At 41.2% G+C, this 144,179-nt stretch overlaps 2 protein-coding genes, 1 long non-coding RNA gene and 1 pseudogene across 13 annotated transcripts; 2 read left to right on the forward strand and 2 right to left on the reverse strand.

Moving 5' to 3' along the window:
* The first annotated feature begins 4,449 nt into the window (after positions 1-4,449).
* Positions 4,450-63,604, forward strand: Il13ra1 (interleukin 13 receptor, alpha 1). The gene is made up of 11 exons (NM_133990.5): positions 4,450-4,617; positions 18,987-19,126; positions 22,946-23,084; positions 25,306-25,426; positions 33,555-33,739; positions 36,353-36,504; positions 40,992-41,039; positions 41,321-41,453; positions 44,360-44,456; positions 47,885-47,969; positions 61,156-63,604. Exons 1-11 carry the CDS (start codon positions 4,536-4,538, stop codon positions 61,246-61,248), a joined length of 1,275 nt encoding a protein of 424 aa, NP_598751.3. The 5' UTR covers positions 4,450-4,535; the 3' UTR covers positions 61,249-63,604.
* Gm42406 lies at positions 30,373-88,630 on the reverse strand. Of its 2 annotated transcripts, none has more exons than XR_882283.2 (4): positions 88,349-88,630; positions 87,009-87,150; positions 42,849-42,933; positions 30,373-30,976 (listed from the first exon to the last, which is right to left on the reverse strand). It is a non-coding gene; the product is annotated as a predicted gene, 42406 (long non-coding RNA). The 2 variants fall into 2 exon arrangements; XR_882284.2 differs by lacking the exon at positions 88,349-88,630 and adding an exon at positions 87,971-88,169.
* Zcchc12 (zinc finger, CCHC domain containing 12) lies at positions 88,246-91,506 on the forward strand. Of its 10 annotated transcripts, none has more exons than NM_028325.4 (5): positions 88,246-88,354; positions 88,446-88,500; positions 88,851-88,909; positions 89,121-89,248; positions 89,663-91,506. In NM_028325.4, exon 5 carries the CDS (start codon positions 89,774-89,776, stop codon positions 90,980-90,982), a length of 1,209 nt encoding a protein of 402 aa, NP_082601.1. In that variant the 5' UTR covers positions 88,246-88,354; positions 88,446-88,500; positions 88,851-88,909; positions 89,121-89,248; positions 89,663-89,773; the 3' UTR covers positions 90,983-91,506. The 10 variants fall into 10 exon arrangements, with proteins under 10 accessions (NP_082601.1, NP_001345406.1, NP_001345408.1 ...); NM_001358477.1 differs by having other exon boundaries at positions 88,854-88,909; XM_006541399.2 differs by having other exon boundaries at positions 88,264-88,354; positions 88,851-88,920; positions 89,663-91,500.
* Positions 91,507-105,865: 14,359 nt separating this feature from the next.
* Positions 105,866-106,477, reverse strand: Gm6023 (annotated as a pseudogene).
* Between the last annotated feature and the right edge of the window lie 37,702 nt (positions 106,478-144,179).

Genomic DNA, 144,179 nt, shown 5'->3' on the forward strand with positions numbered 1-144,179 from the left:
GAGTCATCAGAGGGAAATTCCCTGTGACTTCCCCTCTTTTCTTGCACTCCATGGTGTCAGAGTATCTGTTTGGTTCTTCCTTAATAGAAGGCAGAGGACACACTGTGGAATAGTTTTCTAAGACACAAGCATATTTAGTTAAGCCCATGATGCACCCTGTTGTATGGGTCCTTTTTGAATTTATGATGCTCTTTCTCACTAGCTAGAGGGGGACTCAATGAGCAGAAGGGGGGCATCATTCTTTCCTCTCTCAGCTATCTTGTCTCTGCTGCTTTCCAGCTCCTGACAGGAAGGAAACCTTGGTGAGAAAGTAAAATGAAGACCTTCAGCTGAAACTAGGCATGGAGGCTCATGCTTGTCATCCCAGAACTCTGTAAGGTACAAGGACTGCTGATGGCTTGAGGCCAGCCCACAGAGTAGCTAGTGACTTCCAGGTCAGTCTGGGCTCCAGTGCAAGATTCAGTCTAGAAACTGCATCCTCTCCTTTACAGTAAAACAAGACGAAATAAGCGAACTGAACTGGAGGTGGGGCACACTTGTGTGCCTGATATTAGGAAACTGAAATGGGAGAATCAGATCTTAGAGGCTAGTTTGGGCGCTATAGTAAGACAATGTCTAAAAGGAGGAGGTGGGGTAGGAAGAAGAATTAAAAAGAAACAAATAGATCTCACTATCCCCCTATAAACACACACACACACACACACACACACACACACACACACACCAGAGTAGATAAGGTTCATAGGTCAGCTCCAGCTACCTCTGGGGTCAAAGTGCAAAAGAGGGAGATGGTAGTCTCAGCCCCAAGTGATATGGGCTAGACTGGTCAAAAGGAAACTTGGTGTTGCCTCATCATGAGTTTGATTATCCAAGGCCAAACTGAGAGTTTCTTGTTCATTGCAGTTCCTGGAAAGCTTGCCATTTGTTTTTATTCTTCTTGCACACCAGGGGGTGGCCTAATTCAATCTAACATGCCCTTAGAATAAAAGCACACAGGCACACAGAATCTATAAAGAAGAGTTCGATTTTGAAGAAATAGCATCCCTAACCCTCTCTGGCTTTATGACTCTGATTGGGGGAGGGGGGAAAGGTTGTTGGATGTTTAGAGTCAGAAAGAAAGGGAAGTGGCTTTATAGAGTCACTCTCAGACAGTAAACCAGGATCAGCTGGGTAAGAGGAAACCCATTCCCTCCCCTCCCCTCCCCTGTGACACCCTTTGTCTTTTTTCTCACAACGTTCAAATTATCAAAGCATTTCTGGAAGTTAATGATAAGTCTTCAATGTAACCTCTTGTAATCATTTCTGTGAAAGTTTTCAGGCACTCGCTCAATCAAGGCCAGTTGGTGCCCATGAAGGCACTCAGCCAGTTCCCCGGGGCTCTTTTTTCCAACTGGAGACTCCTTAAAAGGCAGATGGCACAATCATTTTGGAAATGTTATCATAAATTTATTGTATAATGTTTATAGCACATGTCAACAAGTGTGTATGTTTGAGGTGGTGAGGAAAAGGGAGCCTTGAGCCAAACAGTGAGTGCCAAGCTACTTACAGAGGGATTTGAAAAGGGCAATACTAGCTACCAGTTCCATTGGCTTTGACTGCGCTGTCTTCATAACCATTATTCCCTTTGCTAACACACATATAGATATGGCTTCATACTGAACCTTGAGCAGCAAGAACCAGTGTCTCAAGACTCCACAAACAAACCCTCCTCCTAGAAATCTTTTTTGCCCCTTCCCACTCATAAGGTACACTTCTTTTCACCCCACAGTTCTATGTACATGTTCTGGTGATAACCCTGGAAACTGTTTTCAGCTCTTTGTAGTCAAGTTCTACTTAAAAAAAAAAATCTTTTGTTTGGTGCTGAGGACAGAACTCGGAGTGCCTGCGTGCTAAGCACACATTTAACCACAGAACTAGACACCTCCAGCCAAAGTTTGCCTTTAATGATTGTCTTCTATAGCTCGTGGACTTCACAAATATTTACTGAACTCAAGAGCCTTCATTCCAGAGTGGAGTCTTTGTTTAGGTAGACCAAACATTCTGATGGCCTCTGGGTGAGGTTGAGACTAGATATATAATCAAATATATAATGAGCCATTTTATGGATAACGTTTTTATAGCTACTTTCAGGTATCTCTATTGACTTAATGTGACCAAAATGCATTTCAGTGGGTGTCACCATCCACCCAGACATGGCTCTTTATCAGGAAAAGAGTGACAAAAATAGTGGTGTTTTTAACCCCATCCATGTTCTAATGCCTAACACTTGAGAGTATATTGCCTTACATAGTAAAAAAAAATGACTTTGAAGATATGAATAAATAAGGCTTAAACAATAGATTTGTGTGTGCTTGCCTGTGTGCATGTGGAGGTCAGAGTTCAATTATCAGGTGTCTTTCCCAATCTCTCTCTCTCTCTCTCTCTCTCTCTCTCTCTCTCTCTCTCTCTCTCTGAGAGAGAATGTCTCCCTGAACCTGAAGCTACAAGGGCTATTCCTGTCTCTACTTCCCCAGGTTCACTCTTCTGTGCCTGGCTTTTTATGTTGCTGCTGGGGATCTAAATTCAGGTCCTTGTGTTTGTGTGGCAAGCATTTTATCAATGGAACCATCTCCTTGGTCCCCAAATCAAGCCTTTTAAAATGTGTGGATTATTTTTAAATATTTTTATTAGGTATTTTCCTCAATTACATTTTCAATGCTATCCCAAAAGTCCCCCATACCCCCCCCCCACTCCCCTACCCACCCACTCCCACTTTTTGGCCCTGGTGTTCCCCTGTACTGGGGCATATAAAGTTTGCACGACCAATGGGCCTCTCTTTCCACTGATGGCCCACTAGGCCATCTTTTGATACATATGCAGCTAGAGACAAGAGCTCCGGGGTACTGGTTAGTTCATAATGTTGTTCCACCTATGGGGTTGCAGATCCCTTTAGCTCCTTGGGTATTTTCTCTAGCTCCTTCATTGGGAGCCGTGTGACCCATCCAATAGCTGACTGTGAGCATCCACTTCTGTGTTTGCTAGGCCCTGGCATAGTCTCACAAGAGACAGCTATATCAGGGTCCTTTCAGCAAAATCTTGCTAGTGTATTATTATTGTGATTTTTATAAAAAGAAAATGGAGATAGGTTAGCCAGAGTCAGAGAAAGAGATGTATTTTGACCATGGAAACAGAGGATTTAGTGGTACAGCAACAAACCAAGGAATGTGGGCAGTGTCTCACAGCTGGAAAAGTTCAAGCAAGGGCTTATGTTCTAGAATCTCCATGACAAAAAGTAGCTCTCCCTACACTTGGGTTTCGCCTAATGAGACTTCTGATATCCAGAAATGTATTAGAATGGAGCTTTTTAAGTCACCCAGATTGGGGCGATTTCCACAGCAGCAGTACAAAACCCCCAAAGCTGCTCAGTTCCTCTCCTTTCCTAATCTCAGAAATGCTCATCAGCACCCAGCTTCATGGCTCCAAGGTGCAGCCTTTCAACATCTTCGATACCTTCTCCTTACATAGTCTTCACAGTTTTTCATTATGCTTATGTAGGTGTGCATGCATGTGCACACACATGCCATGGTGCCCACGTGGAGGTCAGAGGGCAACTTGCAGGGCTCAGTTTTCTTCTTCCTCCATCTTTACTCACTAAGCTTTACAACCTCTCAATCTCTGCCCTCTCCCCCCTCCCGCCCTCCCCCCCCCACCTCTCCTGTAATTGGTGACAATCCTACTTCAGTCCCAGAATTGTTAAGCACTTGTTTAATCTAGGCCACAGTGCTCAGGCATGAAACACCATACCTGTCCATAGTATGTACCTCGAAACCTAAAACTATATTAAGCTGAGTGTGTGTTTTAACAACACAGGTACACAGGATAGTGACACTATCCCTTGTTTCGGGAATGTCACTTTAAAAACCCAATTCAATTATTACCAGCTTTCAAATATACCGTTGTCCCTTCCACAAAGCAGGGTGCCACTAAAGTCCCCAATCTACACTTCCAAGTCCATCCAGAGAAATAAAGAAGGTTGGTATTACTATTCTAGGAGTCAGAACTTCGGAAACAAAGGGCTCAGAGACCTAAGGCTAGATGCCAGGTTTCCAGATTCCCAGGCCAAGGTTCTTTTCCTACATGACCCTGCCCTAGTGTGTAGCAGGGTGCAGCCTTTGGCACTCGGGACAACCACACATCCTGATCAAAGTGGGAGTGAGAAGAGGCCAGTCTTTGGAGCCCTGCCACAAAGCTCCAGGGGAAGTCGCCTTGGGTCTTCCAAAGGACTCCCAGGTAGCTGTGACAGGTGGTGGCGCGGAGGGAGGCCAGGTGTCACTCGGTGGGAGTCTCAGAGCCGCCGGCCCCGCCCAATCCCTTCCACTGCCTGCGCCCAGACGCCCCCGCGCGCTCGGGTTACCTGCGGCCGTGGGCGGGGCGGCCCTTCCCGTCTGCGCCGGCTCTGGCCTCCAGCGCGCGGCGGCCGGGAAGTGGGAGCAAGAACAGAGGAGGCGGAGACTGCCGCGGCTCCAGCCGGGCCACGCTCCGAGGCGAGGGGCTGCATGGCGCGGCCAGCGCTGCTGGGCGAGCTGTTGGTGCTGCTACTGTGGACCGCCACCGTGGGCCAAGTTGCCGCGGCCACAGGTGAGTGTGGTCCCCGGCTGGTGACAGCCACCAGGGGGTTGGGGGTGGTGGTGGTGTGTGAGAAGGACGAGGCTTGGCAGGGACTTGGGCCGGCGGGGCGCCAGGAGTTCGATCGCCTTGGTCAGGGTGCGCGCACTGAGGTGGTCGGCCCTTCGATGTCCCGTGCTAAGTCGCCAGCCTTTGCCTTTCATGCTGAGTCTCCGTGATCCTGTTGGATTTGAGGGACCTGGGTGCGGGGGGGATTTCCCAGGCTCTGTGGCAGGGAGAGGGGGAGCCAGACCCGGCGACTGGCCATCTCACTTCCCTTGAGCACTAGGGAAGAGCCAAGAAGGCTGGCGTCTAGAGGAAGGGGACTGAAGGGAACAGATTTTTGCTCAAATGACTCTTACAAAGTGGCTTTGCCTTTGAAGGGATGAGGAACCTTGGGATGGCGACTAAGTCCTGGTGAGCTGGAACTTCCTGAGGGCTCCTTGCCCTGAGCCTCTTAGATGCTCAGTTTGGAAGTGTGGCTTTTAGCAGTGGAAGTTAAAGGGAGTCTAAAGATGGATCTTAGTCCTAGTAGCAAAAGGACACAAGAGGTCAAGGCTTCCTCTGGCATTAAGAAATCTGCTGAGAACGCCTGTCCAGCATCCGGACAGACCTCTTCCAACTTTAATAAACAGTATTTCGTGGAAGATAATCTTAAATTTACAGAAAAGTTGTACATTGTTTAGGAAGTTGCACCATTGCCTTAATGTTTGTGAACAATTTTTAACTAATGAACTTGGCAGTTGCTGTGAAAATCGAAGGTGAATGATTTCCTCATGGACTAGGCTTGGCAAGCGTGGCAATCGGGGCCTTTTAAAATAGGTTTTATTCTCTCTCTCTCTCTCTCTCTCTCTCTCTCTCCAACACACACACACACACACACACACACACACACACAGAGTTGCTAACGAATGTTTACCAAGTGTGCTGTGTTTTGAAACGAAAGCTGAAATGTTAATTAGGAAATCCCCATGCTCTGTCAACAAAATATATGTAGTATCTATGACAGGCGGTGTTTCTAGGGGCTGAGGATGTAATAGTGAGAAAAATGGACCAAGTCCTGGAGTCACGAAGCTAGTTACATGTACTCTTGGCAAAGGGTGTGTGTTTCTGTGTTAAGGTAAGATATGTCACATACCACTAAAGTGCTATGGAGAGAAACAAGATGAGAGTAGGGAGTTACAGCTGTAAATGGCACGGAGTGGAGTGGAAAGACTTTACTGAAAAATTAGTGTTGAGTGACATCTGAGGGATGCTTAAGTTCAGCAGTTAATAATTGCCCTTTTTTTCCTGGGTTCCTGGAGAGGGTACCTAAGGGCTTCATGCAAGCTAGCTAAGTGCTCTAGGGCTGAGTCACACTGATAATTATTCAAGTGTTTGCCTTGTTTGTTTTGCTCTGAGCCAGGCTATGAAGGTTGACTTAGGACTTTATAGAGTATACAGAATAATCTTTGCCTATGAAGTGTGTCCAGTTCAGTTGACGATTCCAGGTTTTCATAGGTATAGGAAAACTGCAGTCCACAGACTTACCTAAGGTCACTGATCTTATTAATGTCCTGATTTTCACAGTGTCATTCCAACACACTCCCTCCTGCAGGGTCCTTCCCACACACACACCTGAAACAACAACGAACCCTCCAAATAAGATTGTCAAACCCAATTTATTTTTCCCGCTATGGTTTGTCGCTACCTTAGACTACAAAAATTATTTTCCCTATTAGACATATTGCATTTGTGCTATGGTGTAAAAACCATTTGCTATCTTTAATTACTCAGAGATTTAAGGTTTTATGGCTCTGACATTGGATGTGAGACTCAGAGTTAGTCATTATCCCCTCCCTATGTGATAATCTTTTCGTGGGTGAAATGAAGAGATTGTGCTCTATGGGTTTTAAGCAAAGGTTTTAATTGTAGTTTCTGTGTTTGGGTGTTGAGAGCTCCGTCTGAACATTTTAAGTGTTTCTCTAGTTTTGATCCTGCTGAGTATTTAAAAAGTATTAGGTTACTAAGTTGGCTCACTAGCTAAACTGTGGCATTAATAACAGCTAGAATGTCCATGTCTACTGTCTCTCCAGCAGTTTTCTAAGTGTTTTATGTCTTTTGAATTTAAAGTTGTATTTTCACAAGTCTTTGTGTCATGAAGCTAATATATACTGTGGGCAGAAGGTGTGTGCTTTTTTTGTGTTAAGTAAAATTTAGTTTGTCCAAATACACAGTCCAATAAAGTACTACAGAGAAAAAGAGGGTATGATAAGGGGGCTACAGTTTAGTTAGTAGTTTAGTCTATTTAGCTCAATAGCCCATGTTAGGGCATGGTTTAATCTTGGCATGCAGAAGAGCTAGGTAGATACCTCCCACTGTACTAGTATAGGAACTAGGTAGGATCCATGAAAGTATATGCAGATTAGTCATATACTAATATCTGGATCATGTACTCCAAACAATAGGCATTCAGAAGAGAGGAAACTGAAGGCTGGAAATTTCACAGAACAAAACAAACGAGATAGACCATTGGGAAGGATAGAATTTGGAAAAAAATGATTTTCTGTGTGCACGCATGTGTGTGTGTGTGTGTGTGTGTGTGTGTGTGTGGTGGGGGTAAAGCAGGAGAAACGATGAGGAAGTGGCTAGTCAAGAGTCTAGCTTGGCCAGAAGGGATAGTAAATTCAGTCTGTGCAAAAGAGTTTATTTGAGCTTATTTGAGTTTATTTGAGTTTATTTGAGCCTGATCAGGGCACAGTCTGAAGAAAAGAAACAAGGAAACATTCCTGGGTAGAGGGAACCAATGGCGTGTGAAGCTTAGTGAAGTGGAATACGGCTGGCAGACGCAGGTCTTTATTAGAAAGATGCACAGTATGTATAAACCTCCTATGTAGGATTGCGACTTAATGTTCTCTTCCCAGATTGTTGGGTTGAGGAGAGCACATTAGTGTTATTGTGGATGATTATGAAAGACGTAGCAAAAGAAAAAAAAAAGAGAGGGTGGTAGTTGATGACTGCATGTGAAGAAAAAAAGACAGATGACTCACATATGACTCTTATGGTTTCCTTCACTTTTCCCGAAATCTACGTGCCTCTGCCAACTCCTGAGATTGAACAAGAGAAAGCAAAAGTAATCAGCTAAACCTTATAGTAAAACCATGACTAATGGTGTTAACTCCTGATTCACATAGAATGTGGGGATAGGTGATATACAGACACACTGAGGGTTGAGCTAGAAGACCTACTTGGGTCTTGTCCTCTTCTACAGTCCTCTGTCCAAAGTCAGTGATCATCCCCCAGTAAATGGTTGAAAGTTGATGCCAAAGGAGTACAGAAGCAGTACATGTGATGTCTCAGAACCCAGAAAACACATACAACTGCCCATTTTGTCTCCGAAGAAAGCAGCTAGTTAGTTCTATAAAACTTGTTCTGTGTAGGAACTGTTACAACGCTTTACCAAAAAAAAAAAAATTTTTTTTTTTTGAGACAAGGTCTCACGGCATACCCCCCATTGACCTGGCATTTGTTACTTAGCTCAGCTTGGCTCTGAACTCTTGGCAGTCTTCCTCCCCCAGCCTCTGGAGTGCTGGGATTGCAGGTGTGAGACGTTACCTACCTTGACTTGTTTAATATTTATAATCACTCATTGTGAGAAGCTATGGTGCTCATCCTTACGTTGTGGATGAGAACGTTGGGGAACAGGGAGGTTAAGTAACTTGTCACAGAGTAGCTGAAGAGCTTGGATATGAACTAGGTTCCACAGTTGATGTTCTTAATCACTATACTGTAGTGAGTGAGATAAGTCACCTAAAACCCCCAGAAACTAGTCAAGTATAGTCACCGCCTATTTGTGTCTGTGTCTTAAAATGGTTATTTTGTATTTGTATATTACAAAACCACGTGTATTTGGAGATTGCATTTTCTGTTTTAGAGAGCATGTGCCCTTTGCTATGTTTGGGGTTGAACCCAGGGCCTCAGAAACACTAGGCATTCTGAAAACAGGCTTTGTGTTAGATTGTACCTAACTGCATGCAGATTCTCTGAACATGCTTCAGCCGTGGTGTTCAGGATGTTAGATTATTGAAAGCATTTTCCCCTTTCCTTTTTATAAGAATCATGCTCTCTCAGCAATATCTTCTTTCAAAGCTGGGGATTGTATGCAGGACCTCACATATTCAAGGCAAGCCTTCTGCCACCATAGTCCCAACCCATTTAATTTTTTTCTTTTTCTTTTTTAAATTGAGGCAGCATCTTGCTAAGTTGCCTAGGGCTAGCCTGAAATTTACCTTGTAACCCAGCCTCACCTTTAAGAGTCAGTCTTCCTGCCTCAGTCTCCTGAGTAGACAAGACTGTAGGCATGGGCCACCAAGCCCGAACTTGAATGTTTTTATTATGAAAAGGCATTTTTTTGGGTGACGCCTGCTGAGTATTGAGACCAGTGCCTCTTCCCTGCTCTACCCCCAGCTCCAGTTGCTGAGTTTTGTCAGGTTTTTGTTTGTTTGTTTTGTTTTTTTCTGCATCAGTTGGGATAATGGCATGTTGTTTTCTCCTTTCATGGTGGTTATGTGGTATATTAAATTGATCAGTTTTCCTATGTTGAGTCATCCTTCCAGGAATAAATCCCACTTGGTTATAGTGTACAATCCTTTTGGTATGTTACTGAAATCACTGTGCCGGCATTTTATTGAGGATTTATAGATGAGATTATAATGGTTTGTAGTTTTCTTTCCTTCTACTAGTCTATTTGTATTTAGGATCAGATAACGCAGGCCTCAAAGAACAAATTAGGAAGTATTCTTTCTTCTTAAGGCCTTTGAAAATGTTTAGAAATATATAGTATTTACTTTTTTAGATATTTGATGAAATTTGCTCCTAAAGCTATCAGGTTTAGATTTTGGAGGTGGGGGTCAGGAGATAAATTTTATCACTGATTTCAGATTATATATTTCTTTGTAATTTCGTTTCAGTAAATTTTGTGTTTTGGGATTTGTGCTCTTCATATAAAACATCAAATTTGTTAATATTGAGTTGTTCATACTTCTAATAATCACTTTTCATGTTTTAGAGCCAGTAGTAAACATACCCATTTAATATATACATTTTCATTTTGGGTTTTAGTCACTGTAGTCTTTTCTTTACCGACATAAAGATTTACAAACGACGCTGCTCTTAAAGAACCCTCTGTTTGTTACAGAACCCTCTGTATTAGCTTCACTTCTCATTTCTTAGTTCATTTATCTCTGTTCTCATCTTCTTTGTAAGTTTATTTTGCTAATTAAGATCTGCCCTCTTCTCTTTATAATCCCTGAAGTTATAATAAAGTTAGGTTGTGTTTGGATGTTTGTAATCCCATTTTTCATAAAATTTCGGAGTTTTCAGTTGGATTTTAAGATATGGTCTCATGTAGCTCAGGCTGGTTTGAAACTTGTTAGGTAACATAACTGAGGATAAACTTGAACTCCAGATCTACCTGCTTCTACTTCCCAGGTGCTGGGATGACAGCACCTGCTAGCCTCTTTCCCTCCTCTTTTCCCTTCCCCCTTTTCTTTCCTTTCCCCATCCCCTTCTTTATTCAGCCTTAGGGAGTCAGTCCTCAGGCACTGTCCATTTCTTCTTGTGGATTTCTTATTTGTCTGTAGCTTGCAAAGTACGAAGAAGGCTAGGCTGGCTGAGCAGTGAGCCCCAGGGATCTGCCCGTCTCCACTTCCTCAGTGCCAGGATTATAATCATTTCTGCCTTGCCAGGATTGTAATCAGGTGTGCCTTACCATCCGAACCATTTCCCTTGTCCTTCAGTATTTCTTAAAATTCTCTTTCTTCCCTTCTTTAACCCCTCCCCCAATACAGATATAGGGGCAGTGATAGTGTCCTACAGGTTCCTGGGGGTCTGTTTATTCCTCTTTAGTCAAAAAAAAAACCTTCAGAAACATGGGCAACCTACCCATAGTCTAAAGAAAAATGGTTCTTCCTCCATTAGCACCCACTACTTGCTAAGGGATGGAGCCCCATAAGCCACTCCACTTCTCATGTTGGAAATATTTACTGGCTTGATATTTTATAGGTAACTTCAGTGTGCAGCTCTAGGGGCATACCTGCCTGGACTGTGAGGGAATGAAGAAAAGACAGACAGACAGACAGACAGACAGACACATGGGCAGAAAGCTAGGAATCGGTGATTTGGCCTCTCTAATGGAGAGGCCACAGCATCTCAGAAAGCTCACTGTGTTTATTATATAGAACTGAATAGGAAGGTGGAGTTATTGTACACAGCTGAAGAAGGAGGCAGAGTTAGTACATACAGATTAAACAAGGAGAAAGGAGGTGGGGTGGTTATATAAAGATAAACAAGTAGGCAGGGTTTATGGTATGCAGCTGGACCAAGGAAACAGGTTTAGCCAATCTCAGATGTCTCTGTGGGGGGCACAGTCATTAGGCTACAAATATCTAGCAGGAAAAAGGTATGGTGGACATTTTCCATACAAACTATTAACATTTACACATGGACCAGAAGGGAAGGCTTGGCCATTTCTCTCTGGGTCTGAGGCTAGGATCCTGACTTGGCACTGCCTATGCCAGTAACACACATCCAACTCAGGACATAACACACTCAGGGCTTCCTCTGATCTATACCGGTAGAAATAGTAGTAGAGAGTCCCCATAGCTACAGTGAGTTCATGAGTTCAATGCCTGTGCTATGTCTAGAAGTATTTCACAGCTCTCCTCCCCATCCTCCATCTAATTCTTTCCATCCTCCTTGCTCCTTATTCCCTGAGACGTGTGAGGGTTGATACAGGTGTCTCATTTAGGGCTGAACATTTAATAGTCATTTATTCTCAGCCCTTTGATTAGCTATGAGTCTTCTGCATTGATTGGGAACTGCTGCAAAAAGAAGCATCTATAAATGAAGGAGATGAGGACTAAACTAGAGGTATAAGCATAAATATTTAGGAGGCAGTTCTACCACAGTTAGACAATAGGAGTAGGTTCCTCTGAGGATATATGACTTCCCAGCCATGGGCCTTTGACTAGACATACTAGGTATGAATTCCTTTCCATGGAGTAGTCCTCAAATCCTGTCAGAGAAGAGTTGGTTACCCAAATAGTGGGCATGCTATTGTTACACCCATGGGACCATCTTTCCTGACAGGTTGATACTGTACCATGCCCCAGTACAGTGTTGTCTAAGTCAGCTGGGTGAATTTTCTCCCCCAGCAGCCTACATAACACCTTTCAGCTCTTCGAAATCTGGCTACCATCACAAAGGAAGTATCCAAATCAGTTCCATGTTAATTTCTCTGTGTGCTGCAACCAAAGTATGGTGTGTCTTACCATCTATCTACAGTTGATAATGAAAAGCAATGGTCATATCCTGTGTTATTTGGTGGTTGAGGGCTCTTTGGCTTCCTTGGACAATAACTTATAGGGAGGTAGACCATAATTGGCATGGAGATTTTCAATTAATAACCCAGGTCTTCTAGTGTGTGTGTGTCTGTGTGTGTGCACACACACACACATAGACCCACACAACTATTATCCAGGGTACATCTGTTCAGATTCCCTTTAAAATGTTTTAATTATATTTATTACTTTGGGGGAAAGGCAGTCTACCCAACATGTGTGGGAGGTCAAAAGACAACTTTAAGAGTCAGTATTCTCTGTCCACCATGTGGGACCTGGGGCTTGAGTTTAGGTTGCTAAGTTTAACAGCAAGTACCTTAACCATGAGCCATCATGCCAGCTCTCCTCATACATATTTCTTTTCACTTCTCTCCCATCCCTGCTTAAGTCTTTAACTAGAGTTATTCCACTGCCCAACTTACTTTCATAACACATATGTTCTACAATCCTCTCCTGCCTTAAGAGTTCTTCTCCTCTCCCGTATCATAGGTCCTTTCTGGATTCCTGTCCTCTGTAGATCCTCTAAATCAAACACACACACACACACATCTACAAGTTCAAAACTAAAATCCATATTTCTTTGGCCTTATTTTTCTGTTATTTACTCTGTAATTTTCATTATGTTATATTCAAGTTTGCTGATTATTTTGTTTGATCCAATCTATTTTTAAATACCTCATCTTGGTTTTTTATTTTATTTTATTATTACTTTTGGGAGGTTTGCACATGAGCTCTCACTCATGTAGCTCTGACTGCCCACTCTGTAACCCAGGCTGACCTCAGATTCCTGGTGATTCTTCTGCCTCTGCCTCTGCCTTCTGCTTGCCTGGGTTACAGGTGAGAGCCACTATGCCTGCCTCAGTTATTTTAGTTAGCATCTCCAGAATTTAATTCTAGTTTCTTTTTAAGTTGTTACTATTTCTGTTTTCTTTACTTCTCTTTAGTTCTTTAAGCATCTTTAAGATATTTTAAAAAATCTTTATCTATCGCACTTACCTTTGGCAGGGACAGTTTATCCTGATTGTTCTTCCTGTGACAGGGTCGTACTTGCTGAAATGCTGCTCAGGAATGTTGCTCAGTAATAGAACACTTGCCTAGTATATACTGCCAAGAGAGGAAGGATACCTATACGTTACTAGTCCCTTTTATGAATCGTGATTGGCTTTTATTGAAAATATAGTATTTGCATGAAAGAAAATTTGGAAAGTAGATTATTGGCTGGCTCCCACCTTTTTATTAATTCCTTGAGAATTTTGTACAATGAATTTTGATGATATTTATCCCTCTCCCAACTCCTTCAAGATCCAAGTACCTAGTCATCTTCCCTAGTGATCTAACTTTGTGTCTTTTTTTTTTTTTTTAACCCATCAAGTCCAATTTCTGTTGCCCGTACATTCATTGATGTGTGGCCTTCCACTAGAGTGTGAGCAACACACACCAGGGGCAGCACTCTTAAAGACAACTAACTTTTCTCTCTTTGCCAGAAACTATCAGTCGCCACTGCCTCCCCAGCTAGGGGTGGGTGGGATTTCATGTCCACCTCCAATCTCTAGGCTTGGATTTGGTTCAGCTTGAGCTTGCATGGGGCATGTGCATGCTGTCCTAAGCACTGGGACTTTGTATGTACAGCTGTTCTCTTATGTCCTGAGGACATTCTTTCCTTGTATTCACTTGGGGATTTTTGCTTGATCATCTGTGTCTGTTTATTTTCATTATTGAGACAGTCTCGGACTTGAGGCTGTCTTAGGTCTTTTGGAAACTTTGTGCTTAATCTTCCTTATGTATGCAGCTAATTTTAAATGACTCTTTAATGTCTAGCTTCCAAAAAGAAAAAAATGGGAGAAATGAGGAAGAAAAAGGGGGTGCCAGTAATGTGAATTTCTTGAAAGTCTCTTGTGCCAGAAGACTTGCAATGATAGAGTCAACGCAACAACTTGACCATGGCCTTTGTCTTTGTCTCGCTTATCAGAAGAATAACCAGTGATCAGAATACAGATCTCTGATATTTTGAGGGCCAGGTTCTCTTTGCCTACATTGACAAGCTTCACGTCAGCTGTTCCAGAAGCACATGTACATTTGCTTGCCTAGGGTCAACTTTCTATAACTACTGTTGTATGAAAAGTTAAAACTGGTCAACTCTTTACCAAAAATAACTGCACTATTCTTAGTCCATTCCTTTATCTGGAAATTGCAAAATTTCAACCACCTTTTGGGTCTCTAAATGTAAAGAGATTTGTTTTCTTTTCTTCTTTCTTACTTCTTTCCCTCGTTCCCTCCCTTCTTTCTTTCTGAGAAAGATTAGTTCTGTAATGCAGGCTTGCCCTTAACTTTGAAAATTCTTGTATCTCATCTTCTCAAGTGCTGAGATTACATGCATGAGACACCATACCTAATTAGGACATGTCTTCATATTACTTAGAATCTGCCACTCAGCATGTAGTCAGCACTATGGCGGCAGTGGTGGTGATGATGATGGTGTGTAGGTGTGTGTGTGTGTGTGTGTGCATGTGCACTTTAGACAGGATCTAAGCTCTTAGCCTGGACTGGCCTGGAATTCACAATGTAGTCCAGAACGGCCTCAAAATGGATACAATTCCCTTGCCTTCTAAGTGCTGAGATTATAGCTCATCTACCTAACTAGGTAGAAAGGCATATTACTGATGTTTCCTATACTGTAATATTGATGTTTCCTATACTGTAATATGTACGTCCTACATCCATGTACAGTTTTTAAAATGTAGGTAGTAGAAAAATCTTAACATTTATGAAGCATCTACTCAGGGATAAAGAAAAGAAAATCCTCAATAGCCCCCCCCCCCCATGCCAATGCAAACCACTTAGATGTGGCTAAATAGTATTTTCAAGCAGATGGGAAAATTGAATCTCATTTGGAAAATTAGAACCAGGGCAGACTTTTGATAGATTTCAAATACATCAGAGGCTGAGGTAGATGGTTTGGTGTGAGTTTTAGGTATATATAGTAAGTTCAAGACAGTCTGAGTGGGAGTAAGACATTATCTCAAACAACAACAACAAAAAACAACAACAGAAAACCCAGTAAAACAGGGTAGGATTTAATTGTTTCAAATTACCTCAAATATTAAAGTAACAATAAATAATAGTTAAATTGCTTTTATTATCAAGTCTTTAATATTTGTGGGAGAGCTAACTGGATAGATAATCAGAAACTGCTAAACCAAGTGTCTAGGTTAGTTTTTGTTTGTTTGTTTGTTTGTTTGTTTTGTTTGTTTTCTGTGAAGAGACACTATGACCAAGACAATGCTTGTAAAGGCAAGCATTTCATTGGGGCTGGCTTACAGTTTCAGAGGTTTAGTCCACAGTCATCATGTGCTGCTCCAGGCAGACATGGTGCTGGAGGGGCTGAGAGTTCTACATCTTGAAGGTAGCCAGGAGACGACTTCCTTATGCACTGGGCAGAGCCTGAGCATAGAAGGAAACCTCACAGACCACCTTCAACAAGGCTACACCTACTCAAACACCTCCTAATAGGGCCATTCCCCATGAGCCAAGCAGTCAAACACATGAGTCTATGGGGGCCAAATCTATTCAAACCACCACACCAGATAGCTGGGATTTTTGCTAAAACTTGCTTCTGGAAACTGCAGAATAAAATATAGTTTCTAGAAACTGTGAGGAAGTCTTCAAGAATATTGTGGTCTCTAAAATCCTAATTGACAGAGCTTACCATTCAGCTTAGACTGACCTCAAACTCAACAGTGATCCTTCTGCCTCAGTATTCAGAATGATGAAATTATATCTAAGGGCCCCCCATAGCAAGCTACTAGCTCAGTTTAAGACATTGGGGTAGGAGTTTCCTGTTTCTAAAGACCTTGACATGCTCAGGACTGTACCCTCCCCAAATTGGGCCTTGGGGGAAAGCTTATCAGTAGTTGTATCAGGCGAGTAAGGCAATATCAAGATTCAAGGGCTGCTGCCCAAAATGGTAGTGATGTATTAAATTGACTGTTAGGAAAAGCTCAACTACATAGTGCTCATGGGACTGATGTTTGGGGCTGATGGAGTTTTTGTAATGTTATCATAAAACACTATTAAGTATAGTTCTTAATTCATCATATTAATAACATCAGCTATTATTATTTTCAGTGCTGGATTAGAACTCAGAGCTTGGCAAATTATAGGCAAGTATTCCACCACTGAACTATACTCTTAGCTCCTAAAGGGTTGTTTTGCTTTAGTTTGTTGTTGTTGTTGACCTTGGTTTTGTTTTTTTGCATGGAGGGTCTCCATTTGCAGTGTAGGCTGATGTTCAAGATCCTCCTGCCTCCATCTCCCAAGTGCTGGGATTGCAGGTAGGCCTACCATGTATGGGTAGGTTTTTTAAATGGCTTTAATAAACTCCATTTTGCAATGTTTGCAGAAGCATTGTAAAGAAAGGCAGAGAACTCCTCTACACTCCCACCCAGCTTCTGCCTCGGGACTTTGATAATCCTGGCTTTAGAAGTTCTCAGGAAAGTTTGAATGAGATACTGTTTTGGTTTCTCTACTTTTCTTCTCCAGCTCCAGCTGCTTAGTGTCAGATCCCAGGGGAATGAGGGGTGCTAAATCTCCTTCTCAGTACTTCTTTGGAAACGCTATATTAGAAAGAAAACAAAAAACACAAAACAAAACAAAAAACCCCAAAGGATTAGGACATGTTAGTCTGAGGACAACTGAAGAGAGCACAGTTGAAAACCTGGTTTGCAAAATCACAAAACAGCCGAGCAAACTGTGTTGAATGTGAGGAACTCCAGTATCCTGGAGGAAGAATCTTGGGAAAGCTAATATTTTAAGAGTCTATAGTTCCAGCCCTGGGGAGCAAAGGCAAGTGAGTCCCTGTGAGTTCAAAACCAGCCTGATCCACATAGTCATAACAAGTTCTAGGTCAGCCAAGGCTACATAGTGAGAGTCTATCACCAAAACAATTAATAAATAAATTAGAATCCATAGGCTCCTCAATCATGGGCTCTATGTTTGCTGGTCAGTTGCCTGTAGATTTAAAACAAAAGAAAGGAAAAGAAAGAAAGATCTAAAAAATCATTCAGCATATCTGTACTTAACATGTTATAGTTTAGTTTGAGGGGTGTCTAGTCATTATTGCTCCAAACAATACAGTGTAACATTGATCTATGTACCATTGAAGTATCTGGAAGACGGGAGCCTGATATGGCTGTTCCCTGAGAGGTTCTACCAGTACCTGACTAATACAGATGCAGATACTTACAGCCAACCTTGGGCTGAGCCTGGGGACACTAGTGGAAGAGCTAGGGGAAGGACTGAAGGGACTGAAGGGGTTTTCAATCCCATAGGAAGAACAATATCAACTAACCAGAGCTCCCAGGGACTAAACCACCAACCAGAGTACACATGGAGGAACCCATGGCTCCAGCTACATATGTAGCAGAGGATAGGACATCAATGGGAGGGGAGGGAGGCTTGATGCCCCCGTGTAGGGGGATGCTAGAGGGGTGAGGTGAGAGTGGATGAGTGAGTGGAGGAGCACCCTCATAGAGGTAAAGGGGAAGGAGTGAGGAGGGATGGGATGAGGGGTTTGTGGATGGGTAGCCAGCAAGGGGAACATTATTTGAAATGTAAATGAATAAAATGATTAATAAAAATGAAACAATAAAAAAGTATGTGGAAGGTTGTACGTGAACTAGATGCAAATGCTACACAGACACATTTGCAAATTTCGTTTTCCAAATAAGGTTCTGAGGTAGACCTCATGGATACTAGAGAAAATATGTTGTTTTTTTTAAATTAATATTTTTTATTACATATTTTCCTCAATTACATTTCCAATGCTATTCCAAAAGTCCCCCATTATATTAATTATATTTAGTTATATTTAACTAAGCCTATGACCTTAGAGATGGAGATGTAGTTTAATGACAGAGACACCTCCTATGCTCAAGGTTCTAAGTTCTATTCACAGAAGCACAAGGAAAAGGAAAGAAAAAAAAAAGAAATGTGCCATAGTGGTGCATACCTGTAACTGTACCAATTGAGAGGTGGAGGTAGAAGGTAAGGAGTACAAGGCCAGCTTAGATAGTGAGTTGGAGCCAGTCTGAGCTCCATGAGAAACTATCTGAAAAATAAAAGGTGACCATAAGCCACATTATTGCAATCCCAGCTTTGTCACTGGTCATGTGGTGTGAGGTAAAACGACTGCCTTCCTTGTGCCTCCATTACTTTTGCTGTTATAATTTTAAAAGTGTAGTGTATGTGTTTGCTTGCACACGCATGCCACTGCATGTGTGGGGGAGTCAGAAAACACCTTTCAAGGCTCTATTCTGTCCTACCTTGTAGACCCTGGGGATTGAGCTGATGTTCCCAGGCTTGTGGGCAGGTGACTTTACCCAGTGAGTTACCTTGGCAACCTGTTCTCCCTCTTTACTTTCCTTCCTTCCCCTTCCTTTGCCCCTATTTGTTTCTTTGTTCTGTTTCTTTTCTTTCTTTCTCTTTCTCTTTAGTAATCATTTCATTTGTTTACATTTCAAATGATATCTCCCTTCCCAGTTTGCCCTCCACAACACCCCCCCATCCTTTTTATTTTTATTTTATTTTTTATTTTTTTAGACAGCTCATGTTGGCCTTGAATTTACTATGTAGCTCCGACTGGCCTTAAACTCAGGACAATCCTATTGCCTCTGGCTCCAGAGTTCTGGTATGACAGATGTGAACCACCACACCCAAATAGTCATCACAGTTTTTAAAGTGAAGCCATCAGTAGTCCCTCTTTCACAAGGAGTCTATGGAGATTTTCGTCATTAGTATGTGGAAAGTGTAACACTGTGTCTGTCTCAGCAAATGTTGGGTATCATTAACACAGCGTGTTGGTCTTGGCCTCTAGGATGTGGTAGAATGGATTAAAAATTAAAAATTAAACCATTAAAAATTCTGGCTAGCACTGACAAATGTTTGTCTTCTGTTTGATTTGAACAGAAGTTCAGCCACCTGTGACGAATTTGAGCGTCTCTGTCGAAAATCTCTGCACGATAATATGGACGTGGAGTCCTCCTGAAGGAGCCAGTCCAAATTGCACTCTCAGATATTTTAGTCACTTTGATGACCAACAGGATAAGGTAAGTTTGTTCCAGTACATGCTGTGGCTCAGGAAAAGTGACCAAACACTGTGCATCAAAGCCAAGAATGGTTCAAATTGTAATCTTCAGAGTGGGGATTTTATTTTAGGTTTTCCTCAAATTTTAACTGGGGAGAACTATAGAAACAGCTCTCAGAAAAATCAAACATTTGAAAAAAGTTGCTAATTGTTTGATGATTGTATATAATTAATTGTTCTTGCAGAATATAGTAGATAGCTGTATGTATTTGGCACTCATAAATAATCTTCTTGCTGAGTTTGTTCTTATATTCCTGTCTGTAGCTCTGTGTTCTGGTATTAATGTGACACTCAGTTTCAGAGCATGTTTTACATTTAGCATCTTACGAATCATGTATACAGATAGATGTGCAAGAACTTTGGGGTCTAAAAGTAAAGTAAAGATGAGAGATGAGGTGTTAGTGGTGGGTGGGTTTGCATTTCCTGGTACCCAAGGGGGGGAAAAAACAGGACAAAAAGGTAAACTGCTTGTTAGAAGTAGTCAGCTGCTTTAAGTAAGTGGTTGCTGACAGGATTGGGTAATTGGGTTCTTTTTGATACATCTATTCAATTATTTTGGTGAGTTTACATCTTTCATTTTGTGTAGTGAGAGAGGTGTCTTAGGGGATCCAGGATTTTGAGGAGGTAGTATTGTCTAGACTTCCTGGAGTTTACTGCCTTGAGGCTGCGAATGAGTAGCAAACGCAGTGCTTCTTTTCCTGTCCTTTGGATGCAACCTCAGTAGCATCTTTAGGGTTGTAACTAACCCCTAGGTCTATTGAACAAGGGTAGCTTAGGCAGAATCCCAGTGCTCCCAAGTTGCTAAATAAGATCAAGTCTGCAGTTTTGTTTGCCATTTTCACAGAGAAGCTTATCAAGATATGAGAGATCTGTCGAGAAGTTTTGAAAAGCAAAAGATTAATATCACTAGTTACCCTTCATGATTGCTTTATCCCTGTCCATTAGTTCCCCAGGCTGGAGAGCTGAGGCAGCTCTGGCAATGCATTTTAGGTTTTCTTTCATCACCAAGAGATAGGGAAGTCCCACTGGGCAAATGAATCAGAGGCCCTTCAGTCCAAACATACACAGAGGCATAAGCCAAGGCTGATTCCCTTTCCTGCTAGGAGAGAATGAGAGTCAGGAAAAGGTGTGTGATGGAGTTAACTGGGTGTTCCTCTTCAGGGAGACAGAGAAATTCAGGACTACAGCCTTAGGCTTGGATAGATTTTACAAAAAGGCCAGATTCCAAGAGAGATGAAGAATACTGCCATTATAGGACTTACCAGTGGAATGCTGCACCAAAGCTGAAAGTTACACATACCTCATCAGGATCTGTGGGAGGAATTTTGTTTCTTGTCTATATAGAGAGATACGTTAAACTTGGTGATCATTAATAGTCAAGCTTCCTATTTTTATTCATACCAATTTAATATTACATACTTCAAAGTTGGAGATTGTCCTTTTGAGACAGGCTCTCTTGTATCTCAGGCTGGTTTCTGTCTCCTTATGTAGCTGAGGCCAGCCTTGCGCTCCAGATTCTCGGCTTCTACATCCCAAATAATGGGATTACTGGCATGCACCATCATGGAAAGAGACTTTTTAAATTATTATCTTTAAATATTTGTTTTATTATGCATATACCTAGAAGATAAGATTCAAATTTATGTCTGAAGCAATTGCTAATTTAAAAATGACAGTATACAAAAAAACTTAACTGGAGCAGCATCTAATATAGTAAGAGAAGTAAGTCCCCCGCCCCCTAACTTATGATCTCTAAAAACAAAATCTTTTTAAAATAAAAAAGGTTATCTTAAAAATGAAACATCAAGCCGGGTGGTGGTGGCGCACGCCTTTAATCCTAGCACTTGGGAGGCAGGGGAAAGCAGATTTCTGAGTTCGAGGCCAGCCTGGTCTACAGAGTGACTTCCAAGACAGCCAGGGCTACACAGAGAAACCCTGTCTCAAACAAACAAACAAACAACAAACACCAAAAAAAGAACCATCAAAAGCAGTGATACTAGGGATTGAACCCAGGCATCACACTTTTGAGATAAGTACTGTGCTGCCGAGCTATACTCCTAGCTGTAATTTATGACATTTGCTTGTTCATTTTCCCATGGTGTCCTAGATGAGAATTAGGAAGGCTCTGTGAGTAAGCAAGGCTCATTTAGCAACCTGTAATGGGTTAAGTAGGGATGTTGGTGAAACTTAACATTGGAAGCCTTTCTGCCACCATTGTCACTCTCTGGAGGGGAGCAGCTGGTCTTCAGTTTCATGGGCTTAGTTAAAGACCTCTCTTCCTTTGCACACATTCATTTCTAAAGGAATAAGCATAAAATGAGGAGGCATTTCAGGAAGATTTCTGTCGGCACTGTACTTTTACATCCTGGTAGGCAGAGGCCTATATGGGAAGCCAAGTGATAAGTAGGTTTCTTGGAAAAGAATCAAGAATTCCTTGTGAAAATGCCCTCGGCTATGAATAGCAAGCCAGAGTCGCCCCTCCCCCCCCCCCGCCCCTGTGACGATAAGCATCATTTTGCTAGATTCTCCATGTCTGTATTAAGTCACCACCTCTTTTCTCTGAGCCAAAATTTTACTTGAAAAGATTCTTCTGTCATCCCACTCCACTTTTCCACCACACTACCTTAATCGTGCCTAAGAATTACTCTGTCTCTGCATGCATACCTTGGCTCCAGTGTACTCGTCATGGGTTTGTTGATGATTTCCTAAGAGCTTCCTCATTTCCTGGTTTCAGAGGCCGACGCAGGTTTCCCTTAGTTCCAGCCAGCAGCAGGCTTGTAAACTATCACTTGCTGCTTGAGGTGGTAGATTAATCGACGTGACCATTTCTCCCTTCTTCATGGCCACCAGGAAGTTATGAAAGGAAATACTATGAGAAACTTGAGTCAGAAACTTCTACAAAACAGGAAGTGCAGTCTTTGGAACTCTGATTAAAAGCAGCTTCATTCTTAATGATTCCTCTCAACTCTGAAAATGTTAATTTCCTAGAGAGGCCCGTAATAACTTTGGTCTGAGTCATAACAAGCCAATTTGTGATTTAGTCTTAGATTTCTGGTGTCTAATCTGAGATGTCTGGGGCCTCTGTGGTTCCACAAAGCTTCCTTATCTGTGTTCCCCATGAAGTGTGGAAGTGTATATTTAGCAACCCTTGAAACTTACTCAGACACCACAAAAAAGTGCTTAATAAAGTGTCCCTTTGGACAGTCTTCTCCCAGAGATCTCCATGATGACTGGAGTTTTGATGTGACATATTTTTAATCTTGATCTTGATGGAATTTTAATAATTGCTTCCTTTCAGTTTACTTGTAGGAAGTTGATGTTAGCTTTAAGTAAGTCTTACAATAGTTTTACTTTCAGATGTGGGAATGTGTCTTTATCTACACTAGAGCTTTTCAGTGGTGAGTAGTACTACTGGTGCCTGATATAGGCTAATAAATTTATTAGTAGGCTAATTATTTTTTGTAGGAGAAGGGTGGGCTAACTTGTTCATTATAGGATGTTGTGTATCATTCCTGGCCTCTAACCATTAAATGTCAGTAGTGTCTTGCTTCTCTGCTTCCAAGTTATGATAACCAAAACCAGGACTGAGACACTACTGAATGTCTACAGACATGGCGGAAGAGTGAAACAACTCTTTCAACATCACTCACATAGACCATTTAAGAACTGGTCATTTTTCTTAAACATTTGGGACTGCTAAGACTGTTTGTTATTAAAGTGTCTTTGTGTGTGTGTGTTTTCTGTAAAAGTTACTCTTTTTCTTTTTTCTTTGTACTCTCAGAAAATTGCTCCAGAAACTCATCGTAAAGAGGAATTACCCCTGGATGAGAAAATCTGTCTGCAGGTGGGCTCTCAGTGTAGTGCCAATGAAAGTGAGAAGCCTAGCCCTTTGGTGAAAAAGTGCATCTCACCCCCTGAAGGTAACAGATACAAATGTTCTCTCTTGGTAGTTCTAGAGGATACCCAGTTGCTCAGTGTCCTCACTGGTGATGAATTCATTTCATTCTCAAAGTTTTACTGAGTCAAATAGATGTTCGGGCCTGTGCTAGATAAGGTTGAGGATGTTGCCACTTCAAGTTGCTCACAGAGGGTTTGAAGAATAATGATATCTATATAGTTAGAATGCTTTCTTTTATAATTTGAAAAGTGAACACACATACTCCCCCTCCCTCCCTCTCTCCCTCCTTCCCTCCCTCCCTAAAATGTGCCTTGCCCACTTATCTAAACTAAGTAAGGCATGCATGGTTACCCTGATCTGTTTCATGATGGAGGGAAGATGAATTGACTTGCTCTAGGTCTTCAAGCAGAGTGCTTTTAGGGAACCTATAGTACTGCCTGATTCATGACATGGGAAATTAGTTTTGTATGGAGGATAATCATGCTGGCCTAGCCTGAGCACATGACTAGTCAAAGGAAAAGCTCTTGGGTGATGAGGAACATTGTCCCCTAGTACCATGTCACCGGCAGTCCTTCGGCCTCTTATGCACAGGGAGGAGGCTACATTAATTAAAAGCAAGGCTACCAGACACCAGCTACCAAAGTCTAAATCCTAGCTCTGCCAGGGTACTAATTGTGTGACCTTGATTTGTTTATTGCCCCTCCCTCACTATATTCCTCATCTTTAAGATAGGAGGACCTGCCTCTTAAGGTCATTGAGAAGATTACAATAAATACTTTGCACATATTGTTTTTTCATGTTATCTTGGCCCTTTGTTAGGCAGGGGCAGGCCTTACCTCCAACATCCAAACCTTAGCACTTCAAGGCTTGTTCTTCAAGCCTTTTAGCTTTGCATTGATCAAAACAACATACAAAGTACTGCTTTTAAAGGTATAAAATTTAAGACTGCGAGGCCACTGAGATCATGATTTAAACCATCTTGGCCTTCTGTATTTGTACTTTTTAGGAGTTTAATACTTCGAAAAGCAATTATATTGTGACATAAAATAGTTTGTGATGGCTCAGTGGAGTATTCTTTCAAGGATCAGGAGGGTGAAGGGCTGACATTTTAAATATAGGCATTGAATTAGTGTAGAGACATGATAAGTGAAATCTTTATCACAAGAGATGTCACATCAGGAGGATCTCAGGCCAGGTGTGGTGGCATTTGCCTGTAGTCACATCTACTTGTGAGGCTAAGATGGGAAGAGTTGTTTGAACCTGGGAGATTGAGCCTTTAAAATCAGCCAGCCAAACAAGAGTTAACAAAAAGATAAAAGACAACTGTCTTGGTGATACCCATCTCTAATCTCAGTATTCCAGAGGATGAGGCAGGAGGATTACAAGTTCAAACCAGTCTATACTACATGACAAGTTCCAGGCCATCCTAGACTACTAAGAAGACCATGTAAGAAAAGAGAGGTCTGGGAAGAGTAACCCCTACAACCACAGCAGACAACAAAACTCTTAAATCTTAGGTTGTGCTATGTTCCTATAGAACTTCTCTTGATAAGAAGAGAGGAAAGTAAATTGTGTCTGTATAATAGGCTTGCCTCTTCCAGAGGACCTTAATTAGGTTCCAAGCATCCATGTCAGGTTGCTCACGGCCTTCAGTAACTCCAGTTCCAGGTATTGGATGCTTCTGACTTGGGAAGTGACATGTACTCACAGGCACACAACCCATATGCAGACACACAATACCAAGTATTCAGCCCTGAAATCATAGGCACACAAGCAACAAAAACAGACTTAGCTGGTTGTATTCATATACTTTCACATACATATGTGTATTTAACAATAATAACCAAAGAAGAAGAGACTATCAATTTGAGAGGAAGTGAAGGAGACATGGGGGCAGGGGAGGAAGGAAAGGGAAGGAGAGTGATATAATTATATTTTAATTAAAATAAATATTAAAATGACAAAACACAGGGGCTGTTTGCATTTTCACATTCATTTAGTTATTTTGTGGGCATTGCATAGGGATGAAATATTATTTGACTTTTAACCATTCTCTCTAGTTAGAAGAGTAAGGTTCCTTTAGAGATACAAAAGATGCTTTCTCTCTATAAAAAGGTAAGAAAGAAAGCTGCAAACAATTACATTTGTATTTTCACTGTCCTGGGTGACATCTGGTGAAATGAGTGTGAGATTAGGGTTTAGGTTGTTGACTGTTTTCTATGAAAAGGACTTTTGCCTTCTAGGTGATCCTGAGTCCGCTGTGACTGAGCTCAAGTGCATTTGGCATAACCTGAGCTATATGAAGTGTTCCTGGCTCCCTGGAAGGAATACAAGCCCTGACACACACTATACTCTGTACTATTGGTGAGTATGTATTGCACACACAGCAGGTTAACTGAACACTGATTTTGATTGTGTTGGGAGCCTTTGGATTTAAAAAAAAAAAAAAGAACAGTCATTTGTGGTTGTTTTCAAGACAGGGTTTCTCTGCATAACAGCCCTGGCTGTCCTGGACTTATTTTTGTAGGCCAGGCTAGCCTTGAACTCACAAGAGGTCCACCTGCTTCTGCCTCCTTAATGCTGGGATTAAGGGTATGTGCCACCAATCTTGGCTCTGAACAGCCTGTGTTTTATATGTCATGCTGGGATAAAAGTTTGGGCCTTGGCTGGAGCATGGTAGTGCACGCCTTTAAATCCAGGACTCGGGAGGCTGGGGCAGGCATCTGTCTGTGAGTTTGAAACCAGCCCAGTCTACATAGCAAGCTCCAGAACAGCCAGAGCTCTATCTCAAAAACAACCAACCATGAGCACCTTGCAAATGCTAGGAAAGTGTTCTCTTACTGAGCTCCATACTCAGCTCCAGCCTACTCTTTTCTATGGAGGCAGTAGATAGGAAATTCATAATTAACCCCAGTGGTTGCTACAGCAACCTAAAATTTAATCTAAAAAATGAAAAAAGGAAAGAAAAGGAAAGAAAAGGAAAGGAAAGGAAAGGAAAGGAAAGGAAAGGAAAGGAAAGGAAAGGAAAGGAAAGGAAAGGAAAGGAAAGGGCCATTGGAATGGCCCAATAGGTAAAGACATTTGCTTCCATGCCGAGGGATCTGGATTTGACCTCTGGGACCCACGTGATAAATTCTGCAGGCTGTTCTCTGATCCCTCACATGCACCGTGACATGTATATCTCTCACTACATAAATAAATACCTGTAAATAAATATAATGAGAAATTTTAAAACTATAAAAAGGAAATAAATCCCCACCCTTCAAACAAAACAAAACAAAACAAAAAAGGGAAAATAATCAAAAAGCAAACTACCAAAACACCACAAGAAGAGTAGACAGTTGAATAGAAAATACATCTACTTAAAAAGGCTTCCTAGTTTTAAAAGCCCATTCACACAATCTTGCAACATGTGTATGGGAAGACCCCTATATTCTTTTCACTCCCTTTCTCTAAGTGGTAAACTCTAAAGCAACATCAAAACCAGAAGATTGGTATTGGCACAATCTACAGTCTTAGGCACATTCCAGTAGTTTCATATGTATCTGTGTGTAGCATTCTGTGCCGCTCCATTGCATGGCTCCATTGCTACCTAGTTCCCTCCAGTTGCCCTTTTCATAGTCATAGTCAGCTCCTATAGCCCATCTTGTTTTTCATTTCCCTCTCCCAGGTCTCTAACCTCTGGCAACCATTCACTAATCTGTCCTCCATGTATATAATTTTGCTATTTCAAGAATGTCACCGAAATGGAATGGAATTCTACAGCATATATCACATAAAACTGCCTTTTAAAAAAAGCATCACAAGTCCCCTGAGAGCCATTTATATACTTATATACATATAAAGAATTAAGAATTCATTCCTTTTTCTGTTTATGAAACAGGTTCTCACGCTGTAGCTTATGCTGGCCTGGGACTCACTGCATATTCCGGGCTGGCCTTAAAACTGTGGCAATACTCTGTATCATAAGGCCTGGCTGAGATTGGGGAATTCTTAAAATTCGGTCTATTTACCCTTTATAAAGGCCCTGGAGACTTCATGGGTATACTTAGTCATTTTTAAAAATGCTAAATTTGTACATACTTGTGGAATACTATATTGTAATTTGGTTCATATATACTTTGTGCAGTGACCAAGTTATGTTAATTACCAAGTCTCTCTCAACCTTCAAACTCATTTCCCATCTTTGAAATGTACAATCAGTTGTCATGGGCTCTGATAGCCCTTCTGTACCCACCCTCTTCTATCCTTCTTATCAGTTGTGATGATTATTTTTGTCTGGGTCTCTATTTCCATATAAAAAAATGACAAAAAGCAGCCAGGGGATGAAAGGGTTTATTTCAACCTACAGTTTATGGTCCATCTTGGAGGAAAGTCAGGGTTTGAACTTAAGTAGGATCCTGAAGGCACAGACTGAAGTAGAGGCCACGGAGGAGTGCTGCTTGCTTGCTTGCTCCCCCTGGAATACTCAGTTTGCTTTTTACACAGCCCAGGACCGTATGCGCAGGGGTGGTATCATCCACAATGGGCTGGGCTCTCCCACACCAGTCATTAATGGAGAAAATGCTTCACAGATTACCCACAAACCAATCTGATCGATGGAAGCAAGTCCTCAATTTAGACTCCCTCTTTCCAGATTTCTAGGTTTATGGCAAATGTACAAAAAAGTCAATCTAACTAGGACAAGGATATCAAGGCAGCTATTGTGACAGCTGTATGGAGAAGGGAGTCTAGTCTTGAGGGCCTCTCCTCTATATGGCCTTCTTCTCTTATTTGATAAAATAGTTCTGAGAGAAAGGCATGTCCGGGACCCTCTCTAGGACTTCTGAAGATAGATGTCCTGGAATGTCAAGTTGTGGCTATGGCTCAGTGGTAGAGCACATTTATGAGACCTTACAAAAACAAAAAATAATTCATCCTGCAGTGACCATTTTGCCTGATGACATCATGGAAAATATTTGTACTATATTAAAACATTCATGGGCAGATCATGGACAGAAGGCAAAATCCCCATATTTTTTCATTTAAATGTATTTTTAAATGATACATACAAGCTATGCATATTTATAGGCTATCGTGTGATATTTCAATATATTCATATACAGTGCACTTGTATAAACCAGGCTTGGCATGCCAGTCTCCTGAAATCACATGAATTGTTGAACAAAATCCCTCCTAAGTGTCCTGGGGGTTGCAGTCACTGTCTTCTCCCTTGGGTGAGAGGCTCAGCCTGATAAGACTGAGGCACAGCACCAGTCAAGCCAGGTGGCTGCTAAGGTCGTGTGGGCCATTCTGGAGGTTTGGTTTTTATCCAAACCCCCATTTCCATGTAAAAGATCTCATTGGAAGTTTTGCAGTTTTACTAACTTACTTACTTACTTACTTACTTACTTACTTACTTACTTACTTACTTACTTACTTACTTGCTCTTGCTACCTATTGAGTCACTGTTTCTTAAGGCTCTTGTACCATTATGGCAAAGTTCACACTCTTAAACATGACAGACAACATCCCTTATCACCTGGCTAACCTGTCTCATCCTTCTTCTTGGACCTTCGCCTCTCGTACATCCTATCTCGAATTTATTTCCATTCTTTACACTGACTTCAATCCACACAATATTGATATTTACACAGGGATATTTGCACAGAATAGTAAGAACATTTGGCCTTCTCTCACAGCTTACACCTTGCCCTTTCATATAATGCCTCTCATTTGTCCTCAGCTCAGCTCAGATGTAATTTCCTGTTCAGAGAATCTTCTTTGAGTTCTCAAGTCTGGAGACACATCCCCAATAGTATGTTTGTGTGTCACAGTACTCTGTGCCATGTGATGTCATTTCCTGTTTACTGGGAGTTCCCTTCTCCAGGCGGCAATCTCCTTTGAGAGCAGGGGTTTTGTTTTATGTTTTCCCCAGTACTTGACACATGAGGTAGGCATTTAATAAATCAGTTGGGAAATTCTTAGTAGGATCCAAAACTAGAGAATATTCAGGGAGAGGGTGAGGACTAAGAAGTATAAGCAACCCAGTATCGCTATAGTACAGGAATGAAAAAGAAGAATTGAGTACATCTGGCTCCCAAGACTTGCTAGCAGATAAACAGACAGAGTAATTCTTTAGGAGCCTCCTGGCTCTGTGCCATAGTGAAGTCTGTGGAAAGCTGTTACTACAGGCTTTAAAGATACCATAGGAATTGGTAGAATCCCTGTGTTTATTATGCTACTAATCTCAGAGTTATTGTGACTAGAAACAGAATTCCTTCAGAAATGTGCCTACAGGAGGGGATTAGAAAGGAAATTAGAAAAGACTACCTCAATCTATAACAGACTAGGAAGGAAAGCAATCCAGCTTTTATACTTGGAGTATACTAGCCCATGAAGATCTAGTAAAAGAAGAGAAAAATAGGGAAGTGCCTTATTCCCTGGAGATATTCTAGCATAAACCAAATCTCAGTACAAACCACTCAAACAGTGTCCCCTTGGGATTAACTTGGAGAAGCATTCTTCTCTGGAGTGATGCATGCAGGCTCTTGTCAAGGTTGAGAGCAGACAGTGTTTTAGTTGGCATTCAGTCCCACATTGATACCTTTTGTCAGGGCAAAATCTACAATTGGACATGGCTCAAGAAGTGATCTGGAAATAGGTGGTTCACTGGCATCCAAGGGTCATGTATCAAAGATCCTACTACTTTGTCAAAGTATTTCCAGAGCTGGTTGTTTGGCAGAGGTTCTTTCCATAATATAAACAGGAGATGCTAGCAGTGTATAACTGTGCCTTAGTTACTTTCCTATTGCTGTGCTAAGACTCCATGACCAAGACAACTTATAAAATAAAGTGTTTAATTCTGAGGCTAACAATTCCAGAGGGTAGCAGTTTATGACTATCATGGTGGGGAACATGGCAGCAGACAGGAAGGCATTGCACTAGAATAGTAGCTGAGAACTCACATTCATGACTATGAAACAGAAAGAAAGCTCACTGGGAATGGTGTGGCTTTTCGAACTCTCAAAGTCCATTCCCAGTGACACAGCTCCTCCTAAAAGGCTACACCTCCTAGTCCTTCCCAAATGGCTTGAAAAACTGGGGACCAAGAATTCAAATATATAAACCTATGGGAACCATTCTCATTCAAGCCACCACAGACTGTTTGCCACTTAAATTAAATTAAAAGCTCAGGGACTCAGTCAGTTCCAGGGGTCACAAGTGACTTTACCTGGATGGTACCTTTCTTTTGTACAGTGTTGCCCCTATGGCTATTCTTCTCACTATCCCACAAATTCTTCATTCTAGTGCCATACTAGAATGTGTTCAAATCCGTACTAGAAATAAGCCTTAATTATCTCTAAGCCCTGGATTTATCATCTGTAAAATAGGGATAGTGATGATACTTACCTTTGAAGATTGATGAGGGCTGTTATATGAAGTGTTTGGAACGGTGACTCCTGGTCAGTATGGCAGTTCGTGACATCTGTAGATACTGGTGTTTGTTAGTTATTTGTATTCCCATGCAGGGAATGTCAGTATCCAGTGCTGCTCTCTTTTTCCACCACATGGAATGGGCATCCAGCTCATTCTTCCTTCTCCATTTTCCAATCAGAACCCCAGATGTGGTATTGGCTAGCAGACACCAAGGATGGCTTAGGTACCAGTGTGCACATTATGTTGTACAAAATGCCAAACTGTCTCCCCTAATCCCCAGCCATAAAATAGGGAGCTGTTGTTTGTTTATTTATTTATTTCTTTATTTTGAATTCAAAATTGTTGTTTGCAAACCGAGGAGCTGCAACTTGTCCCAGCAGGATAGTTTGCTTTGGAAGGGACCTGACCTGAAGAGCTCCAGCCTAGCAGCTCAGTGAGTTTTAGGGATGTTTTCCCCCATATCAGACACCTTCAGAGCCCACGAGGATCTATGAACTGTCAAAGAGACAAAAAGAAAGATGAACCTAAAACACTGTGCATGGCAGGAGTTCCTTTCATTGTCTTTTCAAGGGCACATTAATCACAAGCTTTTGTTATGCAAGAAAAATGTCATTAGTAGCTTTGGTTTCTGTTTTGGGTGGAAAACATTCCAGGACTGTCTAATCCCCAAAGTACTCATGACAGCAACTTAATTTTTAAAAGTTCTCCTTTATGATCCATAGAGACTTACAACTAAGAGGAAAGGTTTGTGGTATTAGATGATCATAATGGCACATGCTTATAATCCCAGCACTTTGAAATTGGAAGGTGGAGGATGCCAGGAGTTGGTTTATCTTTGACTACATAGTGAGTTTGAGAACAGCCTAGCCTTGAAATCCCTGTGTCTCAAAAACAACAGCAACGCCGAGAAATGAACTGTCTCTTGAAAGACATTTTCTGTAGCAGAACACTTCTTTGTAGTATTTTCAGGAATAAATATATTTCATCTTCATTTAAAAAAACTGATGTTCAGCAGGATGTACATTTCTGTCAGAGTTCTGATTCTTGAGCTCAGGAAAATAATTTTGAGATTAAGATAATGTTGAGATAACAGGCCAAGGGTTTGGGACTCTCTGTTCTTTATCTATTAAAATGCCTTCCTTTTCTGCAGAATCTGCACAATTCCAATTGTGGCAGATGATGTAAGACTTGACCCTGTCTTGTATTAGTTCCTAAAAAACAGAGGTCTCTGATAGCTGATATGAGAGAGAAGAGGGGAGGGGGGAAGACTTGGAGGGAGAGAGAGACAGAGACAGACAGAAAGAGAGAGAAAGAGAGAGAATGTAATGAATACTATTCATTGGCTAGGTGCTCATGGTCACTGGAGAAGGTGTGTGTATAGATGAAATTATATTAAATTTATAAAAGCTAGATGGTAGAGGGGATACTTAGAAAGCCATTGTGTGTCCCAACAGGGTAGTTTGGTATTGGAAGAAGTATGACCTGAACAGCTCCAGTCTTAGCAGCTCAATGAATTTTGAGGAATGTTGATCTGGCAGTAATAGGAGGACATTAAAAATGAAGGTCATGGAGGTCAAATATGAAGTCTACAACAGTGAGATCATGAATTCAAGAGGTAGCCTGTGGGAATATCACAGAAGATAAGACTCTAAGCAAATCTGGCAAATAGAATTTGGTGGTAGAATGTAGAGAAAGAGAGAAAGGTCATTTCAAGGTATCTAAGAACCATAGAGAAAATGAGCTCTTAGTGGTAGAAATGCAAAGATTGGCAGAATGGCATATCAGTGTGTGTGTGGGGGGGTAATATATGGAGTCTTCAGACAATGATTCTGAGGCAAGAGGGGAGAATGAAACACTCAAATGGGATAGTTAGAAATCCAGGATGTAGCCGGGCATGGTGGTGCACGCCTTTAATCCCAGCACTTGGGAGGGAGAGGCAGGTGGATTTCTGAGTTCGAGGCCAGCCTGGTCTACAGAGTGAGTTCCAGGACAGCCAGGGCTACACAGAGAAACCCTGTCTTGAAAAACCAAAAAACCAAAAAACAAAAACAAAAAAAAAATCCAGGATGTGCAGCATGGTGGCAGATGCCTTTCAACCCAGCACTCAGGAAACAGAGGCAGGTTGAGCTCTATAATTTCCAGGCCAGTCTGATCTACAGAGTGATTTCCAAGGCAGCCAGACCTAAACAGTGAGATACTATCTGAGAGGAAAAAAATCTTAGGGAAGAATTCTGAGGTATATAGTCAAGTTAAGGTGTTCCCCAGAATTCAATTAAAATAGAAGGATGGGGTTAACAAACTGAGAATGAGTGGACAAGGGAATTGAAAATAGAGAAGGGGAGGGGCTGAGGAGATGGCCTTATCAGTACACTGCTTACCTTGTAAGCATGAGGGTTTGCATTCCGATACTAAGCATCCATACTTTTTAAAAAAGCTGGGTGCAGTGGTGTATGTATGCCTTTAATCATAATACTGGGGTAGAGAAGATGGAAGGATTCCTGGGGCTGACCAGTAAATGTAACCAAAACTCCCACTTCAGTGAGAGACCCTGTCTCACAAAGTGGAGAGCAATTGAGAAAAACACCCTCTTGACTCTGTATCCATATCTGCTCACACACATAAGGATATATACATACACACACAAAACAGAAGTTGAGAAGGATGTCAGTGACTCTTCCACCCCTGGGGACAGGGGAAAAGGGGGAAACTAAGAAGACAAAGAACAGGCAGGGCAGAGCACAGAGGAACCACTGGGGTTCAGTATATACGCATTTTCAGAAGGTGTAAAACTTCTCACCCTGGCTTCAGAATTTCTTCCCTCATACAGAAGAGGAAGGTCAGGATTCCAGTAACCATGGCTATTGTGAATACTAATGCCCATCTCCAAAGGATGGCCTTTTCCTCTAGAATATAAAATGAGGCACACTAGAAAATGGACTTTTAAAACAGCTAGCATGCCTTGCAATAAGATATTTCTTTTCATGGACATTTCCTTCAGCCATTAAAAAAATGACTACCCATGCCTCTTGACCTTGTTCAAAATAATAGAGTGTTGTCTCATTTTATCTTGTAGGTACAGCAGCCTGGAGAAAAGTCGTCAATGTGAAAACATCTATAGAGAAGGTCAACACATTGCTTGTTCCTTTAAATTGACTAAAGTGGAACCTAGTTTTGAACATCAGAACGTTCAAATAATGGTCAAGGATAATGCTGGGAAAATTAGGCCATCCTGCAAAATAGTGTCTTTAACTTCCTATGGTAAGTTTCCAAAACCCTCTTGGACAGCATGGATACAAGGTTGTCTTGTCTTTTGAATCATTAAAGCAAATAGTTGAAGATGATGATGTTTGGTCCAAAACAAGAGACTGCATATACATAAACTTTCTTTGATAGATGCTTTAAGAAGCAATTTCGAAATGGTACTTCTGGAACATGAGTAGTGCAGGCAGTCTTCTTGTTGACTTACAGCCAAGATTGCAACCTGAGCTGTCTCATTCGAAGATCTCTTTTCACTTTGATACTCTGGAGGAGATACTCATCTGATCATATAGTCCCTGAGTAATATTTTAGCTAGAAAAATCTTTGATGGGATCCAATATCCCCAGGATATTACTAGAATTCTTCTAGTAATGCTGAGGACTGAATTTAGGACTCTGTGGATGCTAAACTATGCTCTTTTACTGAACTATATTCTCACCATTATATCCACAGTATTGAACTTCATGGGGGTACATGTATTGTCAGTCATGACATCTAGGACAACCATATCTGACTGGATTGTCTAAGTGTTGGTTTGTTAGTGGCCAATATTAGTTTGCTTCTCTGTTCCTTTAATCAAACACTGGTCAAACGCAACTTGGGGAAGAAAAGATTTATTTTTCTTTACATTTCCATGTTACAGCCCATCATTGAAGGAAGCTCAAGGCAGGAACTCAAAAGAAGGAACGGAAGCAGGGACCGTGGATGAAGGCTGATTACTGGCTTTCTCCCTATGGCTTGCTCAGCCTACTCAGAGGTGGCACTTCTCACAGTGTGCTGGGTCCTCCCACATCAATCATTAATCAACAGTGCACTATGGACGTGCTTGCAGGTCTATCTCATAGACACACTTCCTCAATTGAGGTTCCCTCTTCTCAGGTGACTCTAGTTTGTGTCAAGTTGACATTTAACCAGCAAAAGGCTTCAAGTTAAACAACAAATATCGGATTGAACACTTCATACCCCCTCTTGTCAGGGTATATAGACTCTTTTTGAGTGTTTCCTTATTTGTGAAATAAAATCTATAGTCACCTTTGACCTCATGTTGTAAGAGCCAAAGGACATGAGGTATCTCAAAAAATTGTGTATAAATAACGTCAGTATATTGGTTTGCTTGTTGCAGCAACCTATCAGGCAGCTCAGATTCTGACTAAATGCCAAGTGGATGATTTATAGGGGGAAAAAAAGAGGCATCGTTTGACAAAGGCTTCTCTAAATCTGTAAGCAGAACACTGATTATTCCTCCAGATAGTCTTGGAAGTCAACTGTATCGGGGGACCAAAGACAGCCTAGCTTGTAGGCCAAGAGAGTGATGTCAGGATATTTTATCACATGGAATTGGCTGGAGCAAAGCCCTTCATTTGCCTCTTGCTTGTTTGGCAAACTATCTTAGGTAGGGTTTTAAGGTTTATTCTTACTGTTCTTTCTGGAATTAATGCTGATATAAAGAATAATTCTTCATGACAAGAAGATGACCTCTCCATGTTTTCTGTTAATTGCCCATTATCTTCTGTTCCTTATTCTTAAGTATTGTTCACCTCCAAAAAAGTAAACTGGCCCAGCTAATACTTTCAAAAATATTTTATCCTTAATTGGGGTTGTAAGTACAGTAGTGTTAAATATATTCATATTGTTGTGTAGCAGACCTTTGCAAATCTTCCTTTTTTCTTTTTTGTTGTTGTTTGTTTTCATGAGAGAGGGTTTCTCTGTATATTTCCGGCTGGCCTGCAGCTCAGAGATCTGTCTGTCTCTGCCTGCTGAGTGCTGGGATTAAAGGTGTGTGCCACCACCACCTGGCATCTACGAGTTTTTCATCATGCAAAAGTGAAATACTGCCTAGATCTGTAGTAAACACTAATGCTGCTTCCCCACGGCCAAAGGCAGTACCTTTCTGCTTTCTGTTTGACTATAGATACTGTAGTGTTTCACATGAGTAGAAGCACAGTACTTTTTTAGATTGGCATGTTTCACTTAACATAATGTTCTCAAAACACAGTTATGGTATAGCTTGTAATAGAGACCAGGGTACTTTTAAAATTGTGGTCTTGGATTAGCATTGGTGAGGGAGAGCTACAGAAACCTCTTTTTTTTTCCAGTGGAGAGATGGTTTTATTTTGCAGTATTTAAATATATTTACATCATTTTCACCTTCCCTCTTCTCTTCCTACTTGCAGCCATGTTCCTTTTGATGCTCCCTCTCAAATAGCCTTTTCTTCTTTTTCAGAAGCCTCTTATACCTCATATTTTGTTGCATGTGTGGAGGAAGCACATCTGGATCTTTATTCTCTGTGTGGCAGCTAGCTGTCCTGAGTCTACCTTGATCAGTTTCTGACTATACTCAGATCAGAGTTCATGTCATTTACCAGATAACCCCAAAGACTCTCCTGAAATCCATTTTACTGGGCAGATTTAAATACACTTCCTCTGCTAATTGTGGCTAATCAGAAATTCTCAAACTCTATATCAGATCATGTGAAGCCATTAAAAGCCATCAGCCCTATTTTGATTTAACTTTGTGAACCTTTATTATCGAGTTTACATATATAATCACATCTTATATACATGTAATTAAATAAACATGTAGAAACTAATTTGCTTTCTTCTATCTTTCAGTGAAACCTGATCCTCCACATATTAAACATCTTCTCCTCAAAAATGGTGCCTTATTAGTGCAGTGGAAGAATCCACAAAATTTTAGAAGCAGATGCTTAACTTATGAAGTGGAGGTCAATAATACTCAAACCGACCGACATAATATTTTAGAGGTAGGTTTTGTTAGATCATAGTTTTCCTTGGAGTATTTTCTTTCACTTGAACTTCTTACATTAAAATAATAATGAGGAGTAGCTCTTAACATTTGTGAGAGACAATGATGATGATTTAAAAAAAATAAGACATGTTGCAAGTTTTGATGGTTTATAGTAGTATTGGCTGCAGGGTTTATGTTGCTTAAAACATTGCTATTGTTTGCTGTGTTGTAGACACTTTCACTCACTACAGCTATTAGACAGTGACAGCTGACAAATATGTTTCTCTCTTTTTTCTTCACAAAGATTGCCAATTAGAAAACAGGTAAGTGTAAACTGATTTCTCAGTGTGTGTATTATGACAAAAATCAAATGGGCTGTCAAGTAGAATGACTAGAAGAAGGGCATGAGGAAATATGAGGGAGGGAAGTCACCGGAGATAATGACATTTGAGATGAGAACAGGCTGCTGAGCAGGAGCTTGCTACCTATCTGGGGAACTGGGGTCAGAAGGGACAGCAGCTTAAAACAACAAAACAAAACACAGAGTTAAGAATGAGCTTGAAATGTGCAAGGTGAAGACAGAGTGGGCAGGTATGGTCAAAATATAGTAGGAAAGATATTTACACAATTGGCAGAGATAAAACCATGTAGGCATGTAGAGGCCTAGGAAAGACCAGTCGGTTTTTGTGGAGTTTGTGGCAAGGAATGCAGTCAAATTGGAATAGTCAGAGTTTGTTGGATCACACATATGTCTGCTGTCCAAAAACCAATGCAAAACAGGCAAATTTGAAGTCTCTGTGGGACCTTCACCAGAATATGGTGTAACCTTAGGGCATCAGTCCCATTTTTCATTTTTTAAGCTTCATCGATTCTTGTGAGATTTTGTTTCTTTGCTTACTACATTTGAATTGGGAGAAGTGGTGTCAGCTGGTGTGATAGCTCAGTGGATAAAGAGCTTTGCAGGCAACCAAGTCTGATGACCAGAGATCAGTCTCTGGGACCTACATGGGTAGGAGAGAACTACAAGTTTTCCTCTACAAATGTGCCATAGAAGTCATACACCTAAATGCACATGACCACACATGTATACACACACACACACACACACACACACACACACACACACACACACACACACACACATACACACACACACTAAATTCAATAGCTATAATCTGTTCCAGGTGCAAATTTGAAATCAGACCATTCTAACTGTATATTTCCATAAGGTGGCGCCTTGAGACCACAGGGAAAGTACCACTCACTTTTATTTGCTACCTGCCTGGTTCCTTTATTCCATATTAAAGCACCTTACATTGGTGTTTAAAGGAACCCAGTATCTTGCACATAGATAAACTTTCTGGCTCTAGTTGTTTTATCTCATCATGGAATACTTAAAATGCTTAGTAAAATAAGTTAGTTGTTGACATTCTTGAACTCCACAGGGAGTGCCCTGCTCAAGCAGTAGAACAGAACCCTTCAGGGTGTTTGCAGATGAAACTGTAGTGTATACAGCCATTGTTAGTGTTAGAAAGCATGGTGTTCCCATGCAAAGTGAAATGATGCCTGTGTGGGGAAGGGGGATGTTTAGATCGACAACGAAGTGAGTATTTTGATAACTCCAGCCTGTTCTCTTCCCTGGTGCTTCTGTGTGAACTGCAGACACATGTACTGCTTCTCTTGACTCATTTAGCCCCTCAGTTATGCTGCCATTTCAAACTTGATCACACTTATGCCTCTTCTCTCCACTGAAAGTACACAGCAGGCATTGGTTAGTGTCAACTTTGTTCTGTTCTTGGTACTAGCAACAACTTATATGTTCATAATGGTGACTATTTAGTAAGTATATTAGTAAGCACCTTCTCTTAATTCTCTCATTTAGAAATCACTAATCTCTCAATTAGAAACCCAAGCCCAGGGATCTATTTATGTCAGGTTATTTGATCCCTATAATTGTAGTTACCCCTAAGGCCATATTTCTGGTAAATGATAGAATTGGGATTTAAGCAAAAGGGACTGGAGAAATGGCTTAGTGGTTAAGAGCACTGGATGGTTTTTCTGGATGGTTTCTGATTCTCAGAACCTACATGGCTATATGCCTAGTTCCAGTGATTCTATGCCATCTTCTGGCCTTTGCAGGCACCATGTAGCATACATGCAAGCAAAATGCTCATGCATAAAATAAAAACTAAAAAAATATAAGATTTAAGCAAAAGTCTCTTTGTTTTTTGTTTTTTGTTTTATTTCTCTGTGGAGCCCTGGCTGTCCTGGAACTCACCCTGTAGATCAGACCAGCCTTGTACTCAGGGATCTGTCTGCCTTTGCCTCTGCCTCATGAGTGCTGGAATTAAAGGTGTGTACAACCACTGCACAGATTAATCAATTTACTTATTTTTATTTTACATTTTATTTTTATTTTATTTTGCCTGAAGGTATGTCTGTGTGATAGTTTCAGAGCCCTTGCAACTGGAGTTACAGATGCTTGTGAGCTGCCATGTGGTTGCTGGGAATTGAACTCAGCTCCTTAGGAAGAACAGTTAGTGCACTTAATGGCTGAGCCACCTCTTCAGCCCCTGCCAAAGGAACTTTTAAATATAGATCAAAGACTACAACATACCACTACTTATTTTAGAACTCAGTACCATTCACTAAATGTTCCATACCGGCAGTTTTGAAGAGCTAAAAGACCAACAGGATGAGGAAAGACTATTGTTTCAATAGTTTGTTCATACAGAGGCAGAGAAAAGGCCATGCAGGTGGCGTCAGTGTCCTATTTCTGGAACCACTGGCCTACTGAGAAATCACAAGTGTCAAGTGCCTCTTGAAAGATCAAGCTGCAGGCTGATGTCACTTCTTTCCTGGACCATTTCCCAAACATACAAATGCCATAGTCAGCAAATCATTGTGATTTGGTCTCGTTCCACTGTATGTATTAGCAGCCACTGATCCTCATGTATGGATCAGCAGCTGCTAATACAGTTGCGAGGAGGAAAACAAGGACACAGGGCACCAAGTAGACAGATTTCAGGGAAGGGGTGGGTTATAAGAAAACCTTATTCCCAATACTGTTCTAAGATCCTTCTGGGTATGCCCCAGTGTGATAGTACAAGTTCATGATCCAGTTTACCCATCACCCACACTGCAGATCCAGCAAACAACTCCTCAAGAAGTCTTTCAGAAAGAAAAAGAAGGGTCTAAGCAGCAAAGCTCAGAATTAGCACACAAAGAGCTGGTGACATTTAGGGAGGAAGCAGCTGGTGAACATCTGCTTAAAGAAAGAATTAAACTCAAACACATGAACAGAGTAATTCCAAGTAGACTGTAGTCCAATTTATGTGTATAACATCCATGGTGTACGTGTTTTCTTTCGTTCAGAAGTTTTATATGTGTGTGTATACATATATATGTAAATATTAATAATATATCTTAGACATTATTATATATGTATAATATGATATAATGCTATCTCTATAATATATAATACATATATAATACAATATTTGTATAGCATAATTATATATTGTTATATAGTGCATATTTTATATATTATTGTATATGATAATATAGAGTATATAAAATATGTATGTTGTGTGTGTGGCACTTATATACCTTAATTCAACAAGACTTCAGTGTTTTTTTTTTAAACTACTAGGGATTGAACCTAAGACTGCAAGCATACAAAGTGTTCTATTGCTGAGCTATAGACCTAGCTCTTATTTAATGATGATTTATATAAGTAATCTTAGTCCAAGTTGAAGATACAGAGACTGACCTTTGAGGTCACACTAACTTATAAGCTGTGTGAGTTATTTAATATTCCTTTAGCCTTAGTTTCTTAAAATGTGGGTTCCAATAATACTAATCTCATGGGTTATTATTATGAGCTACCACATCAGAAGCCCTTAGAGAAATATCTTTGTAGCACATTCTTAACAGTTGAAAAATGGTCATTATTACTATTAAGAGGAATACCAGGCTTAAGGGCTGGAGAGCTAGTTCAGTGGTTAAGAGCACTGGCTGCTTTTCCAAAAGATGATTCCGAAGATTCAGCTCCCAGCATTACAGCTCACAACTCTCTGTGACTCCAGTTGCAAAGGGTTGCAACATCCTCACACAGACAACACATGCGGTCAAAACACCAGCACACACAAACTAAAACTAAAACATTAAACATTTTTTTTTAAAAAATATTTATTTGACAGAAGTTGGACTATTAAGACTAGGCAACATTTTTACTTGATTAATTTTTTTGCTATTTTTGAAAACACTCAAATATACATCTTATTTCCTGGAACTGGAGTTATGGGTGGTTGTGACTGACCTGACATGGGTGCTTGGGATCAAACTCAGGTCCTCTGGAAGAGCAGCCCATGCTCTTAGCTGCTGAGACATCTCTTTAGTCCACATGGTCTTTTAATAGGATGCAAGAAAAGCTTCTTAGAAATGGCTAAAGACATAAGCTTTTTTTTTTTTTTTTTTAAATTTGGAACTTTTTTTTTCAAGGTTGAAGAGGACAAATGCCAGAATTCCGAATCTGATAGAAACATGGAGGTCAGTCAATTCAGCTTTGGCTGTTTGGGTTTGAACATCAAGCAACTGAGGGTGGGACAGGTCAGGCACAGTGTAAATTTGAAATTCTTGGTGTGGCGAAAAGAAAACTATTTTGTTCTGGAGGCTATCGCCAGTGCTTTTTGGGAGTCAAAGTCAGATAATTGGAATTGTAATCTGAATCTTAATCCCACACAGAATTTGGCCAATAATTATATTATAACTCAACAGCAGAGCTAAAGGGAATAAACTGGTAATGGTTTTTTGTGCATTTTATATCTAAGGGTACAAGTTGTTTCCAACTCCCTGGTGTTCTTGCCGACGCTGTCTACACAGTCAGAGTAAGAGTCAAAACAAACAAGTTATGCTTTGATGACAACAAACTGTGGAGTGATTGGAGTGAAGCACAGAGTATAGGTAAGAGAGTACAATATCATTACGGTGTAAACCACTGATGGTGGAAAACTAAGTTGAAACTTAAAATAGATTGGGAAAGGGCCTGCCATTCTTTTTTGATGCCAGAGAGTATTTAAAATAAGCATTTTGCTGGGCGATGGTGGTGCACGCCTTTAATCCCAGCACTTGGGAGGCAGAGGCAGGAGGATTTCTGAGTTTGAGGTCAGCCTGGTCTACAAAGTGAGTTCCAGGACAGCCAGGGATATACAGAGAAACCCTGTCTCAAAACAAACAAACAAAATAAAAAATAAAATAAGCATTTCTTCTCCGTTCAATTGCTGTCACATCAGCAAGGGTTAAAAGACAACATACAGTTCCACAGGATGTTATCCTCACCTCTGCTCCATCCCCATCTTTATCAGCAAGGCAAACAAAAACACAGAAAGCAGGCATCATCCAATTTTCAAGTTGACTCATGCCAAAGGACTGTCCTGTATGCTGGTTAATGGACTCAGGAGAGTAGCAGTGAGCTTGGTGGTATTTAATAGAGATAAGCCTGAATGTAGGCTTGAAAATGAAGGTAGTGGCTGTACTGAGCAAGCCATACTCAAAGGATGGGAGCTATCTGTTTGAGTTGTGGAGTGGGGTGCCAGGGAAAATGCATGTGCTGGTGCAGCTCACAGGTTAAGACAGTGTTTCAGGGTGGGGTAAAAAAGGTAAAAAAAAAAAAAAAAAACCTGGGTGATGGTGGCGCACACCTTCAATCCCAGCACTTGGGAGGCAGAGGCAGGTGGATTTATGAGTTCGAGACTAGCCTGGTCTTCAGAGTGAGTTCCAGGACAACCAGGGCTACAAAGAACAACCCTGTCTCGAAAAACCAAAACCAACCAAACAGCAATAGCAGCAAGACTGGTAGAAAGGCATCTGACTTTAACTCTGGTTTGTACATACATGAACATTTGCACTTGCACATTTAAACACACAAACACACACAATATGTGGCAGCTCCTTTCTCAAACTTTGTGTGGAGCATCACATTGTAGGAGACATATGGCTGACTGGAATCTGTGTTGAAAGGTGAAAAGCTAATGACTCAAAATTGATAAGAAATGGTACATAAAGTTACCTTGAGAAGGCTTAGCTGTTGAGTTCTTATATTTAAAGCATTGCTGGGTAGAAGAGGAAATTTGCTTTTATGGCCACTAGGGGCAATATAGAATCAACATAAGCCTTTGAACAGCTGTTAAACATAGTCAGAAATGGGTTTCTGAGTAATGTTATTCCATATTCATCAAGAGACTGAATAAGCTCTTTATCAGGAATAGTTGCATTATTTATCTGTTGTTCCATAACAAAGAACACCAACACATTATCTAGGAATGGTGGCTAATACCTGTAATTCCAATCAATACTCACAAGAGATTGAGCCAAGAAAATTGGCATAAGTTTTGAGGCCAGGCATGGCTGCATGGTGGATCAGCATGGAGTCCTGTGTGAGACTCTGTCACAAGAAAAAAAAATACAGAAAAACAAACAAGTGAACCAAAGTTTAACAGCTTACAATAGCAGACACTTGTCATCTCCTGGTTTCTCCATGTAAAGAGAATGGCATGGTTTAGGTAGCCGCCTCCCAAAATTGCATCAGGGGTGTGAGTGGTACTGTAATCTCATCTAAGCCAAAAGCTTGACCAAGGCTAGAGAGTCCATTTCTAGGTGTACCAAAGGGGAAAAGAAGAAGAAAAGATTACATAGAGAAACACTAGGGGGAAGGTCAGATGAAGATACTTGAGTAAGTCAGTCACAACTAAGAAATCCCAAAGATGGCAGGAGCCACCAGAAGCTGGAAAAAGGTGGGAGATTATTTTCTAGAGCCTTCAGAGGGAACATGGCCTTCCTTGCCAGTATCTTGATTTTGAACTTCTTTCCTCCAGGACCGTGAAAGAAAACTTTTCTTCAAGTATCTATAATCTGCTGTAGTAGGAAACTACTACAAATATATTTTTTAGTTCCTTGTCCCCTTAGGCCACTCCACAGGGCTCCTTTCTGACATAGAAATCTGCTTCCTCAATTGAACAATCCTAGCAAGAAAGGGTATGTAAGAGAATAGCTTTACAAAAACCATAGTTCATCATCACTTATCTTGGGAATAAGAGACCATCACGGGTGCTATTTCTGTTATTTAGAAGGGAGTCAATTAGTGTAGTGCATGTCAAGAAGAGGAATTATATAAGAGTATGATCATTAGAAGGCAGGAATCATTTGGAGTCATTTTAGAAGCTCCCTAAAACAAGGATATTAGGCCCTGATGATGCTTTCGAGATACTCATGCCCTTGTGGGAAATACGAATGTCGAAATGGATAAATAGCCTTCCATGTGTTGGCTGTAGAAAGCTGAAATTTGTAATTAGATGGATCTATATTTTAAGCCTGCCCGAGCCTTATCTCCTGAATAGATCTGAGATAACATTGACAGATAGAATAGCTCAGAGATAAGCATGTGAGTACCTGAATGGTACCAGATTCATAGGGGAGACACTCTTTAGGAATCATAAAGATGCTTACTTGTTAAGTAAGCAATAGTGGACAGTAAGTGAGTACAATAATGCATCTTTAGGTAAAGAGTAAGAAAGAACAGCCACCGTGAATAGATATAAAATCTTTTATTTAATACAGTCTAAAACAAATTAAGAGGTCCTGGTTGCAGACAATCCTTAAGGTGTTCACTCATCTAGAAAGCTCGGGCACCAGAGCAGGAGACCTTTTCAAACTATTATAGGATATATGAAGAGTTTGAGGAAGAATGGTTTGAGGCATAGGAAAGAAATATCTGTGATCTCACTAGTAAGTAGAACTGTTGTCTGATTTATCACACACAAAAAAACGTGTTTTTAGTTCTCATGTCTCCATGCTTGCTTCCTATTCTGTAGGTAAGGAGCAAAACTCCACCTTCTACACCACCATGTTACTCACCATTCCAGTCTTTGTCGCAGTGGCAGTCATAATCCTCCTTTTTTACCTGAAAAGGTAAGCCACCCGCTAAGGTAGACTTCACAGTTCCTGCTAGCTTCGGTGCTGTGCCTGTTATTCTTCATGCCTGTTACTCTTCATTCATATTGTGTTTGCCTCAATTTTTTTCGACATTATCATCATATGTGACTTTTGCTGAAATTGACAGACAAAGCATTGCTGTGTTCCTTTTGCGGTAAAGGAAGCATCAAATGAGTTTCCTACAGCACTGCATGGGCATGGCTCCCTGTTTAACATAGCTAAAAATAGACCTTGTGTTTTGTTCATTGACTCTTATCAGTACCTCGATTATCAGCAGCTAGTTGATAACTCTTGGAATGAACTTTTGGAAATAGGGCTTTAGGCACTTAGCAAGACATCTCATTGGGTAAAGGCACTTAGAGAATAATCTTGGTGATGTATGTTTCATCCCTGGAAGCCATGCAAATGTTTTAGGAAATAACCATTTCCACAACATTGTAATCTGACCTCTCTTATGTACACAACGGTATGTCCACCCACATGTGTGCCCTATTCCTCAAACTTCAAGCACAGATAAAAAGAAAAAACAAAAACAAAAAGAAGTTGGGAGTGTAGCTCAGTAGTAGGATACATAGCATGTTTGAGTCTCTGGTTTAATGTTCAACACCAACCAAGAAAAAGAAAATAAGAAATGAAATCTGTTGCTATTGAAATGACTTTAGTGGTAATGCAAAGCAGGCTGCTAGTCTATGCCACAGGAAAGAGAATTCTACCAGATTATCACTAACATATACTACTTATTTATTCTTAAGAGTACTTTTTTTTAAAGTGCAGGGTGGTGCACACCTGTCATCTGAACACTTGGGAGGTGGGGGCAAGGAGAAATTTAACTATGCTCAGCTTCACACTGAACTAAAGGCCCCCTTCAGCTCTGTGAGGTTGGGTGTCAAAAAGGAGAAAGGATGTTTTATTTCTCTTAACCAGTATAGAGATGGTTATTGCTCTTGCTGTAAACACTAAAAATTGGAAAGAAACAATAGATCTGGACCCAGAACCAATGTTTTAGCATTATTTCAACATTATATGTTATATATCTACTTATATGCTAGAAACTGTTCAAAGTACCAGCCTTATGACAGTCCCCATGTAACTTGGTCCCCATCTATATGTTTAGATGGGATAGAGCACATACATAGCAGGAAGTCAGGTTGGCAGGAAGTGGAGGTGGGCAATGATAGAAGACTCATTTCACATACGGTGGCCAGGGAAGTCCTTTTCAGGAACATCATTTGAGGAGAGATTCACAAAACAAAGGCATAGGCCATTCAGATATTTGTCCAGACCGAGGAAAAAAGGAAGTACAAAGGCTCAGATGCTGATATGAGCTTATCATGTGTGGCTGGAAGAGACAAGGTAAAGAAGAGCAGCCAGAGTTGAGGCTGGAGAAGCCAGCAAATAGGACTAGGTAGGACATGACAAGGAACAGAGATTTTTATCCTAGGCCTGATAGGAGACCTTGGTATAGTTGCACAAAGCAGGGGATTTGTGTGGTCTAGTGTACCGTTATGCGTAGAATCATGTCACTATTAAAGACTTGGTTTTTCACAAGAATAGAAGCAAGTGTGTTAGTAGAGGGCATCAGTGTCTGGCAGGAAGGATGAAAGCAGTCTGTTTGTATTTTGGTTATTTTCTTTTGAGACAGGGTCTCACAATGTTGCCTTGGGTGGCCTGAGATTCTTTATGTAGATCAGACTGGCCTCAAACTTACAGAGATCTATTTGCCTCTGCCTCCTGAGTGCTTGGATTAAAGGCATTCAACACTAGACCCATTGAAGCAATATGTACTAGAAGGTTAGCCATGGACAAAGGAAGAAATGGTTATAGAAATGTGGAATATATTTTGAAAGCCCAAATTAACAAGTCTTGCTGATGGAAGTATGAGGGAAATGGACAATCCTAGTGTTTGGTCGTGAACAGCTGAGAGTCAGTGACATTTCGTGAGATGGAAGGAACTGCAAGCTGAGCTGCCTTTGAGAGAAAGGGGAGGATTTCAGTTGTTAACCCATTGTTAGAGGTACCTAGTAAGTATCTAAGTAGATGTATACGGTAGATAACTGTATCCATGGACCTGGTGTTTAAGGAAGATCTCTATGGGAGAGATAATGTGCAGAGTCATGTCCTTGGGCATTAAATTACTAAAGCAAACACTTACATGGAAATACAGGAGGGATGAATAATGGGACACCTGGAGATACACCCTGAGAGGTGATGAAAGCCTACAGAAAAGGTTGAGAGCTGGAGAGGAAAGGGCTGAAGACATGGCTAGGCAGCAGCCCACTTGTCCGGCATGTGCATCGCTAGGGTTGAAGAAAACATGGGAGAGAAGTAATAAAGGAAAAAGTTGTTAACAGATTCTGGCTCTGTGAAGTAGCACATGCCTAGTACTAGTACTTGGCAGGCAGAGACAAAAGAATTCAAGGTCGGCCTTAGCTGCATATCAAGTTCGTGGACATTTTGAGCCACATGAGATGCTGTTTAAACACAAAGCGAATAAATCACCCCCCTCCAAAAAAAAAAAAAAAAAAAAACTCAAGAGCTTTTGGTTTTGGCAGTGCTGAGCACTGAATCTAAGCCCTTGTGCATGCTATAGGCAAGCATTATGACCACAAAGCCATGTCCCTGACCTATTTCTTACTTGATAAGACAGGATCTAAGTTACTTTGACTTTGAACTCGTAACCCTCCTGCCTCAAGCTCCTAAGTAATCAAGATTGTGGTCTGGGCCTCTAGACTCAGCTATATATATTTATTATTCTCTAAGTTATAAAACGCAAACCTCTTGTCTGCTAAGATTATCACCATTATTTTATTTTATTTTATTTTTTTATTTTATTTTAGAGACAGGGTCTCACTATGTAGCCATGGCTGGTCTGGAGCTCACTATGTAGATCTGACTAGCCTTGAATTTACAGCGATCCACCTACCTCTGCCTCCTGAGTGCTGGGATTAATGATATTTATCACCATGCCTGGCTTCCATTACTTTTTATGTGCTACAAGTAATTTGTTTAAGTTGGTGCCTTATTTCCATCCAGACTCTGTGCTCTTATGACACTGATTTCCCATGCCATTTAAAGATGTTTTTTACTATTACCTCATTACAGAAGGTAACTTACTAAAAGTGACTTGTGTATTGTGATTCTTTTTTTTTTCTGAGACAGGGTTTCTCTGTGTATCCCTGGCTGTCCCGGAACTTGCTCTGTAGACCAGGCTAGCCCCAAACTCACAGGGATCTGCCTGCCTCTCTGAGTTCTGGGATTAAAGTTGTATATCCCCCCTGCAGTGTATATTGTGACTTTTGCATGCCTATTTTTAATATAGCTGTATTTATGTGAGAGACTCTAATGCACCAGAAGGTAGATCTAAAAAGTATCTCTTTTTTTGTTTGTTTTGTTTTATTTTTAAGGCTTAAGATCATTATATTTCCTCCAATTCCTGATCCTGGCAAGATTTTTAAAGAAATGTTTGGAGACCAGAATGATGATACCCTGGTAAGCACTGCCTCATGGGGTATTGAAGTAGGGTATGAGATTTTGAGAACTGATGGTAATATACATGTAACATGAAATTGACTATTCCAATCATTTTGAAAAGATAGTTTAGTAGCCTTCAATGCATTTTCCGAGTTTTACAACCACTATCAGTATCTACTTCTAGAATTTGTTCATCATTCTTAATGGAAATTGTACCTCACCAAACTCAAACTTCCTGTTCTTTCATCCCTTCCCCTTGGCAGCCACTAGTCTGTATTGTGCTCTGTGTGTTTGTCTATTCTAGGTTATATCATATATATGGAATCACACAATATTTGCCCTTTTGAGTTTGGCTTGTTTTATTTAGCATCCTGTCTTCAAGGTTTCTCATATTGCAGCATGAATCAGAATTCTTCAAATTGGATATTGTGTGTATGTTATATGTTGGGGAGCGGTTATGCATGCTGAAGCCAGAGGAGGATGCTGAGGGGGTACTCTCTGCCTTATTCCTTTGCAAAAAGGGTCTTCACTGAACCTGCAGTGAGGCTGGTGGGCAGCAAGTGATCCCTATGTCCCTGCCCCCCACAGCACTGGGGCTACATGCACCAGCAGCCATGAACAGTTTTTAAAATGGATGCTGACATTTCCAACCCAGATCCCCAATGGTTACACAGAAAATGGTCGGATCTAATGAGTCACCTCCTCAGACCAAATTGGTTATTTTAGGCTACACTTGATTTAAAAGATGAAAGAGTTGATTTAAAAATGTTTGGATATCTGGCCAAGCATACCAGCTAAGAAATTCTCAGAACACCGTGTCTGTCTCAGATCACTGGACTCTATCCTCTTTCTGAGGAATGAGATATTTTATCTAAACACACAGGAGGATGAGCCTCCTTAGGGAAACTAACCTAAGTGGTGGGCCTTCAACTTTGAGATCCTTTTTAAAAGTAGAAGTAAATATAGATAGGATTAACAACTAAGATACACTTTGTTCATACAATTGCGTTACAAAGCTGGACTCTAAGCACATACAGAGAGAACAGACCCACTCCAGCTGTTGGTTTCCTGCAGACTCTCATTCTAGATCCTATGTCTAGATTCGTAAGGCATAGGAGCATAATAGTTTGAGGTTTCTGTGATAAATGCAGTCACCCTAATGAGATAATGAAGAACATGTATGAAATAGATATTAATAGCACTGTAGATAGCTTAAATTAGTAATAACAGGCACGGGGCACTTCATTTAGAGAAGTGCTGTAGTGTACTAGATAATAGCCTGTACTCTGGAGTCACAATGTCTGGATTCAGATATCCACTGTGTTATTTACTGCCTTTTTGACCTTAGGTCACTTGCTTAGCCTTTCTGTAATTTGGTTTTCCCATTTAGAAAATGGTAGGAGGAGTAGCACCTGTCTCATGCTGTTGTCTTGTGGACTAAAATACAGAGCATAATAACATTAAAAACTAGTTAACATGCCTCACACTTTAGACATGCTTAATGCATGTTACCAGTGAGTAGAGCTTTTGGCAATAATATGCATTTATTGTTGACTCTCATACTAATGACTGACTCATATTTGGCAGTGATGCTATTCAGCTAGGGACAGGGAGTGAGGAGACTGACGGGCTGGCAGAAAAGGGTTCTTGTAGAGTACTTTAATTTAAAATCAGACCATTTTGTAGAGAGTGATAATGCCTAAGCCAGGGTACTACTGGGCAGGTAGGTCAAGCAGTCTATCAGAAAGACTGTATAATGTATGTAAACTTAGTGTGGCAACTAATGGGCCTTCAACTCTATCGAGTCATAGTCAACTGGAATTCTTGCAAGAAGTACAGGTTCCTGGGCACTGTCTCCAGAACTGCTGTCAAGTCAGGGGATGAATCCTACAAATCTGCATATTTAACAAGAGGCTATAGGTGATTTGTGTCCTGGTAACACTATCTATGTACCATAGCATTCTTTATTTCAACAGCTACTCCAAGAAATGCTGAAAGCAGTTATTGAACATCTAGTGTATATCAGGAAGGGGAAACGAGTGCTTGGCTTATGTACCTTACTGAGTTCTCATAACACCTCTATAGTATGGGTGCTTGTGGTGGTGAGTGCTGTCGATGGAATGTGGAATCACCTGGAAGACAGGTCTTTGGATGTGCTTGCAGGGGATTATCTCAGTTATACTAACTCATGCTAGAAGGCCCATTTTAGTTGTGGTTGAGACCATTTCCTGGGCAGTGGATCCTGGACTGTATAGGGTGCAGAAAGCAAGCTAAGCATTAGTAGGCATTCATCTCTGTTTTCTTTTCTTTTTTTGTGGATGAGAGGTTATTAGCTGTTTCAAGCTCCCGTTGCCTTGATTTCTCTGCTGTGATGAACTGTATCATGAGCTGTGTGCTAAAATCCACCCTGTCCGCTCTACGTTGCCTTTGTCACAAGTATTTAGTCACAGCATAGAGGAAACAATTAAGAGAGTGCTGTTAGTATCATTTTCCAGATGAGGACATAGACTCAGGAAGGTCAAGAAACTTGGCCTTAGTCACACAGCTAGTTGAGGGTTGAGATTCTAGAACTCCCTTGCCTTTGTTCTTGTGCTTATTACTTCCTGTATGATAGAATGCTTGTCCTCAAGTAGCTCATTGTCTTCTATGATGTTGGTTTAACAGTAGATGGTTAGGATAGAGGAGTTACAAGAAGACTTGGGATCATATTATGAATAGTATGCAGGGAGAAGGTATCAGGTATGAGTAATAACATTCTCCTGCTACGAAGATGGATTAGAGAAAGGAGGTACATGTATGGCATCAAACTGGAAGTAGGCCTGGTTTGCAGCAGTAGATGGTTTTGTTTGGCCAGAGTTACTTACTTAAAATCTTTCCATTTGGAATAGTAGCACGGCACGCACTCTCCTATTCACCCTCATTCTGTAATTTCCACTACTACTATGCTGAAACGTATTGGCCTCAATGCCAGGCCGTGGTATAATATTTGAGTTTGCTTTTCTTCTCAGCAGGATGGAGACTAGGTAAAATACCACAATCCAAATGTCCAGTGTTTGTGAGCAAACACCAAATTCACATCATATACCAACCAATAAGTTATGTGGTGGTTTGAATAAAAGTGGTCCCCATAGGCTTCTATGTGTGAATACTCAGTCCTCAGATGGTGGAACTGTTTGGGAAAGATTATGAGGTGTGGCCTTGTTGGAGAATATTTGTCATTCAAGTTCCCTAAGCCCACTCCAGGACCAGTTAACTCTATGCCTCATGCTTGTGGATGAGATATGAGCTCTCTGCTGCAGTGTCATGCCTGCCTCCCTGTGTGATGCTGTGCTCCCCCACATGATGGTCAATGACTGTAAGGCCCCTCTAAACTTGTCCTTCTATCAGGTACCTTGGTCATGGTGTCTCTTTACAGCATTCGAAAAGTAAATAGGACAAGGTATAAACTCCCATCTTAATTCAATTGTAAAAAGAATTAAGAGCCGGGTGTGGTGGCACACGCCTTTACTCCCAGTACTTAGGAGGCAGAGGCAGGCGGATTTCTGAGTTCGAGGCCAGCCTGGTTTACAGAGTGAGTTCCAGGACAGCCAGGGCTACACAGAGAAACCCTGTTTCGGGGAAAAAAAAAGATCTAGTTGTTAACAAGTAAATTAAAAAAGGATACTTGTCATGCAATACTGTTCCTTGTCTGAAATGCTTGAGAACAGAATTTTTTTTTAAGATTTTGAAATAATACATAGATTGAAAATCAGGAATCCAAACTTTGAAACTTCTTTATTTTAAATGGAGGGTCTCACTATGTAGCCCTGACAAGCCTGGAACTCACTAGGTAGATCAGGTTGGCTTTGAAGTCACAGAGATCTAGCTGCCCTGACTCCCAAGTGACATTTAACACTACACCCAACCAAAATCCAGAACTTTTGTAGTTTCAGATTTTGGCACATTTGAGAATTTGGGTTGTTTTGGATTAGGGGTGTTTAACCGGTATTTTCTTTCTTGACAATAACTGGGTAAAATATAATAAGCACCTTTGTTCTTGTAAATTATACTCTTGGAAATACATAATTTGGGAATAACTGAACCATGGCACAAGAATGATTCATAGCCGGGCGTGGTGGTGCACGCCTTTAATCCCAGCACTCGGGAGGCAGAGGCAAAAGGATTTCTGAGTTCGAGGCCAACCTGGTCTACAGAGTGAGTTCCAGGATAGCCAGGGCTACACAGAGAAACCCTGTCTAGAAAAACAAAACAAAAAAAATGATTCATGCACCATTTTTCTCTAATATGAAAATCTAGTAACCAATGAGCTACCATCAATTAAGAATTGATTTTATTTTCCAGAACAAAAATATGCTATGAGGAAAATAGTAGGAGAATTGGTACATAAATGACGTGAAATCAACATATAAATAATGACTTATTAAAATAACAGATGAGAACCAAAATTAGTGAAACAACAGAATTTCCCACAAGCAGATGAAATGTTTGAATCTCATAAATGGCTGTCTAAGTGTCAGAAAAGTTTGATAAGACATATAAAGTATCATGTCTAAGGATAGTGAAAACGTAACAGCTTTCAGCTGGAAGGACAATTTATTTATAAAATAAGACAGCTGCAGTCAGACTTTCTATCCATTGCATGATTTTTTTTTAAAAAAAAAGTTAGTTTCAAAGAACAGTATCTCACCAAAAAAAAAAAAAAAAACCACTTTTGTGAGTACAAAACAAATTATAAATATGTATTAAATCATAATGGCAAGTTTTAGAAAACTGTATTAAGTACATACAGAACAATGAGTAGAAAGAACTGGGTCAGAGGGATTATGGGTAGCTGATCCTCTCTGTCTATCTCCCTGAAATTTCCAAATTGCCTATAATCAGCATGTATTACCTTTACAATGAAAGAAACCACGTACAAATCATTAGCAAGGAGGAAGACTATTGTAGTCATGCAGGTCTGGGAGATAATAGAGAATAAGATGTACATGGCAGCAGAGGAGACTGCTAATAAGATCCATTATTAAAGGAACGCACCTTGACTTGGTGACTCTGTGTGGGTGATGAAAGGTGGAGAGAAAAGAAAATAACTAAGTTTTCAGTTCCGAGTGGTAGAGTGAATGATGGCAACGCAGATGGCAAAATCAGATCAATTATATTTCTCAGAGACGGGAAAATTGCAAGGGATTTTTCAATTTGCTGTCTAGAGGATAATATGTTGTTTTTGTCCCAATGAGTCAGATAATTCTGTAATTTTGTGAGCGAGGTGTACTGAAAAGATGGACCATTGAAAGCATGAGGTATTTTCGCTCATAGTGACTGCAGACCATTAAACAAAATCAGTTCATTCGAACTAAAAGTATAATAAAATAATGCCACACATGGGAAAGGGTAAGGGAACAATTTTCTCTCTGCTTTTAAGCAAATGAATAATCTGCTTTAAAAAAAAAGTAAAACAAAACAAAACAAAAAACAAGAAAACCAAAATGCATTCTCTGTGTGTTGGGGGATGCTGTGTAGTCAGACAACTTAGGGGAGTTACTTCTCTCGATTCAGTATTATGTGGGTCCTGGGGATTAAAGTCAGGTTTCTGGGCTTGAGCAACAAACAAGAGCCATCACCCATGAGCCCATCTTACAGACTCCATAATCTGCCTCCTTTACACAGAAGTAGTCCTCACAAGTGATGTACATGCTCTAAAATGGCAGCTTTTTCCTTCCAGAATCACTTAGTCACATAAGGTCACATACATGACCTTGAATGCTGTCTGATGAGACACATACTGAATTACAAATTTGCAAAATCCTAGATTTTCTTCTAACATCGTCATTAGAGACAGGGATTTTGGGAGCCACCAAGAAGTCTCTAAAGGAGAGAAGTGACTATAAAACCTGGACTAGAACCAAGTAGCCCAAAGATGTCATCTTTTAATGCAAATAAAAAAAAGCCATGAATTTTAAATACCCATTACTTTCATTGATAATGCTCCTTTAAAACAATGTATTTAGATGTGAGCACAAATCAGTGGTCCGTGCAGTTTTTCTTAAGGGTTCTAGTGGTTTTATGCTGTTGTGCTCGTCACTGTAGTAACAGTTTGGCCAACAGCAATTCTCCTGTTGCTTTGCTGTTTGCCTTTTCCATGTGACTGAATGGGCTGCTGGCCACACTCGGGGTGGGGGAGGGGATCGCAGAAGGAATTGCTACCCTTCTATAGCTCTGTTTCTTGCATCCATTAAAAAAGAAAAGCACACTCTTTTCCTCACATTTCTGGGCAGGCAACTGTGCTGTGCCACTTGTACATGTTCAGACAAAAACTAGCTTTTAAAATTCCAAATATTTAAATTTTTTACTTCAGTATATATCTTTGAAAACAAAAACCAACCAACCAACCAAACAAACAAACAGGCAAAAAAACCAAAGAATACTTTCCTCTGCAGCTGTGCGAGCATCGCTGTGCTTTAAAAATTATGAGTTCCTAATATCAATTAAGGCTCAGGCCCTGCTGGGATTTTTTTTCAGGTGTCTTAGTTGTCTAGAGGTAGATGCTATCCAATTATCCCAGCATCAGCGGGGCTAAGATTAACCACGGTTTTTAAGATTACACCAGCATATTCTCTCCTGTTACTTGCATTCTTCCCAGTCCCCTCCCCCACCCCCAACCTGTGGCACTTGGAGATACTTTGTTGGGTATTGTGCTGACACCCTGTCAAACCTTCAGCGGATGCCTTTCACACCAGAGGATCCCATTGCTTTCCTCGGTTTGAGGTGTCCTTAAAGTGCAGTTTCCTGTGAAGCATTTCTTTTTGGTTGTCAGCTAGGCTCATTGGCTGCTCTGAAATTCAATTTCTGCTAGAAGGGCAGAATGCATGCTTAATTATTTTTCTTTTTCTAAAATGAGGAATTGGGTTAATGGACACAGCAAATAGTTTCAAATTCAAATTAGTCTCTTTCATTCCACATTCAACAGGTTCTCTTATATGTGGGATCTCCAATTTGTCCTGTTCAGCCTTTTTTTTTTTTTTAAACTGTTGCTCAGAAAAGGACTGGGGTATGAAATAGGTTCTACTGTGTCTAAAAGACTGCTATTCTGTACAAAGCTTACTGTACTTAGTAAGTAGACATTGAGAAATACTGTAATCAAACTTGTAAATAATGTTAAATTGAGACCGGATATTCTATAATACTCTTGAATGTATTGCTTTACACTCTAAAAACCTGTGATGCTTTCATCTCTGGCCACTATTCTATTTTTGATGATTCATTTCTTTTATCTTAAATGACAGATTAAAGATTGAACTGTGGATTGGTAATTTTATGGATTTTAAAATTAGGCTGGCATAAAATTCATAAAATTGAATCCTAGGTGAGAGCCTGTGTTCCTTCTTTCTCTCTTACATGGGCATATTTCATGCATTGCCTACAGAAAGGCTATGATGCTAATAAGGGGAGAAAGAGGATGGAGAGAGAGAAAAAAATCCACGAACATAATGTATGACAGCCCATGTATTCTGTATTACAGCTGACCCCACACACATCATCCCTTATTCTTTCTCATCTCAATCAACTCCACGCCCTCCTTTCCCTAATGGAAATGCCCTTTCCTGGATTCTTGAGTTTTGGGTTTGTTTTGTGATCCATTTGATTCAACCAGGGCTATCTCTGTGACCACCCCATTGAGAATATTCATTGGAACATGATAGGGAAGCTTCTACAGTACGAAGTTTCCTCTAAATGGCTTTGGTGTTAATTTCTCCTGCATGGGTTTCTTCCTCTAGCCTCTTCTCCCATCCCCTATCCACTTTAACACTTCCTGTTCCGTTATTAACTTTAAACCATTTATACCAGTACATTTTGTCTCCTCTCCCTTTCTCATGCTTTTCTGTGGGATGTTAGTAATTTCCATACCTTTATGGGTATTCCAAATAAACCAAACATATCTGAAGATTCAAAGCTAACATCACAGATGAGAGAAAACATGTGATGTTTATCTTTCTGGCTCTGGGTAACCAAGGCTCAGGGATCCTTGCAGAGGAGGGGGCAGAGATGATGGGTGATCAAAAGGAACAGCAGGGCTGTTGCACATGGAACTCATAGTGGTTGTGACAGCATACATAAGGAATTTTTAAAAAGCAAACCCCCAAACCTCAAAACAAAAGAAACAAGAACCCAGTGCAACAACACCCACCACACACACACACACACATACACACATACACACACAAACACACACACACACACACACACACACACACACACACACACACACAAAGGTCCTTCCTTGACTATCTTAAATGTGTTCATACATTTTCTTCTGATATAAAGTGGTTTTAAAACATCTGACTATATTTCTGTGTTAAAATATTTGAGTTTCCCCCTGACTTTTCCAAATTTTTTTCTCACAAAATCCAATAATCTTATCAGAACCATTCATTGTGTTGGCAATTCTGGGCTGATTCTTTTTTCAGGTATAAGTTGAAGACCTCTAATGTAAAAATCTAAATCTAGAATGCTAGAATATTTGAAATATTTTCAGGGCCACTATGATGCTACAAATGGGAAATTCTACCTCCCAGAACTTGGTTTTATGCATAAAATTCTAATAGGGTATATAACATCTTCAGTTATGACTTCATATGTGTGAAACATGAAAGAAGTCTGGGTTAGACTTTGGTCCCAACTACAATATCTTGATTTGTGTGTGTATATTCAATTTTGAAACAAATTCCCAAACCGCAAACACTTTACTCTCAAGCATTTTATATGTGCAATCTCTAGCTTATTCTACTCTTTTCTTTGCCTTTCTTTCTTTTGTATCTGTCCTGCCCTCCATTTCACCTTCTACTTCCCTGAAAATATTATCTAATGATTTGTTGGGTTTGCTCACGCATGTTCTCTCTAGCTTAGTCTTCATTTCTGAAATAAAATTATCATTTCCCCTTACCTCTAATTCTTTACCGAGTTTTCTCATCTCATTTCTGAATCCCTCTTGTTCTGGATTTTTATACATTCCTTCATGGGGTTTATAACTTCCCATTCCATGTAAATTTTTCTCCATATAATTTTGACATGTTAGGGTTTAGTATTCATGGGCAGTTTTTCTGGCAACTGTTAGTTCTCTCCGGATATTGTTCTGCTGTTAATTTTTATTTGAAATTAGTTTCCTAAGCTTTGAGAAAGAGGCTTCATTTGTGTCCTTAGTTTAACTAATTTCATGATTGTATGCCCTCCCTTTCTACTGCTTTTGAGAAATTCTCAAAATTGTGATACAAATGACTTCCAGAAGTCTGGCCTCTTCCCACTTGCCTGCCTTTCCTTCTCTTTGGTGATGCAGTCAGTATTGGGACAGGGTCTCACTGTGTCACCCTGGTCTCCCTTGCTCTTACAATGATCTTTCTACCTTTGCTTCCCAGGTGCTGGGCTTCCATGCATGTGCCACTATATCTGGCCTTTTATTCTTTTTATAACTTCTTCCTCCATCCCTCATTCCCTCCTCTCCATATCTACATTGATTTGGATTTTCTTTCTTCTCACCCATTTCTCTTCCCTGCCCTGCCAATCAGAGTCTATTCCCACTAATCTCTTCTCAGAATGCAGCTCCATCCTGCAAAGAAGTTGAGAACATTCGGTTTTGACAGCTCATGTCTGGGCCATGGTTTAGTTTATTTTTTATTGTTTTTTTTTTTTTTGAGTTAACAGACCCTTTCCATTTTTGGAATATGTTCAGAAATTAGCTCACTGCTATTTGAGTTCCCACCAACTTCTCAAATCTCTTGGATGCCACATTGATTCATTTTGTATATTCTTCCATAGCTGTTTATTATTCTTGTCATATAACTATCACTTGTTTGTCCCCATTAACTCTTATTTGGATTCAAGGGGAATCAGTTTTTATCTAGTTTAGCTGTAAAATCTGTTAGCAAATTTTACTTATCTATCCATCCATCCATCCATTTTTGCTTTTCTACCTTTTATTTTTTAAGTGATTATATTTGGAGAAAGACAAATACCATACCATGTTGCCACAACTACCTTTCTGCCATCATATCTCTACAAAATACAAATTATAAGTTAAATCCTGCCAGCTGGCACTTGTTTTGTATAGCCTTTGATGTAAAAACAGATTTTTGGATCTCATGGTCTCTCTGTCTCTCTGTCTTTGTCTCTCTGTCTCTGTCTCCCGGTCTCTTCCTCTCCCTCTCCCCCCTCCTCTCTCTGCTGAGAATGGAAGCTTGCACATGCTATATATGAACTATTCCCCAAGTACCTTGTAGCTTGTAAATTTGTAGATTTGATGTGACAAATTATTATCCAGAGAGGTTGTCTGGCTTGAATAAGTTATGGTGCATTCATGCAATGAAATGGTTTTTAGATGTAAAGAAAATGAGATAGTTCTGTTTTGCCAATTTATGAAAATTTAGAACATATGTTGCTAAATGAAACATCCAGAATTACTTATGCAAAATAGGAGAATTCAAACACTTACATATTCACAAGAAGTATATATTAAAAGTAGTGTATACAAATGTCTAGATTTTACCAGTAAAGTAGTAGGGTACAAATACTTGTTTGGACACAGTTTTCCCAATGTGTTGATAAGTAATGTTTTTAAAAATCTATGGGTGTTTTGATAGGTGAGGAAATCTTATATAATATATTTTAAGTTTCATTAGTGCATTGTCTTAGGCAGTTTATTTTGTAAAATTCTTGTTCCTTGTCCCTTTTGTTGTTGTTGTTTTTCGAGATAGGGTTTCTCTGTGTAGCCCTGGCTTCCCTGGAACTCACTCTTTAGACCAGACTGGCCTCAAACTCAGAAATCCACCTGCCTCTGCCTCTCAAGTGCTGGGATGTTCCCTGTCCTTTTATACCATGCAATATTTATCTTTTCCTTGGTGGTTTATAAGGATCTTTATATATACTCTACCAGCTGAACAATATCTTTAGCTTCATATATTAAATATTAATCCTTTGTGTTGTCAGCTATTGTATTTATGGTGCTTAATTATATACAAATGGTTTATTTTTCTTTTTCTGCATTAAACCAACCTTTTAAAAAAACAAAACAAAACAAAACAGAAAGCCCATCCCATGGGAGATATAGTTGTTCCCTAGGTATTTAGTTGACTTTGCGTCTTATATTTAGGGCTTTAATACTTCAAGGCTTTATTGGTGTAGTCTATGAGGAAAGGTTTAAGTTTGGTTCTCAGATTCTTAGTTGGCTGGCATAGTGCCATTTATTGAGTAAGCTGTTGTTTAAGGTTATAGAATTATTTAAATTTTTTTTGTTAGAAGCCTGCATACTTCACATTGTTTAAAATATAGAACTTTTTGAAGTACAACTTACAAGTAACAAACTGTCACTCCTTTAAAGTGTTCAACTTGAAGAATAAATGTAATTTTGAGATATAGAATGCTTCTGTCAATCCCTTTGGAGATGGAAGAACCCTTCCACAGACTCTCCTAAAATCATTGGAAAACACAGATGTTATGATTCATAACAGTAGCAAAATTACAGTTATGAAGTAGTAATAAAAATCATTTTATGGTTGGGGCCACCATAACAAAAGGAACTGTATTAAAGGGTCCCAACATTAGGAAGGTTAAGAACTACTACTCAAGACCCTTGCAACTGCTGATCTATTTTCTGTCCCAAGAACTTTTCTTTTTCCATAGTGTCATATAAATGGAATCATAAGGTACATGGATTTCTGAGTCTGTCTTCTTTCACTTAGCAATAATGCATTAGCAAAATATTCATACTGTTGCATATGTCATCAGTTTACTTCTCTTTGTTGCTAAGAAGTACAACATAGTTTATTTAAATATTCACTTTCATAAGGACATCACAGTTATATCTAGTTGTCATGAGTAGAAGTGTTGTACATATTCATGCAGAAGTCTTGATATGGTCATGTTTTCATTTCTTCTGGGTAAATACACAGGAGCAGGACTTTCGGGTCATGTGCTCAGTGTATGACTATTTCACACATTCTCATCAACAATGTGGGAGGGATCCAATACACACCCATCAGCACTTGCGCTTGTTAATATCACTTTAGCAACTCTGTTAGATGTTAGAGTTAAATATTTTATTTAGGGGAAAAAAACATTTTAAACAGCCCTCTAAGCTTCTAGCTCCATTCACTAATACTAGATGTTCCTAATTTCCTCAGTGCCATAGCCTGACACAGTTCAACAGGCTGTTCATGTGTCTGTTTCTCTGACTTCCATTTCTTCCCATAAACTTAATGGACTATAGAACACCAAAGGAGAAAAGAAGGAACACAGACATAATCTTGTGCAGGGAGTGGTGAAGGGTTCTTTTTTTTTTTCTCCTGCAAAGGCTTGCTCTTGTTTATTAATCATGTACTCTCTGGAACAATTTAAATCTTACACCACAAAAAAAGCCACTTTCATAACCAATATATATATTTCAGTAAAACTTGACTTCCTCAAAAGGACAGTTAGCCAGATTGGCCTGGGCCTCATAGTTTGCCCACCTTTGTTGTTGTTGTTGTTGTTATTTGTCTCGCAGCTTTAGTTTACAGAGAACTGAATTTGCATTTCACTCTTAGCCCCAGATTGAGAAATAAAGGCGGCCATGTGGAACCAGAATGTTGGCTTTTTACCATAAAAGATGTGCTTGAATCCCGTACAGGGGGAGCTTGTCTTATGAATAATGAGCTCATTATACATGATGTCTAGCAAATAAGGTCTGGCAAATGATGTTAAATAAAGCTGTTCATATAAAGCCTTTCACAGGTTTCAAGACTAAGACTTTGGGGGTATCCAGTGCCTTGTTCACTAGATGTTCAGTGGCTTTTGTGAGCCTGGGATGTTTCTGGAGCAGTGGTCAGGTTTGAGTAGGAGGAAAGAGAAGCCCAGATGAAACAGTTTGAAAAGTAGGCTACCCTTTGGTTCATCTCTAAAAGGCTATATCTAGATTTCGAAAGATCTCAATGTGTCTTTCTTCAGACAGCTATTATTCATCATGGAACAACCAACCCTATGCTTTTCCCATCTTTAATGTTAATTCTTCATTAATTGTCCAACTAGATTTATAATATTAGATCAAAAACCCCCAAGCAGGAAACCATTCCACTTATGGTTCCTGTGCACGCAAACTTCAAAATAAGCCCTGACTCAGAGTACGCAAGGAAAGAATACTGTTGAGAAAAGTCATTGTGCATGTTTTTGTCCTTCTTTCCAGCACTGGAAGAAGTATGACATCTATGAGAAACAATCCAAAGAAGAAACGGATTCTGTAGTGCTGATAGAAAACCTGAAGAAAGCAGCTCCTTGATGGGGAGAAGTGATTTCTTTCTTGCCTTCAATGTGACCCTGTGAAGATTTATTGCATTCTCCATTTGTTATCTGGGGACTTGTTAAATAGAAACTGAAACTACTCTTGAAAAACAGGCAGCTCCTAAGAGCCACAGGTCTTGATGTGACTTTTGCATTGAAAATCCAAACCAAAGGAGCTCTTCAAGAAAAGCAGAGTTCTTCTCGTTCTTGTTCAATCCTAAAAGCAGATGTTTTGCCAAATCTCCAAACTAGAGGACAAAGACAAGGGGACAATGACCATCAATTCATCTAATCAGGAATTGTGATGGCTTCCTAAGGAATCTCTGCTTGCTCTGTATTCTTTATGTGGAATAATATCAAGAAATTTTTCTTGTGAGGAAATTCATTTGGGGTGTGTACACTAATGCTGTACTAGATTCCCACAGAACATCTAGCAAACAAAACTGATACAATCTGCTGCCTATTGTTTGAGGACCCACTGAGTAATGTTTGTGGCTATTAAAATGCATTATCATTATCCACTTCAATAGCATTTTCCTCTGCTTTGAAATTTCCAGAAATCATCTTGGGCCAAGGCAATGACACATACAGAAAAGTCATGGGCAACTTCTCCACCAAGGCTGATTTATGTTATTGCTGGTCTTTTTAGGACAATGGATGCAGAATGAGGTAGCATTCGAGTTGGAACCAAGAAGACTCTAATGATGTATGCCCACCTTTCATTTCTGCTATTCAAGTTTTGACTATGTATCTAGCTTGTGCAAAACCCTTAAGTATGAGGGATAGGACCCCCACCCATGGGTTTACATATATTTGGGGCTCATTATTTTTTAGCATTTTCTTTATCTCCGGATAGCCATTTCCTGGACTTTTGAACTTCCCATCTTCTATGCTTATGTCCCACTGTGCCTGCTCCCCCATCCTCTTTCTTGTAGCCTTTTGACTCAGTGGAATCGAAGATACAATTTTCCTTAGACTACCTAGTGGAGCAGGGAATACTCTGCATCTCAGGTAAAAAAATGAGTACACTGAACAATATGTAATTCATACGTATTTTGCAACTTACCTGTGAGCCTGCAATTATTTGAGGTTTTTGAGCAATTGGTGTTTCTATGTGTTTTCTAAATAGAGATGATATCTTTTTTTTTTTCACTTAGAATTTAGCTCCATTTGCTTGAGAGAGGGGGAAAAATTCATATCTGTTTCTCTTTGTTTGCAAATAAGCCTTAGGATGGCTGTTTTCTATGCTGTAAGTGGTCCTGTCAATTCTGTGTTTTATTGAGAGGGAGACAAATGGAGCTCCAACTATTTACTCACTTTTGCATATATTAGGTTTCCAATTCTATTCCATTCTCACAATATAAGCATATATATCCCCATTCCAACCATTTCTGCAAATTTAAAACAGTGAGAGGTACCTTCCTTCTCTTTCTCATACACACAGATCACTAGCAAGGACTAAAGAATTTTATATCAAAATTCTCCAGGCATGTACCAGTTCGGGTTAATAAAATGATGCCACTTGTGTCTTTTGTTCTTAAGCAGGGAAGATAAGAGACCCTGCTCTCCACAGGTTGGTACAAAGGGGAACCTTGCTTCTGTGGTAGTAGAGGAGCATTGTGCCTGGAATTTCAGGAACTATTGGAGCACGGCACAATTGATGCACAGGTATTTCCTCCTGGCCCTTTTGGGTATCAGCTTGCAGCTGGGATACAGGCATCTTAGATATTGCAGTTTCTCCTGCTATTCACTAGAAAGAAGGCTTGGCTTTCTTGACTTTCTTGCATAAGAGTGAAATACTCCTTACCCAGGGTATCATAGTTCTAAGAATGAAAGCACCTTAAATGCCTTGCACAGAACCAATTTTTTTTAACTACTGGCCTATTTTAATGGTGGTAAAGAGCATGTTTTGAAATGCTGTGGAAACCATCTATGCTGACAGTCTTGCAGCATGGGAACAAAGACATCATATTTTGCTTCAAATTCTCTTTCAGTAGTACAATAGCAGGGGGAAAGGGGACAGGTAACAGGAGTACCTTTGTTTTAACAGACAAAAGTAATCTCCAGGCCTTAGGGACTCATAAAGATATGAGTACATTGCTTATTGGAAACTTGTAGGTTCACATATTATTTTGACTAAGGTATATGGATTTCCCCCCACTTACATAAGTAAACCCAACATAAGGAGGACCATTCCTTTTCTTTCATTCAGATGACCTTTTTCTGAATCTGGGCACTGAAGGGATGCATAAAATAATGTTAATGTTTTCAGTAATGTCTTCAAGTAGAAGACTTTCTGTTGAACTACTTATAAGAAAGTAAAATAAATATTGTCTTTTTGTATGTCACCCAAATGCTTTTTTTTTTGGTCTTATTTTTTGGGGAAGCGTTGTGGGAGAGTGAGTGGATGGTAGAGAAAATTACAGTTAAAATAATATACATTATAAAAATAATGTTTTAACAATCATTTATTAAAAGCTTCCCTGTTGCTTGGTTGTGTCAGTTTCCTGAAAGGGATGTACATATAATGAGTTTACTGTTAGGGCATTTTTTTCAGGCATTAGCTAAAGAGATGACTAATCGTAATCACAAAACTTAATGGAGGTCCAATAGGAAAGATGGCTTGCCTGATAACCTCAGTTTGATCCTCAAGACCAAGCGGTAAAAGGAGAGAAGCAGCTCCCTCGATTTGTTCTCTTAACCTCTCTATATACCACATGTACAGCTACATGCATGCACTCATACACTAATAAAGAGCTATCTAAAAGCTAATGGAAATGAATCGGATCTTTTGCAATATGAAGCAGGAAATAGAGCACTTACTGTCATCATATACATGATGTGCATATGATATTATACATAGCTACCATTGCCTTTGTCATAGGAGACCTCTATTTACAAGTTATTGATATTAGCAGCTTATAGTTGAGACTAAGAAAACTAGTTGTCAGTAGTGGTCCTCTTAAGATCTAACTAAATACTTATACCTTCAGAGTTTCTGGTTTTTTTTTTTAATTTTTATGTGTGTTGTATGTGTGTGCCCATGCTCTTGTATGTTTGCATGCTTGGAGGGTAGGGAGGTGCACTTGTATGCACATGTATATGGAGGCCAGAAGTCAATGTTCGAAGTCTTCCGCTACTGCTCTCCCCATTAATTGTTAAGAGACGAGGTCTTCCACTGAATTTGGAACTTGCCAACTGGTCAAGACTGCCTGTCCACTGAGCTCCAGAGATCCTCCTGTGTCTGCCTTCACAGTGCTGGGGTTAGAGGTAAGTGACTCCTCCTAGCTTTTTAACATGGGGGCTGGTGATTTGAAGTTGATGTTCTAAATATATATGAAACTATGGAAAACTTAAATTCCTATGGCCACAACCATGTTCACTCCATCTCTGCGAGAGAGAAACCGGGATGATTTACGCATGTTTGCTTTGCAGAGTAGTTTGCCATCCCACCGTTACCATGAGCTGTTCTTTGAAAGATAAAACACCATGTTCTCTATTCTAAGGAGGAACAAAGTATCCACAAGTTGGTCTTCCTTCTTCTTGAGTTTCATGTGTTTTGCAGATTGCATCTTGGGTATTCTAAGTTTCTGGGCTAATATCCACTTGTCAGTGAGTGCATATCAAGTGACTTCTTTTGTGATTGTGTTATCTCACTCAGGATGATATCCTCCAGATATCATCTGGATATTTGCCCAAGAATTTCATAAATTCATTGTTTTTAATAGCTGAGTAGTACTCCATTGTGTAAATGTACCACATTTTCTGTATCCATTCCTCTGTTGAGGGACATCTGGGTTCTTTCCAGCTTCTGGCTATTATAAATAAGGCCGCTATGAACATAGTGGAGCAAGTGTTCTTCTTACAATTTGGAACATTTTCTGGGTATATGCCCAGGAGAGGTGTCGCTGGATCTTCCGGTAGTACTATGTCCAATTTTCTGAGGAACCTCCAGACTGATTTCCAGAGTGGTTGTACAAGCTTGCAATCCCACCAGCAATGGAGAAGTGTTCCTCTTTCTCCACATCCTCGCCAGCATCTGCTGTCACCTGAATTTTTGATCTTAGCCATTCTGACTGGTGTGAGGTGGAATCTCAGGGTTGTTTTGATTTGCACTTCCCTGATCATTACGGATGCTGAACATTTTTTCAGGTGCTTCCCAGCCCTTCAGTATTCCTCAGTTGAGAATTCTTTGTTTAGCTTTGTACCCCATTTTTAATGGGGTTATTTGAATTTCTGGAGTCCAGAATAGGGAACAAAATACCCATGGAAGGAGTTAGAGACAAAGTTTGGAGCTAAGACGAAAGACCATCCAGAGACTACCCCACCCAGGGATCCATCCCATAATCAGCCACCAAACGCAGACACTATTGTATATGCCAGCAAGATTTTGCTGAAAGGACCCTGATATAGCTGTGAGGCTATCCCAGTGCCTGGCAAATACAGAAGTGGATGCTCACAGTCATCTATTGGATGGAACACAGGGCACCCAATGGAGGAGCCAGAGAAAGTACCCAAGGAGCTGAAGGGGTCTGTAACCCTATAGGTGGAACAACAATATGAACTAACCAGTACCCCCGGAGCTCTTGTCTCTAGCTGCATATGTAGCACAAGATGGCCTAGTCAGCCATCATTGGGAAGAGATGGTCTTACAAACTTTATATGCCCCAGTACAGGGGAGCGCCAGGGCCAAGAAATGGGAGTGGATGGGTAGGAGAGCAGGGCGGGTGGGGGAGGGTATAGGGAACTTCAGGATAGCATTTGAAATGTAAATGAAGAAAATATCTAATAAAAATGGGAAAAAACTCATCATGTTACATGAATTGTACTACTATGCTTTGGGTTTCATTTTGCTTTGTTTGGGTATTTTTATTTTTTGGTCATATGTATGTGTATATATATATATATATGAATGATGGGGTCTTGCTATGTAACCGAGGGTGGCTTGAACTTGCAAAATAGTCCAGCCTTCCCTAGAGGTTACAATCCTCCTGCCTCAGCTTGCCAAGTGCTAGGTTTACTGACATGTACCACCATGTCAGACTCACTAATAAAGTATTAGCACCTTTAGAAGAAAAATAATGAAACACTTTTTGGGGGAAGGGCTGGAGAAACAGACAACTCAGCATGTAAAATAAAGGTGCTTTCAGACCTGAAGACCTGAGCTGTTCCCAGAGCTCACACAAAGGTGGTAAGAGAAAACTGACTCCATAAAATTGTCCTCTGACTGCCACACACATACATTAGTATGCATATCTATATCACATGTGTATATGCACACACACACACACCAACAATAATAAAATTAAGAATTTTCAGAAATCTTTTTAGACTAACATATGTATGTATATATTGTGTTTGTGTGTGTTTGTATATTGTGGTGTTTGTGTGTATGTGTCACAACTAAATCTTGGAGTGCTTCGGGTTTTATTGATGTTAGCATGCTAGATTTCTTTTTTTAACATGAATTTTTACTTTTTCATTATTTATTTACATTTCAACTTTATCCCCCTTCCAGGTCTCCCCTCCATAACCCCCCACCCATAGCCCTCCCCTTTGCCTCTAAGAGGGTGCTCCCTTACCCACCCACCTACTCCCACCTCACCCCTCTAGCATCCCCTTTCTCTAGGGCATCAAGCCTCCACAGGACCAAGAGTCTCCCCTCCCACTGAGACCAGACAAGGTGGTCCTCTGCTACATATGTAATAGAAACCATAGACCATCCCATATATACTCTGGATGATGACTTAGTCCCTGGGAGCTCTGAGGGGGTCTAGTTAATTGATATTGTTGTTCTTCCTAGGGGGTTGCTGTCCCCTTCAGCTCCGTCAGTACTTCCCCTAACTCTTCCATAGAGGTCCCCGACCTCAGTCCAATGGCTATAAGTATCAGCATCTGTCTCAGTCAGGTGCTGGTAGAGCCTGTCAGAAGAGACATGTCAGGCTCCTGTCTGCAAGCACATCTTGGTATCTGCAACAGTTTGGTGTCTGTGCATGGGATAGATCCCATGTTGGAGCAGTCTCTGGATGGCCTTTCCATCAGTCCCTGCTCAATTTTTTTGTCCCTACATTTCCTTTAGACAGGAACAATTCTGGGTCAAGAATTTTGAAGATGGGTGTGTGGCCCCATGTATATCTACTGAAGGTGATCTCTTCAGGTAACATCTTCCCACTGTTGGACATTTCAACTAATGTCATCCCCATTGGGTGCTGGGAGCCTCTCACATCACTGATGTCTAGGACTTTCTAGTGGCTCCCCTAGTCACTCAACCTACACTGATGCATATTTCAATTCATTCTCCTGGCTCTCTGGGCTTCTCTTCTGTCTCCCCCAATACCCAATCCTGTCCCCCTTCCTCCCTCCCCCTTCCCTCTTCCACCCATTCCCTTCCTCCCTCCCTCCCTCCCTCTGCTTCCTTTAATTATTTTTAACATCAATTCTTAAGATGAATTTTTTCCTAAATATTCTTCAGCCTGTAACCATCTTTCCTAATGATTTCATCTTTACCAACAGGAAACTATTTCATTATCAGTTTTCAACATTTATTAGGTAGACTATTAAATGAAAAAGGAAAATCAATAGTTTCTGCTTTATTTCAAGTTAATAATACGTGTGCTATTTCCCTGGTTCCCTATTCCAGTTTCATGAGATTGGCTGCATTACATTCATTTTTTTAACAAATGCAGAACCTGAGATACTGATTTATGTAAAAATCATACAGCTGTAGAGTAATGGAGACAGAAGTGGAAAACAAATCAACTTAACTTTTAAACCTCTTTGATGCAGCTGGTGATGCATTCTTTTGTCCCTAGAAGCAGCTACCTAAAGAAGAGACATCTTGTTTCACATTATTTCCAAATTGCTTATTAATCATAAGACTTTGAGAGTTCAAATCATTCCATTGTAAAATGATCATTTGCAAAGTCTTAAGATGCATTGTGCAATCATTTATCATTGTGCCAGGTAGCGTGTGCTAAGTCAAAGGAATTTGGAAGTGAATAATGTTTGGCTCTATGGTTCATAGTTAATTAATCAAGGGGGCCTACTTTATATAACAGAAAAAAGTTTAATTAGTATTTTGGAGGTTCTAAAGGATTCTGGGTAGGTGCCTTTCCCTGTCTAGATTTGCTTCCTTATCTGTCAAATGAGGATGTTAGGACTTAGTCAGTCACAATCCCATCCACCACCAGTAATAGTAACCATATATTATGATGCTATTTGGAAAGGAGGGTCTTTTTTCCATGAATACAGGCTGTATGGCCATTGGCATGTCCCTTCTTTCTCTGAGGAGTAATTGTTTTTATCTTTAAAATGAAGAATTTGGACTACATTTACAATATTAATTCTGACATACAATAGAGGCATCATATAAATAAAGAAAACATGTTTTATCATCACCTGCTCTTGCTTACTATAAGTAGTTACTGGCAAACTTAAGGAGAGGAACAGGCCCTTTAATGGAATGTGAGAAACAAAGGAATTGTTATGTTGTAGGAGCTCTGTTGTGCATTCAAGTCAAGATTTTTCAGTGAGGCCCAGCCAAGTTTGTGACTAACAACTATTTTTTAATGTGTTCAGAAGATTTTAGGGCATATGGACCACCCCAGTCAGGTATGGGGATCTCTGGGATGAGGGTCTTCTGTTTGATGGTGACAAACAAAAACAAACAAAGAGGCAGTTTGAATCTCAGTGTATTTTGTAGCTCTCAAGCAAGGGTTTTTATACATAAAGAAACAAGTATTACAACTCTTAGTAGATGTGTTCAGTGAAGCAATCACGGATATCATCATTGTCATTTGGCACAGTAAAGCACAAAAATCATCCAAGTTTTACAACTCTGAAAAGATGTATTTAGTGGGGCAACCACGGATAGAACAGGTAACATCATTGTTATTTGGCACAATAAAAATCATCTAAGTACTACAACTCTGAAAGGATGCATTCAGTGGGGCAGTCATCCAAGGCTAGTGGCATATTTCTAAGAGCAGGTTAATAAATTTCTACACTTAAACTTTGGACAGGAGAGGAACAGGCCCTTTAATGGAATGTGAGAAACAAAGGAATTGTTATGTTGTAGGAGCTCTGTTGTGCATTCAAGTCAAGATTTTTCAGTGAGGCCCAGCCAAGTTTGTGACCAACAACTATTTCTTAATGTGTTCAGAAGATTTTAGGGCATATGGACCACCCCAGTCAGGTATGGGGATCTCTGGGACGAGGGTCTTCTATTTGATGGTGAATTTGGCCACACAATGTTGGACTTCTGACTAACAGAAATGTGAACTCATAAATTTACATTGTTTAAAATGGCTTTTAAACACTTAGTTCCTTATTTTGTATATGGCATAATTGCTTTAGAGTAGCACAGTAAGTAATGTTATTTATGTTTAAGTATAGAGATTTATTATTTGTTATGAATTTCTGTTACATAAGATAAGGAATTTTCTTGGATGATAGCAATTGAAAATAATTGCTAAATACTAGCATTCTCTTTCTCCCCCCCCCTCACTTTTTATTTCTGTCTTTCTGTGTGTTTCAAACGTACACATTTCCACAAGTATAAAATTTTTAGTGAAAATATTCACTAGTTGCATTATATCATGTAAATATCCCTCACAGTTGATGGCTATAACATGCAATTCATAATATTGCTATTTTGTTCTTCCCAAATTTTAAAAGTCTACTTTTTTATGCACCACAAGTTTTCTGACAAACCCATAAAATTCTACATAGTATGGCCAACATATTAAATAATTCATGAGTTCCACTTATTTTTCTTGGAGAACACACTTGAAGTTTGCGCCCTTCTGATTCATTCTGGAATAGTTATTTTCTGGACTTACCACTGAGCTGTCATCCTGGGAATTCCTCTCCTGATTAGCTTCTGTTCCTTAGACTGAACTTTTTCTAGCCTTAGTGGACCACACCCTTTGCTAGTTTCCTTAGAAAGACATCATCAGAGGTAACTTTATTTCATTATTGTTCTAACTGTGTGCCCTTTCAGAGATGATTTTAATAAAATACCTCTGTATCTCGATATATGCTCACACAATATTAATTTTCTGCTAGGCAAATAATTTTTCATTGGAAACAGTTTCTCAGGATGTAGAAACCACTCTTCAAATTGCACATATTCTTCTAATGTGATTTTTGCTTTTAAAATAGAACCAGTCCTCCATGATTTCCACCTTCCTGCATGGAACTGGGTTTTTTTTTTTTGTTGTTCAAGAGTTCTTTTGGGGGGTAGGATAGGGGGTTGTGGAGGGAAACTGGGAAATGTAAATAAACAAATATAATTTAATAAAAATTAAAAAATGTAAATAAACAAAATATCCAATAAAAAGATATCTTTTGGTCTGTAGTATATTATAATCTAATGATATGCCTCAGTGCAGACCTTTTGTCTAGTAATCTGGAATTTTGTGAGCCCTTATGGAAGAACTACCCCTTCATTTGTTGCACATCATGCTATTTCTTACCTACTATGACCTATTCTTTTGCCTGTATTTCTAGAACTCCTGTTAATTAGCTATTGGATGTACTAGACTGATTTCCTAACTTCTATATTTTTTCTCTCAAACTTTCTATTTATTTTTGGCTTTTGTTTTTAGTTTCTGGGAAATTACCTTAATGTGGTTTGAGGCCCAATTCTCATTGGTAGAATCTGGCAAAAGGCCTTGTATCTTAGTGTTGTTGTGAGGGGTCAAAATGACACCTAGAGGGTGCTTAGAGGGTGCTTAGTATGATGACCTGCCATCAGCAGTGGTTAGGAGCCAGTGCCTTGTCTCTCAGCACATGAACGTGACAATCTGAGTGGAAAACATCTATTATAGCATCATATGATAGTGTGTTCTCCCTCTATGATGCTGAACTTGTAATGGACAGTTTTCAATTGCACTACTTATAGAAAACTCACATAGCATAGATCAAGTTACCATTATTAACTGTTTCTAAAACTCTTGAAATCAAAAGTATTTTTAAGAAAATGTCCTGTACTTTCCTTTCCTTTCCTTCCTTCCTTCCTTCCTTCCTTCCTTCCTTCCTTCCTTCCTTCCTTCCTTCCTTCCTTCCTTCCTTCCTTTCTTTCTTTCTTTCTTTCTTTCTTTCTTTCTTTCTTTCTTTCTACCTGATCTATAAATGCTGAAAGAAAACACTGAGTAGCTGCCCTTTGATAACAAAATGGATAGTGCAAATGCACCATTTTCTAGGAGTGAGAAAATAGTGTAAACTTTTAATATGTGAAGGATGCCATATAATTTGCTATACAGGCCAAACAAAGACAGACCACTACCTGGAGTACCAAGGAGGGTAACAGGCAGCTCACAAACTTCAAGATTCAGAGGAGACCTAGATTTGGTACAAACTTTGTCCTGCCTGTGTTTAGGGGCCCATAGAGAACAGAAGTAGATCCAGAGTAAAAGAAGGTCCAAAACTTTGACTTGCTACTTCATTCAGTCATTGATTAAATGACTTTGTGGGTACCAGCCAATCAGATTAGATTGCAGCTCTAATTCCTTGGTATACGTGTATTAATACAGCATGTGGAGCTCTTTATTGGAGTGTGGCTATAACCCAGGGATTAAATGTCTGCCGTGTGTGTGTGCATTCCTGGGTTCAATCCCAGCACCATTCAGAAGCAGATATTTATTGTCTATTATGGGCCGGATATCTGCTAGGCATTGCATGATACTGGACATTACTTCCTTTCCTCTGAGATACAATTTCTTCACCCACGATAAGAAGAGTGAAAAATAGGAGCCCCTGCCTGTTCAATAGTCACAATTGATTAGTTTTAGGAAAATAATGGAAGCAGATAATGGAAAAATTACAGATGATCCAAGACTCATTGGTTTCAAAACGTGGAGGAAGAATAAAACAAAAATGATTCCAGGTGTTATTGTTTGACATAGGAACTGATGTATGAATGAATTCTATATGCCTTACCCCCATCGTGCTGCCAGAGGCACTAGAGATGTGACAATGACAGCTCTAATGAAAAATGGAACTTGGACCTGGAGTGGTGGCTCAGTTGGTAACGTGCTTGCTGTCAAAGCATGAGGACCTAAGTTTTATTTCGGAATTCATGAGTATATGAGTTTGGTTCAAAGGACCCACATTTTAAAAGGTAGGCATGCTGGCGGCATACATTTGTAATGTCAGTGCTGGGAAGCAGGGACGAGTGGATCCCTGGTGCTCACTGGCCATCTATTCCAGGGTGCTTGGAGAGCTCTAGGCCAGTGAGAGGCTCTGTCTTAGGAACAAGGTAGACGACTGCCAAAGAACTGACACCCATTTGCACATGCAACCCTCATATGTACTACATAAGCATACATACAGATAAGGTGGGCCATTCAAACCACACCACAGTAATCCTCCAACCAGTGTCCATATACACATACCTTTCCCCTTTGGTATGTACTACCTTCTTTTAGCATCCTCTCTGCAACTGCTGCCAACCTAAACCCTTCTGTTGATTGGCTAACAATGGATTGAGAATTTGTATTCTACTCTTTCCCTAATTGCCTCATTTCCTGTCCTTGCAATGTCTGCTTCTGCATAATGTATAAGCTCAATTCATTCTGTATCAAAAAATCAAAAAATTGTGGGTTATTATTCTTGGATAAGATTCCTTTTGTTAGTAGCCCACCTCAAACCCTGATACCACTTTCATGTTGGATGTTTAAGCATCTTTTCTTTGGGAAAAATGGAAACATGTAAAAGTCGAGATTTTATTACAATGCATGACCCTGTTCTCCTCACCCAGTGTAATTATCAATGTGTTCCATCTTGTATCATTTTTATCTCCATCTATTTTCTATTCCAGACAGAATGAAATAGTTTGAGACAATTCCTAGCCATTGTATACTGTCATCTGCAAATACTTCAACATATTATCTCTACAAAGTAACATTTTTTATTAAAGAAAAACATAAATTTGGAACAGTTTCTTATACCTGTAGTCTCAGATACTTGGTAGAGTGAAGAAGGAAATTGCTTGAGCTCTGTTGTTTGGTACCATCATGGGCAACATAGACTTCCTATAAGTACTAAAGTAAATAACCAAACAAAAATATGTATGTAGGGCTGGTGAGATGGCTCAGTGGGTAAGAGCACCCGACTGCTCTTCCGAAGGTCCAGAATTCAAATCCCAGCAACCACATGGTGGCTCACAACCATCCGTAACAAGATCTGACTCCCTCTTCTGGTGTGTCTGAAGATAGCTACAGTGTACTTACTATAATAATAAATAAAATCTTAAAAAAATATGTATGTATATCTTCAGTATTGCTATACAACTTCTTAAAAGTAACAGAAATCCTTAACATTGTCAAATGTTATGTTAGTGTTCACATTTCTCCAATTGTCTCATGAATGTTTTCCCCACAATTTTCTTAACTCAAGGTCCAACAAACTCATGCTGGCTTTAAAAGTACTAATACTTTGAGAATTGCAAAGGCAAAACTTTGAGGAAAAATAATTATTTGGCTTTAGAAGTCAAACTATGTCAGCATCTAGTAATGAATATGACCCTCTCATACAAAGCCACTCCCTTTTGCCCTTCCAAATTGTTTAATTTCAGGAATTCTTCACAAACATCTGTGGAAGTGGGAATGAACTAAAAACCTAAGTTTGACTTTGAAAATGTGAAATTCTCACACGCTAAAGACACACTCTGAAAACAAACAGGCAAACAAAACAAACAAACAAAAACAAACCTGGGCTGGGGTATAGCTCTGGACCATGTGTTAAGGGTATGTGAGACCCTGGTTTCAACTCTCAGCATCAAAACTAAAACCAAGACAAAATGACTCATCCACATGGGATGTCCACCCTTATGCATAAATGCCAACTTTAGTATGTCTAGGGAGTGTTTTGGCAAATGGAGGCAGAGAGAACACATCTGTTTTTTATCATCACCCCCTATCATCACCCCCATAGGGTAAGGACCAACATAAGGATGTTGGCAATGTGATCAGGAAGGACACCACTTCTTCATGAATCAATTAAGACCAAAGAGTTGCAGCCTTTTAATGAATATTTTGAAGAGCATTAAAAACTTGAAACAAAGTGGGAAAAGATATTCATGAAATGGGGTATTAGCTTGGCCAGAATTACACATAGTTGCATGAGCACATCTCAAATGTGCTGCATTTACACTTGATAAAAAAAGTTTGCAGTAAGTTGCTGCCCTGAATGCAGCTGGGAAATACTGATCAAAACCCCGTGACTATCACCAGCAAAGCAATCAAATATACCAAGAAGAAAACATCCAGTTAAATTGAACATGGGACTCTGGGAGTCACAACATTGCCACCAGGGTCTACTCTGTTCCACTTTGCTTTTAATCCATTCATTCAAGAAGCCTTTAAATGAACATAGATCATGCATAAAATGTCCTGGTAGAGTCAAAGTTATAGGGCATACTTTTTGCACTTTAGTTGTTTTAGGTCCAAGGCAGACAGAATGACAAATTTATTCTAAGTAGTGGACTAGTTCTGCCTGGTACACTCTTTTTAGAAGGATTTTTTTTGAGAGTGTGCTTGGGCTCAGCAGGAATCCAACTAATGTGTATGAATAATGTGTTTCTCTGTAGATACTGGAAAGAGGGTGAACTGGAGTAGTGTGTTAGCTCACTGCTAGAGATGTACACACACACACACACACACACACATACACACACACACACACACACATACACACACACACACACACGTGCAGGCAATGGAATGAGCCCTCCTACATCAATCAGTAACTAAGGAGATATACCACAGGCTTGTCCACAAGCCAATCTGGTAGGACCATTTTTTCAAGTAAAATTCCCTCTTCCAAAATGACTCTCAACTTATGTCAAGTTGACTGTCATTAAAGTGAACTGAAGTTCATTAAAACTAGACATCACAGATGGTTTTTTTTCCAGGACTTAATGCATAGGAGGTAGGTGTTTAAATGACAGAACAGGACCTGGAGGCACATATCTGGAATCCCAGCTGTCCGGAGGATGAGGCAAGAGGACTGCAAGTTAGAAGCCAATCTGGTCTACATCTTGAGACACTATCTAAAAAAAAATGTAGATACAAAAAAAAAAAAAAAACCACAGGGAATTTGGGAGTGGATGAGAAAAAATAATTCTATTTTGGATACGTGGGTTGTGGAGTTCTAGAGAGAATCATTAGGCCATGATTTCCAGACATGATCAGGCACTCAGGGACAGCTTTGAGCTTCAAAAGTCAGGGGCAAGTAGCCCATGTTTTCTCTGGCATTTGGAATCTAGATTTAAGTGTGAGTATGTAGAGGGGAGAGAAGAGCAAAGGTGAAGAAAAGGAGGTGAAGAAGAGGACTAGAGGGAGGGAAAAGAGGAGAAGAAGAGAAAGTGATGGGGTGTGTGTGATGTGAAAGCAGGAGGAGAGACTATTTGAAGATAGGGAAGCAATAGCAAGGAATTAATAATAGCAAGAACAAAATATAATTATTTTATATGATTTAACACATATATGTATATGAATCGTTATAATGTGCTCTATTACTGTGCATGCAAATAGAAGTATATATTTATATGGCTGTTGAGATGGTTCACTGATGGCTCACTTGCTGCAAAGGTGGACAACTTGAGTTCAATCTCCAGGATGCACTTGGTAGAAAAAGAGAATCAACTCCCACATGTTGTCCTCTGACACCATAGGCATACCAGAGTACCCATGGATAACTAAATACCAATATCCAGGATAAATAAATAAATATAACATTAAAAAAGAGGGAGGGTCACCAGAGCTATTCACCAGAGAAAGACCAAATAGTTTGCAACCAGAATTCACTTTGCCTGTCTTCTTCTAGCACAGGGCCAGGAAATCTAAGCTTGCTATACAGTCTTGGGTAGGAGGTGGGAAAATGAGTACTCACCCTGCCCTTGCTGCCCAAGAGTAACACACTACTGCCACCTGGGGGCTGCACATAGAAACTGTAATGGCAGCTTTATGAAAGCCATTTGAGAGGACATGACCCCTCCTTTTTATGAGACTTTTGTCTCTCACTTTTAGTTCTTAAAATTCTATCATGGTTTTGTATCTCAGTTTTGTTTCATTTTGCTAACATCCTCTTGTGAAGTGGAACTGGATCTTTGTTCATCCATTTATTTACTGATATTCATTTATTTATTATTCAACAAACATTCATTTAGTAACTATATTGTGTTGGACACTGGGCATACATTCATGAGCGAAAACATATATATCCCTCCAGCAAACTGAATTCTAGTGTAACTTGTAGGGGGGGTTAGAGAATTGAACCAAGGGCCTTGTGCCTGCTAGGCAAATGCTTTTCCACTGAGCATGTCTCCAACCTCTAATAATTTTAGTGTAGAGACCACTCTGAGGGAAAGGCTGATGATGCAGTGAGAGCAGGTAATGGGGGAGCCTCAAAAAGTAGGTGAAATTTCACTATATAGACCAGGCTGGCCTCAAACTCATGACCACCCTGTCTCAGCTTCCCAAGTGCTGGGATTGCAAGCATCACAACCATGTTTGGTTTGAACTGAACCAATATGATCATTGTCCTATACATTCAATTGAACACATAGAACGAGGTATCTTAATATTCTAGCGTATAAAGTCTGGATAAAAATCAAGATATCAAAATTTTCCTTTCACATTCCTCACTAGTTCAACAGTGGATTAGACACACACGCTGAGGGTGTAGCTCAGTGCTAGAGCACTCCTGTAATATGCACAAGACCCCAGGTTCCATCCCCAGCACCAGGAAAATAAAATAACAGTTACAACTGTAGAGGGTATTTTTGAGTTACCACTGGAGAAGCACTTAAAGTCTAGCGCACAGTAAGCACATAATATATGCCACTCTTCTCACCTGTTTATAGAAAGAGCTCTGGCTGTTAGAATACTGAGATTGTTTCAACACAGGGCCGTGGCAAAGGTGTGACTTCAGGTGTTCAAGGACCCACTCCAGCATTAGTAGTGGTTAGCAAAACAAGGAATAAAGAATTGAGCTTATACATGCCAGCAAGATTTTGCTGAAAGGACCCTGATATAGCTGTCTCGTGTGAGACTATGCCAGTGCCTGGCAAATACAGAAGTGGATGCTCACAGTCATCTATAGGATGGAACACAGGGTCCCCAGTGGAGGAGCTAGAGAAAGTACCCAAGGAGCTGAAGGGGTCTGCAACCCTATAGGTGAAGCAACAATATGAACTAACCAGTACCCCCAGAGCTCATGTCTCTAGCTGCATATGTAGCAGAAGATGGCCTAGTTGGCCATCACTGGGAAGAGAGGCCCCTTGGTCTTGCAAACTTTATATGTAGGGGAACTCCAGGACCAAGAAGTGGGAGTGGGTGGGTAGGGGAGCAGGGTGGGGGGAGGGTATAGGGGACTTTCGGGATAGCATTTGAAATGTAAATGAAGAAAATATCTAATAAAAATTGGAAAAAAAGAATTGAGCTTATTAGATCACTTACAAATCCCCTGGTTTGCAGAAGAACACACACACACACACACACACACACACACACACACACACACAAAGAAAAATATTCTCCATAGCCCATACATATAAGAAACCCCCCTCAGCTCTCTAAAGACTTGCTATGTAGCCTGACCTCCAACTCCAGATCCTTTTACCCAAGCCTCCTTGGTGCTGGGTTTCAGGTGTGCTCCACCACACGCAAGCAATTATCCAGTTCCTGCCTCAATAGAAAAGCATCCCCTATTTTTTTAAAAAATAAAATCTAATGCATTCAGTATTAGCTTTAATTTTTTGATCAATCCATCATATTCCTCATATGTTTGCCCATTAATCTTCCTTCTGCCCTGAAGAACCAAACAGAACAACCCTCTGCCCATGACAGCTGAAATTGGAGGAAGGACTGGAGATGGCAACTGCTAAATTTCCTGTAGTTGATCATGGTATTGGTGTTATCTACAATCATATCCCGTGACTTAGGAAATATGCAAATAGGCTGGGGACTAAAGTGGCATGATATATGAAATTTTCCTATACACACCTCTGAGTAAAACCTTAATAAGTGAGCCAGGTGATGGAGCGATAAATCTGTCAGATTGCTCAAGATTGGTAAGGTCTGGAGAGACACATGGAAATTCGGTGTTCTTTTTGAAGCTCTAAGGTAACTTTGAAATTACTTTTGAAATCAAAAGTTATAACAGCCTTCCTCTCCTGTAGGTTGAGACGCTTATGTCGCATGTCTTCTGCTCAGTTTCTCTCTTTCACTCACCCATCTCTCATTCTTTCATTCCTTAACTGAGATTGGCTGAGCATCTGTCAGGCTCAGAACTCAGCGTTGTGCATACAGCCCAGAAGAAAGCTGATTCTGTCTACTCTCATGTCACTTGGAAGTACTTGTAGACAATCCAATCATTCTAATGTGAGGCGACCATGGTGGAAGAATGGGTGCGAGGGGTGGTGCTCAGCTGACATTTCTGGACCTGGAAAATGACCCCACAGTCTCCAGTTGTCAGGATGCAAAGGGCAGCAAGCCAAAGAAATGAACACCCCTTTATGAAAAATCTGTTAGCTGAGAGGAAGGACATGTAAGTCTGCCCAAGCATTTGACGAGCTGCTCTGTCTGCTCCCTTAAATGTCACAGAGCATTGCAAAGAGATTGCCTGGATTTGAATGACAGCTGCTGTGTTCCAGAGAAATAATTGTGAAAGACGAATGAATAGACTTGGTGCCTCGAGGGAGGCTGGGATCAATCATCAGAAGTCTAGCCAATGCCTCAGAGCCAGGGCCGTAGCTCCTGTCGTTTTGCAGCCCTTATCCTTCATCCTTTATATGCACAGGCATAGTCATGGCAACCAGATTCCGTGCTGCACAATTTCAGTCCTAAGAACAGAAATTCTAACAAGAATCATTTCAGTTTCTACATCAGGATTTGCTTTATAGTCTAGATTTAAAAACCCTAGGATCAGAGTCACCAACATGCATCCCTTGCCCCCCAAATAATCATTCAATATAAAGATGGACTTGAAGGCCAATTTAAGGATGAACTTGTGACTAGTACCTAAAATGCAGTAAGCCTTCAACATATAGCGCCTATTTTTCTTGTCACCATTTATAAGTGGGCTGGGTAAAGTAAATATGTAGCAAGAGGCCATTGAATAATTTTTCTTTAGGGCATTACCATGGGACAGGTACAGGACTCAAAATGGAAGGGTAAAAATACCTTTTTTTTTTTTTTTTTGCCTATCTCGAGGTTTGCTCATGTCAATCACCTAGTATTTTAAATAGTCAATACTAAAATGCAGTACATGCATTTTATTTTATAGCCTCATAGATTACTGTGGGAGTTTTCATAGTTTTCATCTCTATAATCTCATTTGACTCATGATAATCCAAGGAGGTATGTGCTATTATTGTTAATGTCTCTGTTTTACAGATGAGGGAACTGATATATCTAGATCTATGAGCAGAGGGGTGTTTGCATGTGTGTGTGTGTGTGTGTGTGTGTGTGTGTGTGTGAGTGTTTCTCTGTGTGTGAATGAATATATGTGCATGTGCTATATATATTCTGAGGCCAGAGTTGACACTGTGCCTTCCTCCATAACTCTCCACTATATTTAATTTTAAGCAGTCTCTTGCTGAAGCCAGATTTTGCAGCTTTGGCTAGTTTAGTTAGCCAGTTTGCCCCAGAGATCCCCACCTCTGTCTCCTTGATGCTATGTAGCTGCCGCCCCTGTCTGGCTTTTTGATGGGTTCTGGGTATCTGAACACATCTTCCCAACCCTTTGAGTGGGATTTTTTTGAAGTTTCTGGTTCTAGGATTTCATAAAAAATAAATCCCAAAGGACTACTTATGATTCTGCCATCCCAGTGTATTCAGGCCAGCTAAGGAAAAGACCTAGTCTACATCTTCTAAAAGGCTCACCATGTAGATCTAGTTGGACTTTACTGGTCCCCCTGTAGAGTGCACTCCTGTGTTCAAAGACCTGTGTGGCAGGAGGAACTGGTAAAATAAGAATTATGAAAATGGGCTCCTAATGAGGGCCTTGACACTGCTCTCACCCATATATGGCTGCCTGTGCTCCCTCTGAGGCATATACATCCTCTGACCTAGAAATTCTTTTGTAAATTTTTAAAAGATTTTTTTGGAGGGTCCCCCCAATCTCCTATTTCCTGAGGTTGCCTGTTTCCATTCTTTCTGCTGGCCCTCAGGGCTTCAGCCCTTTTCCCTCACCCAATACCAGATCAGGCTCCCCACTAATGCCCACTTTCTCTCCCAGTTCCCTCCCTTCCTCCCTGCTTGTGATTGCTTTCTTCTCCCTCCCAAGTGGCACTGAGGAGTTCTCACTTGGGCACCTCAGCTTGTTGACCTTTTTGAGTTCTGTGGACTGTATCCTGGGTATTCTGTACTTTTTTGTTTGTTTGTTTTTTTGTTTTTTTGTTTTTGTTTTGTTCTGTTTTGGCTAATATCCACTTATTAGTGAGTACATGCCATGCACGTCCTTTTGGGTCTGAATGCACCAGAGACCTGGGAGGTGAGAGACTCTCCAGACTCAAAGGAAGGGATCTTAGATGAAATGCCCAACAGTAGGGAGAGGGAACTTATAGAGCCCACCTCCAGCAGGAAGACAGGGCATCAAGTGAGGGATGGGGTTGCCATCCCACAGTCACATCTTTGACCCATAATTGCTCCTGTATGAAAGAATAACAGGGATGGGAATGGAGAGGAGCCGGAGGAAAAGAAGGTCCAGCGACAGGCTCAAAGTTCGATCCAGCTCAAGGGGAGGTCCCAAGGCCTGACACTATTACTGAGGCTATGGAGAGCTCACAAAAAGAGATCTATAGTTACTGCCCTCTGAAAGATCCAACAAGCAGCTGAAAGAGTCAGATGCAGATATTTGCACCCAACCAATGTACAGAAGCAGCTGACCCCTATTGTTGAATTAGGGAAGGCTGAAAGAAGCTGAGGAGAAGGGTGATCCTGTAGGAGGACCAGGAGTCTCATTTAACCTGGATCCCCGAGATCTCTCAAACACTGGACCATAAAACAGGCAGCATGCACCAGCTGATATGAGGTCTCCAACACACATACAGCAGAGGACTTCCGGGTCTGGGTTTAGTCAGAGAAGAAGCACCCTCAAGAGACTGGAGGCCCCAGGGAGTTTAGAGGTGGGGGTGGGGCATCCGCGTGGAGACAGGGGGTTGGGAGGAGGTGTGGGGTGTGGAGCAGTTGGAGAGTGGATGGGGGACAGGGAATGGAATAAGGAGTGTAGAAAAATAAATTAATTAAAAACATTTTTAAAGATTTTTTTTTCCTAATGTGTCTCTGTGTAGGTTTGTGTACATGAGTGCAATGTCCCTGTCGGCCAGAAGAGGGCAACCGAGTCACTAGAGTGAGAGTTACAGGCAGCTGCTTAACCACTGAGCCACCTGGACATCCTACCATTGCATTCCCAGAGCTTGACCAGACTTTAAAAACCAGCTAGAGCGGATTTCTGAGTTCGAGGCCAGCCTGATCTACAAAGTGAGTTCCAGGACAGCCAGGGCTATACAGAGAAACCCTGTCTCAGGAAAAAAAAAAAAAAAAAAAACCCAGGTAGAAGAGTAGAGTACAACTTAATCAAATTCTAGAGACACCTATTTACTATGGTATACAGCACAAGAGCTTTAGGTTTGTTCTTCAGTGAGACACTGTCACTATACAAATCTCCCCGTATAGGGGCTAGAGAGATGGCTCAGCAGTTGAGATCACTGACTGCTCTTTCAAAGGTCCCGAGTTCAAATCCCAGCAACCACATGGTGGCTCACAACCCTCTGTAATGAGATCTGATGCCCTCTTCTGGTGTGTCTGAAGACAGCTACAGTGTACTTACATATAATAATAAATAAATAAATCTTAAAAAAAATCTCCCCGTATAAAAATTGTTTGGGTTTAGGGATGTACTTTTTTCACGTTAAGTCATATAATGTTATAGTTTGGGTTTGAATGCCCTGCAAAGACCATGAATTCAAAGCTGGTAATTGAGAGCTGGTAATTGGCATTATTGAGAGATGGTGGAACATTTAGTAGGTGCAGCCTACTGGGCAGAAGGCAGGCCATTGGAGGTGTGCTCATGAAGCCATGCTCCTTCCCTTCCCTCTCTTTGCTTCCTTGTGAGAGGAGAGTCACCCTCATTATGGCAAGAGTCAGTACTTCTTTCCTGTTATCTTTTCATTGATGGATGATCATTTGTTTTGGAATTTGAGTTTCATTTGGGAGCTAATATTAATATGCTGCTATGAATTTTATTATACAATATGTGGGTATGTGAGTATGTGGGCATGTATATATATATGTGTGTGTGTGTGTATGAATAAGTGAATATATATATATATATATATGAGTGAATATGTGAGTTGTGTGTATGTGTGTGTGTGTGTGTGTGTGTGCTTGTGTGTGTGTTCAGTGTTCACCCAGGAGTCAGACTGCTACATCATATGGCCTTTCTATGGTAAACTCTGAGGAAATTTCAGATTGTCTTCTGAAGAAACTGTGCATTTTATTTTCCATTAGCATTAATTTCTCCATATCTTTGCAAGTACCTGTTTTGTATTAGAGCTATCTATCCCAGTAGGTATCAAGCAGTACCTCTGGCGTTTTGATTTACATTTCCCTGATGGCTAGTGATACAGTACAGCCTCTCAAGTGCTTATTGGTCATTTGTATATCATCTCTGGAGAAATATCTACTCAACATTTTGCCAAGTTTTAATTTGGATTACTCATCTTTCTGTTATTGAGCCGTGATATATTTTATAAATTCTAGATAAAAAATCCCTTATAAGGTACATGCTTTGCATGTGTTCTTTTATCTGTGGATCACCTTTTACTTTTCCTGACAGTGTCCTGAGATATGCAGAAGATTTTTGTTATTTATACTTTGGTGTCGTATCTATAAATTCTTTGACTAATTCAAGGACACAAATATTTACTTCTATGGTTTCTTCTAGAAGTGTTACAACTTTTATTCTTATACTTAAAAATATGATATATGATATATGGTCCATTTTCAGTAAATTTTATACATGTTGTGAAGTCATGCTCCAAGTAATAATAATAATAATTTATTATGGTAATATTATTATTAACAATATCAATATACTATTATAATCGTATTATTGATTTATTATTGTTGTTATTATTTTGCATGTAGGTATTTAGTTGTACCACATAGATCACCAGGCCTGGTGGCAGTGCCCCTACCCACCAACTGAGTTCACTGGACCAAATGGAGGGCATTCTAGTTATATTTGTTTTTATTTTTGTATTTTATTACTTTCTATTTCTCTTAAACAAATGAATGTCCCAAGAATTGTTAGGATCTGTTGTTAGTTTTCAAAAAAAAATCCCCTCTCTACTTCTTTAGAAATTTACATCCTTTTGCTATTATGTTAATAGTCACATTTCATTAATTGCTACCTTATCAGACAATAATGCCTAGAAATACCAAAGTGACTTTTGATATAATCCAAGGTTCTTAGAAAACTTGACGTCTTTTTCTGCCCTGCCTGATGACTTTCCATATTGTATAACAGTTTCATTTTAAAAAGCAGACTAGAGGGGTTAGAGCCAAACCTCAGTGGTTAAAGAGTGCTTCCTGCTGTTCCAGAGGACTTGAGTTCAATTTCTAAAAACCACAACTGCCTGTAACTCCAGTTCTGGGGTCTCCAACACCAGGGGCTTTTGTGGATACCTACACTCATATGCATGTACCCACACAGAGATATGTGCAAACATATCATGTTTTTAACATCTCAAAATTAATCAGAATAGAGTTCTTAGCTACATTCTTAGGTGTCACATTTACCTTTATCGGTGCTTGTTAATGTTGCCCCTGTACTACATAACTTTCCTTGTGGTGTTTCATTCCTTTGTACATATTGTTACCCCGAGATCATCCCATCCCAAGAAAATCTTCAGAATTTTCACCAACATGATATAGTGATTAAAAATTCTGTTTTTATTTTCAAAAAGTATATTGACTTTCTGAATATTATTGTGATGGTTTGTATACGCTCAGCCCAAGGAATGGCACTATTAGGAGGTGTGGCCTTGTTGGAGTAGGTGTATCACTGAGTGGGAGGGCTTAAGACCCTCACCCTAGCTGCCTGGAAGCCAGTCTTCTCCTAGTAGCCTTCAGATGAAGATATAGAACTCTCAGCTCCTCCTGCATCATGCCTGCCTAGATACTGCCATGCTCTCACCTTGATGATAATGGACTGAACCTCTGAACCTGTAAGCCAGCCCCAATTAAATGTTGTCCTTATAAGAGTTGCCTTGGTCAAGGTGTCCCTTCACAGCAGTAAAACCGTAACTAAGACAATTACCATGAGTGATATTGCCCTGAAGGCATCAGATTACCATGAGCAGGGATCCCATAAGCATCCCTATGGTGGCTTTGACTTCAGATAAATCAAAGGCCTAGTAAGTAGTGCCTATCAGCACTCAGCTTCTTAAAGCATGAAGATTTATTTTTTAAGGTAAGAAACTAACTATGGCCCTTTTAGAGTCCTCAGAGTCCTTATTATTGGAAACCCTGCTTGCAACCTGAGGCCAGAAATAAGTTATATTTTCTATAAAATTTAGCCACTTTAGCTTCTCCCAGCCTGACATGAAGAAATCCTGGTGCTTTTCTAGTGATCTAACCTCAGAATCTTTATATGATCAGCATTAAAAAAAAACAACATTCTGATATCTAGTCTTTACCTATTTTGATGCCACCAGGACCCACAGCAGACTATCAGATCTACTGATGAAGCTCAGATTCACGTGTCATAGTACTGAGATAAAGAAACAAAAGCCTGGAAAAAAGCTGCAAGCTGTTGCCAGCTTTACCCTAACTGTGTGAAATGAGCAACTTGTCTTAGTTAGGGTTTTACTACTGTGAAGAGACACATGACCATGGCAAATCTTATAAAATATTTAATTGGGGCTAGCTTACAGTTTCAGAGGTTTAGTCCATTATCATCATGGTGGGAGCATGGTGGCACACAGGCAGACATGGTGCTGGAGAAGAAGCTGAGAGGTACATTTTGATCTGCAGGCAGAGAGACAGAGAGGGAGAGGGGAGAGGGGAGGAAGAAGAGGGGAGAGGGAAGAGGGGAGGAAAGGAGAGAGGGGAGAGGAAGGGGAGGGGAGGAGAGGGGAGAGGGAGAACAAACCTGGCTTGGGCTTTTGAAACCTCAAAGCCCAATCCTGGTGACATACCTCCTCCAAAAGGGCCCCATATCCTAATCTTTCTCAAATAGTGTCACTCCTTAATGTCTAAGCATTCAAATATATGAGCCTTTGGGTGCCATCCTTATTCAAACAACCACAATGACTTGTAAAAGAAAATAATGAATTGGGGGCTTGCTTACAGTTTCAGAAGGAGTCCATGACCAGCATTGGGGGTGGGGTGGGCAATAGGCAGACAGGCAAGCATGGCGCTGAAGCAGTAGCTGAGGTCTTATATCTGATCCACAAGCAGCCAGCCCAGAAAGCAAGACTGAGCATGGAGGGGGCTTTTGAATCCTCAAAGCTGGCCTCCAGTGACAAAGGCCTCCAACAAGGCCACAGCTCCTAATCCTTCTCAAACAGTTTTAACAACTTGGGACCAAGCATTCAAATATACGAACCTATGGGGGGCATGCTCATTCAAACCACCACACAACCCACCTTTTCAATGCCTCCACCATGGAGCTGCTCCTTCCCTAGGGCCAGTAAAGTCAAATTCTGGGGGAAAACGTTAGCTTAGAGCCCAGAGAAAAAGCAACACAGCAGCTGAACTGAAACATACAAGAGTTGTCTGGAGGGCAGAGACCTGGTGCTGTCATTGGGTAGTTGAGTCAATTAATTATCTTTTTCATTTTTAAACCAGACCCCCACAAAGCTCTGGCTGTCGTCAGACTAAGACAGTGAAGGTGATCTTGAGCATAATGCCTAGCCTAGCCTATGTTTTAATTCACATACATGAAGGATAAAGATAATACAGGAAGACAGTACAGGATTTTTTTTATAAGCACTAGTGGCCCAGACCAATTAAAAAAATATGTCTTAGAAAAATATAGTCTATATCAATATTTGTATAGCCTCCTCCCCCGTAGTCTCTGCAATCTCTGGCTCCTGGCCATTTTTCAGAGCTCTTCAGCCGCCTCTTGGCTTCTAAGTGAAACAAAGGCTCATAGCTCCGGGATTCTGGGGGCTTACAGCATCAGGAATCAGTCTCTGGTTGCTATGGCTGCAGCAGCAGCTGGATGTCTGGATCCAGAAGCCTGCGGTTTTTATCAGGGCTTGGTCTTACCAGCTCAGCCTGCTGTATCTGTGATAAAGACTACGAGTAGGCAATAAAAGACCATCTGGGGGAAGCATTTATTTTGGCTTGATGCTGCAACATAAGGGAACGTACACCAGAGATACCTCCTGCATTAAAGCTGACAAAACTGGGGAAGAAGCCTGGTGCTACAGCTAGTAAAGGTACATGGCACATGTACGCTGGAATTATAATTTAGCCAATTACAGCCCTGCATATTCAAAGCTCCTTGTTCTACCAGTCACGAACTTTACATACGAAATGACCGGAAGAATTTTTTTTTTAGGAACCTGTTATAGGCATCATATTATACCAATCATGGGGATTTTTTTCCCCCTGAGTGCAGGGGGAAGTATTTTTGCCAAGGGGAGCAATGGAGTCTTTCAGTTGGAGAAGTTGTGATTAAAGAGCAGCAAGCACCCCCCCCCCCAAGAAGCAGGAGTGGTGACTCCCCTCAAATTACCTGTGGTTGCAGGGTCTCTTGCAGCTGCAGGGGGTTTCCTTAGAGGGACACAGCTGTTCAAAGTAGATTGTCTGCCTTGAGTGTAGTCTGGCAGTTGTCAAAGGGCCCAGTTGGCTGACAGCTCCCACTTCAAGGCAGACAGCTATAAGAGAAGGATGTGCCAGCCGTCATCCTAGGGAACTAATGGCCAACTCCCAGCAGGTTGCTCATCCACAGAAACAGTAAGCAAACCTTAAAGGATCTTTATAATAAAGACCAAAGAAATTAATATTCTTTGTACCATTCAACAGTGTTTAAGCTGGGCATGGTGGCTCGTGCCTGTAATAGCAACAGTTGGGAGGCTGTAATAGCAACAGCAGGAGGATTATCACCAGGTCTAGGTCAGCCTGGGCTACATTGGGATTTCAAACTAGCCTGGGATATAGTGTGAGACTCTGTCTCAAAACATCAATAACAACAAACAAACAAAACTAAAATAAAAATGATATCTAATTCCTAACCATGTGGCCTTAAGGCGAATTGGGCCCTTCTGATTATGCACAATGTAGAATTAACCACACCATGGGTTAAAAATATAAAAGACTGTGCCCTGAGCCCCTAGGTAAACCAGGATCCCCTGTATTCATACCTGCATTCCGAGAGAGAGAGAGAGAGAGAGAGAGAGAGAGAGAGAGAGAGAGAGAGAGAGAGAGAGAGGCACAGCAGAATGGCAGGCTGCTCTTGAACTCCCTTTCTAGTTAAAGCTGGCCCTGAATTCCTGATTCTCTCAACCACCCCTCCCAAGTGCAATGATTACAGGCATGAGCCACCAATAGTGGCATCAAAATAGCTTATTAAACAGACCGGCCTTGAATTACTGACCCATTCACCTCAACCTTCCAAGAAGCTGGATTACACCACCCAGCACAACACCCCAACAGCCAGCTAAGGAGCTTAATATCTCCCCGCTTTTACTGTTTTACCTGATTTGGGTCCCACTTTGCCATACATACACATCTGGCCTCGAGACACAATTTTGGGCCAAGAGAGAACACAAAAGCAGAAGGGAAGAGTGGAGGGAAAGAGTCACAATCGCAGGGGTGCAATGTAGTTTAGCTCCCTAAACTCGCCCAGCACCACTGGCTACCTGAGCCTGTTGCATACCCTCCTCCCGCTTCCGCCCCCCTCCTTCCCTCCCTGCTTTCCCCCACCCGAACCCTTGGGCTTTGGGCCGCTAGAAGCCGCCCCCGCACTCCACTGATTGGCTCCGCTGGCCAGCTCGTCACACTCTTTTGTGTCAGTAGGCTGCTGATAAAAGCTTTGCAGCTGCCTTGGAAACTGCGCTATTCGAATCCGGTTACCTGTGGGTAAGTAGCTGGGTGAAGCAGCTCTTTCTGGTAGCTTCGAGTCGCCTAGCGGCTCCGGAGGTGCCAGCACTTTTCTCCCCGGGACTCACAGGCAGAATCCATAGCTGAAGACACCACAGCAGCCTCTGGCTACCAGTGGATCACAGGTTTTAAAACGGGGGGGGGGGGGATGGGATGGGTGATTCCTTGGTGTGGAAAAGGAATGGGGCGCGCGGGGTGGGGGGCAGAGAAGCCCTCGGGCATAGGCCGCTCCTGCCTTGGAGAATCTGCAATTGCGACGCTGGGGGAGGTAAGGTGCGTTAGCATGACCTCACTGGGAGTCACCTGGAAGATGCCACTTGGTAGGATTTGCCTGGCCAGGGAGGGGGTAGGGGAAGAGGCCAACTGGAGGATGACGGAGAAGCAATTTTGTTTGCCTTAAACCCCCTATGTATCTCCTCTAATTTCTCTGGGTACTGTGGGGGTGGGTGTGTCCAACTCTTATTCTGTTTTACAGTAGCAGCCCATCAAAGCGGAATCTGAACTTGAATTTGGTGCAGCTGGTTGTAGAGCTGGGTAGGATAATGGTATCTAGGGATGCAAATATGTGGGGTTTTGGGGGGTAGGGGATCGTTTTGTATTGTATTCAGAAGGTGGGAGAGGGAATTTTCTACCTAATGACAGCAGAAATGGGCGGGAGAAAGAGGGAGGGGGAGGGAGGAACAGGAGAAGGATGACGACGGAGTATTTTTCTGACCTTTCTTTTGCCTCCTCCAATGTGGCGCAGTCTTGAGCATCAGGATCTGAGACCCCCAGTCGATCGAGGTCCATCAACTGGACCCTGGAGGCAGGCTTTCTCACGGGAGGGAGGACACAGGTTGCAGAAGCTGGAAATACTCCAGTTTCCCAGCTGATGTAAGAATCTGATAAATCACAGAGGGGGGGGGGTGGTATGGGGGTGGGGTGGGGGGAAGTGGGTGGTCCAGGGAGTTTTGAGAGGGGCTTGCAGTTAAGACCAGAGATCATGAAGTTAATGACGTCTCTTTTTAACCCCTGCGAATTTGTGACCATTGTGCATTTCCACAAGTAAAATCCAGAATGGAAGCAACAGTTGCCCTCCCTCTCACAGGACTGGCGGGAGGGTATGGATGACGTGGCTATAAAAAACACTGTTAGTATTGAGACATCAGCTAGCTCCAGGAGGCTGCAACTGCTCTCCTAGCCCGTATTTTAGGACAGTGGACAAATATATGGGGTATTGAGGCACAGTAATTACAGCTGGAGCCTGCTCCCTTATTAAATTCTCCTCTCCCTTTTGCTTTTTTGCAGCCCCCTACTGAGATTGGAGACTGCTGCACTGCTGAAGATAAAGCGTTTTTGTTTTGTTTCTAAAACGCCTTGAACTTCGTGTATTAAGATATCCTATCACTGCTGTCAGACATGGCTAGCATCCTTTCACGTTTGGGTAGCAGCCGGGGGCAGAACTCACCCCTGCCACCTTGGGCTCATTCCATGCTGAGATCCCTGGGGAGGAGTCTTGGCCCTTTAATGGCCAGCATGGCAGAGAGAAACATGAGGTTGTTCTCTGGGAGGGCAGAGCCAGCCCAGGGGGAAGAAACCTTTGAAAACTGGCTGAGCCAAGTAACTGGGGTGCTGCCTGATTGGCATATGCCTGAGGAGGAAAAGGTCAGACGTCTAATGAGAACCCTTAGAGGCCCTGCCCGCGAGGTCATGCGTTTGCTCCAAGCTGCCAATCCTGGCCTAGATGTAGAGGATTTTTTGCGGGCGATGAAACTGGTCTTTGGGGAGTCTGAGAGCAGTGTGACAGCCCATAGTAAATTTGTTAACACTGTTCAGGAACATGGAGAGAAACCATCCCTGTATGTGATCCGTTTAGAGGTGCAGCTGCAGAATGCTATCCAGGCAGGGGTGTTTGCTGAGAGAGAGGCAAACCAGGCTCGCCTGCATCAGCTCCTGGTAGGAGCTGAGATGAGTACAGACCTTCGATTCAGGCTTAAGAATCTTCTCCGGGTATATGCAAATGAGCCAGAGCGCCTTCCCAATTTCCTAGAGTTAATCAGGATGATAAGGGAGGAAGAGGAATGGGAGGAGACTTTTATTAATCCAAAGCGGCCCAGAAGAGCCGAGTCAGTGATGGAGAGGGCACTCAGCCCTATGGCATTTCAGAGCTCCCCACCAATAATGATCAGCAGTATCGACTGCAATGTGATCGAGATAGATGACTCTCCTGATGATTCGGATGAGGATGTGATCTTGGTGGAGCCTGAGGACCCACCACTGCCATCCTCAAGTGCCTCTTCCTTCCTAGGCAGGGCTGTATCTGAGGACCAAGTGCTGGTCATTGAGTCCCCAAACATTTTTGAGATCCAGGCTCCTTCCACTAGCAGTGGTGCTGGGAGAAAGAACAATCGGGGTTTTGGGGAGCTGCGTAGAGCCAGGAAGCGCAAACATACGATCCATTGTTCCCACTGTGGTGAGGAGGGCCACTCAAAAGAAACCTGTGACAATGAGAGTGACAAGGGCCAGGTTTTTGAGAATCTGATCATCACCCTGCAGGAGCTGACACATGCAGAGGAGAGGGCAAGGGGGGCCCCTGGTGAACCCATTGGCCTATCTGAACCACAGTAAGATGCGACTCCCCAGCCTTAAATTAACCCTTACCCGTATTAAATGTTTAACGGTGGAAAAGTTGTGGGGACAGATTTCTAATTGCATGAACAAATCCACAAAGTGGCTTTCTTTGGGGGTGGAGAAAGGGTCCCGAATACCAGTACAGTAAAGAGAGGTGGCCTGACCTATGATCGTGTTCCCATTCCCCACTGCTTAACAGTCTATTTTCTGTGTGAACCTCTCTCCTTGGTGGCTTTGTTCTCTTTGTGAAAGTGGTATTGTTCATTGTTCAATCTTCAAGTAAGAAAATTATTAAAAAGTACAAATTACCCAGACCTCTCTACCTTGTGAAACAATTGTCAGCCCTTTGGTGCCTATCCTTCTAAATATTTCTCTATATCTGTGTTCCTAGATTAGAAATATGTATAGACGAAAGTGATCAAATAGAAGTGTTGTTCTATATGCTGTATTTTTTCACCAAAACGTATGTTGTGGCCTTCTTTGTCAATAAATATATACATATATGTCAGCATCTACTTTAATGTCTCTGTGGTATTATTTTAGTAAGCAAAGGAAGAAGAAAAATACAATGAGAAGGTATAAAGGGGTGAAAGTACCCTTGGAAGTGTTTTGTTTTAAACAAACTTTTGATTTGCAGATAAGAAAAAGGCCAGGCCTGGTGGCCTAGAATTTATTCCTACCTACAGGCAGGAGGATCTTGAGTTCAAGGCCTGTTTGAGCAGCTAGGTGAGCTCAAAGCCAGACTGGGAAAGTTATTTAGATATTCCTTAACATTAAAATAAAGTATTGGGGATATAGCTCAATGACAGAGCACTTGTTTAGTATGCACAAAGCTCTGGACTCACCCCCCCCCCCACACACACACACACATGCACACACAAAGAAAAAGAAAGAAAGAGCACTTGTTTAGCATGAATAAAGCTCTAGGTTCAATCCCCAACACACACACACACACAGGCACACACACACACACACACACACACACACACAGTACTTCCACAAACATAGCCACTCATGCACAGTAGCTACACACACACACACACACACACACACACACACACACACACGAAGAGAGAGATACAGAGCATTTCTTTAACAAGCATAAAGCTCTAGGCTTAATCTCCCCCTCCTTCCTGGAACACACACACACACACACACACACACACACACACACACACACAAGAAAAAAGATATAGGCTGAATAAATCTCCCAAAGCAAAGGATACCTTTGCCACAGTTGAATGGCTGCCCCCACAGAGTCAAATTATGGCCTATACTTATTGAAAAATCTTCATTGCTTTCTTTAATATTCCAGAGCAGTGTGCTGGGCGGCAGCAGCAGCGGGGGATGGGAGGGCAGTCCAGTGCTGAGCTGAGGTAGTAGCCTAACATGGGAATTCCAGTGATTCAATTTGTGCTCATGTTGGCAAGGGCATTCCATCCTTTGGGTAGCATTTTAAAATCTCTGCTATTGTTGCCGGGCATCCTAGTCTCTTCTGTGGTCTGATACTACCCTCTGCTGCGTTCTGGATTACAGAAAAAAAGATAGCAGTTGCTCTTAGCATCAGCAGGCTCTGCTCCTGACGGTGGCCTAATACTTAGTCTGTAAAATATAGGATATAGGAGCCCAAGGACCCCAAATCCCAATTCAAAGTAAAATCACTTCCAATCTGATCCATTCACACACAGGCAATGGGTGACAACCTACCTGTCAGGGAAAGGCAGGGTGGAGAGGGCGAAATGAACTCATGCTTGTGAGTCCCTGCAAGAGTTTGTCATCTAGGAAATAGGGGCTCCTCAGAACTGAGAGGATTAGAGTGTGCAGCAGTAGGAGAAGTAGGTGAGAAGAATGGAGCTCTAGAGGTCAGGGGACAGAAGGAGTGTCCAGGAAGACTCTCATGGAGATGAACAGGAACAGAAATCCTGGTAGGAATCGAAAACATATGGTTTCGTGCAGAAATCTAGCCAGACGGCCTTTGCTTAATCAAGAGTGGCCTAGATTTGGCTCTGAGGCAGGTATTAGGATTGTCATCTCACAGGCACTTTTAGTGCACTTGGAAGAGACAAGAGGTCCAGGCCAAGACCTGGAGAAGGCAGCAGACAGCAAGGGCTACAAGAAGTTTTGTTCAGAACCCTTAAAGTATTTCCTTTTTCTAGAACTACCTCTGTAGCCCTTGGTTTCTGGCTCTTGCTCAGTCCCCTGGAGCCACACTCCCCGGCATTCTTAAAAAAAAAAAAAAAAAACCTCTGAACACTCATGGCCAAAGTGAAACTGCTTCTGAGCCTTTAGCTTAGAATTCAGACCTGAAGAAAGAAAGATTTGCTGCTGCCAGCCTTGGTATCCCTCCAAAGCATCAGTGAATCTCCAGCAGCCACTACGCTCTCTTCAGCGAGAGGTGACCTTTTGCACTCTTGAAAGGAAGCTTCTTTGGCTTCTCGGACTCCTTCAGATATGGGAGCTTCGAACATCCTCCAGTTCGCCCCAGGTTTCACTTCATTTCCACCTGCCCCCTCTGTATGTTTGCTGTATTAATTACTTTCCTCAACAATGTGACAAGATCCTTCACCAAAGGAAGGGTTGGTTTTGGCTCACCTTTTGACAGTGCTGTTTGTTCATCTTGGAAGAGAAGGCAAGGCATGAAGCTGTTGCACCTGCAGGCTGGAGAGGTGGGGAGAAACAGAGGCACACACACACACACACACACACACAGAGAGAGAGAGAGAGAGAGAGAGAGAGAGAGAGAGACAGAGACAGAGACAGAGACAGAGACAGAGACAGAGACAGAGAGACAGAGAGAGAATACAGTGATACAAACAGACACACACACACACATGGGGGAAGGACGAGAAGGTTGATGCTCCTCTTGTTTTTTCCTTTTTAATTCAGTTTGGGGATGTCAGCCCATGGGATGGATGGCAGACCCACATGCCGAATGGCTCTTCCTTCTGCAGTTGAACTTCTCTGAAAACGCAATCACAGATATCCCCAGAGAGGAGCTTCCGTGGTGGTTCTAAATGCAGTCAAGTTGGCAATGAAGATTAAAGCATCACATTACCCCTTGCTGAGTATCTGTCCCCAGTGTCTAGCACTGGTTTGTTTTAAAGTTCCATGTTCCATATCAACTTCGTTCAAATTCACTCCTCAAATACTTGTTGAATGATTTGCCCAAAGACATAGATTATGATGCCAACAGTATTTGCTGGCCCCACAGAAAGGAAAAGAAAGAAATCATAGCTGTTCATGGCCCTTTCAACTACCACCCCCAGCCTCTGTGCTACACACTAAAAATCGATTAATTTTTTTATTTCACTAACCTGGTTTCTGTCTCTGTCTCTCCCTCTTCCTCCCCCCTCCTCTTCCCCCTCCCCCTCTCCCTTTCCCTCTCCCTTTCCCTCTCCCTCTCCTTCTCCCTCGTGAGACACCAGCCGTTTCTTTGTGCAGGAAAAGTACATTTTTCTCAGATTGGATACCTGGGTACTCAGATCAGACCACTGAGACTAGGAAATGGAGGAGGAAGGTGATTACATTTCGGCTGTGATACCCTTCCTTTTAAGCTATGGGCTTTTTTTCTTCCTTCTGCCTCTACCCTCACTAGTCACTATGGGCTGAAAATGGCTTTTTGTCTTGTCAGAAGCATCTGGCCTTTGAGTGGCCTTTTATATTGTTTCCCTCCTTCCTGGAATCTTTTCTCTCTGTTTCCATGACACCCTTCCTTCATGGCTCCCTCCTCTCCTGGCCGTTTTGGTACCCTATTCTCTGTTTCTATGGTTTCTTCTTCCTCTCCCTGGCCTCTGTATAATTATAATAAAACCAGAACAAATATTACTCCTGAGATTTCTTTAGAGTTATTTGCCATGGCAAATTAGTATGAAGTCCTTTAAATACATCAGTTCCTTTAACCCTCATACCAATCTTACAAAATAGGCAAGACCATGATCTCATTTCTCTAAAGAGGAGACAGGCTGAATGTCTGAGAAACACACATGGAATTGTGGGGACTGTAAGCTAGACAGCTAGAACACTTCTAGGGCAGTGTTTCTCAACCTGTGTGTGGAGACCCTTCTGAAGGTGTCAAACAACCTTTTCACAGGGGTCACTTAAGACCATCTGAAAACACAGATTTACATTATGGTTCATAACAGTAGTAAAATTACAGATATGATATAGCAACAAAAACAATTTTATGCTTGGGGGTCAGTACAACATGAGGTACTGTCACAACATTAGGAAGGTTGAGAACCACTGCTTTATGCTGACTGACTTCAAAGCCTCCATCTCTTCCCCGACTCATGAGTTTGTAGCACCCTGGCATGCAGTGTGTCTTCACCTACAAGGAAATGAAGGCTTGTGAGTCTGTAGGGCCTGCTGTTAGTAGATGTGCTTTGAATATGAAATTAACACAGGAGGGCTCACCCATCATTCTAGGCTCTGGAGACATGGCAGCTGCTGGGTTAGAATGTGTTCCTTAATCTGCTACAGACGGAAGGACAGAAGAAATAAAATATTGTCCCTGTGATGCACTCAGTGATTACATGGCTGTTCATTTGAGGATGTAACAGTCAGATTCCTTGAACTTTACTGAGCCTGGCTACTGGCAGACATAATGGTGTGTTCAGGAATGCCTAGGGGCTTGCTGATGATGGGAGGATGACATGAGACTATTTATCAAATGCTACTGTGGCTTCCCTGGGCCAGATCAACACTACCCCTACTCCATGCATGGCAGGGGGTGTGGTTTGTGCATTGTGTGTGTTGGGGGAACATTTCCTTTTCTTACAAGTTAAAGGCTTCCCCCCACCCCTCGCCTTTTAGACTGTGTAAAGCCAGCTAAGTCATGATCCTCAGCAACAGTGACAGAGAGGGGAGGGGGAAACAGACCTTAGAGTGACACAGAACATCCCCAGTATATGGCAGGAAGGAGGCATGATTGATGTCTGAGGAGTCCTTATCCAATTAAGTACGGATTGCCAAACCAGAGATCCCAAGGACAACATAAGGAGGTGTAGAATCCCAGCTATCCTGAAGCTAAAATATTTTGCAGGCATCCATGGCTGGATAAAATGCGAAAAGTGTCCTTCTCCTTTAGGCCTTAACTAAAGAAGCATCAAGGATTACAAGACAGCAGGAAAGCAGTCATTTACACACGGTGAGAGTGACGTCAGTGCTTGAATTTATAAGCACATGCCTTCACTCCTCCTGAGAACAATGGTGTCCTGATTGTAGGTTAAGGTATGCTAGGTATTTATAGTAGGCAATTGCTCTCATTTCCTGTTTTTTTTTTAATCACTTTTGGTAGAACAAATGAAGCATACCTTGTATGTCATCAAAAGGGGTAGAATAGAGAATACAGGGCTGAGTCTTATAGCCTCATCTTGAAAGGATATGTGTATCACTGCTGCCCCCTGACAACTTGGTACGGCTCATCCCACAACTGTGCTGTTAGATATCTACTCTTTTCTCAAGTTCTACTTTATAAATCAACGACATCAAGAGTTGTCGGATTATAGTCGTTCATTGAACATCACACAGCCAGTATGGGCTACAGCTGGAACTGAATTTCAGATCTGCCTCTACTGAGTCAAACGTTGTTATAGGGCTGGAAAGATGGCTCAGTGGTTAAGAGTATTGGCTTCTCTTCCAGAGCATCCAGGTTCAATTCCCAACACCCACATGGCAGCTCACAGTCATCTATAACTCCAGTTTCAGGGGTTGCCAGATACATAAAAGGTCCATAGACATACTTTCAGGCAAGACACCCATACACATTCTTAAAAAAATCAGTACTAATTTTTATTCTAGGATAATGAGTTCAAATATATAATCAGTCTATTGGCTATATTATAATTGTGCTAATTTTTACCTACCAAGTCAGTCAGTAGCATGGTCCCAGTCTCATTTCTGTTGTTAAACAAGACATAAATAAATGATCTGTTTAAGAAGGTTCTTTCTCAGAGTCTGAAACCATATTCATCTCATATTTATTCTTAAATGTGATTTCTGGGAAAAGATAATAAACATGAAAACCGAATGTGGAGAATATAGGGAAATAATCTCCCTCATTCCACTGATACGACTGAGTACTGACACACTCTTGCTGACAGACCTTTAAGGAGTGCAGCAATGGTTGAAATATGAAAACCTCTGGATCCAGCAACATAACTTCTTAAAACTTGTGCAGATAAACTAACTGGAAAATATAAACAATTTTATGCAGCCACAATTTTTGTGTATACATATTTATGTCTTGGGTACACATGTGTGTACAAGTATGTATATGTGTATGAGCCACATATAACCTTGGACTATTATCTGTCTCACCTCTTCAACAAGTATGACGCACTACAGCCAGCTTTTATATGTGGGTTCCAAGCCCCAAACTCATGTTCATGCTTGCATGACAAGCACTTTACCAACTAAGCTATGTTCCCAGCTACCAGCCTAGAAAAAAGGGGGATTGACTTAAAATACCATGGGTATTTGTCTCAATGGGCAAACATCTGAGTTCAAGAAAATAAAATAAAGGTTTAGCATCAATGATTCTTGAAACTAAATAACACATAGGACTGAAGATATATAACTTGGTTGGTAGAGTGTTTGGCTAACATGCATACAGTCCCTGGTTTCACTAATCCCAGCAATATATAAACTCAAGGGCACAATGGCACACACCTGTAATCTCAGCACTCAGGAGGCAGCATGATCAGACACTTAGGCCATTCTCAGCAACATAGCACGTTTGAGATCAACCTGGTATATATAAGATATTGTGTAAAAAAAAAAAAAGGAGATGGGGAGATGGCTCAGTAATTAAAAGCAGTTGCTGTTTTTACAGAGGACCAGAATTTGGTTGCCAGCACACACATCAGGCAGGTAGTGTCAAAGGCCCGTCTATCCACTTTGAGCTACATGCATGGTACACATTATAGATAAGCAAGCACACATATACACATAAATATTTTTTAAAGAGACACACATTTCCTTTTTTGCTATTTTTAAAAACCTCTATCAAATAAATTTATGGTTGTTATATGAACAGTAGTTTGAAAGGTCACAAAATTAGAAAATATGTGTTCAATAATTAAATGATCAGAAAAGCAGGCAGAAATAAAAAACAAAAACAAGCTATAGGTAAATGTTGGATTATTTAACACATTTATTTTAAATCTTTTTTTTTAAAGATTTATTTATTTATTTATTATATGTAAGTACATTGTAGCTGTCTTCAGACACTCCAGAAGAGGGGGTCAGATCTTGTTAAGGATGGTTGTGAGCCACCATGTGGTTGCTGGGATTTGAACTCTGCACCTTCGGAAGAGCAGTCGGGTGCTCTAACCCACTGAGCCATCTCACCAGCCCTATTTTAAATCTTATTTCAAACTCCATGAGTGCAGAGAAATATATAATTTGCTTTGTTGAGGTTGTACTCCCCATATAGGTTTTTACATGTGAAAAATCTGGTTTTGTTTTTCTAATATGTGTAATAATTTCTAGAACAAAATGAAAAAAATCATCTGGCAAAAGAGAGTCCAAGGAAATATAGAAGCACAGCAACAAAACTACCAGGAATAAACTTATTTGCAGGCACACACAGGTCATAAATTATGTTTTTGTTTTCCTAGAAAAAGCAAGAGAACAGATGGAAACCCGTCTGTAAAACATAAGAGCTTTAAGACAAATCTGAACGACTTAGAAGAAAAAAAATAGAAATGTACAGTGAGATGATTTCCATGAATACCAAAAGAAAACCAACAACCAAACAACAAAAGTAAAAACCAAACCAAACCGGAAACAACAACAACAACAGCACAACAAACAGTTTAGTTGGAAGCTATGAGTGTGGTAGCCAGAAGAGAGAAGATGACTTCACTACAGAATCTTAGGTGCACCAGTCACCTCACAATGACAGCACCTACTACCCCACGAAGCTTACTATTAACATTGTGTGCTGTAGCTAAGGGAATGAGACGAAACAAGTAGGGTAAGAGCCTTAGAGCAGGTGAACCATTGGGACAGTGCAATACAGAGATCTGAAAATGAGGGAGTCTTGCTTTTCCGTATGAGGGCCATGGCATAGTTGCTATTGACCTTAGCAACTGGGAGCTGCAGGCAAGTTCTGAGCTCCAATCAAGACACATAGTTTGCCTCTGAGGCAGAGAACCTCAGGTAGGAAGGTCAAGAGGCCTGAGAACCTGAGGCTCAGAGCTCACATGTTTTCAGGAAGGTCACTAACTAACAAAAAGGTTCAACCAAACCCGGCTTTTTAAACCCCCACAAAGAAGCTGGGATCCAGGTTCAAAATAGTTCTGCTGTGCTCAGCTGGATTCCAGCGGGTTTAACTGCTCAACTAGCTCACTTAAGCTCAGGCTGGACTCTGCTAGATTCAGGAAGGCTTTGCTCAACTGGATTTACCAAGGAATCTGTTGGACAGGGTAAGACTTGGTTGGATCTGGCTTGGCTCTGTTAGGTCTCAGTTTGTTAGGAAGGCAAGCTCTAGCTGCTAGATTCGGCTTGACTAGGCTAGGCAAGGCTAGGCAAAACTCGACTAATCCGGTTTGGCCTTTGATTCAGTTTGTCTGGGGCTTGGCTGTGTTCGGCTAATTTCGGCAAAACTCGGCTCGCCTACTCTGGATTCAGCTAGGCTTGGCTTGGCTGGGGTGGGACTGGGCTAGATTCAGCCGTACTTGGTTAAACTTGAATGGGACTAAGTTAAGTTCGGTTAGGCTCCATTTGATTCGTCTGGGTGCGTCAGGACTGGGACTCGGCTAGTCTCCAGAGGGACTTGGTTGTGTTCGGCTTTGCTTAGCTGAACTGGATTGAATCGGCTGTATTCGACGGAATTCGCCAAGGTTCGGGTATCCCGGGCAAAGCATTATGGGGCTTGGCTAGGCGAGCCTCAACTTTTCACCTGAGCTCGGGAATGAATCAGGCGTGCTCAGATAGGCAACTCTGAGCTCTGTGGTTATGGTGGCCTCATGGGACTAGCTTAACATGCTGAAAATCTTGAAATGAGATTTGAGAACTGTGAAGAAACAATGGATAGGCATTTCCCAACTGCCTCAGGCGGTTTTTTGTCCTCCCCTGTAGGTCTTAGTAGCTCTGTGATGGTTGGTGGTTATCATTGCAGCAGAGAAAGCAACGAAAGTCCCAGGAGTGACTAGGTGAGTTTCTGGACATTAGGAAGGACACCTGACCTCAAGGTTGTCGCGGCTTGGCTTTTACCCTCCAAAAGAAATTTTTACTCTCTCTGCCTTTCCCTTAGGTCAAAGAGCACTTGCATCCTTTTGGCGCCCCTCCTTCACTCTTGAACTGTCTGGCTTTTCTCTTTGGAGGACTCACAGGGATAGTAGGTGTTGGGGTGTAGGCTTTTATTTATTGGCTGATCTGGCACCGTTTAACTCTCAACGTTTCCAGGGCCAGGCCAAAATAGAGCAGGATAACTCATTCTGAACAGACTTTGAGAGGGTACAAAACAAATCGCCTGAATGGGAGATGGCTTTGAACAGCCACAGACATGAATTGGCAGGAGACCAGGAACTATCGAGACCACACTGGTGCATACCAAATGGAAACACCTAAACTGTATGCCTGAAGACATCATACCATTTCACAGAGAGAAAGATGCTAACTCTTGATGTTTTCTGAGTACAACTTCCAAGTTTCATTCAACAAAAAAGCCTCAGAAACAGTTTATCACAGTTCTTCACAAGACTACTCTCCACGGGGAGAAACATTAGCTGGAAACTGATTCATGAACTGAATCAAGAGACTTTTCCCCAGCCTTATGCTTTAAAGCATATTATAAAGTTATAAACACACACATGCACACATTCTCTGAAATTCTCTGAAGCTTATTTGCAGTTAATACTCCCCCTATCGCCTGGTCAGCCATCTGTCTCTAGGTGATTTTCCTAGGTACTTCATATGAGCAAACTAATACAACATGTAGTCTTTCATGACTGGCTTCTGTTACTTACTAGAGTGTTTTCAAGGTTCATTCATATTATAGTATTATCAATTATCTGCTCTCCCCCCCCCCCGCCCCAGACTAAAGTTCCACTATATAGGAAATACTGAATTTTTTTTTTTGTTTTATTTTTCCATTCATCAACTGAGGGACATTCTGAATTTTTCTATATTTAGGTTATTGTGGCATGTGTGGACATTGATGTAAAAGTTTTTGTTTAAACATCTATGTATATCTATTTAGCCATTATGGATATGCATGTAGGAGTGGAATGGCTGTCCCATCTGGGAGCTAAATGTTTAGTTCTTTTGAGCACTTCCAAACTGCTTTCCCATGTGACTCCGCTGTTTTCTGCTGAAACAGCAAATGAATGAGCATTCCAATTTCTCAGGAACTGTAACCAGTGTAGGTCCAGTTCTGCTGCTTTTGGGGCATTCTAGCACTGGAGTGCACCAGGCTGGAATGAAAAGAACAAAGCTTGCCCAGGCAGAGCATCCTTAGCTTGAGTGCCAGGGAGAAAAAAGCCTTCTCCAATAGTTTTCAGTGTTATAGCTCTCTTTATTTGGGGATAATAATGGCTATATGAACCTTTCAGAGTGGGTAGGGGCTTTTCAGATAGACTCTATAGATTGGCACTGAGGTGCTGGAAATGCCTTATTTGTATGAGGAGAAATTCCATATGCTTTCTGGACTTGTCCTTCTAGGGAGAGAGGAAGTTAAACCTGTCATTTGGGCACCAGGCTACGTGACTACCTCAGTGGTGGTGGAGGTGAGGGTTGCAAAGATACATGTACAGGAGCATGCAGGCCCAGAACAGGGAGGGGGAACCGCTCATTCCTACCAGTCTAAAGAGGAGATTTTCGGGGTTTGGACATGTCTCAACCTCGCTCTTACTCCAGACCTGTTCCCCCCAGTCACGCTTGCCCCTGACACCAACACTTTGGGGGCTTGTCTTTTGTTTTATATTTCATTGGGATATGTACTTGTCTAGACTGGATTTTTATTTTTATTTTATTTTATTTTATTTTATTTTAATTTTTTTGGTCATTTGGTTTGCCTAGTTGCACCTTGCCTTTTCAATGTTATACAAGTTAGGAGCTGAAATTGCCCATGGATGCAGAGAGTACCTGGTTCCACTAGGGGGAGAGAAACAGGAGAGTAGTGTGGTAAGTGCCCTGTGGGCTGCCAGACAGAAGAAAGTATTAAGTGTGTGCGCATGTGTGTAGGGAGTCATATGACTTGGCAGGTAAAGGCTCTTTTGCCACCAAGTCTGATGATTTTAGTTTGATCCCTGGGATGTACACGGAAGAGGAAGACAGCTGACTCCTGAATGTCCTGTGACCTGCACATATGTGCTATGGTACATCCCCATATGCATACACACACACACACACACACACACACACACACACACACACACACTCATGTGTGTGTGCAAATGATATTTAATAAAATAAAAGATATAGAACACAGTAAATTGATTTTTTTATTCAGACATAAGAAAAATGTAATCATGACATTTGCTGGAAATGGACAGAAGTAGATAGAGGTTTTTTTTTTTTTTGTTGTTGTTAAGTAAAAAACAAAAATATTTAAAATGTGAAATACTGCATTTTCCCTTCACATGTGGAATCTAATTTTGTGTGTGTGTGTGTGTGTGTGTGAGAGAGAGAGAGAGAGAAGTAGAAAGGGGAGACTATGAAATGAGAGGAAGCAGTCTTAAAGGAGGAAGGAAGGGGGAAAGGGGAGCAATAGAATATGTGTTACAGGAAAATAGAAGGGAGGGTATTAGCACCAAGGACTGGGGCCTAGCAAGGGGTAGTGAAAGAGAGCGACAAATAAAACAGCATGTACTGACATACATGTATAAAATATCATAATGAAGCCTATTACTTACTAATGGGTTTAATTAAACACATTCAGTTTTTTTGGCTTTGTTTTGGTTTTAAGAGAACAATTTTATACCCGTTATCTGTGTTCAGAAGTAGCCACATTCTTCTCTTAACACTTTGAATATCTCATTTGAGGCAGGAAATAAATGAATCCTGATGTTTGCTGATTTTCCCTTTTAGATTTTCTGTGTATGGGTGTTTTGCCTGCATGTGTGTCTGTGCACTGTGTGCATGCAGTGCCTGCACAGGCCAAAACAGGGCATTGGATCTTTGGAACTGGAGTTACAGAGGGTTGTCAGCTGCCATGTGGGCACTGGGAACTAAGCCCTGGTCTACCTTCTGCCATGTGAAATGAGACCTACGTAGAAGCTATGTATCGAGTACCTGAAGACAGTGGGTATTTTAAAGGATTTGCCTAGGAACTCTTTTTCCCAGGTACTGTAGTGTAGTTCCCCCTCAGGGTGTTCAGGTGCTGCTACATACAACATACCATATTGAAAGGATGAATCAGAGCATTGAAGGGGGCACTGTAAGATCCCAATCCAGCTGGAAGTTGTGGTGGTGGTGGTGGTGGTGGTGGTGGTAGTTAAGAAGGCCTTCTCTGAAGATTTTAGTGTTACAGCTCTCTTAGATGATATTCATTGAAATGGATTTTAGTGTTGCAGCTCTGTTAGATGATGTTCAGTGAAATATCTCTCTTAGATGATCTTCAGTGAATCAGCTTGTCAACTTTATTGGGGTGAACCAAGGCTAAATATGAACCTTGGAGAGTGGGAAGGAACTTTCAGGATGAAAGTAAATCCTTGGTTACAGTTTAAAGTACCTGGAATGCCTCATTTGCATGGAGAGGCATTCCAGGAATCCCAGGTCCTTGCCTGGGAAACAGGAAGATGAACTTGTAGGTTTGCCAAGGACTGCATGACCTTCCTCAGACAGAGGGTGTAGGGACCGAGCTCCCTAGACAAGGTCAGAGAAGGGGAAGTCCTGCTGGTTAAGAGAGTCCTCCATTTTCTATGGAGCTCAGAGGAGCTATCTGGTCATGGTAGACCGTGACCTTAATTAGCAGGGTTTCCCAACACTGTAGTGCCATGCGGCTTCAGGAATTCAGCATAAAACAAGGCAAATGTCCACTAAGAATAATGTTATTTTCACCCAAACTTGTGAAGTAGCAGCAGAGTCTCAGAAGCAGTATGCTATAACAGGAATTGACAGTCAGAATGGGAAGTGTAAGCTAAGAATGTTTTTCTTTTCTCTTTTTCCAAAGGATTCCTTTACAGTCATTTTGTTAATAGAGAATAGCAGCTTTCCAGTGCAATGCAACACAATGTTAATCTATTGCATTTGTTTCTGTAGTAGACCTCCTGAATTATGAAACCTTATAGAAATTATCAAATATATTTGGAATTGCATGTAATAATTTGCAATACACACACACATATATATACATACATATACATGTACATATACATGTACATATACATATAACCATACTGGTATATATTATATATTACACTTATATTTGGATTTTTGACTAAAAATCTATGGAAACGTTCAGACATTGTCTGAATACATGTGTTAGGTCAGTGCTTTTGCCTTTTGGCCCCTAACTGTAAAACCACTGTCTGGCCTTCACAGAAAGATTTACTGACTGTTGCTTAATAGAATGAAAGGAGAAATGGGACGCATTGCCATGTTTTACATTTTATGTTTTGCTTTATTATTTGGAGATAAGAGATCATGGATCAACACAATAAATTCTAGGATTAAGCCACAATTCCCTGAGATGTTGATTCCATTTATTATTATTATCATCATCATTATTATTTATTGTTGTTGTTGTTGTTGCTTTGGGAAGGATTTATCATCTCCTAAATGGCCAAGACAGATCTGAGAGGAGGAGTGGCACTAGACAAGCTGCTGTAATCAGCTCCCCTAGAGGCAGTGATTGAGGGCTCCTTAGCTGCTGGAGAGGGAACCTAGGACAGACTTAAGGAAGGACAGGATCAGGGTGGGACAAAGACTGGGAAGAGGGAACTCCAGGGGAAGAGCATTAAGGCAGGGATGCTGGAGTTGGGCATATGGCAGGCAGAGACAGACAGGACAGCAGGATGGGGCGTGGGAAGGGTGGGGGATGTCACTCATGGCTTTTCTAGCTGGACATCCAATATGGAGCCTGTCCACGTCCTGGAGTCCGCTACAGATATCCTTATTCATAGAGCAATCATCAAGATTCAAGCCCTCATCTGGTATGTCTTCTCCGTTCTCATTTGGCCATCACTTCCTGAATAGCAGCAGTGTCGCTGGTACCATTGCACAGAATAGCAAGATGATCCCCTCAGCTGTGATGATGAGACTCTTGGTGCCTTCCCTCGTGTCCAGGAAGGGTCTAAGGACTGGCTCATGCACTTGGAGGTAAGTGCTACAGGAGTATTTTGATATGTTGTTTTCTTTCACTTGGCACCTGCACATGTCCCTATGGCTCTTGTTTACTTTGGAGATGCTAAGCGTGTCTATGGGACCCAGGCCAGGACCCAACTCCACTTTGTTCATAGCAGCTTTATTGGTAATAGCCAGACACTGGAAACAACGCAGATGTCCCTCAGCTGAAGAAAATATGGTACATTTAGTTTATTATTTTTTTTAGACAGGGTCTCTCCATGTAACCCTGGTTCCCTGAAACTCATTATGTAGACCAGGCTGACAGCGAACCCTTCTTCTGCCTCCTGAGTGCTGGGATTAAAGGCGCACACCACCACAACTTGCCAATTTATTTTAAAATTATGTGCATGTGCATGTAAGTGCAGGTGCTCTTGAATGTCAGAGGATCCCCTGGAACTGAAGTTAGAGATGGTAGTGAGCTGTCATGTGAGTGCTGGGAATTGAACTTGGGTCCTCTGGAAAAGCAGTCAGTGTGCTTAACCACTGAGCCATTGCTCCAGCACTCCCTTGAGTTTTTTCTATCTATCTATCTATCTATCTATCTATCTATCTATCTATCTATCTATGGCACAGTCTATATTGGGTTCACACCAGGAGTCCACTGGTCATGAGGACCTCTGTGAACTTGCAGATTTTCTTCTCCACATTCTTTTCTGCCTGTTTCCGTAACCTCAAGAGCTGCTTCTTCTTCCGATAGTGCATCTTGGACTTTTCCTTCTGTTTCTCCTCCAGAGTGGCTGTCACTGCCTGGTACTTCCACCTGACCTCATGAGCCAGATGCCCCAGGTAAGCAAACTTTCTGATAGGCTTCAGCCGAACAACCTTGAGGGCAGCAGGGACCACCATCTGCTTTTACTTGTCATAGGGTGGAGGGATCCCATCCAACACCTTGAGGCGTTCCAGGGCAGCCTGGCCTCTCTCCGTCTTGTGGGGCAGCATGCCTCGCACAGTGCGCCAGAAAATGCGGCTGGGGGTTCGGAAGTGGTAGGGGCCTCAGGCGGGGTTGGTATTCATCCGCTTCCAGAGAAAGGCCAGATACTTTAACTTGTTTCTGTAGAAATTTCCAGAAATGTTGATGCTTTCACAGCGTATGATCACCACCTTCTGGCCCAGACGCACCTGCTTGGCCACAATGGCCGCCAGGCGGCCCAGAAGATTGCCTAGGCCATCCAATACCAGAACCTGCCTCTCCTCCATCTTCCGCAGCTGCTTGGGAAAGCCTGATGTTTTTTAACTAAATAATTAACACAATATGTGTGCTACTCTTATGTAGAATGACATTTTAAAGGCATTGTGATTATAGTAGCACATAAAAAGAACAAAATTCTTGTCCTCAAAAAACAATCTCTCTCTCTCTTTCTCTCTCTCTCTTTCTCTCTCTCTCTGTGTGTGTTCTTTGTTTTGTATAATATCTCATTTTGCTAAAAAAGATTTGGAAGGATGTATGTGAAGTTGCTTAGCGATGCTTTGTGGGTACTTAGAGCACAGTGCAACTTCTTCTGTTTCCTTCTCCCACCTACATTTCTCTTCCACTACCTTCCTGATCCTTTCTTGACATGTAGCCCAGGCTGGCCTGAAATGCACCATGTGTCTGAGGATGACCCTGCTGCTTTCACCTCCCAACCATTGAGGTTACTGACGTGTGTCACATGGATGGGTTATTTTTTTAATTTTCTAAAATAAACCTATCCTGATTTTATAACAAACAAACGTTTATTTCCAATTAAAAGGCCAGTGGCTTTTAAGTATTTTTTCAATTTAAAATATAATTATATCATTTCCCCTTTCTTTTCTCCCTACCTTCCTTTCCATGTTTTATCGCTTATCAACTAGTTACTGCTGATATTAGGGGTCAGGGAATTTTCTTTTTTTCTTTTATTAGATATTTTCTTTATTTACATTTCAAATGCTATCCTGAAAGTTCCCTAAACCCTCTCCCCTCTGGGGGTACTGGTTAGTTCATATTGTTGTTCCTCCTATAGGGTTGCAGACCCCTTCAGCTCCTTGGGTACTTTCTCTAGCTCCTCCATTGGGGGCCCTGTGATCCATCCAATAGCTGACTGTGAGCATCCACTTCTGTGTTTGCTAGGCCCCGGCATAGTCTCACAAGAGACAGCTATATCTGGGTCCTTTCAGCAAAATCTTGCTGGCATGTGCAATAGTGTCTGGGTTTGGTGGCTGATTAAGGGATGGATCCCCGGGTGGGGTAGTCTAAAGGAGCTATGCAGGCGCGGAGGAGGCAGCGGCAGCAGCGGAGGCGGAGGCGGAGGCAGAGGCAGAGGCATTTGCTTGAATTGTTACTGGTTACTGGTAAACAGAGTTTTTTAGCCGAGGCTTTTAACTAGGTATGTTTTTGAAGGAACTAGCAGTAACAGAGGAAGATCTTAGAGGCCTGAAGCCATCGTGTCCATCTAAAGCAGTTCAAGGAAAGAGGATCCTCTGCTTGGGAGTGACCTGATCTGGTGTGGGAATTATGGATCTTTGTTGCCTTGATGACACATCAGGCTTCCAACACCGGATGTAATTAATCACGTGACTCCTGCAACCACTCTTCTCTTTAATTTTTTCCTGTGTTGTGTATGTACTTGTTAGTATGGCAGTGGATATGTGGACATGTGGGTGCATGTACGTGTTGGGGGTGGTGGTGGCTATGCGTTAATAGTGTGGGTGTGGGCATTTGTGCATTTGGGTATCCATGCTTATATGTGTATTATGTTGTATGTGAGTGTGGTGTATGTACTTGTTAGTTCTTGCACGCGCTCAACTTGCCAGGAAGAACGACGCTGCAACAGGATCCTTCTGCGCACGTTTATTGGGAGAGCATTGATTGCATAGGTGAAAGAAGAACAACGAACAAAGAAAATGATGCTGCTTATATACCCCTCCATGTGACGTGTCCGCTCCTGATTAGCTGCTCACTCATCACCTCACTACTACGCCCCGGGATGGGCAGTGACTTGGCACGAATTTACTCTTGCACCTGCACACATTACTTGTTTACCAGTTAGGCACAGCGGAGGCTCGTGATGGCAATTGCTCACGGCTCTCCACATCTAGTGTGGGTATAAATGGGGAGGTATAAATGTACATGATCATGTGTGTGTATTTACTAAACACTCAGGTGTGTAAGCTCTCTCATGGAATCTGAAGCACAGTGAGTTTCCTAGGCTGGCTGTCCAGTGATCTCTACAGATGCATCTGTCTTTGCCTCCCCAGCACTGGGACTGGAGGTACATGGCCCCATGCCTGGTCCTTTATGTTAGTGCTAAGGATCTGAGTCAGGCTCTCAAGCTTGCCTAGCATATACTGACAGAGACATCTTCCAAGCTTCTACTTTTTCTCATTCCTTTTATAATTTTTTTCTTTAAAACTTTTTGTTTTCAAGATCGAGTTTCTTTATGTAGCTTTGGCTGTCCTGGAACTCACTCTGTAGAACAGGCTGCCCTTGAACTCTCAGAGATCCATCTGCCTCTGCCTCCTGAGTTCTGGGATTATAGGTGTGTGCCACCACTGCCTGGCGTAGTTTTCTCATTTTGTAAAAGATTTTTAATTTTTTTATTGGTTCTTTGGGAACTTCACTTTAACCATCCCAATCCCACTCATCTCCCCATCTCCACGTACCTGCCCTCAACCTTTGCAACCTCCCAGCAGCAGAGAACAAAACAATCTCATAGAATCTGTACTGTGTCACAGTGTGTCCCACAGTATTCCCTTCTGTTCACACTTCTTTGCTTCATTTTCTTGTTCTAGGCTATGGATCAATAAACCACAGCATGGATCACATCTGGCTCAAGCATCAGTCTTTGTAAATCGAGCTTTTGGGGACACAGCATGTTGTCTGTTTGCATGTTTGCATGTTGTCTGTTTGCATGTTTGCATGTTGTCTGTCACTGCTTTTGTAGAATTTAATCACTGTGATGCAGACTGTGTAAAACATACAAAGCACAAAACATTTACTATGTGACTTTAAAGGAAAAGTTTGCAGACTCTTGTTCTAGACTCAGCAGAAAACTGTTTCAGTGGGCACTGATGAAGGGGGTGAATGCCCACCTTCGTTTCTCTGAGCAAATTGATGCTTGATTTCTAAGCTTCAGTCTTTCCTGATTTGTGTTCTCATTGCAGTTTGCATTTAATGGCCTGCAAGGCTCAGGGAAGGCCAGACTATGACAAATGACAGGAAACTCATCAAGGTGCATGCTACCTCGTGAGCCTTATCGGTAAGTAACAAATTGGAGTTCCTTTCACCTAGCCAAAATCTACTTACACTTTTTAAACATGTATTTATGTGTTGTGTGTGTATGCATGTATGCATGTGGATGAGTGCACAAGTGCCATGGTGGATGTAGTGGTAGTGGTAGTAGTGGTGCTGATGGTGGTGGTGGTATGTGTTTGTGTGTATGTGTGTGTGTGTGTTTTGTGTTATGTATGTGGAGTGTGTGTGTATGTGTTGTAGTATGTGGTGTGTGTGTGTGGTATGTGTGAAGAGTGTGTATGTATCTGTATGTGTGTGCTGTGTGTGGTATGTGTGTGTGGTGTATGTATGGTGTGTATGTATGGTATGTGTGTGTGGTGTGTGTGTGCAGTATGTGTGAGTGTGTACTGTGCATGTTTAATGTGAGTGTTTACAGGGAAGCTTGGGAGAGTTGGTTTTCTCCTACCACATGAGCTGTGGGAATCAGTCTCGGGTCTTCAGGCTTGGCAGCAGGAGTGTTTACTTGTTGAGCCCTACTTGATGCTTCTAATTTCATGCAGACACCACTTTCTTTCAGAGGCCTAGTCAGACTCATTACCCTGATTTTTGCTGCCTGTCTCATGCTTCCACTCACCTCTCCCAGTCTTGCCCAGTTCTGGCAAATCTTTGATTCTCTTTCCACTACAGAGAGCAAGGGACATATTCAGTCTCAGCCATGCCACATTCAACTTCAGTTTTCTCAAGTAGAAAGTGGGGATGGTAACAACAGTAGGTACATAATAGAGTTGTGAGGATCGCAGACTCCACTAGCTACTTAGTAAACACTTGTTAAACAAGGGAATGAATTGCACATGGAAAATTGTTTCAATTGTACTGGGACTGAAATCTGTCCTGGCAATACCTAAAGTAATTAGGATTGGTTTGTTGGCCATATTTGGACCAGCAATACACTTTTCTTATATTCTTTACCTAGAGTGGAGTATCATAATACAATCATTCTCTTCTTCCTCCTTGCCCTTCCTCTTCCCTCTCCCTTTCTCTTCCTTCCCCAGAGTCTATCTTCTATCACTAAGATGCACCCCAGGCCATCCTACATTGATTCAATCAACACTAGTAAATGTCTGGTAATACGCTACATGTTTGGGATATAAGAGGATAGACACACTCTCTCTGTTGTTTTAGAGTTTTCATTATAGCGAGATAGAGGTTCAGTAGAAAAGTAAACTGGTGTATAAAATACTATGTTACAGACTCTGATAAATGATAAAGGGCTACATTCAAATAGTAATAGTTGAGGAAGGCTGTTACGTGACCAGTGATCAGACATAGCTTCTTTGAAGAAGTGGCATTTGGGATGGTGTTGGAAGAATAAGCCAGCCTCGCAAAGAGCGGGGGAAAGGATATTTTAGACAGAATGATAAAGTGGAGAAGCCTTGTAGTCAGAAAAGATTTGGCATGCTCCGTGGATGAAGGAAGGCAGGGGAAGCTCAAAGACTAATGTGGCTGGATTTGTTCTAGGTGTAGTGGGGAACCATACAGTGCTAGGAGTGTCTCTATGAACTTTTTTTGGTATTGCTTAGTTATTTTGAACCAGGGTTTCACTATGTAGCCATGCCTGGCCTAGAACTGTCTATATAAACCAAACTGCCCTCAAACTGGTTGTGAACCTCCTGTCTCTGCCTCCTAAGTATTTGGTTATGTGCCAATGCCACTGTGTCTGGCTACACTGTTTATAAAAAAAGATAAAAGTGTGCAGCTATGATTGTAGCAATACGAAGGCTGTGGCAGGAGTACTGTGAGTACAAGGCCAGCCTGGATTACATAGAGAAGCCTCTGCCTCTGAGTGATAGATAGATAGACCAGGGGCCACAATAGATGTCTGTGTTCTAATCTCCCCAAACACATACATACGTTTCCTTTTGGAACTTAAAGGACTTTTTAGATCTTGTTAAGGATCATGAGGTGGGAAGATTCTGGATTGTTCTGGTGGCCATAATATAAGAGGAATGCAGAAGGGCCAGGGCAGAGGAAGTAATGGGATGATGGAAAATTAGAAGTACTATGCTGCAGCCTAGAAGATGGATGGAGGGGTCATAAGTCAGGGAGGATACTTGGCCCCTTGAGAATGGAAAAAGCAAAGAGCTACATACTCCCCTGCAGCCCTTGGAAGGGATGCAGCCCTGCTGACATTTTGATGTTAGTACTGTGAAATCCATTTAGATGTCTGACCCTCTGGGTTGTAATATAATAGTCTTTGCTCTTTTGAGTCACTAACTTTGTGGCAATTTGTTACAGAAGCTCGGTGTGGAAAGTGAAATGAAAACCTGATGTGATTAGCAAATGAGAAGAGCAGAAAGGTAAGGGGCAGGGCAGAAGTGGAAGAGAAGGGGTAGGAAAACAATAATGTAAAAAATATTCATTTTTCTTAGTTTTAAATGTGTGTGTGCGCAGACACACACACACACATAAATATTCACATGATCATGGAGGCTAGATCTGTTGGATTCCTGGAAGCTAGAGCCTGATGGGGGGTGGGGGTACCAGAACCAAACTTGGATTCTCTTAAGTGCTAAGCTAGATCTCTAGCATCTACCAGTGACAATTAAGGAAACATTTTAGCTGGGCAATGGTGGGGTTTAATTAATACCTTTAATCCTATCAGATCTTTGGGTTTGAGGCCAGCATGGTCTACAGATCAAGTTTCAGGAAAGCCAGGGCTACAAACCCTGTCTCAAAAAAAAAAGAAAGAAAGAAAGAAAGAAAGAAAGGAAAGAAGAAGGAAGGAAGGAAGGAAGGAAGGAAGGAAGGAAGGAAGGAAGGAAGAAAGAAGAAAGAAAGAAAGAAAGAAAGAAAGGAAGAAAGAAAGAAAGAAAGAAATTTTTAATTAAATTGTGTTTATGCATGTGTGTCTACAGGTACTCTTGGAGGTCAGAGGTGTTGGATCCCTTGGAGCCAATGGAGGTATACCCCACCATTGCCCAACTAAAATGTTTCTTTAATTGTCACTGGTAGATGCTGGTTACAGGTCTCCTGACAAGGATGCTAGGAATTAAACTCAGGGTGCTAGGAATCAAACTCAGGTCTTCTGCAAGAGCGGTCAGTACATGCTCTTAATCACTGAGATGTCTCTCAAGTTCCCAGTGACAGTTTTTCTGAGAATACACTTTTGTACAATGTTCTGACTTTATTTTAGAGTCATGTGGCTACATTTTGGATCTGATATGTTTCCTACAAACTTATGGTTTTGAATGCTCAGTCCTCATCTTGAGGTACTGTTTTGTAGGCTGTCCTAGTCAGGCTTACTATTGCTGTGATGCAACACCATGTGCAAAAGCAAGTTGGGGAGGAAAGGGCTTATTTGGCTTACACTTCATTATCCTCGTTCATCATCAAAGAAATTCAGGACAAGAACTCAAGCAGGGCAGGAACCTGGAGGCAGAAACTGATGCAGAGGCCATGGAGGAGTGCTGCTTACTGGCTTGCTCAGCCTGATTTCTTATAGAACCCAGGACCACCAGTCCTGAAATGGTACCACTCACAATAGGCTGAGCACTCCCCTGCCCCATGAATCACCGATTAAGAAAATATTCATACGGGCTTACCTACAAGCCTATCTTATGGAGGCATTTTTTTTTTTAAATTGAGGTTCCCTCCTGTTAGATGACCAAAAAGGCATAAAACTATTCAGTACAACAGGTGTTCAGAATTTAAGACAAGGGCCCAGCTGGTTGTAGTAGGTCTGTAGAGGCAGACCTTTGATGGTTCCATCCACCCCGTGTTCTGTTCCCAAGTTCAAGCCATTGCCTGTTTCATGACCTACCCTAGTGAAGGAATCTCGGCCACTCCATCTGATCACCAGAGGAAGAGTTCCCACCGTCATGGGCTGTGATCTCTGCAACCATGAGCCAAAATAAATTCGTCTTCCCTTAAGTAGCTTCATAAGTACTATATATGTTATCAGAGGGGTAACAAAATGAAAGAATATTCATGTTTCACAACCCAGATTAATATGGGCAAAGAGATCTCAAATGGAATACAAAGAGAGGCACAAAGGAAATTTCCTATATTTATCCATGCATTAGTGAATTTGGGAAATAATATTGGTGCTATGGAATAAATTATGCTTCTTTAAGAATTCCTATCTTGAAGCCCTAATCCCCAGTGTAGCTATACTATAGTTGGAGGTTGTGCCTTTAAGGAGTTACGATTATATGAGACTATCAGTGTGGAGCCTTATAAGAATAGGAAGAAATACTAGGAGTGTATGTGTACAGAAAAGGCCATCTTCACACCCAGGAGACAGAGATCAATACTGCTGGTAATTTGCTCATTGTTTTTCAGCCTCCAGACTGGTGTGAGCCTCTATTGGTGCCTGCTTGTTTGTCTGCTCACCACAAGCATGCCTGGAGCCATAGAGGCCAGAAGAGGGCGCCAGATCCCCTGAAACTGAAGTTACAAATGGTTGTGAGTGGCCATGTTATTCTGGGAATTGAACCTGGGTCTTCTGAAAGAGCAGCCAATGCTCTTAGGTGCTAAGCCATCTTTTCAGCTTGGTAGCATTAATTTTATTTTGGCATTCCTTTTTTTTTTTTTTTTTTTTTTTTTTTTTGGTTTTTGGTTTTTTCGAGACAGGGTTTCTCTGTGTAGCCTTAGCTGTCCTGGAACTCACTCTGTATACCAGGCTGGCCTCGAACTCAGAAATCCGCCTGCCTCTGCCTCCCAAGTGCTGGGATTAAAGGTGTGCGCCACCACGCCCGGCTTATTTTGGCATTCCTGATGGATCAAAATACTAAGTTACTTTGGGAAATGGTACTTGAACTGTATCGTAAGATAGTGGCTCTCAAACTTCAGTGTACAGCAAAGTCATCTAGGGAGCCTGCTAGAATTCAGATAAAAGCCAATAACCCTATCTTAGAATTAAAAACGAATTTACTTTGATTGGTATTGTTTCCAAGGGAGTATGGGTTCATTGTTCTTCAATCTGGGTATATTCCCATATAGAGCAAATAAATAATATATTGTGAATGGCAAAAGCTAGATTTTACTCTGTTGGTGGAAGGAGTTGAAAGTAATGGCAAGTTTAAAATGGACTTTGTAATTATCAGTGGTACCAGTATGAATACATTGTTTTACATGTACACATCTCATTTTTTCTCTAGTACAATGATATTGTTTCAAGCAAAAATGGAGGGAAAGTTTTTTTCAATTTTTTTTTAATTTATTTTTATTTATTTATTTTTTTGGTTTTCCGAGACAGGGTTTCTCTGTATAGTCCTGGCTGTCCTGGAACTCACTTTGTAAACCAGGCTGGCCTCAAACTCAGAAATCCACCTACCTCTGCCTCCCAAATGCTGGGAATAAAGGCGTGCGCCACCGTCACCCGGCCAATTTTTTAAAACAATTTTTATTAGATATTTTCTTCATTTACATTTCAAATGCTATCCCAAAAGTCCCCTATACCCTCCCCCTGCCCTGCTCTCCTACCCACCCACTCCCACTTCTTGGCCCTGGCGTTCCCCTGTACTGGGGCATATAAAGTTTGCAAGACCAAGGGGCCTCTCTTCCCAGTGATGGCCAACTAGGCCATCTTCTGCTACATATGCAGCTAGAGAGACGAGCTCTGGGGGGTACTGGTTAGTTCATATTGTTGCTCCACCTATAGGGTTGCAGACCCCTTCAGCTCCTTGGGTGCTTTCTCTAGATCCTTTATTGGGGGCCCTGTGTTCCCTCCAATAGATGACTGTGAGCATACACTTCTGTGTTTGCTAGGCCCCGGCATAGCCTCACAAGAGACAGCTATATCACGGTCCTTTCAGCAAAATCTTGCTGGCATATGCAATAGTGTCTGGGTTTGGTGGCTGATTATGGGATGGATCCCTGGGTGGGGCAGACTCTGCATGGTCCTTCCTTCTGTCTCAGCTCCAAACTTTGTCTCTGTAACTCCTTCCATGGGTAATTTGTTCCCCATTCTGAGGAGGGATGAAGTATCCACACTTTGGTCCTCCTTCTTCTTGAGTTTCATGTGTTTTGCAAATTGTATCTTAGGTATTCTAAGTTTCTGGGGTAATATTCACTTATCAGTGAGTACACATCATGTGTGTTCTTTTGTGATTGGGTTACCTCACTCAGGATGATGCCCTCCAGGTCCATCCATTTGCCTAGGAATTTCATAAATTCATTCTTTTTAATAACTGAGTAGTACTCCATTGTGTAGATGTACCACATTTTCTGTATCCATTCCTCTGTTGAGGGGCATCTGGGTTCTTTCCAGCTTCTGGCTATTATAAATAAGGCTGCTATGAACATAGTGGAGCATGTGTCTTTCTTCCCAGTTGGAACATCTTCTGGATATATGCCCAAGAGAGGTATTGCAGGATCCTCCAGTAGTACTGTGTTCAATTTTCTGAGGAACCGCCAGACTGATTTCCAGAGTGGTTGTACAAGCTTGCAATCCCACCAACAATGGAGGAATGTTCCTCTTTCTCCACATCCTCGCCAGCATCTGCTGTCACCTGAGTTTTTGATCTTAGCCATTCTGACTGGTGTGAGATGGAATCTCAGGGTTGTTTTGATTTGCACTTCCCTGATCATTACGGATGCTGAACATTTTCTCAGGTGCTTCCCAGCCCTTCAGTATTCCTCAGTTGAGAGAATTCTTTGTTTAGCTCTGTGCCCCCAAAAATGGATGGAAATTTTTACCAAAAAAAAGTATTATGAGAAACTGAATATTTATATGGTCTCTGAGTTTCTCCCCCCATAAAATACTCATTAACTACAAGGGATAGAATATTGAGTTCAGGAGATATCAACTGATTGATGAAAGTAGATACTGTTGCTGATAAAGCAGGCTGAATTTAGTTAAGATGAACTATTAGACAAATCCAAACTTCACAATAGTCAATCACTAAAAAATGTATTATATTGATAAAAAATCATTTGGTGGTGCAATTGGAGAAGCTTGTATATCATATAATATTGTTAGAATGCCAATTTCTTTGGTTGTCTTTTAAGACGGTCTCATACAGCCTTGTCATTCTGACCTTGACTCACTACATAGCTGAAGATGACCCAGAACATCTTCTGATCCTCTTCCCTCTACCTCCCAACAGCTGAGACTATGGGCACTCACCACTACATCCATCTTGAATGTTAGCTTCTTATTTAATAAAACTACGCTGTGGTTTAAATTTGTTCTTGAGCTTTTATCATTACTCCTTTCCCTTTTCTCCCCCCAAACCTTCCTGTGCATCTCTCTTTTCTCATTTAAAACAAAAAACATGGCTTATTGTTTTATTATTGTTTTTGTTTTTGTTGTTTTTGGTGGTGGTGATGGTGATGGTGTGTGTGTGTGTGTGTGTGTGTGTGTGTGTGTGTGTGTGTGTGTGTGTGTGTTGGAACTGACCCAAAAGCCTCTTTGAGAACTACCTCTCATGGTACAAGAATGTGCCATGGAAGCTTCCAAAGGAAGGAAGCAATAATCAACAGTCCTTGGCTATGACGCCTACAAATCACAGCAAAGATCAGCATGGTGCAATAACCCTAAGGGTGCAGTAGGAGTACACATACCTTGTTAGTAACAAACAGCTCTCTCTTTAGTTTTTTGAGATGGTAACATTCAGAGGATCGATGGATAATACCGAGATTCTTCGTTCTGTCTTTACAATTTTTTTTGATAAGTCTAGAACTGTTTCAAAATGAAAACTCGAAAACAAAACATGACCGATTTACTTCTTACACAAACAACCCTGGGTACTTTGTTTGATTTGTGCAGTAGGGTTGAGAGTTGGTCTGCAGAGTGAATAGGGAGACCAATCAGAAGGCTAAGGGGATTAAGGATGGTGGATTGCCCAAGAAAGATAATGATAGTGGAGATGGAGAGGAGTAGGTGGGTTCAAGAGGTGCTTTGACCTCTCATTTGGAAGGATCTTACCCAGGAGAGAAAGGAAGAAAAGCCTTATTTGAAAAGATTATTCTCTGTACACTCCCTTTTGATAAAATGTGGGACTCATTAGGCCCCATATGCCTTACATGCCTGACTGGTATTTTCATTGTGGGTTCATAATCCTCTGTCTATTAATGTAACTTGGACTGTTTATTTGGGTGTTTTAAATTTTCTCTATCTTTTCTCCCATAGTTCTTACACATATAGGGGAAAACAAGGTAAGAGTCTTTCTTTCATTTCTTGCTGTGTTTACCTCTGCCAAGGACCTTTCTTTAGATAATCCCTCTGTGTCTTTTCACCAACATTATGTTGCCACTCAACATTGTGACCTTTATAAAACCCCACTGGTCTATTGGGATTGCACATGATATGTCCTTTCCAATATCTAAGTCTTTCTGAAGAATCCCTTTTTGTTAAAATTTTCCTTGTTCCAAGGCTCAGCTGGAGAATTGTTCTGCTTAAGATTTACTCAGTCTAAAGCCATTCCTTGGCAACTGAGAGTTTTTATTTCCATGTCCACACATTCAATAGTGCTCGTTGCATCCAACTTGCTTATAAAATTGACTAGATTTTCACTTCTTTGACTGTGAGTCAAAGCTTTACATCAGTTATTTTTTCCCCTTTATCATCGGATACCAAAGAAGTTGAACAGTGATAGAGATCTTACCATGTGCTTTTCTTCACTCTTGACTTTACCTTGTTCACATGCGTGCTTCTGTGAAATGTAATTATTCATTCTTTGCTTTCCATTGCTTCTACGAAGACTTCCCCCTCTTTCCTCCACTCCCACGCTCCCCCATGAAAAGTAGTCGTTTGCTGTGTCTTCTCCATTGTAACATCAAGTAACAACCTATTCCTTCCTGGCCTGTTGTTTTGTTGGAGCTGGCTCCACCAGAGGGCGCTCAAGGACTTGACTCCGTCCAGCACTAGCTAGCTATTGGACTTCTGTTACACTCTGTTTCAGTGCGATTCTGCCTCTGTGTCAAGATTTCTCCTTTCCAGATCTATTTCATTTTATTGTCAAATATTTTTAGTGCATCTTCATGTCATGTACTATAGCAGATGCAGAAGCTTCCTAGGCCATGGAGCAGTTAAGTGAGGTAAAAGAACAAAGCACATATTCTACTAGACACAGATAAACAGGACAAAGGCAACTTTGTGAGGGCTTGTAGGCCATTCCAACAACTTGAACTTTTTATGCAGCATGAGATGTTCCCTGAAGGGCGTGTTGCTGTATCAGCCTTTTTCTCTCTTGGTTTTTCAGCCATAAGCTGGCTAGTTTCTTCTATGGCACATTCTCTGCTTGGATGTATCCTCCCACCATGAGCTGAGGGCAAAGGATCCATGTGATCATGACCTGAAACCACTAAAATCAGGTGCTCAAGTAAGTATTTTCTTCTTTTTTACCTTGAACATTTTAAAAAATATATTTATTTATTATTACACACAAGTACACTGTAGCTGACCTCAGATGCGCCAGAGGAGGACGTCAGATCTTGTGACGGGTGGTTGTGAGCCATCATGTGGTTGCTGGGATTTGAACTCAGGACCTTCCAAAGAGCAGTCAGTGCTCTTACCTACTGAGCCATCTCACAGCTCCTATTTTGAACATTTTAATTTATTGATTTATTTATTACTTTTATGTGTGTGGATATTTTGCAGATATGTTTATGCACTAGACACATGCATTGCCTGTGAAGGCCAGAAGAGGGCACCAGATCCCCTTGTGAGCTACCATGTATGTGTTAGGAATGAAACCTGGGTCCTCTGCAACCCCCTGAGTCTTTCCTTTCCTGAAAAAAAAAAAACAAATCTCAAGTATTTTGTCACTGCGAAGTGGATTAACACAAGTGCTGCATTTGAGTGCTGTCTACTGTGTATTCCTTAACCTCCCCACGCCTTGATTTCCCACCTGTCTCCTCTCCAGTTTAGTACTAGTAACACATGCTGGAGGGTTGTAATGAAATTGTGTGATGATAATTAAGACTTGTGAAACACTTTGAAAGTACCTAGAACACAGCAAATAAACTCCTGTAATGTCTCTCCCTTCTCTTTCATGAATGAAACCATATTTTATCTTTTCATCACTAACACTTAAAGACTTGGTACAGAGTACTTACTAGATACTTAATTGACCCCACATAAATATAAACCGGGCTTTCCATCCAAACTGGTTTTGTCAGCATTTGTGATATATATATATATACATATATATGTGTGTGTGTGTGTGTGTGTATATATGTGTGTGTGTGTATACATATCTCACATGGATCATATATATAAATATATAATATATATATGGATGACAGAGAGTTTTTTACTGAGGTCACTTACTCATTCACCTTGGTATGGTGGTTAAGAGTAAAAGTTCTAGTGGAACTCATTGGGTAAGAACACCTGATGCGTAAGCATGGAGACTTGAGTTCCAGTTCCCGGCATCCATGTGAAAGTTGTGCATAGTTACCCACGCCAGTATCCCCAGCATTGGAGGGCAGAGACAGCCATATCCTTGGAGCTTGTTGGCCAGCCTGCCAGACTAAAATGGCAAGCTTTTGGTTCCCTGGGAGACTCTGTCTCAAAAAGAAAAATAAGGCAGGAAGCCATAGCAGAAGACTATCTGACATCCTCCTCTGGCCCCTGCATACAGGTTCATGCGCATGTGCACGCCCTCCTTCCCATATATACATACCCCTCTCACACACACAGGAATGAAGGTTCTAGAGCCTGATAGCCTAGTGGGTACAGCTCTCATGTTTCTTACTAGAATGAGCTTGGGGACGCTATCTAATCTCCCAATGCCTTAACTTTGTCACTTGGAAAACAAGAAAAAGATAAAGGAAGTTAAACGTAGAATTGCAGAGTACTCAAGTGGTAAATGCTAATCTTGTCTCTAGTGAAATGGTTTCATGAGCACCATGGGTATTCCAGGGCCTGTTTTCGCCTGTGAACTAGTGAGGAAGGGAGAGTGAAGCCTGCTCCCTGCTCTCAGAAAACCCATAAGCTAGTGATGAAGGCGAGGGTGAGGATGTCTAGACAGAGCCTGGCAGAGGCAAGGACTGAATTTGTGGGAGGGACTGGCAGAAGGAAGAGGCAGGAAAACAAGATTTTATAGGAAATGGAAAGCTTGACCTTGGCGTCTCCTGGACAGTCCTGAGACACTGATATGTAATAAACATCAAAAGCCCCCTAGTGCTTCATAAGAAATAGGTCCTGCACCAAATTTCTCCCGCAGGTTTTCTTTACCAAGACCAGTTAACTAGAGCCTCCATTCTGTATTTTGAAAATCAGAGAAATCCCAGACTAACATCACACAGTTAGACACTCACAAGTGTAAACACGGTTTTGAATATTTTTCCTTAGGAGATTCCACTTTTCTTTTGTGGTTAAGCCAGAGGATCCCCAAAGGCAGTGGGCTACATTTTACACATCTCCGTTCTGTCCCCTTCTTCCTTCCAAACACTTATATTTTGAAAAGCCTCACATTTACATTTTTCTTATTCAGTTGACGGAAAGTGTCTAGACCTGGAGATTATAGTTCAGAGATAACATGCTTGCATAGCATGTACAAGGTCCTGGATTCAAACTCTATATAACACACACACAAACACTAGCAACAACAACAAAACCTGGGCCCTTTTTCTAACTCACACACTTAGTAGGGGTTTCCCAGATGTGGGAGGACTCACTCTGTGTTTAAATTATTGCGATCAAGGACAGGGTGTGGGTAAAGGGAAATCCTTTATTGGTCTGTCTCTCAGAAAAACCAATGAAGCCATTGAAGCTTGTCTGGTTCCCCCAAGTAGTTAAAAAGAACAATAGAATCAAGAGTTCCTGGTGTTCTCTGGAGCTGATTTTGGCAGATGATAAGCAGCTTGTAAAAGGGCTTATTATTTGAGTAGAGCTTTGGCTGCCTGACTTTTAAGGTTGATTATTTATTTCTCATGTTGTATAACAGGAGCATTGGGCAATGCTCAGGAGACGCCTTCCGGGTCAGCGATGTAAGGGCTTCCGACCCAACTGTCCCCTCCCAGCAGAACTGGCCTCTGGCCACAGAGTAAGGGAACCAGGCTGGGTGTCTTGTCTCGACTCTGTCCACCAGACAGGCTTTCTCACTGGTTTCCTTAGATGTTGAAAACATCAACATTCCCCGCTAGTCCCAAGAAAAACATTTCTCTGTGCGTTTAAGTTCTTAGACCTTCACTGGTAGCATGACCTGCTTTGGAAAGATTTTTTTTTTTTGAATACAGAGCTTGGTTATTTTCAATAAGCCACTGTTATGGGGCCCCTGCAACTCAGTGAGTAGAGGCTTTCTAACTGGGTAGTATGAAAATCAGCCACAAGTTTTCTGTCTGCAAAGGGTGCAAGGCGGAAGTTGTCACTGGCCTTTTTGTTCAGAGCTGTAAAGCATTGCACTTCCTTGCTGAGACAGGATTCCGTAGCTTACTGAGAGATCCAGAGCTAACTTTAGACATTTCAGTGGAAGGAAGTTCTTTTTTTTTCTCCCTATGCTAAACTTTAAAAATGGGTTGGGCCTGATCCCACAAGCAATTGAAATAGTTTCAATAGTGAAAAACCTAGTTGCTTCTCTGTCTGTCTGTCTGTCTGTCTGTCTGTCTGTCTCTCTCTCTGTGTCTGTCTGTCTGTCTGTCTTCTTTTTCTTTTGTCTGTTTTTCTAATAGGAACCAGAATTTTGGAGGCCGTTCTGTATATAGATGCTGGGAATCATCATTTGTATTAGGGCTGTCAGCGACATGGGAAAGAGCAGTAGGAGGTGATGGGACCCAGGGGGAGATTTCGTGAGCTACTCGATGAATTTTGGATGATGTCTGATATTAGGAAGCTGTGTATCTCTGAGAGAGGTTGCCTTGACCTTGGAGTTACTATTTCAAGAAGACCCTCTCTCCCTCAGAGACAGTGTTTTATTGACGAATGACTTGAAGATGTTAAAGACAATCATCCAGGCAGAATTTACTTCTCTAAAAGCAACTGTACCTAAGCACTGAAATCTTTCACATTCTACATTGATGACTATTTTGGCTCCTACTTTAGCCAAAAGAGGCTAGATTCGGATACAGAAATGAGCAACATGGGCTTATGTGTTTTATACATAAATTTTGGTGTAAACTAGTTGGCCCTCTTCTATCACACAAAGAAAAAGACAGCTGAAAGTTCCCATGCTTTAGTTGCCTAAAGGTGACACATACAACTTCTGCATACATTTTATTGACAAGCATTGGGTCCTTCACTTCAGTCTAACTGCAAGGGATGTGAGCTATGAAGAGGTGTACCTGTTAGATTTGCTGGCTATTGATGCTTTGCTGCATTCTCTGGGTACCAACTCATCATTGATTTCACACCCCATTTACAGGGAATAGATGAATGATGCTGACTTTCCTTAAGACAGAGACTGAACCAAGTGAGCACCAAGCCACTTCTCTGTCCCACAGACAGGGCTTGCCTCACTTATGGAGAGGCAACAGAAGAGGTATGACTGGCCCATTTGTCATAGACAGTTTTCTTTTCCCCCTTCATTCTCATCCTCCCTCCCTCCCTCCCTCCCTCCCTCCCTCCCTCCCTCCTTCACTCTGGATGGCTGCTTCTCCCCACCCCCACCCCGCACCAAATCACACCAACAACGTAAGAATTGTTGTTAAACAGTGTTGTCTTCCACTGTTGTCATTCCAGTACTGAGTCCCAGGTCTGCTGAAGCAGCTCGAGCCTTTGATAATAAGGTGCTGTTTTTAAACGAGAGGTCACTCTCACAAGCCATGCCTCCTATCTGTAGGGGCTCTAAAGCTTTAGGCTTCTTTCACCACAAATCAGTTTGTCCCTCTGATGAAGTTAGGTGAGCAGAATTCCTTATTGCTCTTAAGTATCACAGAGAGAGGGAAAGTTGATTAGTCCTTCTTGATGAAGAGTATCCAGTGGAGAGTTTCCCTAGTTTCTCACTAGAAGGCTTTCTCAGAAAGAATATAAGAGGAAAAATGATTTGCTTGTCTTGACCTGACCATACTATTTAGCTGAACCTTAAGCTCTGGAGCATATTAATAGAATGTACACACACACACACACACACACACACACACACACACACACAAGCTCTGGAGCATGTTAATAGAATGTATATACACACACACACTTAAGTTCTGGAGCATATTAATAGAATGTACACACACACACACACACACACACACACACACACAAGCTCTGGAGCATGTTAATAGAATGTATATACACACACACACTTAAGTTCTGGAGCATATTAATAGAATGCACACACACACACTTAAGCTCTGGAGCATATTAATAGAATGTATACACACACACACTTAAGCTCTGGAGCATATTAATAGAATGCACACACACACACACACACACACACACACACATGCACACAGACAGACAACCCTGCAGTACTTGTTGACTTAGGTTACCTATGCTTGTAACAGTTTCTTGTTCTCTTTGTTTTGACTCTCAGAGATAAACTAAATAAATATTTTCCCCAATATCTTGAGTGCCTGCCATAGAAATGGGATGGCTGGTGCCAGCATAGCTCAAACCCTGAAGAACTAATCTGCCAGAATTTCAGCCCATCTTATGTTTCTGGAATATCTACTTTTCTTAAGGGCAGTCTCTTAAACTAGATGCACATGTGTTATTTGCTCTGTGGATAATAGGTTGGCTGGTTAGCTAGGTGGCTTGGGGCATGGGGAGTGGGAATGAGGGAGGGACAGAATTGTAAGGAGTGGAGATAACAGCTGGGTCTGAAATATGCCCCACTGATTAGTTTGCATTTTCCTACTATGTTCTATGCAATGCTTCTTCTTACAAGACTATAAGAGACAAACTTAATTAATCTGTTCTTGAATATAAATCATATCCCTTAGAGATTCAATGCTAATCCTAATGTGTGTATGCGTATGTGGTGCACACATGTGAAAGCATGCATGAGAGGCTAGGGTGTGATTTTTCTGGAGCCATTCACCTTGTTTTCCAAAACAAGATCTCTCTATGGCTCACTGTTAGGTAAGCTGGAGGATGATATGGCCCATCTTTGCCTTCTCAATGATAGGTTATAAATGCACACCATCATATCTGCCCCCCTTTTTATGTAGGCTCTGGGATTTGAACTTGGGTCCTCATACTTGTGTGGCAAGCCCTTTATCAACTGAGCCTTCTTCTCAACCCCTGGTTAAAGAAGTTTTAGGATTAGATGCATTATTGACTTTGATTGTAGTTTACAATTTAAATTATTTTTCATGTATATATCATGATCTATACATGCATATATCATGTATAATGTATGTGTAATCCTTTCTACGTTTTTGCAGACTGAGACATTTTGGGGGTTTCTTTAGTCATCTGCTTGCTATTCTGTTTCCCCTTCTGTCCTAGCAGCAGTCACATTTCAATTTCTGTTTCCCATGTTCATGCGTGTCCACCCTATCTTACACCCCTGCCTGGGATTGTTACTTAACTCTCGAAATGCCCTTCATCAGCAAATCTTAAGCTTTATCGTCTTTTTTTGTATCTTTGACTTTTAGAAAACTTTTAAATCTGTGAAGACATTTTCCTTTGAGCCATTGGAAATTTCTCAGATTTATGGGATATTTCCATGGAATTGAAAGTATAATTCACCTTGAACATCAAATTACTCTATCGTACTTCATTCATCTCTCCAAATATCTGGAAACAAGAACAAAGTAGATGGCAGTTTTACTCTTTGTGAATTATTCATTTATGAATGATAAGGAATCATTATGTCATACAGGCTGGCTTCATATTTGTGGACTTCCTCCCCCAGTCTTTACAATGCCACAACTTCTAGAATGTGCCACCATGCCTAGTTAATTCTTCCTAATTTAAGAAACACAATGTATAGAATACTTTAAAATGCCAAGTTAAGCATTATTTGTATATTTCATTTTCTCTCAAAAAAATTTGGGCCTGGAGAGGTGAGTCAATGCTTAGGAATGTGTACTGGTTTTTTAGAGAACCTGTGTTTAGTTTCCAGCACCCACAATAAACCACACACAACATCATGGAAGTACAGCTCCGGTGTATTGATGCCCTATTCTGGTCTCTGCAGGCATTTTGTGTGTGCAAACACATAAATAAAAATAAAATGAATCTTTTTAAAAAGAATAAGATGTAAAACAGCTCTTATGCTCTTGCCTCTCTCTTGCCTCTTGCCCCCTTGCTCCTGTCTCTCTCCCCATTTCCTTCCCCCTCTCTCCACGTGGTCATGGCCAGCCTCTACTTCTCTACTCTCCTTCTCTCTTGCCTCTTTCTCTGCTTCTACTACTCTCTTAACTCCCCTCCCCATGCCCTGAATAAACTCTATTATATACTAAAAAAAAAAAAAAGATTTAAAACAAGTGGACCAATCAAGGTTCAGAAATTATGAATAACTATTCCATCACCATTCTTTGATGTCCAGACCAAACTAATGAGATGGTGCCTATGAATTTGCCACTAGGACTTCCTTCCTGGCTAAAAATGATGTGGGGCAGGCCAATGGCACCTGCTATGTATTCTGTGTAGGTAAATGATCTCCTAGAGGCAGTACTCTATTAGAGGTCTCTCAAGGGCAAGAATTCTAGTATCTGGGCAACTTCTTTTTATATACTGTGATAGCTAGGTTTGAGGCCTGGCCCAGATCTCTCCGTGGAATCCTTATAGAGGATGTGGACACAGTGGCCATTTAGCTGATGAGATGTTGCAGACAATAGAAATACAGAGCTTTCCAAGTGTTGCTTCTGAATGTAGTGATTGATGTCTGAGGATAGGAGGGAGAATGGTTTTCAGTACAGATTGTCAGATGAGTCAGGAGTTAGGAAAGTAGTCCTAACTTGTAAAAGTATGGAACACATGATGGGTCCCGCATTGACATGGTAAATTGCATGTGTTCCCTTCCCCTTGACGTCTCCCCGTGACCCAGAGGATTTTAAGAATGACCTCTTAACAGCTGAAATATAGTTGCCAAGAATTCACCTAATTTAGCTTACTTCTGATCAGTGGTTTGTTTGGTGTGTGTGTGTGTGTGTGTGTGTGTGTGTGTGTGTGTGTGTGTGTGCATGAGAGAGAGAGAGAGAGACAGAGAGACAGAGAGACAGAGAGAGATTGGGTTTCCCTTAGGGTCCACCTTAACTGAAGCTGCCTTTCAGTATGTATAGTTCCCCTAGGAGCAACCTAGAGCAGTTTCTCTGTGGGAGACTGTCCCAGCATTCTCAGCACTTAAGCATTTTCTCAAAGAAGAGTCTGGCCTGGCCTTAGGTTTATTCTTAATTGTTCTGTCCAGTTTTCTGTCACTCAGAGGTCTGAGCCAGGGAGTTGGATGGAAAAGAGGCTGAAGGCACAGCCTGAAGTCAGGCACATATTCAGTAGCAAAGAAAGCACTTAGCTCTCAGCCAGGCTTCTGGCACACTCTTGCTCTGAAAATTTGATCCCAACTTGGAAAGAAAAAAGACTTGCAATCTTCCCCCTGACATACACCAATATCACCGAAGCTGCAAACTTTCTCCTCCAGAACTTTTGCTAATGACTTATTTACAACAGCGCTACAGAAATTTATCATCTAGTTTCCCAGCAGTACAGATTAGAAGCAACAGGAAGAGATACTGCAGATGGGGAAAGGAGGGAAGAGACCCAGAACAACAAACGGGGGATGTTTCCATTGAAATGCTGATAATATGGGAAGAAATCGAAAAATAGCAGAAGATAACATAAAAAGGGTGTTAGTGGCTCCCTAGAGCTCTCTGGACAAAAATTCAAGGGAGAAAGAAATGGAAGTCCCTGCTTGTAATCTTAGCACTTGAGAGGTAGAGGCAGGGGGGTTGTCAGTTTGAGGACAGCCTGAGTACATTGCAAGACCCTGATTCGAAAAACTACAACAAACAAACAAACAAACAAACAAACAAACACGACAGAAAAGAAATACAGGAGGCAAGCACATTTTGTATATTATCAAAACATTGCTAAAATGTATGTTTTTCATTTGCTGCCATTGTGACCCAGTCAGTGGTAGAGTGCTCACTTAGCATTCATGGAGACTTGGGTTTGACTATTAATGTGCCCCCAAAGAAAACTGTTCAAAAAGCTCTCAGCCTAAACCTAAGCATTTCTAAGTCTGCTGTAGTTCATCTATGCTTGAATTTTTAGTGTTTACTGTAATGTGAATATGGTGCTTTTATAAGTACATGAAGCCTGGGTTTGGTGAGAGTGGTTCAGATATTGCATCAGACATGATCTGCATACAAGATTAATTAACTCTATGATTTGCCCCCCATAGGAGAACTGCATTTTGAATTCTGTCATGGACCCCATAGTCACCCATATGCTTTTCCTTTTTTTTTTTTTTTTTTTTTTTCCTTCCGTTGGCTTAGGTGCTGCTTTTGTGGAAACCCAAGCTATGGAGTTCGGCAGTTCAGGCATGGAGGCCCCTAACAGGAAGTGACTTCAGTCCTCACGTCCCTGCCGGATTATTGAATTGTCATAGTGTTTACTGTGCTGATGAACCAGTTTAGCCCATTGGTCAGCTCTTCTGAGTCAGAGGCCTAGGCAAGGCACACAGACTGCTGCCCAGATTCAACTCTTGTATCCTTTTTTTCTGTTCACATAGACGTGGACTTTGTTACCAGCTTCTGTGAGCTGGCTGGCCCTGGGTGCGAGACAAATGCTGCTCTAGCCAGAACTTTCTGCTGCTGCCACATGCATTTGCAATTACCTTATTTCACTTGCTTGCCGATTAAGAGTCTGGCCACGTTACCACTGCCAGCAAGGTCTGCTTTCTTCACTGTGCTCACTGGCCTCCTACCTCTACCTCGTGACAAAGAGTATGACTGACTTGGCTCAAAGCAAAGAAGCGTTGAGGCTGCAGAGCCCATAAAGCAGCCAGAAACATGTCTCACTCAGCCCATGCCCTTTTAATTCCTTTGCTCAGCCTTCTGCTAGGCTTCCCTTTTTTAGCCCTTACTGTTCACCACTGAACTAGGAAAGTCACTGTATCTAATATTGTTTAAGAATACTACTTAGAGATTTGAAACCACTATGTACATTATTAGAATAACTGTAGAGAACTGGAGTGGTAATCAAGAAACCCAAGCTCTGACCCTGGCTCAGCTGAGCAGTAGCTGTGTGATCTTGGACAAGTTTCTTATTCACCTGCCAGTGGGGTGGTGATGGTGGTGGGGTGATGCTTGCATTCTGAGTTCTAAGCATTTAACCTTCCTTTTTTGCTCATCTGTTTTCTAGAATTCTTTCCCTCCACCCCAACCATCCCCCTTCTCCCTGTGTCTCTTTTCACCCAAACCTCCTTTGTTCAGAAATAGTTATTTTGTTTGTAAGCTGCTTCAGGAATATGGTAAGATTTGGAATCATGAGATATGTGAGTTTTTATTTTGAAGTTGACATATGAATTCAGGTTTAATAAACTTACTGTAGTCCCATCTGGAATTTTAAACACCAAGTCACAGGGAGAACATCCAAGTTCACCACTGACAGTGCAGTGAGGTTGATGACCAGACGTTTCCATTTACTCTCTTTCGAGTGTCCTGGGTGGGAGCAGGGAATATGCTGACCCTCAATGAGCACTGTCTGTGGAAAGCTGCGGAGAGAGATAAAAGGATGTAGCAGTGAACTTAGACAAAAGTACCTCATAGTGGCAGACTTCAGCTAAATGCCCACTGCTTGGCCAAAGGAGTCAGCAATTGTGGTCCTGGTCCTGCATTCCACCCATGTTGACTTGTTTGCTCTAGTTGGCAAGCCTTCTTTCTCCTCCAATTCAGAAGACTCTTGCTCTTGCTAGCTCCACCTCTTCTATCAAGCTCAATGCAAACAGGCAAACTGCCACCACCTCCTCTTTCTCCCTCCCCTCCCCTTCCTCCCTCCCTCCCTCCCTCCCTCCTTCCCTCCCTCCCTCCCTCCCTCCCTCCCTCCTCCCTCCTTCCCCCTCCTCCTCTCTTCCTCTTCCTCCTCCTCCTTCTTTTTGGAGGATCACTCAGTTACGTAGACCTCTTTTAGGTATACAAAACGTATACTAATTCAGTGTCTGCCTTCTGGCTGGATGACATCTGCTACTCAATTACACTCTTTTCTTGGGAGAAAGCAACTGTTCTCTGGGCCCTCCAGTCACCACAAGTAGAATGATTCACTAAGACTCACAGTACTTAAAACAGAACTTGGTCACACTAAGGTCTATAACAGCACAGGATTCAAAACAAAGGCAGCAGAAAAATATATGCACTAGATATGGTTGACAAGTCTTATTCAGGGCTACATGGGAGCAATAAAAATGAGTTACTAGGACACTTGTTCAGAAAAGATTGCCTGTATGTCAGTTTCTGAGCACTTTCCAGTGTGAACCTCAGGGTCCCAATCTGAAAACCAAGTACTTTATGAATCTTGCTAAATAATCCCAGGAAGTCCCGATAAGCTAGTATATACCATGCTTTGTTGCTCTTATATCAACTATCAAGACTGCACCAATTAGCGGCATGAAGGTTATTCAGGAGGCTGGATTCCCAAGGGTTAAGCCTGGAGCACTGATCATTCTGTACCTCTGGTTCATGAAGGACAGGTCAACCAGGCTTTGTGTATTAACCCTTTCAACAAAACTCTCAAAACACTCAAACACTTGGCAAAGTCCTTAGCATGGGATAACGCAAGACTTTGGCCTGTGCTCCAATGCTCAAGGCTGTTTTATCTTACAGGGTGCTCTCCATGTCTAGTCTTGAAAAGCATTTTGGTGTCTTTAGGGTTTTTTTTTTTTAAAAAAAAACACAGGCATATTAGACACTAAGGGAAAGACAGTTCAATCATCTTGAAAAGTTGAAATTATAGTGATTCAAATTAGAAGGCAAGATAAAATCATAAAAATGAAGATGGCAGACACCAAGAAAGTTAGCATGGTGGGTGACTTTAGGGTTGGGGTGGAGCATATACCAGGCTTCTGGGGAGTAATTTACCAATTTATCGTTGTTTTTCTCAGTTTTCTGAATCACCACGCAGAGCAAGTAAGGCCCTTCATCATAGTGCTTTCACCCATTGTTCTTATAGATCCTTTCATCCATTCCTCACTTGTTCCTCTGTCCATCCCTTTGCTTTCCCCTCCTCTGATTTCATGTCACAATACTTCGTTACCCTCTCCACTCCTCTCCCCACTCCTATCCCCTTCTGCTGGGTGTGGTGGTACAAACCTTTAATACCAGTACTTGGGAGGCAAAGGCAAGCAGGACTCTTCAAGTTCAGGGTCAGCTTGGTCTACAGAGGGAGTTTGAGGTCAGTCAGGACTACATAGTAAGACCCTGTCTAATAAACAAAAAAAACAAACAAAAAACAAACCAGAAGAACTCCTCTTCCCACAGAACTCAAAAAACACAAAAAGCCAACAACAGCACTGCTTTCCCTCTGGTAGTCGCCCTCTTCCCTTTATAGTTTCATCTCCTCACACATCATTTCTTGATTGTATGAGAACTAGGAAGGTATTTGTAATGCTCAGCTAAGCCACAGAGAAATGTTTATAATGTTCTATAGTCAAAATTGCCCAAATAACTATATTAGCTACTCAGATAGGAAATAGTTTTATGGAAGTATCCCCTGTGTGTTTTCACTCCAGAATTCCTGAAGGCTTTGTTATGGATCTGTGTGAATGTGGACTTCTTGCTAAGCTTAGCAGATAGCTAGCTGTAGATGTTTAGCATCCTATGAAAACAGAATCATACAAAGGATGTCCAAAAACCATTCTGTCCTTCACCTTGGTAGACATTTTTAATTCCATTATGATTTCATTCCATTTGTATTTGTGTGTGCGTAAGAAAGGAAGACTTGTGGGAGTCAGTTCTTTCTCTCTACCATTCGAGTCCTGGGGATCAATCCGAGGCCACCAGGCTTTACAGCAATTGCCTTTACCTTTAAGCCATGTCACCAGACCCTTCACAAAACCCTTTTTCCTCTACCCTATACTGCTGGCCCTTCCCACCAAACATTGTTGGCATTCTCTTAAGCCCTGTCACCTTTGGGTTTGGAGGTAGAAGAAGAGGTATGAAGAACGTCAGCTTTTATATACTTAACTGAGTCATGGAAATTTTCCCAGCTTATTCGGTGGAAGTTGTACAATCCAAATTCATCTCGATTTGTGATACAGAATGAAATGAATATAAAATAATTATGGCAGTGCATATTTAATAAGGCTGATAATATTCAGAGTAGTAAGTTGACTACTCTGGGAAAGATTTTTCTTCTTTGCTTGTATGTTACATTTTATCGTGATTATTAAATATTGAATGAATTGATTTAAAACAGGCTTTTATGCTTTTATAAGTTTGTGGGTGACAGGCCTTTAGTATATTAGAGGTATGTAATGTGATACAGCATTTTAAAAGCCAGCCTAGTTTTGAATAACTGACATGGCCATTCTTGGGTCTAAGACAACTTCTTAGATCCAAGTAATGAGAATCCCATTTTAAATCATAATAGTAAGTCCATGCTGAAGTTTGCTCTCTCTACAATTGTTATTCTTGAAATGGGAAAAAAGGAATTAGAATGCTTCAGGGGTTTATGGAGAGTGGGTTACAGTGGTAGGACACAAAGTAAATACAATAAATATAACTTGAGTAATTCATGAAAACAAAACAAAACAAAACAAAACAAATTATTAGTATTCACTTTCTGTGAAAGTCTGGAAAAAATAATGCCCTACAAGCAGAAATTTAAGGGAGTACAAGCTGTGTGTGTGTGTTTATATGTGGGTTCTTGTATGTGTCTGAGTGCACATATGTACACATTCATATGGAGGCCTGAGATCAACCTCAGATGTCTTTTCTCAGGAGCCATCCACCCTGTGTGTGTGTGTGTGTGTGTGTGTGTGTGTATGTATGTATGTATGTGTGTGTATGTTTCTATACCTGTTGTTCTTTTGACACAAGGTCTCCTACTGGGACCTGGGGCTTGCTGATTAGGCTGGGTGTGCTGCCAGACTGCATCTCCGGTGTTAAGATTAGAAGTGCATTGTTGTTGTTCTGTTGTTGTTTTGCGTGTGTGTGTGTGTGTGTGTGTGTGTGTGTGTGTGTGTGTTGGAGACTGAGCTCAGGTGTTTGCACAGCAAGCTCTCTACTAACTGAGATCTGTTCATAGCCATAAGTACAAGCTTGTTAGAAAGCCATTTTAGTTTTATTTATATATTTTTAAGCACTAAAGTTTGAACCCTGGGCCTTCTGCATGCTAGATAAAAAGACTACCACTGAGCTACGTCCCTAGCCTCTGAAAAAATATCTTTAATGCATAAAATTAGCCTAAAATGTTCATATTATTTTTATCCAGCAGAGTTAACTACAGGACACTTGTGTTACAGAAATAATCAGTGGCATACAAGAATATATATATATATATATATATATATATATATATATATATTATTATGCAGTCATCAATATGGATATTTTGAGTATATGCACATAGAGTAATGACATTGATGCTGAGGGCCAAATGCTTTTGTTACTTACTATCTTCCAGATATCTTAAACCTTTTTCCACAAATACTCTCTCTCTCTCTCTCTCTCTCTCTCCCCCTCATGTGGTGTATGTGTGTGTGTGTGTGGTGTATGCACACATGTAAGTGTAGGCACCGCAGCAAAATAGAGAGCCCAGAATGGGATGCCTATCCCACACTGCCTGCCACATAGCCATGTGTTGTGTATCTGCTCTGTCCCCTCCACCTTATTCCCTTGAGGAACTAAACCTGGAGCTGTTTCCTTGGAGTCGTCCATGACCTCTGGCTCTTACATTCTTTCCATGTTCTTTTCCTCAACAATCCCAGAGCTCTGGGAGGAGGGATGCAGTTTATACATTCTATTTAGGGCTGGGCATTCTGTAGTCTCTTATTCTTGGCACTGTGGCCAGTTGTGAGTCTCAGAACGGCTGAGTTGACCACTGTCATGCTATGAATAAGTCATAATGCCAGGCCTGAACACTCTGAATTCATAAAATGCTGTCAATTTGTAAAATCTTTAAGTGGTGGGATTATAGTGACTTTTAATTTATTGCCTACCTTATATTTTTCTTTATGCTCTTGATTTATAATGGTTTTATAATCAGAAAATAAAACCAGTGGCTCCTCTCAGATATTTCTGCCACAGACAGATATGCTGACTGGTGAGAGAAGTGTTCAGGGTGAAAGGTCTTGAAGCAAAAAAAAAAAAAAAAAAAAAAAAAAAGAAAGAAAGAAATAGTTTCCTCAGGCTCGGTCTCACCTACACAGCAGGTGGTTCATTTTTGTCCTAAGAGCACTGGCTCCTAACTGCATACTGGAAAACTGCCTGCCTTGTCTTCTACCGTCACATGTCAGAAAATTAAAGCTCTCAGAGGCAGGGAATGGTATGATGTGGACTAGTGACAAAGGGCAAGAGTCAGCTACTCTTTCAAGTTTCTACTAAAATTGCCGGCATCCATTTCTCAATCCCACGTGCCTGCCATATGTATCAGGAGGTCTGACGTATTTATGGTCTGGTCATGAGCTCTCTCTGCCCCTTCTAGGCGTCTGTCTGTACACTGGGGGTCAGGTAGTCTTCATTTTGTTTTGGCAGGACAGTCACCCTGACTAATTTAGGAGGCTTCCCGACACCCTCTGCCCCCATCTGGATCTTCATAGTTTCAAAATGGTCTATAAATGTTATTAGCTACTCCAACCTCTAGCAGGTTACAGTCAGTCTTTCCCAAAACTTGGACTTTCTGAGGAAAGATGAGACAAGGAAATGGAGCAGAATCTATGCCAGTCTTCCGTAGGCTTGGAAAAATGTATTCAATATTTTTGTTGCCTTTCTAAGAGTGAGTTAGTCTATGGAGTAAAGAGTCTAAGTGAGTTTGCTAGAAGGTGAACTCAGAGACCCAGGAAAACAACCCAGCTCTCCTGCTTTCTAGCCTCCGCTCCCTGTGTTGTCTATATTCATCCCAGCTGCCCCGAGCCTTGTCCACTTCATCTGAAAGCCAAGTTAGGCAGTTTTCTGAGAAACAGTCCAGTTCTTGCTGGCTCATACTGGCTAATCACTGAAATAATGAATTTTGAAACATTAAGCGTCCCCTTGTACCCATTTCCCAGGGCCTACAGGAGATAAACAATGGGGAATCAGCAGCCTACGTTTTCCCAAGGCTGCATGACCTCAGTCAAATGCCCTGAAATGAAAGGCATATCTCTTCTGCTTTATCTTGGCAAGGCTCAGTGAAAGACTCCCTTGCAGACTCTAAGTTCCTGGTCACGGTTCTTTGAGCATGTTGACCTACTTTTCTCTTTTTAGAGAAAAACCAGAAACCAATAATATGTCCAGGAAATATTATTTGTGTGTGTGTGTGTGTGTGTGTGTGTGTGTGTGTGTGTGTGTGTGTATTCAGGTGAGAGTACATGTGCAGGCCAGAAGAGAATGCCAAGAGTCTTACTCTGTTGTTCTCCATATTATTTTTTTGGACAGGTTCTTTCACTGAACCCAAGGCTTGACATTTTGGCTAGGATGGCTGGCTGACCAGCAAGCTTCTGAGATTGGCCTCTCTCTGCTCCTCTTCAGTGTTGGGGTTACACGCACGAGCAGTCATGCTCAGCTTTTATGTAGGTGCTGGGAATTGAATCTCAGGTTGGATTGCTTTCACAGTACGCACACTTACCCAGTGATCCATCTTCCCAGCTCTCAAGTACTGTTCCTTTCAGAAGTGTTGACTCCCATCTTCTGGCCCTTTAGTTCTTCATTACTCTGGTCTCGTGCTGCTGTAAACTCCTTCAGGAGTGACTGAACCAGAATGTCATTGTTTACTACCCCATCACGCAGCTGTGTTTCAAGTGCTAACATGACCCATACACCATGGAGATGGGGCAGAGATCTTTTTCAGCTTTCCCTTTCCTACTGTATCTCACTGTAAAGTGGCACACTTCACCAAACTTGTTCCTGCAGGAACCTGTTTTAGGAATCAACAGAGTGTTTTTGATCTGGGCCACATGATCATGTGACTGGCAGCACTGGGGACTAGAGACAGCCAGCTTGAAATCCTTGAGTTAACATCATATAATCCTCTGATGTGCCTACAAGAAGAGTTTTAGGCAGTTGAAATCTTAGGTGCCCTAGCAGGTGGAATCCTTTGGAGAGCCTGTACAATCAACTCTCAGATACCCACACTCAGTGTGCTAGTCTCAGTGGGCTAGTAATCATTGGAGGTTGTCATTACCCTTTCCAGGCTGTGTGCTGTTGCTCACTTCCTCTTGCTATATCTGGCTTCAGCTTGGAAAATATATGGCCATTTAATGTTAGTGTGAGAAAGGATCATTAGAGAAAGAGATCTTCTGGGATTCAGAAGACAGGTGTGGGAGAGTTTTGTGCTCTGGGGTGCCTTTTGGGATTATCTAATGGCTTAATAATCTGCTACATCTCTTCATGACCAGGAATAGATTGGTATATCTCCCATTTCTGGGTGACTTGTGTCTTTTCTGTCCTACTTGTCTGTATAGGGAAAATTGTGTCACCTTCTAGAGTTCTGTCCCATTCACAAGCATTGGATGTGCCAATATGGGATGCAGAGAACCTCCCATGTTGTTTTTTCCCTTAACTCTGAAATTCCATTGAGGTTGAGGTTGCCAGACGCTGTCTCCCTTCATCAGCTGTTTGTTCTCAGCCAGCTGGGAAGGTGGCATGTCCTTTGAAGAACTAACCAAGTAGCAGGTGGTAAAATAGGGTGTGGCAGAGGCACCAGGCAGGACTTCTAATTCTAGGGGGGGACCTTTTGTATTCAAGGTTGTAAAGTGTTCTGGGCTGGCCATGACATGCAAATGAGTGACATCCCTCTCTGTGAATCCATAGATCTGGAGAGAGTGAACCTCAGATGAATAGAAACTGTATGAAAGTGAGGGGACAGGATGGTCAAAGAATTGCTGAGGAACTAATGAAGGAACAAAGATGAAATTTTGTGTATTTATAACATCCTCATAATTTTCCTGATACTCCAAAGTGAGAAGAGGCAGACAAGCAAAAGGGGAAAGGGGCTTCATTTAGCACTTCGAGGAAGTTGACAGCATACTGTGTCTTAGAGTGTACACTTCGGTGCCATAATGTCCTATAAGCCATCTGGTGTCTATGTAAATATTCTCTGTCTATACTCCACAGTGTGGTAGCCACCAACACCTGTTGCTCCCCCCCATTTTGAAATTAGTTCTCTCAGAATTTTACACAGTGTATTTTTGATTAAAGCCAACCTCCCCAACTCCCCTCTCCACTTGCCTACCCACTCAACTTTATATCCCTAAGAGAAAAGGTCAAGTACAGTTTGTGCTGCCTATGTACTCTTGGATGTATAGTTTTCCACTGGAGCATGGACAACTTACCAGGGGCCATACTTTCCCTCCAAGACTGTATGTCCTCTCTAAGAAAATATCAGCTGCCAATAGTTTCTTAGCTAGGGGTGAGAATTTGTACTCGACTCTCCTTTCTATGCTGGGATTTTTATCTGGCTTCAGATTGCACAGGTCTCATGCAGGCTTTCGTAACTGCTGTGAATTCTTATGTGCAATTTTCCTGCTGTGTATGAAAGCACCATTTCTTTGTAATCATTCTCTACCTCTGAACCTCTGACTATTATGCTATCTCTGCCCCTTCTTCTAAAAGATCCCTGGCCCTGGGAGGGGAGAGCAGATATGGATGTCTTATTTGGAGCTATGTCTTCTGTAGTCACTCATTTTCTGTACTTTGACAGAAATTGTGGATGTCTGTGTTAATCATCATCTGGTCCAAAAAAAAAAAGAAGTTTCTTTGATGAAATTTGAGAGATTTGCTAATCTATGGATATACAAATAAGTCATTCTGATTCAGTTGAATACTATGCCTATTTAACAATGCAATAGCAGTAGTTTCTCTCCTAAGGACCATGACCTGTCTTGCAACAGTTACTTAGTCCTCATAACAGTACCAGGTATGAGTTTCATCTTGTAGGGTGGGTTTTAAATCTAATTAGAAAATGGTTTGTCACACCCATAAGATTCATGCCACTATTATACTGGTGGGCATGCCTTACCAGGTTGATTGTTACTGCAGCCTTCAAGGTCTACATCTACGTAAGATTGATGATTACTTTTCTCCTGTGGTAACACGCGTAGCACCTTTCAACATCATGAACCCCAGTCATTAAAGATAAAGCGTCCGGATAAGTATTAGCTTGGTCTCCCTATGTTCTGTGTCTCACATATGTGTTTTCTTCACCAATAGGATCTTACAGTTAAGTTCTGGAGGGTACCAAAACCAAAGACAATACATCGTAATGTTTGGGGATCTGTGGGATCTCACTGGGCAAAAACTCCAAAATAGATAACCCATTACTGGCACTGGGTTTTTGTTTGTTTGTTTACCCGTGGTATCTAGTAGGAACATTGTTTCTCCATTACAGGGTAACTCTAACCTCTTATATGTGCACACATATATATTTTAAGAAGCTTCTATAGTAGTAGGTGCCCATATTTTTAAAAGTATCTTTAGTGTTACTTATCCATTACTGTGTTCCCTTCTTTACCCCACCGTTCCATCTCTTATCCCATGTATTACTGTCCTGTTGCTGTGAAGAAATGCCATGACAAAGATAATACGTATAAAGTAAAGCCTTCATCTGGGGGCTTGCTTACAGTTTTAGAGGGTTTTAGTACATGATATTGTGGCATGAGGCAGAAAGGCATGATAATGGAGCGGTAGCTGAGTGCTTTAATTCTGATCCTGATCCTCTGGCAGCAGGGAGAGAGAGAGAGAGAGGGAGGGAGAGAGAGGGAGAGAGAGGTAGAGAGAGGGAGAGAGGGAAAGAGAGGGAGGGAGGGAGGGGGGCTGGTGTGAGTTTTTTGGTGTTTTTTTTTTGTGGGGGGGAGGGTTGGTTTTTTTTCAAGACAGGGTTTCTCTGTGTAGCCCTGGCTGTCCTGGAACTCACTCTGTAGACCAGGCTGGCCTCGAACTCAGAAATCCCCCTGCCTCTGCCTCCTGAGTGCTGGGATTAAAGGCATGCACCACCAACGCCCGGCAGTTGTGAGCTTTTGAAACCTCAAAGCCCACCCCCAATAACACACCTTGTTCAAAGAGGCCACTCCTCCTATTCCTTTACAAACAGTTCCACTGACTGGAAACAAACATTCAAACATATAGCCTATGGGGACCATTCTCATTCTAACCACCACACCCCATTTAACCATTCCTGTTCCACAAATGCTTTCAATAATTCATACTACCATATTCTGTCTCCCCTTCCCCTCACAAGGGTCTGATGGAGATATCCCGTTTAGGACTATTTCTAAGTCTCTCATTCTCTGCACATTGTCCAGTTGTGAGTCTCCCTGTTAATTACCATCTACTGTAAGAAGCTGTTTCTGTGATGAGGGTTGATCTTTGGGTGCAGTAATATGTCATTTGGAGTCATATGATTGCTGTGCTTCTTTAAAAGAATAGTTGTAGGTTTTTGAGTCTGAGGCACTGGATGATTCCAAGTCAACTGGCTTCCAGATACAACAGGGCACATACATGTATGGACTTACAGAGATGGTGGCAGCATACACAGAACCTTCATGGGTTCAAACCAGACAAAGCCATAGTGCTGAGAAAGGGAAGTAGACACAAGGTTGTACCCCTAACCAAAAAGCTGTTTGCAATTATACTTGCTGGGAATGAGATAATCAACTTTCGACAATAGAGTGTCACCGGGTATACCAACCACACTCCAGAGCAGGCCCTATACTAGGAGTAGTTGGCTAACACAAAATTCATTTTGTGGGATTTCTTTTCATGTGAGACTTTTTGGTTGTTTGTTTAATCTGGGCATTTTGTCTTATTGGGTTTTTGTTTTGATTTTGAGACAGGAGAGGGAGAAGTAGAAAGAATATGAAATTGGGTGGGTAGAGAGGCAGGGAGGATCTGAGAGAAATTGTAGGAGAAAGCATGATTAAAAAAAAAGTCTTGTGTATGAAAAGAAAATTTTAAAATGAAATCCCTCCTATAACCCCTTGCTAATTACCTGACACCTATGAGTGTTGCAAATGAAACACACGTATCTGAAGATTCATTATGAGCACTAGATATGTAATTCATATGCATGAGGCATTCATATTTTGTTCTAATTTTATATTTTAAATTTATGTAGCCACATGTGGCTGGTAGATGTCTTTGGAGTGGTATAGCTCTAGTGTCTCAGGTGAAAAACAATCTACCATAGTGGTTCAATGAACAAATATCTACAGTTAAGAAGTCCCCAGCATAAATTCTAGTTTGATTCTTACTAACTCTGAAACTTTGAACAAGTCACCCAATCTCATTGAAACTGTTTTTCCTTGTTAAAAAAAATGGATATCTTAACATTGCCTATATCACAGGACTGTTGGAAAGATTAAATCTGAAAATTCTCATAATTAACAAAATGTTTGGCATAAATGTAGCTCTCAGTAAATGTTTGCTATTATGAATTTTAATGTTATAATTTTAAATCCCATCTTATTTCATGTACTTCTATAGTCAGTGAACATTTCAGCCCATTTCTTGGTGCCACAGGTATGAGGGTAGTGACATTGGCTCTCAGTGACTTCTATAACAAAGGATTTTTTTCTTTTTTTTTTTTTTGCAGTCTTATTGTGTTCTGAAGTCTGAAATAAATGTGATTTTGAAATTAAAGAAAAGATGAAATTCCAAAGTCAGAATATTACTATGGGGAAAATTATGTGCTTCACTTTTTCCATTTTCTATTTATTGAACAGACTGTGTTCTTGAGACAAAGCTCAAGTATTCTACACTGGCTAAAAATTCACTACCAAGGATGGCCTTGATTTCCTGATCATCCTGCATATAAATACTGAGTGTTGGGTTCACAGTCTGATACCACCAAGCCAGGTTTCATTCATTGACTCTGTACTGAGAGACTGGTGATGGTTATATCCATGGACTCTGGAATTATATCCTGGCTTGTAAGCCTTATTTACTCACCATGTGACCTTGAGCACATTGCATAATATCTCTATGTCTCTATTTCTTTATCAGCTGGGCATTCCAAAAGTATATACTTCATAGGGTTATTATAAAGATTAGGTGGATAAATACCTAAGGCACTTAGAGAAGGACTTAAACTGGTACTCGGTTGAGGCATGTTGGGTTTATAAAGACTTTGTACTATATTAGGTGCCAGAAAAACAGTATGTGCTCTCCTTGCCCTCATTAAGCTGATTCTTGGAGAAAAAGACATAGACAGGAAAGCACAGAGAAGTGTTACAGACAACAAAGATAGAAGTATGTGAGAACATTGGGGGAACATTAAGAAAGATCAAGTTCATTGATTTGAGGGCAGTCTGGTGTTTTCTGTAGAGCTGGAGGAAAACATGGTGTGCTGGTGCTGCATTGCAGGTGAATGTCTTCAAATATGAATGCGGGTTGAGTTCAAAGGACGAGAATAGTAATTGATAAATTGGTTTGTATACTATGAGAGGATGCAGGTGGGAGATGAGGTTGGAGAGGTCCGCCAGAAGCAGCACTTGAAAGATCTTATCAATTAGCTTGAAGACTTTCCACTTTACTGTGAATACCATGAAACCACATTTGTTCTTGTTGCTGTTTGTTGTTTTGGGACAAGGTCTCAGGCAGACCAGGCTGACTTCAAGTTTTCTGTGTAGCTAAGGACTATTTTCAACTCTTTATCCTCCTGCCTTTACCTCCTAAATCCTGGGACTACAAATTTCTGACACTTGTTGTGACTGGCCCTCATCCTCTACATCCAAACTATCACCAAATCCTGCTCTATCTCCGGGGAACTGATTTCATAGTCCTCTACTCCAGTGTATCCCCTTAGTCATCTCTTTTGCTCACTGCAGGAGTCTCCTCCCTAGCCTCTTTATTTCCAATCTGAATGCAATATCCCAACCAAATGTTTAAATATGCAAATCTACCCATATTAATCTCCCAGCATCAGAAGCTTCCAAAAGCTTCCAGTTCTATTTTGTGTGGCACCTAAGCTCTTTTCATAGATATAATAAGATACAATCGCTGTTGAAATCCCTTTGGCATTCTGCCTAAAATGATTTCCTCTCACCTTCTTTCTCATTGTCTTTGTCTCAGCTTGTGTTGGCTCCTCAGAGAGGCTTTCTCTCAATGAGGAAACCCTACTTTGGTCAGTGTCTCATCACCATTTTATTGTATTCCTATCATTTAATAGTATTTGAAATGCCATATAATAGATCAAGGTGTTCTTTATTATATCTCTTTACCACCACCAGATGGTAAGCTCCATGAAACTGGTGGCATTATTTGCTTTGCCCTTGTGTATCTAATATCCACCAGAGTACCTAGTAGGTTTTTAATGGATATTCATTGAACGAGTGAATCAGAATATAAATGAGGTTTGGGGAAATCCAGGAGAATCAAATGTGGGTTCTAAAGGGGTAAATGGAGGAAGGAATGCCTGCAAAGGAACTTGGGAGAACAAGCAGAGTAGGAGGGAGAGAAAGAAGGATGCTGCAGAAGGCAATCCCAGTTCTCCCTCCAAAAGTAACCAGTGCTAACAGATGGGTGGTTTTCCTTCCAAATCATGTTCTATATATTTGCATACACTGACAAATGTTTATATTACATGCATATGTACTTGTGGTTTTTATATAAATGAGCTCCCAGTCCATGCATTATTCTATTACTTGCTTTCAAAAACAGCTTTATTGAGGTATAACTCACATAACATACAATTCACACATTTAAAGTCTGTAGTTCAATTATTTAAATACATTCATGAATATGAGCAAATATAGGGCCATGGTAAGTTTATAGAACATTTTCATCAACTCAAAAAGAAACCCTGTACACTTTAGCTATAACCCCTGAAGATATCTTCTCAGCCTAACCATATTAATCTACTTTCTGTCTTTATTGCTATTCTATATTTTTTGTGTTTTTTTTTAAAACAGAGGTCTTACTAAGTAGTCCAAGATGATCTGAAACTCAATAAATATCCCAGGCTGCTTTCAAACTCTTGATCCTCCTGCTTCAATCTAAGTACAAAGGACACATGTTCCACTATGTTCATAGCAGCCTTATTTATAATAGCCAGAAGCTGGAAAGAACCCAGATGTCCCTCAACAGAGGAATGGATACAGAAAACGGGGTACATTTACACAATGGAGTACTACTCAGCTATTAAAAACAATGAAATTATGAAATTCTTAGGCAAATGGATGTATCTGGAGGATATCATCCTGAGTGAGGTAACCCAATCACAAAAGAACACACATGACATGCATTCACTAATAAGTGCCCAGAAACTTAGAATACCCAAGATACAATTTGCAAAACACATGAAACTCAAGAAGAAGGAAGATCAAAGTGTAGACACTTCATTCCTTCTTAGAATGGGGAACAAAACACCCATGGAAGGAGTTACAGAGACAAAGTTCGTAGCAGAGACAGAAGGAAGGACCATCCAGAGACTGCCCCACCTGGGGATCCATCCCATAAACAACCACCAAACCCAGACACTATTGCATATGCCAGCAAGATTTTGCTGAAAGGACTGTGATATAGCTGTCTCCTGTGAGCTATGCCAATGCATGGCAAATACAGAAGTGGATGCTCACAGTCATCTATTGGATGGAACACAGGGCCCCCAGTGGAGGAGCTAGAGAAAGTACCCAAGGAGCTGAAGGGGTCTGCAACCCTATAGGAGGAACAACAATATGAACTATACAGTACACTCCAGAGCTGTGTCTCTAGTTGCATATGTAGCAGAGGATGGTCTAGTCTGCCATCAGTGGGAGGAGAGGCCCTTGGTCTTGCGAAGATTATATACCCCAGTACAGGGGAATGCCAGGGCCAGGAAGCAGGAGTGGGTGGGTTGGGGAGCAGGGCAGGGGGAGGGTATAGGGTACTTGTGGAGAGGAAACTAGGAAAGGGGATAGCATTTGAAATGTAAATGAAGAAAATATCTAATAAAAATTAACATTTTGAAAAAGAAATTAGAAAAAAAGAGAAAAAAAAGAATTATCCTGTGCCAATGTGTATTGTTTTCTGACTGTCTTTATTTTCAAAGTCCATGTTGTAGCTGAGCCAGACTTCATTGTTTTTTATTGTTGAGTCATATTCTCTCTCTCTCTCTCTCTCCCTCTCCCTCCCCCTCCCTCTCCCTCCCCCTCTGTCACACCCACACCCCCCCCCACACACACACCATATTACTAGTACTATGTTCAGTTTTTCATTCTTCAGTTGGTGGTCATTTTCACATTTTTACTACTATAAAATGTTAATCTTTTAGAAATTATGCATTTTCTTATTTATTGAGCATTTCCTTAGCAATGGGATTGTTGGGTTATATAGCGCTATATTAAACAATAGGAAGAACTGATAGACTGTTTTTCAAAGTACCAGAACCATTATATACTAATTCATTAAAGTTCTAATCTCTTTACATTCTCAACATTTGTTACTGTCTTTGGGTATGTATATGAATACACCATTATTTATATGTGTGTATGTATGAATTTAGGCATGTATGTGCTCTGTGTGTGTGTATGTGTGTGTGTGTGTGTGTGTGTGTAGGCCAGAGGACAACCTCAGATGTTATTCCTTAGATGACATTAACCTTGTTTCTGAGACAGGGTCTCTCACTAGGACCTGGGTCTCACTAATTAGTCTAGGCCGGCTGGGCAGCAAGCCCCAGAAAGACACCTGTCTCTGCCTCCACAGAGTTGGTATTATAAGCATGTGACACCATGCCTTGCTGGAAGCTCAAATTTAGGTCCTCATGCTTGT

The sequence above is a fragment of the Mus musculus genome, chromosome X (assembly GCF_000001635.26).
Source record: "Mus musculus strain C57BL/6J chromosome X, GRCm38.p6 C57BL/6J".
Lineage (NCBI taxonomy): Eukaryota > Metazoa > Chordata > Mammalia > Rodentia > Muridae > Mus > Mus musculus.

Bases quoted from the DNA above. Each gene is read 5' to 3' on its own strand.
- Il13ra1 (NM_133990.5), top strand. From the start codon at position 4,536: ATGGCGCGGCCAGCGCTGCTGGGCGAGCTGTTGGTGCTGCTACTGTGG. The intron at 19,127-22,945 runs GTAAGTTTGTTC...TTGTACTCTCAG, and splicing joins TTGATGACCAACAGGATAAG to AAAATTGCTCCAGAAACTCA. The intron at 25,427-33,554 runs GTGAGTATGTAT...TTTATCTTGTAG, and splicing joins CACTATACTCTGTACTATTG to GTACAGCAGCCTGGAGAAAA.
- Zcchc12 (NM_028325.4), top strand. From the start codon at position 89,774: ATGGCTAGCATCCTTTCACGTTTGGGTAGCAGCCGGGGGCAGAACTCA.